At 49.4% G+C, this 144179-nt stretch overlaps 1 protein-coding gene across 1 annotated transcript; it reads right to left on the bottom strand.

Moving 5' to 3' along the window:
- Window positions 1-53134: 53134 nt before the first annotated feature.
- Window positions 53135-107033, bottom strand: NSFL1C (NSFL1 cofactor). Its single transcript, XM_063959137.1, has 9 exons — window positions 106816-107033; window positions 103626-103723; window positions 101808-101882; window positions 83917-84082; window positions 82169-82261; window positions 68440-68549; window positions 62349-62486; window positions 62077-62241; window positions 53135-53484 (listed from the first exon to the last, which is right to left on the bottom strand). The coding sequence occupies exons 1-9, from the start codon at window positions 106918-106920 to the stop codon at window positions 53322-53324; spliced, it is 1113 nt and encodes a 370-aa protein (XP_063815207.1). The 5' UTR covers window positions 106921-107033; the 3' UTR covers window positions 53135-53321.
- Window positions 107034-144179: the final 37146 nt, after the last annotated feature.

Raw genomic sequence — 144179 nt, forward strand, 5'->3', positions numbered from 1 at the left:
CAAACATGTCGACACAAGAGTACCGACACACCACACACACAGGGGATGCTCTATTTGAGGACAGAACCCCCACAAGGCCTTTTGAAGAGACAGAGAGAGAGTATGCCAGCACACACCCCAGTGCTATATGACCCAGGAATTACACAGTAACTTAGTCAGGGCCGGTGCTAGGGTGTCCGGCGCCCCCCTGCAAACAATAAATTTGCGCCCTCCCTCCCATATGTAATAAAGGGACAGTGCTCGCCAAAGGGCCACATAATAGTGTCCCCAATTCAAATTACGCTACACAGTATCACAATCGTATTCACATTATACCACACGTAGTGCCTTTGATTCATAGTGCACCAGATAGTTCTGTACCTAATTCACATTACGACCAGGGCCGGATTAACAATGGGGCGGATGGAGCTGCAGCTCCAGGCCCCCCATCAAAATAGGCCCAAAAGCATCTGCTGTGCTGTAGATGGAAAACATTTTTTCCTGCTACAGCAGCTTTCCAAAGGCCGTCCGAGGACCCGCATCCCCCGGCCGCGTCCTCCCCCCTTCACCTCCTCCCGCATCACTGTGTGTAATGGAGGCTTGCTCAGTAGCCCTGGCCTCCCTGCACCGCAGCGCATACACAATGATATCAGGCAAAGGCAGGATGACATGTTCCCCTCCGGGCCGTCACACTTTTAAGCATTTGGGGCTGGCAATCCCGGCCAGACATCAAACACGTGGCACCGCTGTACTAGTAAAGACGCTGCGGCCGGTGCGATCGTGATGCCCATGGAGCATCACAGCCAGTGGCCCAATTTCCAATGCATCAGTCTCCCGTAGTGGGGGGAAAAACCGCTGGACACGCGCCGCTGCATAATATATAATCGGTGAGCACCGCTATGCTGTCGTCTCCTCCTCCCTTCTACTTCAAGTTCTCTATTGGCGCTCTAGTGACACTGGGCTGGGAGATGAGACGTCATGACATCTCATCATCCTAAGAAGAACGCGGCAAATAGTGGGACTCACCAGCACTGCAGAGCTTGGAAGTGTGGCAAGGTAAGCTTCTGCACTCAGCAGTAGATACCAGGCCAGACTGCTGTTGCAGCTTGAGACTACCTCTCAACCATAACTGACTACAGGAGCTAGGAGTGTGTAAGTGAAAACGGGTGGGGGGATGGGGGGGTCATGGGGGTGGTCACTGGGTCCCAAAAAACATTTAAATATACAGAATAAGAAGTGGGGTGTTGAGGCAAAAAAAACCCAAAAGATAATTAAAAAAGTTAGTCTATTGTGAAGTCATAACATTTTTATTTCTAATAAACTTTTCTCAGACCACATTAATTGTACCCCTATTGTTAATAATAGTAACTTCAGTCATTATAGCCACTCTTTTTATTTGTCATCTGGGCATCTCTACTATCTTTAGACCTATACTGATTTAATATTGGTTTTATTTATACTTTTTATAACTTTATTTTCAATAGTTGTATTTTAATAATATTTACTTCTAGCACATCAGTGATCACCCACTAAACTTCTGTCCACTTTATCCCAGTCATACATCTTTTTATTTGGCCACTTGATCTATCTATCTATCTATCTATCTATCTATCTATCTATCTCTCCTCATCTCTCTATCCTCATCTCTCTATCCTCCTCCCATTTTTAGCACAATGGTGCGATTAATGGGATGGTATCAGGATCCCGGCGTCTGGGATACCGGTAGTCAAAATAACCACAGCGACATCCTGACGCTCAGGATCCCGACACCTATTTGGTAAGTAAACTACTCCTAACCTACCTAACCCTCCCGCAGCCTGACCCTAACCCTCCCCCTCCACTGCAGCCTAACCCTAATCCCCCTCCCTGCTGCCTAAAACTAACCCTCCCTTCCCAGCAGCCTAACCTTAACATTCCCCTGAAGTGCCTAACCCTTCTTCCCTGCAGCCTAATCCTAATTCTCTCCCCCCCCCCCCCCCTCCATCCCCATTACCCCCACAGTCTAAACCTAACCTTCCCCAGTGCGGCTGTTCGGGATTCCGACGCTGGCATTTCAATCCATGTCAGAATGCCAGCTCCGGCATTCTGAGCAGTGTCAGGATTCCTGACAAAATCCCTGATTGACGAGCCAAACAACCAGAGCTGTTTATTTCATAGCGATATACAAATGGTGCACTTTTGTATTTCTCAAATATTATTTCCCTAATTTCTGTTTTATCTCACTTCACTTATATTTACTGGCGCCTACTGCCTGAGCCCAATAGGGTACCTACCCTATGGTAGATAGATGCAGCAAGAAGAGTCAATATAGGTTGCTGGTAAGGACATGCCTGATTTAGTCATTCTTATCAATTTCTGCCTCAGTGGACCTTCCTCAGTATGTGTAGCACACTGACATTAGGGTTACATTTTGGCAAAGTCCAATTAACTTACCAATATGTTTTTGGATTGTGGTAGGACACTGGAGCACCCGGAGTAAACCAACGCAAACTTGGGAGACCACATAAACTCCACACATATAGGGCATTTGAAATTTTGGTTGTATATGTATTTAAGGATTAAAGACATATAGATCTTTTTATGCAAAGTTAGTAATATTAATATTTGTTTTTTAGGGGGGAAAGCGTGCAGGGGATACTGTACCCCAGGCCCCCCTTGTTCAGGGGACCCCCTGGCTAGAGACCGCTGACACCGTTAGCCCTCCCTCTTGTGCCGCAGCAGAATCAGGCAGCCATAATGTGAGCAGGAGAATATGCAGTGCAGGCAGAGACAGAGGAGTAGCAGGTTTCATGAGCTAACAACGGAGCTTCCCGACCAGAGGAGAGATAGGAGGGGGAGATTGCTGCAAGGGACCCAGAGATCCCAGCTTCTCCTCTTCCCCGTCTGGGTGCCTGGGTCCTGTGCATCCTGTTATCTAGTGAGAGCATTCAGGTCTAGCGAGAGACACACAGAGAGTCCACACGAGTCCTGTCCCAGTGTGTAAGTAGTACAGAGGCTGCTGCTTTTCTTGCATGTGACAAGATATATTATAGATTTTATTTTTCTATGTGTATTATAAGGTTGTTTAAGTTGTCTTTGTTCCACTTTTGATAAGTCTGGTGAGTGCCCTCTCCTCCATCTAATGGAATAAAGTGGAAATCACTAAAAAGTCGAAACTGATACGGCACATGTGTTACACTGTGTACGCTCATAGGTGCTGTTGTACAGTAGTTGAGATGAATGGCATCAGAAATGTCTTGGAAAAGTGTCCAGCATTTCTGGGTAGTGATTGGAAGGTTGCTATTAAGGTGCACAAAAATGGTCTGTGTGTGTGTGCTTGTTATGGGAGTGTCATAGGTGTGACGCTAAAGGTGGGTACACACCAGTAGATATATCTGCAGATCAATTGATCTGCAGATATATCTATGTACGGATCGGGCAGTGTGCTGTGCATACACACTGCCCGATCCGTCAGGGGACTGACGTCATGAACTGGGCGAGCGGGCGGGCACCCGCCCAGTTCACCTGTCAATCACCGCCGGCTGCCGCAGCATGTGTACGGGCGGTCGGACGACCGCCCCGTACACACATAGCGACGCGCCAATATATCGTTAGATGACGGAGTTCACAGACGTATCGCCCGTACACACTGGCCGGCGCTCCCGCGATATATCGGACGATATATCGACCAGTGTGTACGGGCCTTAAAGTGCTTTCCTGCATAGATGCTTCAACATTCACATTGGAGGCCACACACAGATGGGAAATCTGCACCTGCTATAGGTCTGGTGCAAGTTTCCTTGGTGTGACAGATGGTGGTTTCTAAAGTTGGGCATACAAATTATGATTATCTGGCCAATCAACCCCATATCAGTTGATCGCCTAGATAATTGTAGCATGTATGCGACTAACTGATACAAAAATATAGATCGGTCGGGCATGCCAGATCGTCCAGCATGTTCATCTGCAATATTTTCCAAATGTCAAGTTGGCCGCATCGAGCAGTGTATACCCTACCGCAGCTGACCGATGGACATTTTCCCTGTTTCTTCACATGGGAAGGAATAGGGCAATGTTTCCTGAGGGAGAGCAGATATTATGGCCAATACACTGTGAGAGATCTGACAGTGTATGTCCCTGATATCTGCCAGGTGCGAGGCTGCCTGATAGATCGCCTGTTGGTCTGATAGGCATTTTATCTATACATGTATGCCCAGCGTAAGGACTGCGTGTATAGATGCTGAAAGTAGGAATCTCAGTCCTTGCACATCTGGATGTATACTTGGACACAAGGGAAGGGCTTTGTAGTGGCATTTGCATAAATGCGCAGATGTGCGGCTGTCAAAATACGCAGCAGTGACTATGGAGGACATTTACTTAGCAGTGAAAAGAGCGGAGAAGTGAGCCAGTGGAGAAGTTACCCATGGAAACCAATCAGCACTGAAGTAACATCTGTAATTTGCATACTATAAAATTATACAGAGCTGCTGATTTATTGATGGGGCAACTTCTCCACTGGCTCACTCCTCCGCTCTTATCACTGCTTAGTAAATGTCCTCCTATGTGTGCTCTCCTGTTCTGTTTGTTGTATTATTTAGATATATTTTCTGCATATGTTTTTGTGTGCTTCAATAGTTGATTTGTTGGAGATAATTGGGCATTTAAGTGCTGAGAGTTTTCTATTCACATGCATTTACATGCATACACACACTTAAAATATATACTGTATACAGCACTGATCACATCCCCATATCAGTAGCTACACACCTGCCGTGCTGATCACACCCCATGCGATGGCACACAGTAGGCCCTTCAGAAATGTCAGCTCCAGGCCCATGAAGACCTTAATCTGGTACTGATTACGACACACAGTAGTGCTCCTTATACACAATGGGGGTCATTCCGAGTTGATCGCTCGCTAGCTGTTTTTAGCAGCCGTGCAAACGCTATGCCGCCTCCCACTGGGAGTGTATTTTAGCTTAGCAGAAGTGCGAACGGTTGCATCGCAATTTTTGTGTAGTTTCAGAGTAGCTCAAAACCTACTCAGCGCTTGCGGTCACTTCAGACTATTCAGTTCCGGATTTGACGTGGCAACACCGAAATGTTTGACTAACAAGGACTTGTGTTCGTGTGTAATTCTTTCTGTATTAAGGTGGTAATTCCGAGTTGATCGCAGCCAGCAACTTTTTGCTGCTGGTGCGATCAACTAATCCACGCCTATGGGGGAGTGTATTTTAGCTTAGCAGGGCTGCGTTCGCTTGTGCAGCCCTGCTGAGCTAAAAAAGTTTTGTGCTGCTGAGGAGTAAGGCTGGTTATACTTACCCTGTGCGACAGATCCTCCCAACTCCCGGCGTTGACGTCAGACATCCGCCTCCATTTGCCTGCACACGCCTGTGATCGGATGACCACTCCACGAAAACGGCATCCAAAGGTGAGTATCCGCCCCGGAACGCCTCTCCACTGTCAATTTTCTTGCGTTCGGCGCTGCATTTTCTTTGTTCGCTGTGCGCGCCTCCGTAACCGGGCAACGACGCATGTGCGCAATGTGCACGCCGCGCATGCGCAGTTCCGACTCGTTTGCACCGCAGAGAACCCCCTATGTCCAAGAGTGCCGCCATCAGTCACTGTGCTATATATATATATATATATATATATATATATATATATATATATATATATATATATACACACACACACACACACACATACCCACTATATAGTATATATACACATAGACACACATACATACTATATAGTGTGTGTGTGTGTCCCACAGCCTAAGATGTACATTTTAATGTTAGCAGCAGGGCAAAGAAAAATCTTATTAAAAAGGCAGCCTTACTGTTTGCTGACAGGCTGCTGTGACACAGGGCTCCACATGCCGCCCGGGATCAGCCCTCCTCCTTCTTCTCTCTTCTGTGCAGCCTGCGCGCCCAGCCAATGACTGAGCCGCAGGCTGCTGTTTCACACGCTATTGGACAGCTGAGCCGTCGCTCAGCTGTCCCGTAGCTCTTTGAGTATGCGGCGCCGGCTCTGTATATATGTACAGCGGAGAGCAGGGACCGCAGCACCGCAGATCAGATCGGATCTGCGGTGGGCGGCAGGGGGTGGAAATCCGGCTCTGTGCGGGAGAGTTCATTGGGGAGGAGGGGGTAGAAGCAGGAGGGTGGGAGCCAGAGCCGCGCTTCATGTTTCCTGCGTCTGTCATACAGTGTGACAGACGCAGCCGCAGCCAGCAGCAACAGCAGAGCGGGGAGAGCGCCTCTTCCGACCAGCGCCTCCCTGCTTTGCAGGAGCTGCTGAGCGGGTTGCGCCGGCTCTGAACTTAGTGTTTACCCAGTAGCTGCTGTATATACTGATTTTGCGCTAAATTTATGTGCCCCCCCTCTCTTTTTACCCTCTTTCTACCGTGAATCTGCAGGGGAGAGCCTGGGGAGCTTCCTCTCAGCGGAGCTGTGGAGAGAAAATGGCGCTGGTGAGTGCTGAGGAAGAAGCCCTGCCCCCTCAGCGGCGGGCTTCTGTCCCGCGATTTTGTGTAAAATAATGGCGGGGGCTCATGCATATATACAGTGCCCAACTGTATATATGCTGCTTTTTGCCAAGAGGTTCTCAATTGCTGCCAAGGGCGCCCCTCCCCCCCCCCTGCGCCCTGCACCCTACAGTGACCGGAGTGTGTGGGTTTAATGTGGGAGCAATGGCGCACAGCTGCAGTGCTGTGCGCTACCTCATATGAAGACTGGAGTCTTCTGCCGCCGCTTTTGACGTCTTCTTGCTTCTCACGCCGGCTTCTGGCTCTGCGAGGGGGACAGCGGCGCGGCTCCGGGATCGAACGACCAAGGGTGCGTTCCTGTGTTCGATCCCTCTGGAGTTAATGGTGTCCAGTAGCCTAAGAAGCATGACCTATCCGCAGTTAGTAGGGCTGCTTCTCTCCCCTCAGTCCCACGTAGCAGAGAGTCTGTTGCCAGCAGATCTCTCTGAAAATAAAAAATCCTAACAAAATACTTTCTATTTAGCAAGCTCAGGAGAGCTCACTAAGGTGCACCCAGCTCGTCCGGGCACAGATTCAAACTGAGGTCTGGAGGAGGGACATAGAGGGAGGAGCCAGTGCACACCAGTATTCCTAATTCTTTCTTAAAGTGCCCCGTCTCCTGCGGAGCCCGTCTATTCCCCATGGTCCTTACGGAGTCCCCAGCATCCACTAGGACATTAGAGCAAAAAAAGGTAATAGTCATTTTTCTTACGTCCTAGAGGATGCTGGGGTCCATATTAGTACCATGGGGTATAGACGGGTCCACCAGGAGCCATTGGCATTTTAAGAGTTTAATAGTGTGGGCTGGCTCCTCCCTCTATGCCCCTCCTACCAGACTCAGTTTAGAAAATGTGCCCGGTCACAGCTAGGGGAGCTCTACATTGTTCTCTTAGGTAAAGTTTAGTTTCTATATTTCAGAGTTTGTTTTTTTTACAGGAAGGCTGCTGGCGACAGCCTCCCTGCAGCATGGGACTGAGGAGGGGAGGGGGGGAGCAGTGTCCGCCCTGTGGGGTATTGAGCCACTGCCCCCGCTGACTGGACGTTGAGCTCCAGAGGGGTCGGATCGCGCCCCGCCACAGGGTAACGCTCACCCCGGCAGCCAGCCGCCACCCCCTCAGGATGCTGAAAATAGGCGAGTAAGTCACTGTCCCCCCTTGAAAGCGGGGGGACAGTGTGAATGTAGGCGGCTAGTGGGTAGGAGCACGGTCTTAACCGGGCTCCTGGAAGGCCCAGCGGTACGGCGCTTGGGGGGGGGGGCAGCTCCGGACCCAAAACTGACCACAAGCAGCCTGTCGGTGTCTAAGGATCCAAGCCAGCTTGAACTCCTCCGGCCAGTATAATCTGCAAAGAGCGGGAAGACAGCGCCATTGAGGGGGCGGAGCTTCTCCTCAGAGCAGACCCAGCAGCGTTCAGCGCCATTTTCCAGCCTGCAGCTCAAATGGATGCCAGGTCCCTCCTGCTCAACTCCAGCTATCTGTACGGTACCAGGGGGTTGTAGAAGGGGGGGGAGAGACTGTGTTAAGGCTGTGTCACCTATTAAGCGCGGGTTTAGGGTTTCCCTATACTATAACAGCGCTGTGTGTGGGTTGGCTCCAATCTCTGTCTCTCTCTGCCATTCTTGGGGGGAAACTCTGTCTGCCCAGTACCCTGTGTGTTTGTGGGGTGTTTGAGGTTGTATGTCAACATGCCTAGGGACACTGTTTCATATGCTGCAGAGGAGTTGTCTTCCCAGGAAGACTCCATTCCATGTAATCAGGATTGCACTGTTTTAGCGCAGATCCCAGCTAGAGAGCCAGAATGGTTAGTCTCTCTGAGGGGGACTATTTCTCAGATTTCTGATAGGGTTGCCAGGACTGAGCATGCCACTCAGGTCCTCCAGTCCTCTATGGTGGTATGGTCTGATACTGCCTCCTCGGGGTCCCCTGCGGTACATTCTCAAAACTTGCACTGGCAATTATGAAGGATGACACGGACTCTGACGATGCAGACGGTGATGGGGATATGTTGAGGGAGACGGCGTCACTTGCCAAGGGGGTGCAGTTGATGATTGAGGCTGTCAGGGATGTTTTACACATTTCAGACACGACTCCGGAACAGGTGGAGGAGGCCTTTTTTTACAGATAATAAGAACCCCCCCCCCCCCCCCCCCTCACCTTCCCTGCATCCAAAGAATTAAATGCTATCTTTGAAAAGTCTTGGAAAACTCCGGAAACTAAATTCCAGATTCCCAAGAGGGTCGTGGTAAGCTTTTCCCTTCCCAGAGGAGGATAGGAAGAGATGGGAGTCCCCGCCGATAGTCGACGCCTCTGTCTCCAAGCTGTCCAAACAGGTGGTATTACCGGTCCCGGGATCTACCGCGTTAAAGGACCCGGCAGATCGCAAGGTGGATGCTACGCTGAAATCCATTTACACGGCTTCGGGGGATATATTGCGGCCTACTGTTGCCTGTGCTTGGATTGCTAAAGCTATTGCCAGGTGGTCAATCACTCTGCAGGAGGAATCAACTACGCTGGATAAAGGCGACGTTGATTTATTTTTACGTAATATTCAGGATTCTGCAGGGTTCCTGGTGGATTCCATGAAGGACCTGGGTTCCATGGCTGCAGGGATCTCCTCCATGTCCGTCTTGGCTCGCAGAGGTCTCTGGCCGCGCAACTGGTCTGCGGATGCGGAATCCAGGAAGTGTGTGGAAGGCCTACCATACAAGGGTCAGGCTCTCTTTGGGGAGGTTCTGGATGCGTGGATTGCCACAGCTACCACGGGTAAGTCTCCTTTTCTCCCCTCAGCTGCACCGGCTACGAAGAAGACCTTTTCATCTACCAAGTCACAGTCCTTTCGGCCTGCGAGGCCTAGAAGGAATAAGCCAGCGAACACCTTCTTCAGAGGTGGTCGTGCCAAAGGAAAGAAACCTGCTCCCGCAGGTTCCCAGACCCAGAAGCCCGCTTCTGATACCCCTAAGTCCTCCGCATGACAGTGGACAGCTAGGTCTGGAGGACGGTCAGTTGGGGGCAAGACTCCGGCAGTTCAGCCACGTCTAAGTGTCGTCGGGTCTGGACCCCTGGGTTCTGGATATAGTGTCCAGCGGGTACAGACTGGAGTTCCAAGATCCCCCGCCTCACCATTTCTTCAAATCGGGCTTGCCATCGCAGCTGGCAGACAGGACAGTTCTTCTGGAGGCCATCAGAAAATTGGTGGTGTCCGAGGTCATTGTTCCGGTCCCACTTCAGCAGTGGAACAAGGGTTATTATTCGAACCTTTTTGTGGTACCGAAACCAGATGGTTCGGTATGGCCTATTCTAAACTTAAAATCTTTGAACCCTTATCTCAGGGAGTTCAAATTCAAGATGGAATCTCTGAGACCTGTCATCTCAGGTCGGTCGGAGGGGGAGTTCCTGGTGTCCCTGGACATCAAGGATGCTTACCTCCACATTCCCATTTGGGCTCCGCATCAGGCATATCTCAGGTTAGCTCTGATTGACGATCACTATCAGTTCCAGGCGCTGCCGTTTGGCCTCTCCACAGCACCAAGGATCTTCACCAAGGTAATGGCGGAGATGATGGTTCTCCTCCGCAAACAGGGGGTGAACATAATTACATATCTGGACGATCTCCTGATCAAGGCATCGTCCAGGGAGAGGTTGTTGCGTTCCATCACACTCACGGCACAGCTGCTCAGGAGGCACAGTTGGATCCTGAACCTTCCAAAATCTCATCAGGAGCAGACAAGGCGGCTGTCTTTCCTGGGAATGATCCTCAACACGGAAGTGCAGAGGGTATTTCTCCCGGTGGAAAAAGCGTTGGCGATTCAAGCAATGGTCCGGGAGGTCCTAAAGCCTGCCCGGGTATCGGTTCATCAATGCATACGCCTTCTGGGGAAGATGGTTGCTGCCTACGAAGCTCTGCAGTACGGCAGGTTTCATGCTCGACCCTTTCAGCTGGACCTATTGGACCAGTGGTCGGGCTCTCACCTACACATGCACAAGAGGATACGCCTGTCTCCAAAAGCCAGGATTTCACTCCTCTGGTGGCTGCAACTTCCACACCTTCTGGAAGGGAGAAGGTTCGGAATTCAAGACTGGATCCTTCTAACCACAGATGCAAGTCTAAGAGGTTGGGGGGCAGTCGCTCTGGGGGAAACCTTTCAGGGACGATGGTCGGATCAAGAGTCACTTCTCCCAATAAACATCCTGGAACTCAGGGCTGTTTACAACGCCCTTCTGCAAGCAGCACACCTTCTACAGGATCGGGCTGTTCAGGTGCAGTCAGACAATGTGACCCCAGTGGCCTACATAAACCGACAAGGCGGAATGAAGAGCAGGGCTGCCATGTCAGAGGTGTCAAAAATCCTCATCTGGGCAGAAAGGCACGCGGTGGCAATGTCGGCAATCTTCATTCCGGGCGTAGACAACTGAGAAGCAGACTTCCTCAGCAGACACCATCTCCATCCAGGGGAGTGGGGCCTCCATCCGGAGGTGTTCGAGGAGGTAACCGGTTGGTGGGGGGTTCCTCACATAGACATGATGGCCTCAAGCTCCGGAGTTACTGTTCCAGGTCAAGAGACCCACAGGCAGTGGCGGTGGACGCACTGGTAACACCGTGGGTGTTCAAGTCAGTGTATGTGTTCCCTCCACTTCCTCTGATACCAAAGGTTCTTCAGCTCGTAAGAAGAACAAAGGTTCTGGCAATCCTCATTGCTCCGGACTGGCCAAGGAGGGCTTGGTACGCGGATCTGCTGGATCTTCTGCTGGAAGATCCACGGCCTTTACTTCTTAGGGAGGATCTGCTTCTGCAGGGGCCGTTCGCTTATCAAGACTTACCGCGGCTACGATTGACAGCATGGCGGTTGAACGCCAGATCTTAGCTTGGAAAGATATCCTGAGTGAGGTCATTCCTACCCTGACACAGGCCAGGAAGGGGGTAACGTCTAAACACTACCATCACATTTGGAAGAAATATGTTTCTTGGTGTGAAGCCAAGAAGTTTCCGGCGGTGGAGTTTCAACTTGGACGTTTTCTCCTTTTCCTGCAAGCAGGGGTGGACATGGGACTGAGACTGGGCTGCATCAAGGTCCAGATCTCGGCTTTGTCCATCTTCTTCCAAAAACAATTGGCTGTTCTTCCTGAGGTTCAGACCTTTTTGAAAGGGGTTCTGCATATCCAGCTTCCCTTTGTGGCGCCTACGGTTCAATGGGATCTTGACGTGGTGTTGCAGTTCCTGCAATCTGCTTGGTTTGAGCCTCTACAGGAGGCTGACCTCAAGTTTCTTACATAGAAGGCGGTCACCCTGTTGGCCTTAGCTTCTGCAAGACGCGTGTTGGAATTGGGGGCTTTATCTTGTAAAAGCCCCTATCTGATCTTCCATGAGGACAGGGCGAAACTTAGGACTCCTTAGTTCCTGCCTAAAGTTGTGTCGGCTTTCCCCATCAAAGGCCTTGGATGTAGTGAGGACTTTGAAGGTTTACGTGAAGAGGACGGCACATCATAGGAAAAGTGACTCTCTGATTGTCCTCTATGATCCAAGGAAAATTGGATGTCCTGCTTGTAAGCAGTCGATTTCCCGCTGGATCAGGTTCACCATCCAGCATGCTTATTCCACGGCAGGATTGCCGTGTCCGAGATCTGTTAAGGCCCACTCTGCTCGTAAAGTGGGCTCTTCCTGGGCGGCTGCCCGGGGTGTCTCGGCAGTACAACTCTGCCGAGCAGCTACTTGGTCTGGGTCGAACACGTTTGCCAAGTTCGATACTTTGGCCTCTGATGACCTCAAGTTTGGTCAAGCAGTGTTGCAGGAGCCTCCGCGCTCTCCCTCCCGTATTGGGCGCTTTGGTACATCCCCATGGTACTAATATGGACCCCAGCATCCTCTAGGATTTTGGTTACCTACCGGTAAATCCTTTTCTCGTAGGCCGTAGAGGATGCTGGGTGCCCGCCCAGCGCTTCGTTTTCCTGCATTGGTTTTATGGTTCAGTGTTACCTGGTTCCTAGGTAAGTTCTGCGTTATTTACTGTTTCAGCTGTTGCTGCAGTTGTTCCGGCATGTTGGCTGGATTCTCATGTTGTGTGAGCTGGTATGAATCTCGCCACTATCTGTGTAATTCCTTCTCTCGAAGTATGTTGTCTCCTCGGGCATAGTTTCTAGACTGAGTCTAGTAGGAGGGGCATAGAGGGAGGAGCCAGCCCACACTATTAAACTCTTAAAGTGCCAATGGCTCCTGGTGGACCCGTCTATACCCCATGGTACTAATATGGACCCCAGCATCCTCTACGGACTACGAGAAAAGGATTTACTGGTAGGTAACCAAAATCCTATTTTCTGACTACTAACTTTCAGGGGTCATCACAAACAAAGATAACAATTTTGAAAAATGGTCAAGCAATCAGGGCAGGACCACATCACATGGATTGACCCAGACCCAATCCAGCTTAAAGAAAGGCAAGGATTCGTGAGATTCTAAAATCAGAGGGTCATAGCATCGTGCAGAGCACCCACCACTGGAAGTATGTATACCACACCCAGTAATAGATACTGGCGGAGGCAGACTTTCGGAGGGATGATTTAAGAGCCACGCCATTAAAAACAAGAGCTAGGTCCGGGTGTAGACAGGGATGCGGAGACAACAGGTCTGGTTGTAGCAGAAGTGGAAAGAAAGCATCTATGGAGAGACCTGGAGATCGGAGAATTAATGGCGTCTGGGCCAGGCCGGAGCTACCAAGATGACTGTACCTCCATCTTGCTTGAATTTGCGCAGAACCCAAGGAAGGAGGAAGACTGGGGCATAGAGGTACGCCAGACGGAAGTTCCATTTCACTGCGAGGGCATCCAGGAAGGCTGTTTTGGGGTGTCTTGTTCTGGAAACGTATACGGGAACCATGTGGTTGTGTCAGGAGGCCATGAAGATCTGGACCAGTCTGCCCTGGAGCAGGTCCCAAGGTGGAGCGAGGGCTCTGTAGACAGCTCATAGCTTCAGGATGTTGATTGGTAAGCAATTTTCTGCAGTAGCCCAACAGCCCTGAAAGGAGGGTTGTCCAGTCACTGTGCCCCATCCGCAGAGACTGGCATCCGTGGTAAGAAGTACCCAATCCGGAATCCAGAAGGGTCGACCCATGTCCAAGTGCACGGCCTGGAGCCACCAGGTTAGACACAGTGGAACCTCCGGAGAGAGGACCATCATCTGGGACCTGATCAAATGTGGTAGTCTGTTCCAGGTTTTGCAGGGGTCGGGAGTGGAACTGGGAGTACTCCACCATGTCAAAGTTGGAGACCATGGATCCCAGGATTTGCATGGCCGAGTGGATTGACACTCAATAACTGTGCAGCAACTTGCGTACTTGTTGCTGTAGTGCTGAAATTTTGTCTGCTGGTAGGAAAATTCAGGAGATCTGTAGCATCTGTTGCAAAGGCGCGAGGGATTACTTTTTCCAGTAGATTAGCCAGCCGTGTTGCTGCAGGAAGGCAGTAGTCAGCTGAAGATGACTGTGAAGAACCTCCAGAGAGAGTGCGAGGACCAACAAATCAGCCAGGTAGGGGAGCATTCTGTCCCCCTGACAATGCAACTGAGCCATCATAATATCCATAATTTCTCTTACGTCCTAGAGGATGCTGGGGTCCAGATTAGTACCATGGGGGTATAGACGGGTCCACTAGGAGCCATGGGCACTTTAAGAGTTTAATAGTGTGGGCTGGCTCCTCGCTATAGAGGTAACAAGAATCATCCTTTGGGCGGAAAAACACGCAGTGGCGATGTCAGCAATCTTCATTCCGGGAGTGGACAACTGGGAAGTGGACTTCCTCAGCAGACACGATCTCCATCCAGGAAAGTGGGGCCTCTACCCAGAGGTGTTTGCAGAGGTGACAAGTCTTTGGGGCATACCTCAAATAGACATGATGGCCTCACGCCTCAAAAAGAAACTTCGGAGGTATTGTTCCAGGTCGAGGGACCCACAGGCAGTGGCGGTGGATGCCCTGGTAACTCCGTGGGTGTTCAAGTCAGTGTATGTATTTCCTCCACTTCCACTCATCCCAAGGATTCTCAAAGTAATCACAAGTACAAGAGTTCAGGTGATCCTCATTGCTCAGGACTGGCCAAGAAGGGCTTGGTACGTGGATCTTCTGGAGTTACTGCTGGAATATCTGAGGCCTCTTCCTCTTTGAGAGTACCTGCTACAACAGGGGCCGTTCGCTTATCAAGACTTACCACGACTACGTTTGACGGCATGGAAGTTGAACGCCAGATCTTACCTTGGAAGGGCATTCTGAAAAGGTTATTCCTACCCTGATACAGGCTAGGAAAGGGGTAACGTCTAAACATTACCATCGCATTTGGAAAAAGTATGTGTCTTGGTGTGAATCCAAGAAGTTTCCTACTGTGGAGTTTAAACTTGGACGGTTTCTCCTCTTCCTGCAAGCAGGTGTGGATATGGGTCTGAGATTGGGCTCCATCAAGGTCCAGATCTCAGCTTTATCCATTTTCTTCCAAAAACAATTGTCTGTCTTCCCTGAGTTTCAGACCTCTTTGAAAGGGGTTCTGCACATCCAGCCTCCCTTTGTGGCGCCAACTGCACCCTGGGATCTTGATGTGGTATTACAGTTCTTGCAATAAGATTGGTTTGAGCCTCTACCGGAGGCTGAAATCAAATTTCTCACGTGGAAGGCGGTCACTTTGTTGGCCTTAGCTTCTGCTCGACGTGTGTCGAAATTGGGAGCTATGTCCTGTAAAAGTCCCTATCTGGTCTTCCATGAAGATAAGGCGGAACTCAGGACTCGTCCGCAGTTCCTTTCTAAGGTTGTGTCAGCTTTTCATATTAACCAACCTTTTGTGGTGCCAGTGGCTACTGACTCCTCAATTACCTCAAAGTCCTTGGATGTTGTGAGGGCCTTGAGGATTTATGTGAAGAGGACTTCACGTTACAGAAAGTCAGACGCTCTGTTTGTCCTTTATGATTCCAACAAGATTGGGTGTCCTTCTAAGCAGACGATTTCTTGCTGGATCAGGTTCACTATCCAGCATGCTTGTCCAAAATCTGTTAAGGCCCACTCTACTCGTAAAAAGTGGTTCTTCCTAGGCGGTTACCCAGGGTGTTTCGGCTTTACAGCTTTGCCGAGCGATTACTTGGTCGGAGTCGAACATGTTTGCTAAGTTCTACAAGTTCAATACTTTGGCCTTTGAGGACCTAAAGTTTGGTCAATCAGTTCTGCAGGAGCCTCCGCGTTCTCCCTCCCGTACTGGGAGCTTCGGTACATCCCCATGGTACTAATGTGGACCTCAGCATCCTCTAGAACGTAAGAGAAAATAGGATTTTAATTACCTACCAGTAAATCCTTTTCTCGTAGTCCATAGAGGATGATGGGCGCCCGCCCAGTGCTTCGTTTTCCTGCAGTTGTTACTGGGTTCCATACTGCCTTATTACTTGGTTGAGTACTGCATTGTTACTTGGTTAAGTACTGTTGTTCAGCCATTGTTGAATTGTTTCAAGCTGGTTAGCTTGGTTTGCCTTGTATGTGTGAGCTGGTGTGATTCTCGCCACTATCTGTGTATTTCCTTCTCCTCGGGTACAGTTTCTAGACTGAGTCTGGTAGGAGGGACATAGAGGGAGGAGCCAGCCCACACTATTAAACTCTTTTAAAGTGCCCATGGCTCCTAGTGGACCAGTCTATACCCCATGGTACTAATGTGGATCCCAGCATCCTCTACGGACTACGAGAAAATGTTTTACCGGTAGGTAATTAAAATCCTAATTTTGGTACAGACCCTGGGAGCAGTAGAAAGACCAAAAGGACAGTGCCCGCAATTGATAATGCTGTTAGCAAACCACAGGAATTGCTGATGAGAGGGTGCTATATGGACAGATGGCAGATAATCATCCTGAATGTCTAGGGACACCATAAAGTCCCCAGGCTCCATAGCTAGGACAATAGAACAGAGGGTTTCCATACAAAACACCCTCTAAAACCTGGTAAGAGATTTGAGATTGAGGATAGGTCAATGAGACCCATTGGTTTTCTGAACCAGGAATAGGGTAGAGTACAAACCTGTCCCGCATTGTGACCTGGCACTATTACCCCTGATTGCAGTATGGACTGAATGACCTTCTGGAGTGCCAGAGCCTTTCTTGGTTCCGATGGTGGGCCTGTACAAAAAATATTGCTGCGGGGGCATCTCCAGAATGAGATAGCGTACCCGTGAGAGACTACTTCTTGCAACCAGGCATCTGTGGTGGTCTGACGCCGGGAGTGTGCGAACTTAAGAAGCCGGCCTCCCATCCTGGGATCCCCCAGGAGGAGGCCCACCCCATCAGGCCGAGGGCTTGTCATTAGACTTGCAGCCCAGGCCTGCTTGCTTCTAGGCTTGGTGGTCTTTGTGGAAATTGACTGTCTGGGGAAGGACTGTCCTTTAGCTTTGCCTTGTGGGCGAAAGGTGGATGTTCGATACCGCGGAGCAGAGGCTGAGGGCAGGAACGGTCTTGGCGGCCACCAGCATAGCCATGATTTTGTCTAACTTTGCGTCAAACAGGACATCCCCAGTGTAAGGCAGCAACTCCAAGAACTTCTTTGAATCCATGTCTGCTTTCCATGAGCAGAGCCAGAGGATGCGGCAGGTGACCGAGGTAGCAGATGCACTGGAAGCCAGACCAGTATCCAGAACCGCTTCTCCTAGGTAAGATGTAGTCTCCCTGATATGAGTAATGTGAAACAGACGTTCCCTGGAATTGTGTAAGGGAAGGCCTCCCTCCAGACCCTCTGCCCAGCTCTCAATGGCCTTGGGCACCCAGGCAGCGGCCATAGGTGGGATGTAATTAGTATCCCGGCGGTCAGCATACAGACACCGAGATCCCGGCCGCCAGAATGCCTAGGGCCATTCCCAAACGCGATTGTCCACGACACCTATAGAGTGGGAGTAGAACCTGTGGCGAGCTCAGATAGCCCGTAAGGGGCTTCCTCGCGCTTGCCCCTCTACCAGCATTCTGGTTGCTGGGATCCCGGCGTTGGTATGCTAACCGGGATCCCGAACGTCAGGATCGGGGTCCACCCCCCATCCCCATATGGCAGGCCTAGTAATAGCTCCTGTAAGGTAGTAGACAGATTTGAGACAAGCTTCAATCCACCTACCCGTAGTCTCCTTTAAGGAAGATGTAGGGATAGGTGAAGTAGAGGTTTTAATCCGACGAGCTCCATGAGAATCCACCACTGGTGGAACCTCCCACTTAGCACAATCGGCTGCCGGAATAGGGTAGAATGAAGCCAGGCGCTTTGGTAGCCAAACCTTTTTACCAGGGATAATCCAAGCTTCATGCATGAGCTCCTTAAGATGATCAGACTGAGGAAATTCAGCTTCAACTACCTTCTGGCGCTGAAATAGCTGGGACTTCTATGGTTGAGGCGCAGGCTCCTCCTCCTCTATTTGAAGAATATATTTGACAGCCCTTAACAGCACAGACACATCTAAGGTAGACTGAAGCTCCTCCTCCCTGATGGGGGACTCAGTGAGAGAGATATCTGCTTTCTCTGCCTCACCAGATGATGCCTCAGAATCTGAAAGCTGCATAGACTGAGAAGAGGGCACAGCATGCCTAGTGGCTTTAATGGGCAAGGGACTTTCACCCTGTAACATCTGAAAAGCAGTAGAGGTAGTAGCCAGACTCTGTAGTGAGGTAGAGAGGACATCCACCCAGGAGGGGGACATAGCTAGGACTGATATAGCAGGCTGTACCTGCTGGGGGAATTTCATAAGGGTAGTAACTGCGGGGGTTGCAAGGCAGTCTACTTTCTGACCCAGTAACTGTGAAAAGGAAGCCCGGGGGCTGGAGGAGCTGGTTGGGCAGGCGGGATATAGCAAGAAGCACATAAACCATCCTGTACAATGTCCTGAGTGGATAACCCCGCTGAACAGAACCTGCAAGAAACCAACAGAGATGCAGCAGCCACCTTGTGAACCTTGCCTTCGTTAGGCATAGCTGCAAGAGTAGGACAAACACAATATGGCACTAGGAAGTGTGCAGCAATGGCAGTACTGTGACAAATTTCACAAACTCAGGGAGCTGTGAGAAATAAACAAAGGGAAAGGTATAAACTGACAGTAGAAAAAATAGGCTTTTAATACCTACCGGTAAATCCTTTTCTCTTACGTCCTAGAGGATGATCGGGACTCCAAAAGGACCATGGGGTATCCGCAGGAGTCTGGGCACACTGAAAAGACTTTAACTGGGTGTGAACTGGTTCCTCCCTCTATGTCCCTCCTCCATACCTCAGACTTTGTGCCCAGGACTGACTGGACACTCACTAGGGGAGCTCTCCTGAGTTTCTCTGGAAAAGACTTTTGTTAGGTTTTTTTATTTTCAGGGAGACCTGCTGGCTACAGGCTCCCTGCATCGTGGGACTGAGGGGAGAGAAGTCAGACCTACTTCTTCTTAGTTTAAGGGCTCTGCTTCTCGGCTACTGGACACCATTAGCTCCAGAGGGTTCGATCACTTGGTGCGCCTAGCTGCTTGTTCCCGGAGCCACGCCGTCACCCCCCTCACAGAAGCCAGAAGAAAGAAGCCGGGTGAGTATTAGAAGAACCGAAGACTTCAGGACGGCAGAAGACTTCAGTAACCAGGTACAGCGCAGCGGTAACGCTGCGCTCCATGCTCCCACACACACTATCTCCATCGGCACTCACAGGGTGCAGGGCGCTGGGGGGGGCGCCCTGGGCAGCAGGTTACTGACGTCTGGGAGCCGGCAGAACCTTTTTCGGTGCCTCGCCACCGTTTTCTAGACCCCCGCCCGCATTTTCAATATTTCAAACTTGGCGGGCTGAAGCGCGCCGGGAAGGGGCAGAGCTTAGCCGTGCGGCTCACAGGCGCCATTTCTCCTCACACGCGGCATGCAGGAGACGCTGGTTTGGGACCTCCAAAAGCTCCACTAAAGTAACGGGGAGCTTATCGGGGGGGGGGGGGGGGCACAGTTGGTGGTGCATATTTATTGTTATTGAGGCAGCGCTAGTTACATATAGTCGTTGGGGGGATACATGGGCGCTGGGGTGTGAGCTGGCATACTCCCTCTGTGTTTCTCTATCCAGGCTTCCTTGTGGGCCTGTCCCCTGGCTGAGACATTGTGTGTGTGTGTGTGTGTCGATACTCCGTGTCGACATGTCTGAGGCTGAATGTTATTCACCGGAGGGGGTTATTGGGGGGGCAGATGCGAGTCTGGAGTTGGCTCTGTCGGCGCAGCCGACACCTGATTTACTTGCATTGTTAAATACAATTAATTCTAATGTGGCTTCTTTGTCAAAGAGGTTAGATAAATCTGAGTCACAGACACAGGTGTGGAAAAAAATAAGATTTTACTCACCGGTAAATCTATTTCTCGTAGTCCGTAGTGGATGCTGGGACTCCGTAAGGACCATGGGGAATAGCGGCTCCGCAGGAGACTGGGCACAACTAAAGAAAGCTTTAGGACTACCTGGTGTGCACTGGCTCCTCCCTCTATGACCCTCCTCCAGACCTCAGTTAGGATACTGTGCCCGGAAGAGCTGACACAATAAGGAAGGATTTTGAATCCCGGGTAAGACTCATACCAGCCACACCAATCACACCGTATAACTCGTGATACTATACCCAGTTAACAGTATGAACAATAACTGAGCCTCTCAACAGATGGCTCAACAATAACCCTTTAGTTAAACAATAACTATATACAAGTATTGCAGACAATCCGCACTTGGGATGGGCGCCCAGCATCCACTACGGACTACGAGAAATAGATTTACCGGTGAGTAAAATCTTATTTTCTCTGACGTCCAAAGTGGATGCTGGGACTCCGTAAGGACCATGGGGATTATACCAAAGCTCCCAAACGGGTCGGGAGAGTGCGGATGACTCTGCAGCACCGAATGGGCAAACTCTAGGTCCTCCTCAGCCAGGGTGTCAAACTTGTAGAATTTAGCAAATGTGTTTGACCCCGACCAAGTAGCTGCTCGGCAAAGTTGTAGAGCCGAGACCCCTCGGGCCGCCGCCCAAGAGCCCACCTTCCTCGTGGAATGGGCTTTCACTGATTTAGGATGCGGCAGTCCAGCCGCAGAATGTGCAAGCTGAATCGTACTACAGATCCAGCGAGCAATAGTCTGCTTTGAAGCAGGAGCACCCAGCTTGTTGGGTGCATACAGGATAAACAACGAGTCAGTTTTCCTGACACTAGCTGTCCTGGAAACATAAATTCTCAGGGCCCTGACTACGTCCAACAACTTGGAAGCCTCCAAGTCTTTAGTAGCCGCAGGCACCACGATAGGTTGGTTCAAATGAAAGGCTGATACCACCTTAGGGAGAAACTGGGTACGAGTCCTCAATTCTGCCCTATCCATATGGAAAATCAGATAAGGGCTTTTACATGACAAAGCTGCCAATTCTGACACACGCCTGGCCGAAGCCAAGGCCATTCCACGGTTTTAAGTGGCTCAAACCAATGCGACTTTAGGAAATCCAACACCACGTTGAGATCCCAAGGTGCCACTGGAGGCACAAAAGGGGGCTGAATATGCAGCACTCCCTTAACAAAAGTCTGAACTTCAGGTAGTGAAGCCAGGTCTCTCTGGAAGAAAATCGATAGAGCCGAAATCTGGACCTTAATGGAACCCAATTTTAGGCCCATAGTCACCCCTGACTGTAGGAAGTGCAGAAAACGGCCCAGCTGAAATTCCTCCGTTGGGACCTTCCTGGCCTCACACCACGCAACATATTTTCGCCAAATGCGGTGATAATGGTTTGCGGTCACTTCTTTGCTAGCTTTAATCAGCGTAGGAATGACTTCCTCCGAAATGCCCTTTTCCATCAGGATCCGGTGTTCAACCGCCATGCCGTCAAACGCAGCCGCGGTAAGTCTTGGAACAGACAGGGCCCCTGCTGCAGCAGGTCCTGTCTGAGCGGCAGAGGCCATGGGTCCTCTGAGATCATTCTTGAAGTTCCGGGTACCAAGCTCTTCTTGGCCAATCCGGAACAATGAGTATAGTTCTTACTCCTCTTCTCCTTATTATTCTCAGTACCTTGGGTATGAGAGGAAGAGGAGGGAACACATAAACCGACCGGTACACCCACGGTGTCACTAGAGCGTCCACAGCTATCGCCTGGGGGTCTCTTGACCTGGCACAATATCTTTCTAGCTTTTTGTTTAGGCGGGACGCCATCATGTCCACCTGTGGCCTTTCCCAACGGTTTACAATCAGTTGGAAGACTTCTGGATGAAGTCCCCACTCTCCCGGGTGGAGGTCGTGCCTGCTGAGGAAGTCTGCTTCCCAGTTGTCCACTTCCGGAATGAACACTGCTGACAGTGCTAACACGTGATTTTCCGCCCATCGGAGAATCCTTGTGGCTTCTGCCATCGCCGTCCTGCTTCTTGTGCCGCCCTGTCGGTTTACATGGGCGACTGCCGTGATGTTGTCTGACTGGATCAGTACCGGCTGGTTTTGAAGCAGGGGTTTTGCCTGACTTAGGGCATTGTAAATGGCCCTCAGTTCCAGAATATTTATGTGTAGGGAAGTCTCCTGACTTGACCATAGTCCTTGGAAGTTTCTTCCCTGTGTGACTGCCCCCCATCCTCGAAGGCTGGCATCCGTGGTCACCAGGACCCAGTCCTGTATGCCGAATCTGCGGCCCTCTTGAAGATGAGCACTTTGCAGCCACCACAGCATAGACACCCTGGTCCTTGGAGACAGGGTTATCAGCCGATGCATCTGAAGATGCGTTCCGGACCACTTGTCCAACAGGTCCCACTGAAAAGTCCTTGCATGGAACCTGCTGAATGGAATTGCTTCGTAGCAAGCTACCATTTTTCCCAGGACTCGCGTGCAGTGATGCACCGACACCTGTTTTGGTTTCAGGAGGCCTCTGACTAGAGATGACAGCTCCTTGGCTTTCTCCTCCGGGAGAAACACTTTTTTCTGTTCTGTGTCCAGAACCATCCCCAGGAACAGTAGACGTGTCGTAGGGACCAGCTGTGACTTTGGAATATTTAGAATCCAACCGTGCTGTTGTAGCACCTCCCGAGATAGTGCTACCCCGACCACAACTGCTCCCTGGACCTCGCCTTTATCAGGAGATCGTCCAAGTACGGGATAATTAAAACTCCCTTTTTTCGAAGGAGTATCATCATTTCGGCCATTACCTTGGTAAATACCCTCGGTGCCGTGGACAGACCAAACGGCAACGTCTGGAATTGGTAATGACATTCCTGTACCACAAATCTGAGGTACTCCTGGTGATGATGGTAAATGGGGACATGCAGGTAAGCATCCTTGATGTCCAGTGATACCATGTAATCCCCCTCGTCCAGGCTTGAAATAACCGCCCTGAGCGATTCCATCTTGAACTTGAATTTTTTTATATATGTGTTCAAGGATTTCAAATTTAAAATGGGTCTCACCGAACCGTCCGGTTTCAGTACCACAAACATTGTGGAATAGTAACCCCGTCCTTGTTGAAGGAGGGGCACCTTGACTATCACCTTCTGGGAATACAGCTTGTGAATTGCCTCTAGCACTGCCTCCCCGCCTGAGGGAGTTGTTGGCAAGGCAGATTTGAGGAAACGGCGGGGGGGAGACGTCTCGAATTCCAGCTTGTACCCCTGAGATACTACTTGAAGGATCCAGGGATCCACCCGTGAGCGAGCCCACTGATTGCTGAAGTTTTTGAGACGGGCCCCCACCATACCTGGATCCGCCTGTGGAGCCCCAGCGTCATGCGGTGGACTTGGAGGAAGCGGGGGAGGACTTTTGCTCCTGGGAACTGGCTGTATGCTGCAGCTTTTTCCCTCTACCTCTGGGCAGAAAGGACGCACCTTTAACCCGCTTGCCTTTATGGGGCCGAAAGGACTGTACCTGATAATACGGTGCTTTCTTTGGCTGTGAGGGAACATGGGGTAAAAATGCTGACTTCCCAGCTGTTGCTGTGGAAACGAGGTCCGAGAGACCATCCCCGAACAACTCCTCACCCTTATAAGGCAAAACTTGCATGTGCCTTTTAGAATCTGCATCACCCGTCCACTGCCGAGTCCATAATCCTCTCCTGGCAGAAATGGACATTGCACTTATTTTAGATGCCAGCCGGCAAATATCCCTCTGTGCATCTCTCATGTATAAGACTGCGTCTTTTATATGCTCTATGGATAGCAATATAGTGTCCCTGTCTAGGGTATCAATATTTTCCGACAGGGAATCTGACCACGCAGCTGCAGCACTGCACATCCATGCTGAAACAATAGCTGGTCTCATTATAATACCTGAGTGTGTATATACAGACTTCAGGATAGCCTCCTGCTTCCTATCAGCAGGCTCCTTTAGGGCGGCCATGTCCGGAGACGGTAGTGCCACCTTTTTTGACAGACGTGTGAGCGCTTTATCCACCCTAGGGGATGTTTCCCAACGTGACCTATCCTCTGGCGGGAAAGGGTACGCCATTAGTAACCTTTTAGAAATTACCAGTTTCTTATCGGGGGAAGCCCACGCTTCTTCACACACCTCATTTAATTCCTCAGATGGGGGAAAAACCACTGGTAGTTTTTTCTCCCCAAACATAATACCCTTTTTTGTGGTTCCTGGGGTAATATCAGAAATGTGCAACACATTTTTCATTGCCTCAATCATGTAACGTGTGGCCCTATTGGAATGTACATTTGTCTCATCGTCGTCGACACTGGATTCAATATCCGTGTCGACATCTGTGTCTGCCATCTGAGGTAGCGGGCGTTTTAGAGCCCCTGATGGCTTTTGAGACAGCTGGGCAGGCACAAGCTGAGAAGCCGGCTGTCCCACATCTGATATGTCGTCAAACCTTTTATGTAAGGAGTTGACACTGTCACGTAATTCCTTCCACAAGTCCATCCACTCAGGTGTCGGCCCCGCAGGGGGTGACATCACATTTATCGGCACTTGCTCCGCCTCCACATAAGCCTCCTCATCAAACATGTCGACACAGCCGTACCGACACACCGCACACACACAGGGAATGCTCTGACTGAGGACAGGACCCCACAAAGCCCTTTGGGGAGACAGAGAGAGAGTATGCCAGCACACACCAACAGCGCTATATAACACAGGGATTAACACTATAACTGAGTGATTTTTCCCAATAGCTGCTTGTATACACAATATTGCGCCTAAATTTAGTGCCCCCCTCTCTTTTTTACCCTATGTAGTCTGGAAACTGCAGGGGAGAGCCTGGGAGCGATCCTTCCAGCGGAGCGGTGAGGGAAAATGGCGCCAGTGTGCTGAGGGAGATAGCCCCACCCCTTTTTCGGCAGACTTCTCCCGCTTTTTTCTATGTATATCTGGCAGGGGTATTTTACACATATATAGTCTCTATGACTATATTATGTGTTTTTTTGCCAGCCAAGGTACTTAATATTGCAGCCCAGGGCGCCCCCCGCCCCAGCGCCCTGCACCCATCAGTGACCGGAGTGTGAGGTGTGCATGGGAAGCAATGGCGCACAGCTGCAGTGCTGTGCGCTACCTTGTTTGAAGACCGAAGTCTTCTGCCGCCGATTTCCAGGACTCTTCTTGCTTCTGGCTTCGTAAGGGGGACGGCGGCGCGGCTCCGGGAATGGACGATCGAGGTCGGGCCCTGTGTTCGATCCCTCTGGAGCTAATGGTGTCCAGTAGCCTTAGAAGCCCAAGCTAGCTGCAAGCAGGTAGGTTCGCTTCTCTCCCCTTAGTCCCTCGTAGCAGTGAGTCTGTTGCCAGCAGATCTCACTGAAAATAAAAAACCTAAAATAAACTTTCTTTTTCTAGGAGCTCAGGAGAGCCCCTAGTGTGCATCCAGCTCAGCTGGGCACAAAATTCTAACTGAGGTCTGGAGGAGGGTCATAGAGGGAGGAGCCAGTGCACACCAGGTAGTCCTAAAGCTTTCTTTAGTTGTGCCCAGTCTCCTGCGGAGCCGCTATTCCCCATGGTCCTTACGGAGTCCCAGCATCCACTTAGGACGTCAGAGAAATAAGAATTTACTCACCGGTAATTCTATTTCTCGTAGTCCGTAGTGGATGCTGGGAACTCCGTAAGGACCATGGGGAATAGACGGGCTCCGCAGGAGACTGGGCACTCTAAAAGAAAGATTAGGTACTATCTGGTGTGCACTGGCTCCTCCCTCTATGCCCCTCCTCCAGACCTCAGTTAGGGAAACTGTGCCCGGAAGAGCTGACACAACAAGGAAAGGATTTGGAATCCAGGGTAAAACTCATACCAGCCACACCAATCACACTGTACAACTTGTGATAACCATACCCAGTTAACAGTATGAACAACAACTGAGCCTCCTTTTACGGATGGCTCATAACAACAACCCTTTAGTGAAGCAATAACTATATACATGTACTGCAGAGAATCCGCACTTGGGACGGGTGCCCAGCATCCACTACGGACTACGAGAAATAGAATTACCGGTGAGTAAATTCTTATTTTCTCTGACGTCCTAGTGGATGCTGGGAACTCCGTAAGGACCATGGGGATTATACCAAAGCTCCCAAACGGGCGGGAGAGTGCGGATGACTCTGCAGCACCGAATGAGCAAACTCAAGGTCCTCCTCAGCCAGGGTATCAAACTTGTAGAATTTAGCAAACGTGTTTGAACCCGACCAAGTAGCAGCTCGGCAAAGCTGTAAAGCCGAGACCCCTCGGGCAGCCGCCCAAGAAGAGCCCACCTTCCTTGTGGAATGGGCTTTCACAGATTTAGGATGCGGCAGTACAGCCGCAGAATGTGCCTGCTGAATCGTGCAACAGATCCAGCGAGCAATAGTTTGCTTTGAAGCAGGAGCACCCAGCTTGTTGGGTGCATGCAGGATAAATAGCGAGTCAGTTTTCCTGACTCCAGCCGTCCTGGAAACATACATTTTCAAAGCCCGGACTACGTCCAGCAACTTGGAATCCTCCAAGTCCCGAGTAGCCGCAGGCACCACAATAGGTTGGTTCAAATGAAACGCTGATACCACCTTTGGGAGAAATTGGGGACGAGTCCTCAATTCCGCCCTGTCCATATGGAAGATCAGATATGGGGTTTTACATGACAAAGCCGCCAATTCTGACACACGCCTAGCCGAAGCTAAGGCCAACAGCATGACCACCTTCCACGTGAGATACTTTAGCTCCACGGTCTTAAGTGGCTCAAACCAGTGTGATTTCAGGAAATCCAACACAACGTTAAGATCCCAAGGTGCCACTGGAGGCACAAAAGGGGGCTGAATATGCAGCACTCCCTTAACAAACGTCTGAACTTCAGGCAGTGAAGCCAGTTCTTTTTGAAAGAAAATAGATATGGCCGAAATCTGGACCTTTATAGATCCTAATTTTAAGCCCATAGACACTCCTGACTGTAGGAAGTGCAGGAATTGACCCAGCTGGAATTCCTCTGTAGGGGCCTTCCTGGCCTCACACCAAGCAACATATTTTCGCCATATACGGTGATAATGTTTTGCTGTCACTTCTTTCCTAGCCTTTATCAGCGTAGGAATAACTTCATCCGGAATGCCTTTTTCCGCTAGGATCCGGCGTTCAACAGCCATGCCGTCAAACGCAGCCGCGGTAAGTCTTGGAACAGACAGGGCCCCTGTTGTAACAGGTCCTGTCTGAGAGGCAGAGGCCATGGGTCCTCTGAGATCATTTCTTGTAGTTCTGGGTACCAAGTTCTTCTTGGCCAATCCGGAACGATGAGTATAGTTCTTACTCCTCTCTTTCTTACTATCCTCAGTACCTTGGGTATGAGAGGAAGAGGAGGGAACACATAAACCGACTGGTACACCCACGGTGTCACTAGTGCGTCCACAGCTATCGCCTGAGGGTCCCTTGACCTGGCGCAATATTTTTTTTTAGCTTTTTGTTGAGGCGGGACGCCATCATGTCCACATGTGGCAGTTCCCAGCGATTTACAATCTGTTTGAAAACTTCTTGATGAAGTCCCCAATCTCCCGGGTGGAGGTCGTGTCTGCTGAGGAAGTCTGCTTCCCAGTTGTCCACTCCCGGAATGAACACTGCTGACAGTGCTAGCACGTAATTCTCCGCCCATCGAAGAATCCTTGTGGCTTCTGCCATTGCCATCCTGCTTCTTGTGCCGCCCTGGCGGTTTACATGGGCGACCGCCGTGATGTTGTCTGACTGAATCAGTACAGGTTTGTTTTGAAGCAGGGGCTCTGCTTGCCTCAGGGCGTTGTAAATGACCCTTAGTTCCAGTATATTTATGTGTAGTGAAGTCTCCAGACTTGACCACTGGCCTTGGAAGTTTCTTCCCTGAGTGACTGCCCCCCATCCTCGGAGGCTTGCATCCGTGGTCACCAGGACCCAGTCCTGTATGCCGAACCTGCGGCCCTCGAGAAGATGAGCACTCTGCAGCCACCACAGCAGAGACACCCTGGCCCTTGGGGACAGGGTGATCAACCGATGCATCTGAAGATGCGATCCGGACCATTTGTCCAACAGATCCCACTGAAAGATCCTTGCATGGAACCTGCCGAAGGGAATTGCTTCGTAAGAAGCCACCATCTTTCCCAGGACCCGCGTGCAGTGATGCACCGACACCTGTTTTGGTTTCAGGAGGTCCCTGACCAGAGATGACAATTCCTGGGCTTTCTCCACCGGGAGAAACACCTTCTGCTGTTCTGTGTCCAGAATCATGCCCAGGAAAAGCAGACGCGTCGCAGGAATCAGCTGCGACTTTGGGATATTCAGAATCCAGCCGTGCTGTTGCAACACTTCCTGAGAGAGTGCTACGCTGACCAACAACTGCTCTCTGGACCTCGCCTTTATGAGGAGATCGTCCAAGTACGGGATAATTATAACTCCCTTCTTTCGAAGGAGTATCATCATTTCGGCCATTACCTTGGTAAATATTCTCGGTGCCGTGGAGAGACCAAACGGCAACGTCTGGAATTGGTAATGACAGTCCTGTACCACAAACCTGAGGTATTCCTGGTGAGGTGGGTAAATGGGGACATGCAAGTAAGCATCCTTGATGTCCAGCGACACCATAAAATCCCCCTCTTCCAGGCTTGCAATAACCGCCCTGAGCGATTCCATTTTGAACTTGAACTTCTTTATATAAGTGTTCAAGGATTTTAAATTCAGGATGGGTCTCACCGAACCGTCCGGTTTCGGTACCACAAACATTGTGGAATAGTAACCCCTGCCCTGTTGAAGGAGGGGGACCTTGATTATCACCTGCTGGAGGTACAGCTTGTGAATTGCCGCCAGTACTACCTCCCTTTCCCTGGGAGCAGCTGGCAAGGCTGATTTGAGGTAACGACGAGGGGGAGTCGCCTCGAACTCCAGCTTGTATCCCTGAGATACAATTTGTACAGCCCAGAGATCCACTTTTGAGCGAACCCACTGGTTGCTGAAGTTTCGGAGACGCGCCCCCACCGCACCTGGCTCCGCCTGTGGAGCCCCAACGTCATGCGGTGGACTTAGTGGAAGCAGGGGAGGATTTTTGTTCCTGGGAACTGGCTGCCTGGTGCAGCTTCTTTCCTTTACCCTTGCCTCTGGCCAGAAAGGATGCTCCTCTGACCCGCTTGCCTTTCTGAGGCCGAAAGGACTGCATTTGATAATACGGTGCTTTCTTAGGCTGTGAGGGAACCTGAGGTAAAAAAGTCGACTTCCCAGCAGTTGCTGTGGATACGAGGTCGGAGAGACCGTCCCCAAACAATTCCTCACCCTTATAGGGCAAAACCTCCATGTGTTTTTTAGAATCAGCATCACCTGTCCACTGCCGAGTCCATAATACTCTCCTGGCAGAAATGGACATTGCATTAATTCTAGATGCCAGCAGGCAAATGTCCCTCTGTGCATCCCGCATATATAAGACGACGTCTTTTATATGTTCAATGGTTAGTAAAACAGTATCCCTGTCGAGGGAATCAATGTTGTCTGACAGGGTATCAGTCCATGCTGCTGCAGCACTACACATCCAGGCTGAAGCAATAGCAGGTCTCAGTAGAGTACCAGAGTGTGTATACACAGACTTCAGGATAGCTTCCTGCTTTCTATCCGCAGGATCCTTTAGGGCGGCCGTATCCTGAGACGGCAGTGCCACCCTTTTTGATAAGCGTGTTAGCGCCTTGTCCACCCCAGGGGATGTTTCCCAACGTAACCTATCCGTTGGCGGGAAAGGGTACGCCATCAGTAACCTCTTAGAAATCACTAGTTTCTTATCAGGGGAACTCCACGCTTCTTCACACAAATCATTTAATTCATCAGATGGGGGAAAAGTGACTGGCTGCTTTTTCTCCCCAAACATAATACCCCTCTTGGTGGTAACCGGGTTAATGTCAGAAATGTGCAATACATTTTTCATTGCAGTAATCATGCATCGGATGGCTTTTGTAGACGGTACATTTGTCTCATCCTCATCTACACTGGAGTCAGACTCCGTGTCGATATCTGTGTCTACCATCAGAGCTAGCGGGCGTTTTTGAGCCCCTGACGGCTTCTGAGTCGCCTGGGCAGGCGCGGGCTGAGACCCCGGCTGTCCCAAGGCTGCTGCGTCATCGAACCTTTTATGTAAGGAGTTGACACTGTCGGTTAAGACCTTCCACATATCCATCCAATCAGGTGTCGGCCCCGTCGGGGGCAACACCACATTTATCTGCTCCTGCTCCGCCTCCACGTAACCCTCCTCATCAAACATGTCGACACAGCCGTACCGACACACCGCACACACACAGGGAATGCTCAGACTGAGGACAGGACCCCACAAAGTCCTTTGGGGAGACAGAGAGAGAGTATGCCAGCACACACCACAGCGCTATATAACACAGGGATTTACACTGCTAATAAGTGATTTTCCCAATAGCTGCTTGTCTGTATCGATTTGCGCCTAAATTTATGTGCCCCCCCCTCTCTTTTTAACCCGTCTTGTACCTGGATACTGCAGGGGAGAGCCTGGGGAGCGTGCTTCCAGCGGAGCTGTGAAGGGAAAATGGCGCTGGTGTGCTGAGGAAGAAGGCCCCGCCCCCTCAGCGGCGGGCTTCTGTCCCGCGTTTTCTTTAACTTAATGGCGGGGTTTTTTACACATATACAGTTAACTGACTGTATAATGTGTATTTTTAGCCAAAAGGTAATATAATTGCTGCCCAGGGCGCCCCCACCCAGCGCCCTGCACCCTACAGTGACCGGAGTATGTGGTGTGCTGTGGGAGCAATGGCGCACAGCTGCAGTGCTGTGCGCTACCTTAGTGAAGACAGGAGTCTTCTGCCGCCGATTTCATCGTTCTTCTTCTGTCTTCTGGCTCTGCAAGGGGGCGGCGGCGCGGCTCCGGGATCGGACGATCGAGGTCAGGCCCTGTGTTCGAACCCTCTGGAGCTAATGGTGTCCAGTAGCCTAAGAAGCACAAGCTAGCTGCACGCAGGTAGGTTTGCTTCTCTCCCCTCAGTCCCACGTAGCAGTGAGTCTGTTGCCAGCAGATCTCACTGAAAATAAAAAACCTAACAAATACTTTCTTTTCTAGCAAGCTCAGGAGAGCCCACTAGGAGCACCCAGCTCTGGCCGGGCACAGATTCTAACTGAGGTCTGGAGGAGGGGCATAGAGGGAGGAGCCAGTGCACACCAGATAGTACCTAATCTTTCTTTTAGAGTGCCCAGTCTCCTGCGGAGCCCGTCTATTCCCCATGGTCCTTACGGAGTTCCCAGCATCCACTAGGACGTCAGAGAAAATCCATGGAGGATGCTTTGTCGCAGGTACAGACCCCTTCGGGGTCAATAAAGCGTTGTTTACTCAAGTGGTAGATACTGATACCGACATGGATTCTGAGTCCGATGTCGACTTCACTGAGGCTCCTTTACATCCAAGATTAGTTAAGAGTATTCAGTACATGATTGTGGCTATAAAGGATGTGTTACGCATTTCTGAGGAACCTGCCGTACAGGAAACAAGGATTTGCTTGTTTAATGAGAAAAAACCTGAGGTGCAGTTTCCCCCCTCTCATGAGACGAATACTCTTTGTGAAAAGGCTTGGGAGTCGCCGGACAAGAGGTGGCAGATTCCCAAGAGGATTTACATGGCGTATCCTTTCTCCTCTATTGATAGGGGAAAATGGGAGGCGTCTCCAAATGTTGATAAAGCTTTATCTCGTTTGTCTAAGAAGGTGGCGCTTCCGTCTCCTGACACGGCAGCTCTCAAGGATCCGGCGGATCGCAAGCTGGAGACGTCTCTGAAGTCCATTTTCGCTAATACGGGTGCATTGCTCAGACCTGCTGTGGCGTCCGTATGGGTGAGTAGTGCTATTGCTAAATGGGCTGAGAATTTAGCTGCTGATATGGATCCCCTTGATAAAGATACTGTTCTTTTGACTCTTGGTTATATCAAGGACGCTGCAGATTACCTGAAGGATGCGGCGAGGGATGTTGGTTTCTTGGGGTCAAGAGCCAATGCCATGTCGATTTCGGCCAGGAGGGCGCTGTTGATCCATCAATGGAATGCTGATGCCGATTCCAAGAGAGCTATGGAAGCTTTACCCTTCAAAGGTAATGTCTTGTTTGGGGACGGCTTGGCTGACCTGGTTTCTACCGCGTATGCGGGTAAGTCATCTCTTCTTCCCTATGTTCCCACACAACAGAAAAAGGCACCACATCAGCAGATGCAGTCCTTTCGTCTGAATAAATACAGGCGAGGAAAAGGTTTGTCCTTTCTCGCTTCAAAAGGTAGAGGAAGGGAAAGGAAGTCGCCTGCAGTGTCAGGCGCCCAGGACGAGAATTCCGCCCCTGCCGCTACCAAGTCCACCGCATGACACTGGGGCTTCCCTGGGGAAATCCGAACCGGTGGGGGGCCGTCTGCAGTTCTTCAGTCAGGTCTGGGTTCAATCAGGCCTGGATCCTTGGATCCTAGAGATTGTATCTCAGGGTTACAAGCTGGAGTTTCAGGAGACGCCTCCTCACCGGTTTTTCATGTCGGCCTTGCCAGTGTCTCTTCTGGTCAGGGAGGTGGTGCTGGCAGCAATACAAAAGTTGTGTCATCAGAGGGTCATTGTTCCCGTTCCCCCGTCCCAACGGGGAGAGGGGTTCTACTCGAGCCTTTTTGTGGTACCGAAACCGGACGGTTCGGTCAGACCGATTCTGAACCTAAAGCCCCTCAATCCATACTTGAAGGTTTTCAAGTTCAAGATGGAATCTCTTCGAGCGGTGATTGCCAGCCTAGAAGGGGGGGGACTTTATGACGTCAGTCGACATAAAGGATGCCTACTTACACGTCCCGATATATCCTCCGCATCAAGCTTTCCTAAGGTTTGCGGTACAGGATTCTCATTACCAATTTCAGACGTTGCCGTTTGGGCTTTCCAGGGCCCCGTGGATTTTCACCAAGGTCATGGCAGAAATGATGGTTCTCCTTCGCAAGCAAGGGGTTTCCATTATCCCGTACTTGGACGATCTCCTGATAAAGGCGAGGTCCAGGGAACGGTTGCTAAGGAATGTGGATTTGTCTCTGTCCGTTCTGCGACAACACGGTTGGCTGCTAAATTTGCCAAAGTCTCAGTTGATTCCGACCACTCGATTGTCCTTTCTGAGCATGGTTCTCGGCACGAGCTTACGGAAGGTGATTCTTCCGGAAGACAAAAGCTATGAAACTCCAGACGATGGTCAGGGAGCTTCTGAGGCCAAAAAGTGTGTCGGTTCATCAATGTACTCGGGTTCTGGGGAAGATGGTTGCGGCGTACGAGGCCATTCCGTTTGGCAGGTTTCATGCCCAGGCGTTTCAGTGGGATCTACTGAGCAAGTGGTCCGGGTCTCACCTGCACTTGCACCGGAAGATAAGTCTATCTCCCAGGGCCAGGATTTCTCTCCTGTGGTGGCTACAAAGTTCTCACCTCCTAGGGGGGTGCCGTTTCGCTATCCTGGATTGGGTCCTGTTGACAACAGATGCAAGTCTCCGAGGCTGGGGCGCAGTCACCCAGGGAAGAAATTTCCAGGGGAAATGGTCGCTCCAGGAATCTAGTCTCCACATAAATGTTCTCGAGTTAAGGGCCATTTACAACGGCCTGTTACAGGCAAGAAGCCTTCTTCAGGGTTGGCCTGTCCTGATACAATCAGACAACATAACAGCGGTGGAACATATAAACCGTCAAGGCGGAACAAGGAGCAGGGCGGCGATGGCGGAGGCCACAAGAATCCTTCGCTGGGCGGAACAGCACGTGAGCGCCCTGTCAGCAGTCTTCCTTCCGGGAGTGGACAACTGGGAAGCAGACTTCCTCAGCAGACACGATCTCCATCCAGGAGAGTGGGCTCTTCATCAAGAGGTATTTGCAGAAGTGACGAAGCGTTGGGGAACTCCGCTGATCGGCATGATGGCGTCTCGCCTCAACAAGAAGCTTCTGAGGTATTATTCCAGGTCAAGGGACCCCCAAGCCAGCGCAGTGGACGCCCTGGTATCTCCGTGGGTTTTCCAGTCGGTGTATGTGTTCCCTCCGCTTCCTCTCATTCCGAAGATACTGGGAATCATTCGAAGAACAAGAGTGCAAGCGATTCTTGTCGTTCCAGATTGGCCAAGAAGGGCCTGGTATCCAGATCTTTAGGAATTACTTGTGGAAGCTCCTTGGCCGCTTCCTCTAAGAGAGGACCTGTTATTGCAGGGACCATGCGTGTTTCCAGACTTACCGCGGCTGCGTTTGACCGAAGGTGGTTTCTTCATTTCACATTAACCAACCTATTGTGGTACCTGTGGCTACGGATGCTGTGGCAGTTCCGAAGTCTCTTGATGTAGTGAGAGCTTTGAAGATCTATGTCGCCAGAACGGCGGTGGCCAGGAAAACCGAGGCGCTGTTTGTACTGTATGCTCCCAACAAGATTGGTCATCCTGCTTCAAAGCAGACTATTGCACGCTGGATTTGTAGTGCGATTCAGCATGCTCATTCTTCAGCTGGGCTACCGGTGCCGAAATCAGTAAAGGCCCATTCTACCAGGAAGGTGGGCTCATCTTGGGTGGCTGCCCGAGGGGTCTCGGCACTTCAGCTTTGCCGAGCAGCTACGTGGTCGGGTTCAAACACCTTTGCTAAGTTTTACAAGCTTGATACCCTGGCTGAGGAGGACCTTATGTTTGCTCAATCGGTGCTGCAGAGTCGTCCGCACTCTCCCGCCCGTGTTGGAGCTTTGGTATAGACCCTATGGTCCTTTTGGAGTCCCCAGCATCCTCTAGGACGTAAGAGAAAATAGGATTTTGGTACCTACCGGTAAATCCTTTTCTCCTAGTCCGTAGAGGATGCTGGGCGCCCATCCCAGTGCGGACTGTTACTTGCAGTGTGTTCTTACTGGTTAACTTAGTTTATACACGGGTTGTGTATTTTTTGTTATCAGCTTGTTGCTGTTATTTCATGCTGTTATCTGGTTTACGGTTACTCCGGTTGTACGGTATGTTGTGGTGTGGGCTGGTATATTTGTGGCCCTTAGTTTAAACAAAAATCCTTTCCTCAAAATGTCCGTTTCTCCTGGGCACAGTTCCTATAACTGAGGTCTGGAGGAGGGGCATAGAGGGAGGAGCCAGTTCACACCCATTTAAAGTCTTTTCAGTGTGCCCAGACTCCTGCGGATCCCGTCTATACCCCATGGTCTTTTTGGAGTCCCCAGCATCCTCTACGGACTAGGAGAAAAGGATTTACCGGTAGGTACCAAAATCCTATTTTCTCTTAGTCCGTAGAGGATGCTGGGGATGCTTCAAAAACCATGGGGTATAGACGGGATCCGCAGGAGACATAGGCACACTTTAAGACTTCGATTGGGTGTGAACTAGCTCCTCCCTCTATGCCCCTCCTCCAGACTCCAGTTTAAGTAACTGTGCCAAGGGAGACGGACATTTTGAGGAAATAATTTATTGTTAAACCACAGTGAGCATCTTACCAGCTCACACCTCAGTATGCTGCCGAACATGGCATTCAATAGAACACTAGCCGACAGCATGAAGAATATGCAGCAATACGCTGACATAAAGCGTAACACAACCTGTGTGTGTAAACACAACAAAAACAGCATAACGCATGCCATGGCATGAACATCAGCAACAGGCTGACTTAAACACAACACACCCTGTGTGTAAACATACCCAATAACTGCAGATACAGTACGCACTGGGACGGGCGCCCAGCATCCTCTACGGACTAAGAGAAAAGGATTTACCGGTAGGTATTAAAATCCTATTTTCTCATACGTCCTAGAGGATGCTTGAAGAACCATGGGCTTTATACCAAAGCTCTAGAACGGGCGGGAGAGTGCGGATGACTCTGCAGCACCAATTGACCAAACAAGAGGTCCTCATCAGCCAGGGTATCAAACTTGTAAAACTTCGTAAAGGTGTTTGATCCCAGTCAAGTAGTAGCTCAGCCAAGCTATAATGCCGAGACCCCTCGGTCAGCCGCCCAGGATGATCCCACCTTTCTAGTAGAATGGGCCTTCACCGATTTCGGTAACGGCAATCTTGCCGTAGAATGAGCCTGCTGAATCGTAGCACAGATCCAGCGTGCAATAGTCTGCTTGGAAGCAGTAGCCCCAATCATGTTGGTAGCCCATAGGACAAACAGAGCCTCTGTTTTCCCAATATGAGCCGTTCTGGCGACATAGATTTTTAAAGCTCTGACCACATCGAGAGACTTCGATTCCGCCAAGGCGTCAGTAGTCACTGACACCACAATAGGCTGGTTTACGTGAAACCACTTTTGGCAGAAATTGCTGATGAGTTCTCAACTCGGCTCTATCAGCATGTAAGATCAAATAGGGCTTTTGTGTGCTAAGGTCAACATCATGACTACTTTCCAAGTAAGAAATTTTAATGCAACCTTACGTAAAGGTTCAAACCAATGAGATTGCAGGAACTGCAACACCACATTAAGATCCCATGGAGCCACAGGGGGCACAAAGGGAGGTTGGATGTGCAACACGCCTTTAAGAAGGTCTGAATTCCTGGAAGGGAGGCCAATTCTTTCTGAAAGAAAATTGATAAGGCCGAAATATGTACTTTAATGGAGCCTAACTCTAGGCCCGCATCCACACCTGCTTGCAAAATATGAAGCAACCGCCCCTGCGGAAAATCCTCCATAGGAGCTTTCTTGGATTCACCCCAAGACCCATATTTTCTCCAAATACGGTGGTAACGCTTTGCCGTTACTTCTTTTCTAGCCTGAAGAAGTGTGGGAATGACTTCACTGGGAATACCCTTCCGGGCTAGGATTTGGCGTTCAACCGCCATGCCGTCAAATGCAGCTGCGGTAACTCTTGATACACTCACGGCCCCTGTTGTAACAGGACCTCTCGAAGAGGAAGAGGCCAGGGATCTTCTATGAGCAACTCCTGAAGATCTGGATACCAGGTCCTCCTTATCCAGTCTGGAACAATGAGTATCGCCTGAACCCTTGTTCCTCTTATGATCTTTATCACCTCGGAATGAGTGGAAGTGGAGGGAACACCTAGACTGACTGAAACACCCACGGTGTCACCAGGGTGTCCACCTCTATTACTTGAGGGTCCCTCGACCTGGAACAATATCTTTGAAGTTTCTTGTTGAGGCGAAACGTCAACATGTCAATATGAGGAATTCCCCAACAACTTGACCCTTCTGCAAAGACCTCTTGATGAAGATGACTGAATTAAGACGGGCAGACCACGAACAAGATGTTCCAGAATGTTTATGTGCAGACAAGCTGGCTTGACCATTTTCCCTGGAATTTCGTTCTCCCCTGAATGACTGCTCCCCAGCCCTGGAGACTTGCATCCATGGACACCAGGATTCCATCCTGGATCCCTAACCTTCGTCCCTCTAGGAGGTAAGAACTGAGCAGCCACCACAGGAGAGAAAATCTGGTCCTGGAAGATAAGATTATTTTCGGTGCATGTGCAGGTGAGACCCGGACCACATGTCCAATTGGTCCCGCCAAAAACCTCTCTGGCATTTAACCTGCACACTGAATGGCCTCGTAGGCCGCAACTCTTTCATCAATGGAACGTATTGATGGATTGACACTGTTGTAGATCTGACCCGACTCTGGATCTTCAGAGCTTTTTCCATTGGAAGAAACAAACTCTCAACAGTTCTGTATCTAACATCTTTTTCAACGCTGACAACCGCGTCGTTGGGATCAACCGTGATTCTGGTAAGTTCAGGAGCCAACCACTTTGTTGAAGATCCGTCAGGGATAAAAACGTTTTGCACTACTTGTTTCTTGCCCTCCCCATACACCGGAGAGCGTCCCAGTACAGAGTAATAAGGACTCTTTTACTACTGAAGAAAATCATCATACCGCCATCACTCCAGTGAATTGGCACTGACAATCCTGAATAGCAAACCAGGTAAGCCTAATGCGGAAGAACCGTATTTAGACCCTCTTTCTCCTTAACAGATTGGAGATCCCTGCCCAGAGAGATTCCATCTTGTAGTTCAACTTCTTAAGTAGAAATTGTTTGGAATTGTTCTGACCAAGCCTTCCGGCCTCAGAAGCACAAAAAAGCTTGAATAACAGCTTTTATCCTTTTTTTTTTTTTTTTTTGTGTGAACGGGACAGCAGGACAATGACCTGATCCTGACCCAACTCTTGTATGGTGTCGCATACTACCTCCCCGTCCAGAGGAGAATTGGAAAGGTTTCTTTGAAAAATCAGTGAGGGGAATCGTCTGGAAACTCCAGTATGTCCCCCTTGGGGCTCTATTCTGTAAACTCACTGGTCCATGTCCGTTCCAGGACTGACTGAAGAGTATTAGACGTGATCCCACCGGTGTGGGCTCCCGCAAGATATGCCCAGCGACATGCGGTGGATGTGGTAGAAACAGGATGATTTCTGTTTCTGGGAACTTGAAAAGGCTGCTGACCTCTTACCTTTTCACCTTCCTCTACCTGCAAAGAAGGGGAAAAACCGTATCCATCCGGTCAAAATGACTGCATCCTACAAAAATGCATCACCAACCGTTGTGAGGGAACATAGGTCAAGAAGGTAGACTTACCAGTGGTATCTGCCGAGATCAACATAACAAAGCCATCCCCAAACCAGGTTTCACCTTCATAGGGAAGCTACTCCAGTACTTCTCGGAGTCAGCCTCAGCATTCCATTGGTGAATCCACAACGCCCTCCTAGCCGAGACCGCCATGGAATTGGCCCGCGAACCCAAGAGTCCCATACCTCTTGCAGTCGCACGACAGTATGCTGCATTGTTTTAGATATAACCCAACTTAAGGAGTATCCCATCTCTCCCCAGGGTAATTATATCGGATGACAAGGTAACCGACCATTTCTGAATACAAGCACTCCCTCATGCGCATGTGCTGCAAATATAATCAAAGCATATAATTAAAATATCACTTACCTTCCTGTATACGATCCTTTGTGACAAGGCCCCGTGCAGAACAGGGGTTGACTCTCACTTTATTCTATCCACGGCGGGAAAAGAATAAACACTCGGACTCCTCGTGATGATTTTAAACCATCTTGTCACGGCTGACCTAGAGCTTTTCAACAGAGCGACCAGCACATGAGAAGGAATAACTTTACTTCAGCATTCATTATAAATTTTAATATGAATATACGCATTTAAATACACAAACACACACACATATATAGCTATATATAGATATTATATATATTTGTCAGGAACAGCAGGGTCCCTATTGACATTAATACGTTCTTAATGTGTATGAAACATGTACTGAATGCCGATGTTGTGGATCTAATCAGGAAACATCATGGTCGACATAAGAAATAGTATTCGTGTCGACATCAGGGAGTAGTAACTGGGCAAAAATAAGATTTTAAACCTACCGGTAAATCATTTTCTCGTAGTCCGTAGAGGATGCTGGGGACTCCGTAAGGACCATGGGGATAGACGGGCTCCGCAGGAGACATGGGAACTTTAAGAAAGACTTTAGGTCTAAGTGTGCACTGGCTCCTCCCTCTATGCCCCTCCTCTAGACCTCCGTTAGAAAAACTGTGCCCAGAGGAGACGGACAGTACGAGGAAAGGATTTTTGTTAATCCAAGGGCAAGATTCATACCAGCCACACCAATCACACCGTATAACTTGTGTATCTATTAAACAGTTAACAGTATGAAAAACCAACGTAGCATCAGTCCAACCTGATGAAACTATAATATAACCCTTATGTAAGCAAAACTATATACAAGTCTCGCAGAAGTAGTCCGCACTTGGGACGGGCGCCCAGCATCCTCTACGGACTACGAGAAAAAGATTTACCGGTAGGTTTACAATCTTATTTTCTCTAACGTCCTAGAGGATGCTGGGGACTCCGTAAGGACCATGGGGATTATACCAAAGCTCCCAAACGGGCGGGAGAGTGCGGATGACTCTGCAGCACCGATTGAGCAAACAGGAGGTCCTCCTCAGCCAGGGTATCAAACTTATAGAACTTTGCAAAGGTGTTTGAACCCGACCAAGTAGCAGCTCGGCTCAGTTGTAGTGCCGAGACCCCTCGGGCAGCCGCCCAAGACGAGCCCACCTTCCTAGTGGAATGGGCCTTGACCGATTTCGGTAACGGCAATCCAGCCGTAGAATGCGCCTGCTGAATCGTGTTACAGATCCAGCGAGCAATAGTCTGCTTCGAAGCAGGGGCGCCAACCTTGTTGGCTGCATATAGGACAAACAGTGCTTCTGTTTTCCTGACTCTAGCCGTTCTGGCCACATAAATTTTCAAAGCCCTGACTACATCAAGGGACTCTGAATCCTCCAAATCTCGTGTAGCCACAGGCACCACAATAGGTTGGTTCATATGAAAAGACGAAACCACCTTTGGCAAGAATTGAGGACGGGTCCGCAATTCCGCCCTATCCATATGGAAAACCAGATAGGGGCTTTTATGAGACAAAGCCGCCAATTCCGACACTCGCCTAGCCGAAGCCAAGGCTAATAACATGACCACCTTCCAAGTGAGATATTTTAACTCCACCGTTTGAAGTGGCTCAAACCAGTGCGACTTAAGAAAACTCAACACCACATTAAGGTCCCAAGGCGCCACCGGAGGTATAAAAGGAGGCTGAATATGCAGCACTCCCTTCACAAAAGTCTGTACTTCTGGGAGAGAAGCCAATTCTTTTTGAAAGAAAATGGATAAGGCCGAAATCTGAACCTTAATGGAGCCTAATTTTAGGCCCAAATTCACTCCAGTCTGTAGGAAGTGAAGGAAACGGCCCAGATGGAATTCTTCCGTAGGAGCATTCCTGGCCTCACACCAAGAAACATATTTTCGCCATATACGGTGATAATGTTTAGCTGTCACGTCCTTCCTAGCCTTTATCAGTGTAGGAATGACCTCATCCGGAATGCCTTTTTCCGCTAGGATCCTGCGTTCAACCGCAATGCCGTCAAACGCAGCCACGGTAAGTCTTGGAACAGACATGGCCCCTGTTGTAACAGGTCCTGTCTTAGAGGAAGAGGCCACGGATCTTCTGTGAGCATTTCCAGCAGATCCGGATACCAGGTCCTTCGTGGCCAATCTGGAACAATGAGAATTGTTCTCACTCCTCTTTTTCTTATTATTCTCAACACCTTGGGTATGAGAGGAAGAGGAGGAAACACATAGACCGACTGGAACACCCACGGTGTCACTAGGGCGTCTACTGCTACCGCCTGAGGGTCTTTTGATTTGGCGCAATACCTCTGTAGCTTTTTGTTGAGGCGGGACGCCATCATGTCTATCTGGGGCAGTCCCCACTGACTTGCAATCTGTGCGAAGACTTCCCGATGAAGTCCCCACTCCCCTGGATGCAGGTCGTGTCTGCTGAGGAAGTCTGCTTCCCAGTTGTCCACTCCCGGAATGAACACTGCTGACAGTGCGCTTACATGATTTTCCGCCCAGCGAAGAATCCTGGTGGCTTCCGCCATTGCCACTCTGCTCCTTGTGCCGCCTTGGCGGTTTACATGAGCCACTGCGGTGATGTTGTCTGACTGGATCAGAACTGGTTGGTCGCGAAGTAAGTTCTCCGCTTGACGTAGGGTGTTGTATATGGCCCTCAGTTCCAGGATGTTGATGTGAAGACAAGTCTCTTGACTTGTCCAAAGTCCATGGAAATTTCTTCCCTGTGTGACTGCTCCCCACCCTCTGAGGCTCGCATCCGTGGTCACCAGGATCCAATCCTGAAAGCCGAACCTGGGGCCTTCCAAAAAGTGAGCACTCTGCAGCCACCACAGGTGAGATACCCTGGCCCTAGGGGACAGGGTGATCAGCTGATGAATTTGTAGATGTGACCCGGACCACTTGTCCAATAGGTCCCATTGGAAAGTCCTTGCATGGAACCTGCCGAAGGGAATGGCTTCGTATGTTGCCACCATTTTTTCCAGGACTTGAATGCAATGATGCACAGACACTTGTTTTGGCTTCAATAGGTTCTTGACTAGAGTCATGAGTTCCTGAGCTTTTTCTATCGGAAGAAAACCACTTTTTCTGGTCTGTGTCCAGAATCATGCCCAAGAAGGTCAGACGAGTCGTAGGAACCAGCTGTGACTTCGGGATATTGAGAATCCAGCCGTGTTGCTTTAACACCTTCAATGAAAGTGACACGCTGTTCAGTAACTTCTCTCGTGATCTCGCTTTTATGAGGAGATCGTCCAAGTATGGGATAATTGTGACACCCTGCTTGCGCAGGAGCACCATCATTTCCGCCATTACCTTGGTGAAAATCCTCGGGGCCGTGGAAAGCCCAAACGGCAACGTCTGAAACTGGTAATGACAATACTGTACCGCAAATCTCAGGTACGCCTGGTGAGGTGGATAAATGGGGACATGAAGGTATGCATCCTTTATGTCCAGAGATACCATAAAATCCCCCCCTTCCAGGCTGGCGATGACCGCTCTGAGCGATTCCATCTTGAACCGTTTTAAGTATAGGTTCAGGGATTTTAAATTCAATATGGGTCTGACCAAACTGTCCGGTTTCGGAACTACAAACAGGGTTGAATAGTATCCCTTCCCTCTCTGAAGCAGGGGAACTTCGACCACCTCTTGTTGAAGACACAATTTGTGAATAGCATTTAACACTATCTCCCTTTCTAGGGGAGAAGTCGGTAGAGCCGATTTGAAAAACCGGCGAGGAGCCACCTCTTCGAATTCCAGCTTGTATCCCTGAGAAACAATTTCTATTGCCCAGGGATCCACCTGTGAGTGAACCCAGATGTGGCTGAAAAGTCGAAGACGTGCCCCCACTGGGGCGGACTCCCTCAGCGAAGCCCCAGCGTCATGCGGTGGATTTTGCAGAGGCCGGGGAGGACTTCTGTTCCTGGGAACTAACTGTGCAGTGCAGCTTTTTACCTCTGTCCTTACCTCTGGCCAGAAAGGACGATCCACGTACTCTTTTGCTTTTATTTGAACGAAAGGACTGCATTTGATAATGTGGCGCTTTCTTAGGTTGTGAGGGAACATAAGGCAAAAAATTCGATTTACCTGCCGTAGCTGTGGAGACCAGGTCCGAGAGCCCTTCTCCAAACAATTCCTCACCCTTGTAAGGTAAGACCTCCATATGTCTTTTTGAGTCGGCATCACCTGTCCATTGCCGAGTCCAGAGGACTCGTCTAGCAGAAATTGACATAGCGTTTATTCTGGAACCCAGTAAACTAATGTCTCTTTGAGCATCTCTCATATATAAGACAGCATCCTTTATATGGCCTAGGGTCAATAAAATGGTATCCTTATCTAGGGTCTCAATTTCCGCTGATAAGGAATCTGTCCATGCTGCTACAGCGCTACAAACCCAGGCCGACGCAATTGCCGGTCTGAGTAATGTACCAGAATGTGTGTAAATGGATTTCAAGGTAACCTCCTGCTTGCCGTTAGCAGGATCCTTGAGGGTAGCCGTATCTTGGGATGGCAAGCGTGTCAACGCTTTGTCCACCTTAGGGGAAGATTCCCACCGTATCCTGTCCGTTGGCGGGAAAGGATACGCCATAAGAATCCTTTTGGGAATCTGCAGTTTTTTGTCTGGAGATTCCCACACTTTTTCACATAATTCGTTCAACTCATGTGAGGAGGGAAAAGTTACCTCAGGCTTCTTTCCCTTATACATGTGTACCCTTGTGTCAGGGAGTTCCTCTGTGATATGCAACACTTCTTTTATTGCAATAATCATATATCGAATACATTTAGCCACTTTTGGCTGTAACTTTGCATCATCGTAGTAGACACTGGAGTCCGAATCCGTGTCGGTATCTGTGTCTCCTATCTGGGATAGTGGGCGCTTCTGAGACTGTGAAGGTCCCGGCGACATAGGGACAGGCATGGGTTCACTCCCTGACTGTTCCTTAGCTTCAGCTTTGTCTAATCTTCTGTGCAATAAGTTCACACTAGCACTTAAAACATTCCACATATCCATCCAGTCAGGTGTCGGCACCGCCGACGGAGACCTCACATTCATACGCTCCCCCTCCTCCCTAGGTGAGCCTTCTACCTCAGACATGTCGACACACGCGTACCGACACACCACACACACAGGGAACCTCTTATCTGAAGATAGTTTCCCCACCAGGCCCTTTGGAGAGACAGAGAGAGAGTATGCCAGCACACACCCCAGCGCTATATGACCCTGGAAAAAAAACACTAAATGTTTATCCAGTAGCGCTGTTTATACTTTATCTCCGCCTCTTAAAACCCCTCTATCACCGTGTATGAGCAGGGGAGAGTCCGGGGAGCTTCCTTCTCAGCGATGTGCTGTGGAGAAAAATAGCGCTGATGAGTGCTGAGGGAGAAGCCCCGCCCCCTCGGCGGCGGGCTTCTGTCGCGCTCAAAATTCCTGAAAACTGGCGGGGGGTCTGTTATATACATGTACAGTGCCCATCTGTACATGTATATACTTATTTTGCCAATGTAGAGGTTTTATTGCTGCCCAGGGCACCCCCCTGCGCCCTGCACCCTTACAGTGACTGCGGTGTGTGAGGTGTATGGGAGCAATTTACTGCTGTGCGTTACCTCAGTGAAGATCATGAAGTCTTCTGCCGCCTCTGAAGTCTTCTTTTCTTCTCATACTCACCCAGCTTCTATCTTCCGGCTCTGCGAGGAGGACGGCGGCGCAGCTCTGGGACGGACGGCGAGGGTGAGACCTGCGTACCAATCCCTCTGGAGCTAATGGTGTCCAGTAGCCTAAGAAGCAGAGCCCTTGAACTCAGAAGAAGTAGGTCTGACTTCTCTCCCCTCAGTCCCACGAAGCAGGGAGCCTGTTGCTAGCAGGTCTCCCTGAAAAAAAAAAAAAAAAAGATTTTACACTTACCGGTAAATCTATTTCTCGTAGTCCGTAGAGGATGCTGGGACTCCGTAAGGACCATGGGGAATAGACGGGCTCCGCAGGAGGCATGAGCACTTTAAAAAAAGACTTTGGACTCTGGGTGTGCACTGGTTCCTCCCTCTATGCCCCTCCTCCAGACCCCAGTTAGAGAAACTGTGCCCAGAGGAGATGGACAGTACGAGGAAAGGATTTTTGGGAATCACAGGGCAAGATTCATACCAGCCACACCAAGCACACCGTATAACTTGTGATAACTACCCAGTTAATAGTATGAACAAACATAGTCTCGGTCTAAACCGATGAAACTATATACAAGTCTTGCAGAAGAAGTCCACACTTGGGACGGGCGCCCAGCATCCCCTACGGACTACAAGAAATAGATTTACCGGTAAGTGTAAAATCTTATTTTCTCTAACGTCCTAGAGGATGCTGGGACTCCGTAAGGACCATGGGGATTATACCAAAGCTCCCAAACGGGCGGGAAAGTGCGGATGACTCTGCAGCACCGATTGAGCAAACAGGAGGTCCTCATCAGCCAGGGTATCAAATTTATAGAACTTTGCAAAGGTGTTTGACCCCGACCAAGTAGCTGCTCGGCACAACTGTAATGCCGAGACCCCTCGGGCAGCCGCCCAAGACGAGCCCACCTTCCTAGTGGAATGGGCCTTAACCGATTTAGGCAATGGCAATCCAGCCGTAGAATGCGCCTGCTGAATCGTGTTAAAGATCCAGCGAGCAATAGTCTACTTTGAAGCAGGCGCGCCAACTTTGTTGGCTGCATACAGAACAAACAGCGCTTCAGTTTTCCTAACCCTCCCTGTTCTGGCCACATAAATCTTCAAAGCCCTGACCACATCAAGGGACTCGGAATCCTCCAAGTCCCGTGTAGCCACAGGCACGACAATAGGTTGATTCATATGAAAAGAAGAGACCACTTTAGGCAGAAATTGAGGACGAGTCCTCAATTCTGCCCTATCCACGTGGAAAACCAGATAGGGGCTTTTATGTGACAAAGCCGCTAATTCCGAAACACGCCTCGCAGAAGCCAAGGCCAACAACATGACCACTTTCCAAGTGAGATATTTCAACTCCACTGTTGTGAGTGGTTCAAACTAAGGTGACTTGAGGAAACTTAATACCACATTAAGATCCCACGGCGCCACCGGAGGTACAAAAGGAGGCTGAATATGCAGCACCCCCTTCACGAATGTCTGTACTTCAGGAAGAGAAGCCAATTCCTTTTGAAAGAAAATGGATAAGGCCGAAATTTGGACCGTTATGGACCCTAATTTTAGGCCCAAAGTCACTCCTGTTTGCAGGAAGTGAAGCAGACGACCCAAATGGAACTCCTCCGTAGGAGCAGTCCTGGCCTTACACCAAGAAACATATTTTCGCCATATACGGTGATAATGTTTCAATGTCACGTCCTTCCTAGCCTTGATCAGGGTAGGAATGACCTCCTCCGGAATACCTTTTTTCGCTAGGATCCGGCGTTCAACCGCCATGCCGTCAAACGCAGCCACGGTAAGTCTTGGGACAGACAGGGCCCCTGCTGCAGCAGGTCCTGTCTTAGAGGAAGAGGCCACGGATCTTCTGTGAGCAACTCTTGCAGATCCGGATACCAAGTCCTTCGTGGCCAATCTGGAACAATGAGGATTGTTCTTACTCTTCTTAGTCTTATTATTCTCAACACCTTGGGTATGAGAGGTAGAGGAGGGAACACATAGACCGATCTGAACACCCAAGGTGTCACTAGAGCGTCCACCGCTACCGCCTGAGGGTCTCTTGACCTGGCGCAATACCGCTTTAGCTTTTTGTTGAGACGGGGCGCCATCATGTCTATCTGAGGCAGTCCCCACCGACCCACGATCTGTGCGAAGACTTCTTGATGAAGTCTCCACTCTCCCGGATGCAGGTCGTGCCTGCTGAGGAAGTCCGCTTCCCAGTTGTCCACCCCCGGGATGAATACAGCTGATAGGGCGCTTACATGGCCTTCCGCCCAGCGAAGAATCCTGGTCGCTTCTGCCATGGCCGCTCTGCTCCTTGTGCCGCCTTGGCAGTTTACATGAGCCACTGCTGTGACATTGTCTGACTGAATCAGAACCGTTTTTTCCCGAAGCAATGCCTCTGCCTGGCGTAGGGCGTTGTATATGGCCCTCAACTCCAGGACGTTGATGTGGAGACAAGTCTCTAGATTCGACCAGAGACCTTGGAAATTTCTTCCCAGTGTGACTGCTCCCCAACCTCGGAGGCTTGCGTCCGTGGTCACCAGGATCCAGTCCTGAATTCCGAACCTGCGGCCTTCTAGGAGGTGAGCACTGTGCAGCCACCACAGGAGAGATACCCTGGCTCTGGGAGACAGGGTGATCCTCTGATGCATTTGTAAATGGGACCCGGACCATTTGTCCAGTAGATCCTATTGAAAGGTCCTCGCATGGTACCTTCCGAAGGGGATGGCCTCGTACGATGCCACCATCTTCCCCAGAACACGTGTGCAGTGATGCACTGAAATCTTTTTTAGCTTTAATAGGTTCCTGACCAGGGCTATGAGCTCCTGAGCCTTTTCCATCGGAAGAAAAACCTTTTTCTGGTCTGTGTCTAGAATCAGACCCAGAAAGGTCAGGCGCGTTGTAGGGACTAGCTGGGACTTCGGTATATTGAGAATCCAGCCGTACCCCTGCAACATCCTCACCAACAGCGACACGCTGTCCAGCAACTTCTCCAGAGATCTCGCCTTTATGAGGAGATCGTCCAAGTATGGGATAATTGTGACACCCTGCTTGCGCAGGAGCACCATCATTTCCGCCATTACCTTGGTGAAAATTCTCGGAGCTGTGGAAAGCCCAAACGGCAACGTCTGAAATTGGTAATGACAGTCCTGTACTGCAAATCTCAGGAACGCCTGGTGAGGAGGGAAAATCGGAACATGAAGGTATGCATCCTTTATGTCCAGGGACACCATCCAATCCCCCCCTCCAGGCTGGCGATGACCGCTCTGAGCGATTCCATCTTGAACTTGAACTTTTTCAAGTACAAGTTCAGGGATTTTAGATTCAAAATGGGCCTGACCGAACCGTCCGGTTTCGGGACCACAAACAGGGTTGAGTAATACCCCTTTCCTTGCTGGAGAAGAGGAACTTTGACTATCACCTGTTGAAGATATAATTTTTGAATTGCAGTCAACACTAACTCCCTCTCTGACGGGGAAGCTGGCAGAGCCAATTTGAAAAACCAGCGAGGAGGCACGTCTTCGAATTCCAGCCTGTATCCCTGAGAAACAATCTCTATAGCCCAGGGATTCACCTGTGAGTGAACCCAGACCTGGCTGAATAATCGAAGACGTGCCCCCACTTGAGCTGACTCCCCCCGGGAAGCCCTAGCGTCATGCGGTGGACTTTGCAGATGTAGTGGAGGACTTCTGCTTCTGGGAACTAGCTGCATGCAGCTTTTTTCCCTTGCCTTTTCCTCTGGCAAGGAAGGACAATCCCCGTACCTTCTTGCTTTTATTGGAACGAAAAAAGACTGCATTTGATAATGAGGTGCCTTTTTAGTATGCTGCGGGGGGACATAAGGTAAGAAATTCGATTTACCGGCCGTAGCAGTAGACACAAGGTCTGAGAGGCCTTCTCCAAACAACTCCTCCCCCTTGTAAGGCAACGACTCCATATGCCGCTTTGAGTCGGCATCCCCCGTCCACTGGAGTCGCCTAGCAGAAATAGACATAGCATTTATTCTGGAGCTTAGTAAACAAATGTCTCTTTGAGCATCCCTCATATATAAAGCAGTATCTTTGATATGCTCTAGTGTCATTAGAATGGTATCCTTATCTAGGGTGTCAAGTTCCGTAGATAAGGAATCTGTCCATGCTGCGACAGCACTACACACCCAGGCCGATGCCATAGCCGGGCTAACGATAGTACCGGAATGTGTGTAAATGTGCTTCATGCTAACCTCCTGCTTACGATCAGCAGGATCCTGGAGGGAAGCTGTATCCTGAGAAGGCAGTGCCACCTTCTTGGATAAGCGTGTCAGCGCCTTGTCTACCTTCGGCGAAGATTCCCATCGTATCATGTCCTTTTGTAGGAAAGCGATACGCCATTAGAATCCTTTTGGGAACTTGTAGTCTCTTATCTGGAGATTCCCAAGCCTTTTCGCACAAGTCGCTTAGTTCAAATGAGGACGGAAAAGTGACCTCAGGCTTTTTCCCTTTATACATGTGTACCCTCGTGTCAGGGACAGGGGGTTCCTCAGTGATATGCAAAACCTCTTTAATGGCAATAATCATGTAACGAATACCTTTCGCCACCTTTGGCTGTAATTTTGCATCCTCAGTGTCGACACTAGAGTCAGTATCTGTGTCAGTGATCTGGGATATGGGCCCTCATTCCGAGTTGTTCGCTCGCAAGGCGAATGTAGCAGAGTTACACACGCTAAGCCGCCGCCTACTGGGAGTGTATCTTAGCTTCTTAAATGTGCGACCGATGTATTCGCAATATTGCGATCACAAACGAGTTAGCAGTTTTAGAGTAGCTTCAGACTTACTCTGCCTGTGCGATCAGTTCTGTGCTTTTCGGTCCTGGCTGACGTCACAAACACACCCAGCGTTCGTCCAGGCACTCCCACCGTTTCTCCAGCCACTCCTGCGTTTTTTCCGGAAACGGTAGCGTTTTCAGCCACACGCCCATAAAACGCCGTGTTTCCGCCCAGTAACACCCATTTCCTGTCAATCATACTACGATCGCCGGAGCGAAGAAAAAGCCGTGAGTAAAAATACTTTCTTCTTAGTAAAGTTACTTGGCGCATGCGCAGTGCGAACATTGCGCATGCGCACTAAGAGAATTCTCACTGCGATGCGATGAAAATCTCCGAGCGAACAACTCGGAATGAGGGCCATGGTGCGTTTCTGAGACCCCAAAGGTCCTGGTGCCACAGTGACAGGCATGGTCTGACTACCTGACTGATCCCTAGCTTCAGCCTTGTCTAATCGTTTATGCAGTAAATTTACATTTGCATTCAAGACATTCCACATATCCACCCAGTCCGGTGTCGGCGTTGCTGACGGCGACCTGACCATCATGCACTCCCCCTCCTCCTTAGGTGAGCCTTCCTCGTCAAACATGTCAACACACACGTACCGACACACTTCACACACACAGGGAATCTCTTTTCTGAAGACAGGTTCCCCCTGAGGCCCCTTGGAGAGACAGAGAGAGAGTATGCCAGCACACACCCCAGCGCTATATAACCCTGGAGAAAAACACAGATTGTTTACCCAGTAGCACTGCTTAATGTATAAACGCCAATAATGTGCCCCCCCTCTACTTTAAAACCCCCTTTCACTGTGTGTCAAGCAGGGGAGAGTCCGGGGAGCTTCCTCTCAGCGGTGCTGTGGAGAGAAAATGGCGCTGATGAGTGCTGAGGGAGAAGCCCCGCCTCCTCGGCGGCGGGCTTCTGTTCCGCTCAAACGTACTAAAAAATGGCGGGGGCTGTTTTATATACATGTACAGTGCCCACCTGTACATGTATATAGACTTTTGCCATAGGAGAGGTGTGTTATTGCTGCCCAGGCGCCCCCCCTGTGCTCTGCACCCTTACAGTGACCGGAGTGTGTGAGGTGTATGGGAGCAATGACGCACAGCTGCGGTGCGTTACCTCAGTGAAGCACCGAAGGCTTCTGCCGCCTGAGACGTCTTCTGTCTTCGTTTCTTCTGGCTCTGTGAGGAGAACGGCGTCGCGGCTCTGGGGTGAACGCCCAGGACGAACCTGTGTTCACTCCCTCTGGAGCTAATGGTGTCCAGTAGCCGAGGAAGCAGAGCCTATCATTTAAGTAGGTCTGCTCCTCTCTCCCTCGATGCAGGGAGTCTGTTGCCAGCAATGCTCCCTGAAAAAGAGAAAAAAATCCTAACAAAAATGCTTTCTAAGCAGGAAACTCAGGAGAGCTCCCTGCAGTGCACCCATTCTCCTCTGGGCACAGTCTAAAACTGGGGTCTGGAGGAGGGGCATAGAGGGAGGAGCCAGTGCACACCCAGAGTCCAAAGTCTTTCTTAAAGTGCCCATGCCTCCTGCGGAACCAGTCTATTCCCCATGGTCCTTACGGAGTCCCAGCATCCTCTAGGACGTTAGAGAAATAAACCTAACTAAGTCTTTTCAGAGAAACTCAGTAGAGCTCCTCGGTGTGTGACCAGTCTCTCTGGGCACAGAATCTAAACTGGAGTCTGGAGGAGGAGCATAGAGGGAGGAGCCAGTTCACACCCAATCAAAGTCTTAAAGTGTGCCTATGTCTCCTGCGGATCCCGTCTATACCCCATGGTTCTTGAAGCATCCCCAGCATCCTCTAGGACATATGAGAAAATGTCAGACAGCAGATCTAGCACTAGTCACAGACAATGATAAATACAATAAAATACACTGCAATGGCTACTAAGTCAACTACACAGACTGCAGTGGCTGGTAGGATATAGTGCTGTATAACGTGGCTCCTATGAGAGGTATACAGGGGAGACTGGAGCCAGCGTTGCTGGAGACCTGTAGCTACAGAGCTGAAAATGGCTGCCATGGGTCTCCTCAAAGGAGCAATAGCTCAGGTGCGGTGGACTGCAGTGGAATGGTGCCCTCAGCTGAGGGAGGGCCACAGGAAGAGGGCTGACCTCCCCTATGCCGATTTAACCCACCAGTTCCCTGGCCTCATTAAGTAAACCTGAGCCATTATGTTTGCCCTGGTGGTCTAGTGGAGTCCCGGACGAACCGGTGTCTACGTCAGCCCCTACGGTATGTCTCTTGAGACCGGACAGAGGACTGCTTACAAGACGCGGGGTCTGGTGAGAAAGAAACCTGTGCCAGCTTGCAGTCCGGGGTCCTCCGTGGGAGTCGTGCTAGGTGAGTGATGGAGGTGATTAAGCAGCAGCCCTGGCATCCAGAGGACTGCATACTGCTGCTGCTCTTGTCAGAGAGAAAAATAATAAATAAAAGCATCCCCACCGTTTAAGTGGTAAACAGGTTCCTGCAGACACCAAAACTAAACTGAAGTGCCTAAGATGTGGGAGTATAGGGTGGGAGGGGCAGGGACCAGAGCAACCGGAGATACCTAAAGCATTAACTGTTTAGTGCCTGGTCCTTACCACCACCTACACCCCATTGTCTTCCCTGTGGAGCCCTATGGAACCCAAAGGAGAAATTTGTGTTCTAAATACTAAGAACATTTTTGTTTCTGGATGAATACATCCATAAATAGGCATAAAAAATGTATTGTTTTCAACGTGAGAGGTTTTGTTGTTTCTGCAGAAAAAAATACAGTAAGCAACATGATCAGAACAAATTGCAACCATACCAGACATTTGTTTTTTTTCATTTACCTTACTTTTTTGAAAGAAATCTAAAAAAAAAAACCTTTCACGGTTAAAATACTGTACCATTATAATAGGCATATTTTTTATGTTGCAGATGCATGATGTCCACTCAAGTGCAATCTACTACTATCCCTATAAATCTAGTTTTATCAAATGTTCTACCATGAGAGGAGACTGCTATACTTCTTGTCTTGTATATGCTGGCTTTGCAAACAGTTTTGTCTAACACCTTACCACCATGTAGAAAACCCCCCATATGCACACACAAAAAAAAGGCTAGAAATATAAATGCCAAATTCTTGAGTTGGGATAAAATACCCCATTTATACATTAGTAAACAGACCTGATCTGACAATCAAGTTAACATCACACGTTCCGTAAAGTGGTTGCACATTATGTGTAAAGAATGGGATTACAAAGTCTCTGTATTCCACTAAAAAAACAGGACTAGGCAAGCAGTATTTTAACCCTTGACTGACTGAGAAGTGATGTTTATCCAACTATTGATGTCCCTGCAATACAGGCCGTTTGAGACACATGCTAGCACCTTCCCATCAGAATTGCAACTGGTAAGGGTGTAGTGTATGGTGCACATGGGCCCAACATGCCAAACACCCTGCACCCATAAGAGACCTACCATCTGCGCAAGGGTCCTCCCGGTGGAGACATCTTTCCAGCCATGTGTTTGGAAGGAGGATGCCGGCAAAGCAGACAGCGTATACATCATCCATTTCTGTAAACATTGTTGGAAAGATGGCAACACTTCTGAGAGTTTCCTTTACGGGGACCCCACACGGACTCCATTGGATGCTGCTGGAAGAACCTCTCCAGGTATTGAGGAAGGGGGCCACTGCATGGTAAGTGGGCCCTCTGCACATGCTCCCTCAGCTGTTAAAACACACCTGGTCTAAAGATTACCTAGTGTCCGCTGTTTTTCTACAGCAAATCAATCATTATTAACTGCATTTGCACTTAATGACTTTCCGGCAACGCTTTGTAATTCTTTGATGTCTACAAGTACCCAATATCACCACCACAACATAGCACATTGAAGACAGTTTTATATTTGGCAAACTCTGGCCTTTCTGCCAGGTCACATGTAATTACTACACAGCAGTGAAATTACTTTTCTTTCCTATTTATTTCACTTTTAAGTCCAATGCTTATTACAAATCCTGCAAAAGGTACGTCTAGAGAGCATTAGAAGTCCTCCCGAAGCATTGGGAACCCAGGACTACAAGACAGTATAGCTCCAGTCATGGCGGAGGGTAGAACAGCAGGGGGGAGTGGTAAAGAAAGCTGGGGAACATCATATTAATCGCTGTACAATGACGGCATTTAGTAGGTTAGCTTCTTTCAGAGTCTGGTCCTCATCAGTCAACTCCTTATTTGGAAAAGTAGTCATTAGCACAAAGCTTGTGGCGGCCATAGCGGGTCTGGCACTCGCAATATACAGACGAATATCACGGATCCTGAAGAAAATATAGAACAGATCAGTGTTTAAGGAGCGTCACAATAAAGTATAGAAAAGTTACAAAACAAGGGAAATCAATCTGTTGTTGCTGCAGATGTTGGGGAGCACCAAGTGCCTTTATGTTCAACCAGAATCACAGACTACTATAACACAGGTTACCTCAACTTTGGTTCAAATGTGTCACATTGGGCGGTATTCAAATGATATATCACGCCCAATCTCCTTTCTAAAGTGAACCCCGTTATCGTGCATATTACCCCTTTAGTAATCAGGTTTAGCTGCATAAAAGGTTAGGGTACCTCGCTACCTCGGGGGTAACGAGCTGAAATGATAATACCACACCCATCAGCAGAAACAGAATGGGTATGGAAGAGGGTGAAAAGAATTGAATACCGCCCATTATGTCAGTGGTCTACTGTATGTAGTGGGCATTATGGACATTTATCTCTCCACTAAAGCCGGGTACACACTGGGCGATTTCAGCCTAAAAATTAAACAACAAATGTTGTTAGCGTTTATTTTTTAGGCTTATATTATCCAGTGTGTATGGGGTTAATATCGGTGAACGATGTGCGCTCCTGCACGTCGTTCAGCGATCACCAATATTGAGCCGACATGCAGCTCAACCATTCAATGTCGGGTTGAGCTGCATATCCGGGAATGCTGGCAGTGACGTCACCGATCGTTATCATTGAACGATAACGCTCAGTGTGTACACGCTATATCGTTGAACGATATAGTCGTTCATCCCTGGCATTTCATTATCACCCAGTCTGTATCCGGCTTAACACTTAATCAGTAGCTTCACTTTTGGGACATGCAATAGAACATGAATGCCTGTTTATTTGTTTTTTTAGCTGCTAAAGTAGGCATATGCATTTATTAATAAGAAAATAGTCTGACATGTGATATGAAACCAGCAGAATTATCAGCATGAAAACACAGGGAGACTGGAAAATAAGAATTTACTTACCGATAATTCTATTTCTCGGAGTCCGTAGTGGATGCTGGGGTTCCTGAAAGGACCATGGGGAATAGCGGCTCCGCAGGAGACAGGGCACAAAAAGTAAAGCTTTAGGATCAGGTGGTGTGCACTGGCTCCTCCCCCTATGACCCTCCTCCAAGCCAGTTAGGTACTGTGCCCGGACGAGCGTACACAATAAGGGAGGAATTTTGAATCCCGGGTAAGACTCATACCAGCCACACCAATCACACCGTACAACTTGTGATCTAAACCCAGTTAACAGTATGATAACAGCGGAGCCTCTGAAAAGATGGCTCACAACAATAATAACCCGATTTTTGTAACTATGTACAAGTATTGCAGATAATCCGCACTTGGGATGGGCGCCCAGCATCCACTACGGACTCCGAGAAATAGAATTATCGGTAAGTAAATTCTTATTTTCTCTATCGTCCTAGTGGATGCTGGGGTTCCTGAAAGGACCATGGGGATTATACCAAAGCTCCCAAACGGGCGGGAGAGTGCGGATGACTCTGCAGCACCGAATGAGAGAACTCCAGGTCCTCTTTTGCCAGGATATCAAATTTGTAGAATTTTACAAACGTGTTCTCCCCTGACCACGTAGCTGCTCGGCAGAGTTGTAATGCCGAGACCTCTCGGGCAGCCGCCCAAGATGAGCCCACCTTCCTTGTGGAATGGGCCTTAACCGATTTAGACTGTGGCAGGCCTGCCTCAGAATGTGCAAGTTGAATTGTGTTACAAATCCAACGAGCAATCGACTGCTTAGAAGCAGGCGCACCCAACTTGTTGGGTGCATACAGTATAAACAGCGAGTCAGATTTTCTGACTCCAGCTGTCCTGGAACATATTTTCAGGGCCCTGACAACTTCTAGCAACTTGGAGTCCTCCAAGTCCCTAGTAGGTGCAAGGCACCACAATAAGCTGGTTCAGGTGAAACACTGACACCACCTTTAGGGAGAGAACTGGGGACGAGTCCGCAGCTCTGCCCTGTCCGAATGGACAAACAGATATGGGCTTTTTTGAGAAAAAACCACCAATTTGACACTCGCCTGGTCCAGGCCAGGGCCAAGAGCATGGTCACTTTTTATGTGAGATGCTTCAAATCCACATATTTGACTGGTTTTAAACCAATGTGATTTGAGGAATCCCAGAACTACGTTGAGATCCCACAGTGCCACTGGAGGCACAAAAAAGGGGTTTGTATATGCAATACTCCCTTGACAAACTTCTGGACTTCAGGAACTGAAGCCAATTCTTTCTGGAAGAAAATTTACAGGGCCGAATTTGAACCTTAATGGACCCCAATTTGAGGCCCATAGACACTCCTGTTTGCAGGAAATGCAGGAAACGACCGAGTTGAAATTTCTTTGTGGGGCCTTCCTGGCCTCACACCACGCAACATATTTTCGCCACACGTGGTGATAATGTTGTGCGGTCACCTCCTTTCTGGCTTTGACCAGGGTAGGAATGACCTCTTCCGGAATGCCTTTTTTCCCTTAGGATCCGGCTTTCCATCGCCATGCCGACAAACGCAGCTGCGGTAAGTCTTGGAACAGACATGGTACTTGCTGAAGCAAGTCCCTTCTTAGCGGCAGAGGCCATAAGACCTCTGTAAGCATCTCTTGAAGTTCCGGGTACCAAGTCCTTCTTGGCCAATCCGGAGCCATGAGTATAGTTCTTACTCCTCTACGTCTTATAATTCTCAGCACCTTAGGTATGAGAAGCAGAGGAGGGAACACATACACCGACTGGTACACCCACGGTGTTACCAGAACGTCCACATCTATTGCCTGAGGGTCTCTTGACCTGGCGCAATACCTGTCCCGTTTTTTGTTCAGACGGGACGCCATCATGTCCACCTTTGGTATTTCCCAACGGTTTACAATCATGTGGAAAAAACTTCTCAATGAAGTTTCCACTCTCCCGGGTGGAGGTCGTGCTGAGGAAGTCTGCTTCCCAGTTTCCATTCCCGGGATGAAAAACTGCTGACAGTGTTATCACATGATTTTCCGCCCAGCGAAAAGTCCTTGCAGTTTCTGCCATTGCCCTCCTGCTTCTTGTGTCGCCCTGTCTGTTTACGTGGGCGACTGCCGTGATGTTTTTCCCACTGGATCAATACCGGCTGACCTTGAAGCAGAGGTCTTTGCTAAGCTTAGAGCATTATAAATTTACCCTTAGCTCCAGTATATTTATGTGGAGAAAGGTCTCCATACTTGATCACACTCCCTGGAAATTTTTCCCTTGTGTGACTGCTCCCCAGCCTCTCAGGCTGGGCTCCGTGGTTACCAGCATCCAATCCTGAATGCCGAATCTGCGGCCCTCTAGAAGATGAGCACTCTATAACCACCACAGGAGAGACACCCTTGTCCTTGGATATTGGGTTATCCGCTGATGCATCTGAAGATGCGATCCGGACCATTTGTCCAGCAGATCCCACTGAAAAGTTCTTACGTGAAATCTGCCGAATGGAATTGCTTCGTAGGAAGCCACCATTTTTACCAGGACCCTTGTGCAATGATGCACTGTTTTTAGGAGGTTCCTGACTTGCTCGGATAACTCCCTGGCTTTCTCTTCCGGGAGAAACACCTTTTTCTGGACTGTGTCCAGAATCATCCCTAGGCACAGCAGACGTGTCGTCGGGATCAGCTGCGATTTTGGAATATTTAGAATCCACCCGTGCTGATTGTAGCAGTATCCGAGATAGTGCTACTCCGACCTCCAACTGTTCCCTGGACTATGCCCCTATCAGGAGATCGTCCAAGTAAGGGATAATTAAGACGCCTTTTCTTCGAAGAAGAATCATCAATTCGGCCATTACCTTGGTAAAGACCCCGGGGTGCCGTGGACAATCCAAACGGCAGCGTCTGAAACTGATAGTGACAGTTCTGCACCATGAACCTGAGGTACCCTTAGTGAGAAGGGCAAATTTGGGACATAGAGGTAAGCATCCCTGATGTCCCGGGACACTATATAGTCCCCTTCTTCCTGTTCGTTATCACTGCTCTGAGTGACTTCATCTTAATTTGAACCTTTGTAAGTGTTCAAAAAAAAAAATTTTTTAGAATAAGTCTCACCTAGCCTTCTGGCTTCAGTACCACAATATAGTGTGGAATAATACCCCTTTTCTGTAGTAGGAGGGGTAATTTAATTATCACCTGCTGGGAATACAGCTTGTGAATTTTTTTTTTTCCATACTACCTCCTTGTCGGAGGGAGACTTGGTAAAGCAGACTTCAGGAGCCTGCGAAGGGGAAACGTCTCGACATTCCCATCTGTACCCCCGGGATACTACTTGTAGGATCCAGGGGTCCTGTACGGTCTCAGCGCCATGCTGAGAACTTGTCAGACGCGGTGGAACGCTTCTGTTCCTGGGAATGGGCTGCCTGCTGCAGTCTTCTTCCCTTTCCTCTATCCCTGGGCAGATATGATCTTATAGGGACGAGAGGACTGAGGCTGAAAAGACGGTGTCTTTTTCTGCAGAGATGTGACTTAGGGTAAAAAACGGTGGATTTTCCAGCAGTTGCCGTGACCACCAGGTCCGATGGACCGACCCCAAACAAGTCCTCTTCCTTTATACGGCCATACTGTGCCATTTGGAATCTGCATCACCTGACCACTGTCGTGTCCATAACATCTTCTGGCAGTTATGGACATCGCGTTTATTCATGATGCCAGAGTGCAAATATCCCTCTGTGCATCTCGCATATATAGAAATGCATCCTTTAAATGCTCTATAGTCAATAAAATACTGTCCCTGTCAAGGGTATCAATATTTTTAGTCAGGGAATCCGACCAAGCCACCCTAGCTCTGCACATCCAGGCTGAGGCGATCGCTGGCCGCAGTATAACACCAGTATGTGTGTATATATACTTTTTATTATATTTTCCAGCCTTGTCAGCTGGTCCTTGAGGACGGCCCTATCTATAGACGGTACCGCCACTTGTTTTGATAAGCGTGTGAGCGCCTTATCCACCTTAAGGGGTGTTTCCCAACGCGCCCTAACTTCCGGCGGGAAAGGGTATACCGCCCATAATTTTCTATCGGGGGGAACCCACGCATCATCACACACTTTATTTAATTTATCTGATTCAGGAAAAACTATGGTAGTTTTTTCACATCCCACATAATACCCTCTTTTGTGGTACTTGTAGTATCAGAAATACGTAACACCTCCTTCATTGCCTTTAACGTGTGGCCCTAATAAGGAATACGTTTGTTTATTCACCGTCGACACTGGATTCAGTGTCCCTGTCTGTGTCTGTGTCGACCGACTAAAGTAAACGGGCGTTTTAAAACCCTTGACGGTGTTTTTGAGACGTCTGGACCGTACTAATTGTTTGTCGGCCGTCTCATGTCGTCAACCGACCTTGCAGCGTGTTGACATTATCACGTAATTTCCTAAATAAGCCATCCATTCCGGTGTCGACTCCCTAGAGAGTGACATCACCATTACAGGCAATTGCTCCGCCTCCTCACCAACATCGTCCTCCTACCTGTCGACACACACGTACCGACACACAGCACACACACAGGGAATGCTCTGATAGAGGACAGGACCCACTAGCCCTTTGGAGAGACAGAGGGAGAGTTTGCCAGCACACACCAAAAACGCTATAATTATATAGGGACAACCTTATATAAGTGTTTTCCCTTATAGCATCTTAATATATATATATATATAAGCATATCGCCAAATTAGTGCCCCCCCTCTCTGTTTTAACCCTGTTTCTGTAGTGCAGTGCAGGGGAGAGCCTGGGAGCCTTCCCTCCAGCCTTTCTGTGAGGGAAAATGGCGCTGTGTGCTGAGGAGATAGGCCCCGCCCCTTTTTCGGCGGCCTCGTCTCCCGCTCTTAACGGATTCTGGCAGGGGTTAAATATCTCCATATAGCCTCCGGAGGCTATATGTGAGGTATTTTTAGCCAAAATAGGTATTCATTTGCCTCCCAGGGCGCCCCCCTCCCAGCGCCCTGCACCCTCAGTGACTGCGTGTGAAGTGTGCTGAGAGGAAAATGGCGCACAGCTGCAGTGCTGTGCGCTACCTTTAGAAGACTGAGGAGTCTTCTGCCGCCGATTCTGGACCTCTTCTTACTTCAGCATCTGCAAGGGGGCCGGCGGCAAGGCTCCGGTGACCATCCAGGCTGTACCTGTGATCGTCCCTCTGGAGCTGATGTCCAGTAGCCAAGAAGCCAATCCATCCTGCACGCAGGTGAGTTCACTTCTTCTCCCCTAAGTCCCTCGTTGCAGTGATCCTGTTGCCAGCAGGACTCACTGAAAATAAAAAACCTAACAAAACTTTTACTCTAAGCAGCTCTTTAGGAGAGCCACCTAGATTGCACCCTTCTCGGCCGGGCACAAAAATCTAACTGGAGTCTGGAGGAGGGTCATAGGGGGAGGAGCCAGTGCACACCACCTGATCCTAAAGCTTTACTTTTTGTGCCCTGTCTCCTGCGGAGCCGCTATTCCCCATGGTCCTTTCAGGAACCCCAGCATCCACTAGGACGATAGAGAAAAGATACTGCAACTAATTTCCCAAAACATTTTTCAAATATGAACCACAAAGGTAGATACATTATTCTGCGTGAACCCGATATTCCACTGTAGCTCAGCTAAACAGAAACATATCTCCTTACCACCCAACCGAAGCATTATATGTCAGTGCTTCATAAATGATAATGGTGAAAGAACTAAGATAGCAGTTATCTTTGCTGTGCTGACATCACTGCCCACGTTACAGCGCATAAATCAAATCACATAGTGCATTTCTGTAAACCTATGTCACAGCCAAATATCATAATCTCCTCCTTCCTAACATGGCAGTCTGCTGCAGAGCAATGAAGAGTAGCATGATGGCCAACACCTATAATTTTTAGAAGGACTGCATGGGGATCAATGATCTAAAGTCTAGTTGAAGTCAGACTTGTTATGCATGATTTTTTAAACAATGCCTAAAAACCTTCAGAGTAAAAGGAACACTAATGCTATAATAGTATTAATAAAGTACTATTTAAAATGCACACGTGGACCCTCTTTAATTGTTTCCCTCTCCCCAACCTTCTCTGGTTACCCTGACAACTCCGCCCTCAACCTCCTCTATTCCCCAAAGCTGTTCTTGAAACCCTAAGGATCTGAGATCTCAAATATCATACTCATTTTGAATTCACCCTTCCAACCAGGAATGATTCCTTACTAAAGTTAGACAAATCCTTATCTCATCTCCATATTTCCTATTGGACTTGCCTAGGTATTAAGTCCCTGGCAGACTGTCTTTCCCAGTCTTCCATGTTACCCTTTAATGACCTCCATCGTAAATTTAACCTAGGCCCTCCTACTTGGTTCTATTACCTACAACTTAAACATTGAATTAATTGGCACGCATACTTGCTCCACGGTATTTCGGATGCCTCCGGACAGGATTCTAAATAGATCAACTAGATCATCATCTCCTACTGGTACTGCTTATAGTCTCCCCCAGAATTGAAAGACAAGTCCATTATTCAGCTTAACTGGGAAACTGATCTTCAGCGTACTTTCACCCTTAAACAATGGCAATCTATACATTTATCCTCTTTTTCCTATCTAAAGGTACTAATCCTATAGAAATGCATGTCAAACTTTTGAATAGATTGTACATGACACCATCTAAGCTACATAAGATATGGCTTGCGACCTCCAAGCTTTGCTGGCGCTTATGCCACTCTGACAGGACCATTTTCCATATTTTTGGGGGGACTGCCCTGTCATAAGAACCTTCTGGTGTGATGTGTTTAAACTCATACACCATGTTTTCAACCTCCTCTTAACAACAGATCCTTCCCTAGCTATTCTCCATTGGTACCATCTAGTGTTCCTAAATCGGCTCACTATGTCCTGGGCCATATTTGATACCAGCCAGGGCCAATATAGCGCAACACTGTAAATCTCTCGTCTCGCAACCCCCCCCCTCCCCCCGCCACACACACACACACATCCACACACACCACCCCCTGCTTGCAAAAGTTATTTACAAGACCAATTTCATTTTGAAATGGAGATCAGGGATGTTCCTTACTCTACATCCCCTTCCTCTCCTATTGTGAAATGGCTCCTATGGCATATTTATCTCACAGAGGATAAGGGTGCCGGCCTGCCTGCCTCCCCCCTTCCCGAATCCTCCCCACAGAGTCCCTCCTACCCTTTCAATTTAAATGAACCCCCAGTGGTGGAATCAGATGCCTGATATATATATTTTGTATACTGTACTTTATTGAATGTTTGACGCCTCTATATGACCTGTCTGCCTTACCCTTTTTATGTTTTTGTCCCCTCTCCCATGTTGACATAATAAAAATGCATCTGTAGGTGTATAAATATTTAAATAAATAAATAGTTTGGGAGATTTTGTTGGCCAGTCTGTGTAGCGTTTCAGATGCTAAGGTTTCATACAAAAGAATTGCCAGAACTTTTAACCCAATTGCATTCATGAAGCACTCCTGAATGGTCTGTGAAAACTGCAATATACTGTAGTTGCCAAAAAGGCTAGTAAAAGTCAGTGATTCTCAAACATGTGACCAGAATCTAGACCTTCCTTTCTGAAAACACAGAGTACCTTCAACATACGATTCATTACCTGTGACTGTGATTGAACTTTTGGACCAGTCTCCCTCCGTCTGCCAGTCGGATTTGGATATTGGTGACAGGCTCAGAGTCACTGACAGTCACTGATGAGCTGGCCCTGGCCTCGTTTTCTGCCTGCTGGGATGGGCAGGCAGCACTGAGGATACAGGGAGCCGTACTGACAAAAGAAAAGAAATGGTTTATGTGCTATAGAAATGACATAAGACCGGGCCAGGAAGTTCTTAGGAGATCTGTGCTACACAAATAACACTCTCGTGCTCTCACCTGCCCAGTTTCTGCCCCTCTCCTGCAAAGGCTTTAAAGCTAGCTTTAAGTCTCACAAAATCCTCGTCACGGTGGTCTTCCATATCTAGGTTCACCTGACCACCTTGGGCTAATCTGCGCAGCTCAGCCGGAATCTCTCTGCATTTATGTTTTAGAAAGAAAAGAGTTGGAAGGAGAGTGGATTACATGGACTGTGAGAAACAACATGCATATAGACACAAGTCTACTAAAGGTACCACTGATAAACCCACGATTTCCAGGTAACTGATAATTTCTCTAACGTCCTAGTGGATGCTGGGAACTCCGTAAGGACCATGGGGAATAGCGGGCTCCGAAGGAGGCTGGGCACTCTAGAAAGATCTTAGACTACCTGGTGTGCACTGGCTCCTCCCACTATGACCCTCCTCCAAGCCTCAGTTAGATTTCGTGCCCGGCCTAGGTTGGATGCACACTAGGGGCTCTCCTGAGCTCTTAGAAAGTTATAGTCTTAGAATTTGTTATTTTCAGTGAGACCTGCTGGCAACAGGCTCACTGCAGCGAGGGACTAAGGGGAGAAGAAGCGAACTCGCCTGCTTGCAGCCGGATTGGGCTTCTTAGGCTACTGGACACCATTAGCTCCAGAGGGATCGACCGCAGGCCCAGCCTTGATGTTCGGTCCCGGAGCCGCGCCGCCGTCCCCCTTACAGAGCCAGAAGCAAGAAGATGGCCTGGAAAATCGGCGGCATGAAGACATCCTGTCTTCACCAAGGTAGCGCACAGCACTGCAGCTGTGCGCCATTGCTCCTCATACACACTTCACACTCCGGTCACTGAGGGTGCAGGGCGCTGGGGGGGGGGGGGGGCGCCCTGAGGCAGCAATAAAAACACCTTGGCTGGCTAAAATACCTCAATATATAGCCCCTGGGGCTATATATGAGGTAAATACCCCTGCCAGAATCCCATAAAAAGCGGGAGAATAGGCCGCGAAAAAGGGGCGGAGCCTATCTCCTCAGCACACTGGCGCCATTTTTCCCTCACAGCTCGGCTGGAAGGAAGCTCCCTGGCTCTTCCCTGCAATTCTACAGTACAGTAAGAGGGAAAAGAGAGGGGGGGCATTAAAATTGGCACTGTATACAGTATATTATATAAAAAGCAGCTATTAGGGACATAACTCAGTTAGTCCCTGTATATATATAGCGCTCTGGTGTGTGCTGGCATACTCTTACTCTGTCCCCCCAAAGGGCTTTTGTGGGTCCTGTCCTCTATTTGAGCATTCCCTGTGTGTGTGGAGTGTGTCGGTACGGCTGTGTCGACATGTTTGAGGAGGATAATGATGTGGAGGGGGAGCAGATGCCTTTAGCAGGGATGTCACCCCCTGGGGGTCAGACACCTGAGTGGATGGTATTATGGCAGGAAATGAGTGCACGTATAGACTCCTTACATAAAAAATTTGACGACTGACACCAGTGTCGACGACGATGAGTCAAATTTAATGCCCGTTAAGGCCATTCACTGCATGATTGAGGCAATGAAAGGTGTTAAATATTTCTGATTTACATCCAGGTACCACAAAAAAGGGTATTATGTTTGGGGAGAAAAAACTACCTGTAGTTTTTCCCCCGTCAGATGAATTAAATGAAGTGTGTGAAGAAGCGTGGCCTTCCCCTGATAAGAAATTGGTAATTCCTAAGAAGCTACTAATGGCGTTCCCTTTCCCGCCAGAGGATAGGTTACGTTGGGAAACACCCCCGAGGGTGGATAAAGCGCTCACACGTTTGTCTAAAAAGGTGGCACTACCGTCCCAGGATACGGCCGCCCTTAAGGAACCTGCTGATAGAAAGCAGGAGGCGATCCTGAAGTCTGTATATACACACTCAGGCATTATACTCAGACCAGCTATTGCGTCAGCATGGATGTGCAGTGCTGCCGCTGCGTGGTCAGATAAACTGTCAGAAAATATTGACACGTTAGACAGAGACACGATCCTGCTAACAATTGACCATATAAAAGACTCAGTCTTATACATGAGAGATGCACAGAGGGAAATCTGCCGGCTGGCATCTAAAATAAGTGCATTATCTATCTCTGCTAGGAGATGCTTATGGACTCGCCAGTTGACTGGAGATGCAGATTCCAAAAGGCACATGGAAGTCTTGCCTTATAAGGGGGAGGAATTATTTGGGGATGGTCTCTCCGACCTAGTTTCCACAGCAACGTCTGGGAAGTCAGCATTTTTACCCCATGTCCCCTCACAGCCTAAGAAGGCGCCATTTTATCAGGTTCAGTCCTTTCGGTCCCAGAAAAACAAGCGGGGAAAAGGAGGGTCTTTTCTGTCAAGAGGCAGAGGCAGGGGAAAAAGGCTGCAGCAAACAGCAGGTTCCCAGGAACAAAAGTCCTCCCCCGCTTCCTCTTCCAAGTCCGCCGCATGACGGTGGGGCTTCACATGCGGAGCCAGGTACGGTGGGGGCCCGCCTCAGGAATTTCAGCGATCAGTGGGCCCGCTCACAGGTGGATCCCTGGATCCTTCAAATAGTATCTCAGGGATACAGGCTGGAATTCGAGGCGACTCCACCCCGCCGTTTCCTAAAATCCGCCTTGCCGATTGCTCCCTCAGACAGGGAGGCGGTGCTAGCAGCGATTCACAAGCTGTATTCCCAGCAGGTGATAATCAAGGTACCCCTACTTCAACAAGGCCGGGGTTACTATTCCACACTATTTGTGGTGCCGAAACCGGACGGTTCGGTGAGACCCATTTTAAATTTGAAATCCTTGAACACATACATAAAAAAATTCAAGTTCAAGATGGAATCGCTCAGGGCGGTTATTGCAAGCCTGGACGAGGGGGATTACATGGTATCCCTGGACATCAAGGATGCTTACCTGCATGTCCCAATTTACAATTCTCACCAGGAGTACCTCAGATTTGTGGTACAGGACTGCCATTACCAATTCCAGACGCTGCCGTTTGGACTCTCCACGGCACCGAGGGTATTTACCAAGGTTATGGCGGAAATGATGATACTCCTTCGAAAAAAGGGAGTTATAATTATCCCATACTTGGACGATCTCCTAATAAAGGCACGATCCAAGGAACAGTTGTTAGTGGGAGTAGCACTATCTCAGGAAGTGCTGAGCCAGCACGGCTGGATTCTGAATATCCCAAAGTCACAGCTGGTCCCCACGACACGTCTAATGTTCCTGGGAATGATTCTGGACACGGCCCAGAAAAAAGTGTTTCTCCCGGAGGAGAAAGCCAGGGAGTTGTCTTCTCTAGTCAGAGACCTCCTAAAACCAAAACAGGTATCGGTGCATCACTGCACGCGGGTCCTGGGAAAGATGGTAGCTTCTTACGAAGCAATTCCATTCGGCAGGTTCCATGCCAGGATTTTTCAGTGGGACCTGTTGGACAAGTGGTCCGGATCGCATCTTCAGATGCATCGTTTAATAACCCTGTCTCCACGAACCAGGGTGTCTCTTCTGTGGTGGCTGCAGAGTGCTCATCTTCTGGAGGGCCGCAGATTCGGCATACAGGACTGGGTCCTGGTGACCACGGATGCCAGCCTACGAGGCTGGGGGGCAGTCACAAAGGGAAGAAATTTCCAAGGACTATGGTCAAGTCAGGAGACTGCCCTTCACATAAATATTCTGGAACTAAGGGCCATTTACAATGCCCTAAGTCAAGCAAAATCCCTGCTCCTACACCAGCCGGTGCTGATCCAGTCAGACAACATCACGGCAGTCGCCCATGTGAATCGACAGGGCGGCACAAGAAGCAGGACGGCGATGGCAGAAGCCACAAAAATTCTCAGATGGGCGGAGAATCATGTACTAGCACTGTCAGCAGTGTTCATCCCGGGAGTGGACAACTGGGAAGCAGACTCTCTCAGCAGGCACGACCTCCACCCGGGAGAGTGGGGACTTCATCCAGAAGTCTTCCAAATGATTGTAAATCAATGGGGTCGTCCACAGGTGGACATGATGGCGTCCCGCCTAAACAAAAAACTAGAGAAGTATTGCGCCAGGTCAAGAGACCCTCAGGCGATAGCTGTGGACGCTCTAGTGACACCGTGGGTGTACCGGTCAGTTTATGTGTTCCCTCCTCTACCTCTCATACCAAAGGTATTGAGAATAATAAGAAAGCGAGGAGTAAACACAATTCTCGTGGTTCCGGATTGGCCGAGAAGAGCGTGGTACCCGGAACTTCAAGAGATGATCTCAGAGGACCCGTGGTCTCTGCCGCTCAGACAGGACCTGCTGCAGCAGGGCCCCTGTCTGTTCCAAGACTTACCGCGGCTGCGTTTGACGGCATGGCGGTTGAACGCCGGATCCTGAAGGAAAAGGGCATTCCGGAGGAAGTCATTCCTACGCTTATTAAAGCCAGGAAAGATGTTACGGCAAAGCATTATCACCGCATATGGCGGAAATATGTTGCATGGTGCGAGGCCAAAAAGGCCCCAACAGAGGAATTTCAACTAGGTCGATTTCTGCATTTCCTGCAAGCAGGAGTGAATATGGGCCTAAAACTGGGCTCCATTAAGGTACAGATCTCGGCTGTCGATTTTCTTTCAAAAAGAACTAGCTTCAGTACCTGAAGTTCAGACATTTGTGAAAGGAGTGCTGCATATTCAGCCCCCATTTGTGCCTCCTGTGGCACCTTGGGATCTCAACGTGATGTTGAGTTTCTTAAAATCACATTGGTTTGAGCCACTAAAAACCGTGGATCTGAAATATCTCACGTGGAAAGTGGTCATGTTATTGGCCTTGGCTTCAGCCAGCCGAGTGTCAGAGTTGGCGGCTTTATCATGTAAAAGCCCTTATCTGATTTTCCATATGGATAGGGCAGAATTGAGGACTCGTCCCCAGTTTCTCCCTAAGGTGGTGTCAGCGTTTCACCTGAACCAGCCTATTGTGGTGCCTGCGGCTACTAAGGATTTGGAGGACTCCAAGTTGCTAGACGTTGTCAGGGCCCTGAAAATATATGTTTCCAGGACGGCTGGAGTCAGAAAATCTGACTCGCTGTTTATCCTGTATGCACCCAACAAGCTGGGTGGCTCCTGCTTCTAAGCAGACTATTGCTCGTTGGATTTGTAGTACAATTCAGCTTGCACATACTGTGGCAGGCCTGCCACAGCCAAAATCTGTCAATGCCCATTCCACAAGGAAGGTGGGCTCATCTTGGGCGGCTGCCCGAGGGGTCTCGGCTTTACAACTTTGCCGAGCAGCTACTTGGTCAGGGGCAAACACGTTTGCAAAATTCTACAAATTTGATACCCTGGCTGAGGAGGACCTGGAGTTCTCTCATTCGGTGCTGCAGAGTCATCCGCACTCTCCCGCCCGTTTGGGAGCTTTGGTATAATCCCCATGGTCCTTACGGAGTTCCCAGCATCCACTAGGACGTTAGAGAAAATAAGAATTTACTCACCGGTAATTCTATTTCTCGTAGTCCGTAGTGGATGCTGGGCGCCCATCCCAAGTGCGGTTTATCTGCAATACTTGTACATAGTTATTGTTAACTAAATCGGGTTATTGTTGAGCCATCTGTTGAGAGGCTCTATTGTTTCATACTGTTAACTGTGTTTCATATCACGAGTTGTACGGTGTGATTGGTGTGGCTGGTATGAGTCTTACCCGGGATTCAAAATCCTTCCTTATTGTGTACGCTCGTCCGGGCACAGTACCTAACTGAGGCTTGGAGGAGGGTCATAGTGGGAGGAGCCAGTGCACACCAGGTAGTCTAAGATCTTTCTAGAGTGCCCAGCCTCCTTCGGAGCCCGCTATTCCCCATGGTCCTTACGGAGTTCCCAGCATCCACTACGGACTACGAGAAATAGAATTACCGGTGAGTAAATTCTTATTTTTTCTATTATAGTCAGACGGGATGTAGTTATGTGACCCCCTACATCCTGCCCCCTTAGAATGCCAACTAGCAGGGACTCTTCCCACTCGTGGGTGTCCACGACACCCATAGAGTGGGAATAGAACCTGTGGCAAGCGTAGCTCACCACTGAGCCCGCAAGGGGCTTGTTGCCCTCGCGGCCGGCCATCTCGATACCGGGATCCCAGCGTCGGTACGCATACCCAACCCAGTCAGACATAGTCCCCATCCTTATACCCTCTGCGTATGGCCTCCAGGAACTGTGCATTGCCAGGGTCCTGATAGCTGCGCAGTTCACTGTCATCTAGACTATATCCATTCTTCCACAGCTTCAGCACCACGTGGACCTGCAAGATCAAAAATTCAGCATGTAACTTCATAATTCCATATTTAAAAAACAAAAACACTCAAATCATTTATGAGGGTTCATTAACTGTGTGCTGGTCTTGTCTGAGCTTGAGCCGCTAGTGGTTACTCTGGTATTGGGTGATTATTTTTTTGTCCTTGCCCCTGTGACATTGTGGGGGTTTTTCTGGGACATATTTATTATTATTTATTTATTTATTAAGTCGAGTAACCGCCATGTGCAGCACGGACAGCAGCTAGACGGGCTAAACTGTCATTTTAGACACAGGTCCGGTAGCCCCCAGGTACATTTTGACGGTGACCTGTTCCACAGTAGCGTGTCAGTCAGCCCTCGTGCACCTTCATAGCAGACGTTCACATCTCATATCTTTGTTCAATAACCATCCACTGCATAACAAAGACTCAGGAGTGCCGCCTGTACTTTCAGTGGCTTATACGGGTGTTCGCACCTCAGGATGGCATCGGAGCAATAATTTAAACTACAAAACAGGTGCTGGGTACTACATTGTTTAGATAGATAGAGATATTAAACCCTCACTACTGTTAGAATCTCCACTTTGCTTATTTCATCTGTAGTCTTCGTGTACTTTGTATGCCCCGGTTTATGTGTGTCCTATTTTTCTCTACTGCCAGCGCTGTGAAGCAGTGTAGCACCTCACAAATCTACAATAATAATGAATAACTTTGCACTTGTGTTAGAATATCATTTTATAATCTTGAACAATGCTCCGCCCTACTTTTAAAAACATAAAACAGGATTTATGTTGTTACCTTGTTAAATCCTTTTCTTTGAATCCATAGGTGGGAACAGGATTCATTACACTGGGTATAGGTTGGATGCGGAAGCGTCCGGGCAACCATAGGTTCCATTTTATTGCCCAGCAACCCTTGGGCCGCCCGTCCCCTATACCCCGCCCCCCAGTTTTGGTTAGCGAACCCACAGCAGGAGCGAGAACCAGGAAGGAAGGAAGACCAACACTCTTACAGAGTCTTAAATGCTCAAGTTAAGGATACACTTAATCTAGGAACAATTTCCCCGCAGGTCAGGTGCGTCCTGGACTCAAAGAAAAGGATTTAACAAGGTAAGAACATAAATCATGTTTTCTTTTTCATCCACTAGGGGGCACAGGATTTATTACACTGGGATGTCCCAAAGCTGTCCCCCCCAGGGCTGCGTCATCCGGCGCAAAAGGTGTCAAGCGCATAAAATCTCAGAAAAGTGCGGGCTGAAGACCACATTGCTGCTCTGCTGAAGCCCCATGCTGAGCTGCCCAAGATGCTCTTACCGAGCGAGTAAAATGGGCCCTGACCCCCTCCGGGGTAGGGAACTCAGCAGCTGTATAAGCCTGACAAATAGTCAAACAAAGCCAATGGGCTAACAACTGCTTTGAGGCTGGCCAGCCCCGTCAGCGATAGCCATACAGAACAAATAGAGAATCCGACTTGCAGACCTCCCCAGTTTTGTCCATGTAAATGCGGAGACCCTGTACCACATCTAATGATACCTCCGTTTGGAAGGAATCAATTAGAGCTGGAACTACAATCTCCTGGTTAATATGAAACTTAGAGAGACAACCTTATGAAGCACTGCCCTATCCTAGTGAAATACCAGGAACGAAGAGTGGCACGATAAAGCACCGAGGTCTGAAACCCTGCGAGCCGAAGCAATCGCCAGCAGGAAACGTCTTCCAGGTGAGCCAACGTACATCCACCATTTCCAAAGGCTCAAAAGGAGGCTATTTCGATGCCCTTAGAACTATAAGACAAGTACCAAGGAGCTATGGGAGGTAAAACGGGAGGCTGCACATGTAGTACTCCCTGAAGAAAAGTACGAACAGACAGTCACGAGACCCGTACCTTTAGGGAAGATAATCGGAGCCCTAGGTCCAGACCTGACTGCAAAAAAAGCCAACAAACATGAAAGTTGAAAGGATGCTGGGCTGAAACCTCTCGCTGAACGCCACTGAAAAAAAACTTCCCATAATCTGTGATAGAACCTCGCTGAGGAAGGTTTTCTGGCTTTGAGCATGGTATCTACCATCTTTCTTGAAAACCCTTTCTTCATTAAGACCGATGTTTCAATAGCCACCCCATCAAAGCGAGGTGGTCCGGATTCGGATGAAGGCAGGGGCCCTGTATTAGAAGATCCAGACGCCGTGGCAATGGTAACAGTGCGTCTGCTGACAGAGCCTGTAGATCTGCGTACCTGCCTCCTTCTTTCTTGAACCCTCAACAACTGTATTGAAGGAAACCCGTAATCCAGTTGAAATGTCCATGGAGATGTCAGGGAGTCTACCAGACTTGTCTCTGGGTCTCGCGTCCTGGAGCCGTACGCTGCTACCTGATGATCGATGCCATCAAATCTATGTCCGGAAGTCCCCATCTGTTGACCAACAACTGAACATCTCCGGATGGAGAGCCCACTTTCCTGAGTGTACATCTAGCCGGCTCAGGAAATCCGCTTCCTGGGATGAATACTGCCGAGATGGCTGGAAGATGTTCCTCTGCCCACCTCAAGATGCGACTTACCTCTGCCATGGCTCTGCCACCCAGAAGGGACAACCCTGTATCAGGTTGTTCTGACAAAGCCACGACATGAGAGAGCGGCAGACCCTCTCTGGAAAGGATAATTCTGTGTGTCTTGAGGTGAGGGTGTGATCCATTCCACTGTGCGAGAATCTGCAAATGTAGAGGACGTGAACGAAACTGGGCATACGCCACCATGTCGAACGTAGCTACCATAGAACCCAGGATCCTCATGCAAGCATGGATAGAGTCCCTGCGATGCTTCAAGAAAGCTCAAATCTTGGTCTGTAAATCGAGAATCTTGCCCTGTGGAAGATAAACCCTCTCCGATCGTGAGCCCCTAAATGAATAATCTCTTGAACAGGCTGAAGTGACGATTTTCAACAATTTATCTTCCAGCCGTGAGATTGTAAAAGGTTGACTGTCAGTTGAATATGATGCTCTAAAATCTCCTTCGACTGAGCCATGAGGAGGAGGTCGTCCAAATAAGGTAGTATTCTGACCCCCCTGCATCAGAGATGCCCAGTCATGACAGCCACGACCTTGGTGAATACTCGCCGTGCTGTCAACAACCAAAGGGTAACGCCTAAAATTGATAGTGGTTCTCTTAAACTGCAAACCTGAGGAATCGTTGGTGGGCGGGAGAAATAGGTATGTGTAAGTAAGCATCCTGGATGTTGAGGGATGACATGAAATCCCCCTGTTCCAACGCCAGTATGATTGATCTCAAAGCTTCCATGCAGAACTTTGGCACCCTGAGATATTTGTTGAGAGACTGTACCAGAAATAGAGTGGTATAGTAACCCTGAGGCACAGGGATGACTACATTGGAGGCTAGGAGGGAGTGTACTGCCCCCCCCTCGGGGCTTCTGCCTTCTAAGGGTACCCTGGAAGAGCCATGCTGTAAAACCGCTGGGGTGGATGCTTTTGAAATGACAAAGCATAACCATGGGAAATGATGTCCCTTACCCAGCCGTCTCTCGTGGTTTCCATCCACTGTGGGGAAAAAGATAGAAGTTGGCCTCCTATCCTGGGATCCCCCAAGGGAAGGACCACCCCGTCAGACAGCAGGCTTGTCAGTCTGCTTGGGGGCTGGGCATCTAGAAGACCAGGGCTGCTTAGACCAAGGTTTTGACGTATTCGCAGGGGCTTGGTATCTTGATGAAGCCTGACCTCTGATTCTTCCCTGCGGACGAAAGGAGTGAAAAGTGGTCCTGGGCTACTTGGGAGCTCCAGAAGGGAGAACTCCCGTATCCATGGTTGCTTCCCCTAGGTAGGCACTTGTCCTCTGAATGTTCGTCACTGAGTCTAAGTGTGGAGGACCTTTTCCTGTCCAGGAGATGTTGAACCTAAGTAGAAGCCTGTGCTAGGCTCTGCACAGATTGAGTAAAAGACTGTATATATGGTGGCACCAGCATGGGCGTGGTGTCCACTGGAGGAGGTGCAGGGGTTAACAACTGAGGTGCAGACAAACGATCCACAAGCGGAGACAATAGGATTTTAATTACCTACTGGTAAATCCTTTTCTCGTAGTCCGTAGAGGATACTGGGGATCAATTTAGTACCATGGGGAATAGACTGGTCCACTAGGAGCCTTGGGCACTTTAAGAATTTGATAATGTGGGCTGGCTCCTCCCTCTATGCCCCTCTTACCAGACTCAGCCTAGGAAACTGTGCCAGAGGAGACGGACATACTTTGAGAGAAGGATATAAAAAGGATAGTGGTGAGATTCCGAACCAGCACACACAAGAGGAAAGCCATGCTAACCAAACAACAATACTTAACCAAGTAACAGTGCAGGACGGACGAAGCACCGGGCGGGCGCCCAGTATCCTCTACGGACTACAAGAAAAGGATTTACCGGTAGGTAATTAAAATCTTATTTTCTCTTGCGTCCTAGAGGATACTGGGGATCCATTTAGTACCATGGGGAAGTACCAAAGCTCCCAAACCAGGTGGGAGAGTGCTGAGGTTCCTGCAGAACTGATCGACCAAACTGAAGGTCCTCAGAGGCCAAAGTATCGAACTTTTAGAGCTTTGCAAACGTGTTCGAACCTGACCAAGTAGCTGCTCGGCAGAGCTGTAAGGCCTAGAAACCGCAGGCAGCCGCCCAAGAAGAACCAACTGACCTAGTTGAGTGGGCCAGTACAGATTTAGGAATCGGCAGTCATGCCATGGAATAAGCATGCTGGATAGTGAGCCTGATCCAGTGCACAATCGACTGCTTTGAAGCAGGACACCCAATCTTATTGGGATCGTAAAGATACCTTCAAAGCCCTTACAACATCCAAAGACTTTGAAGTGACAGAAGTGTCGGTAACAACCGGTACGACAATAGGTTGGTTGATGTGAAACGCAGACACCACCTTTGGAAGAAATTGCTGACGAGTCCTGAGTACAGCTCTGTCCTCATGGAAAATGAGATAGGGGCTCTTGTAAGACAACGCCCCCAGCTCCAACACACGTCTTGCTGAAGCCAAGGCCAACAGTGTGACGGTCTTCCACGTAAGATATTTAACGTCTACCTCCTGTAACGGTTCAAACCAGTCTGACTGGAGGAACTGCAGCACCAAATTGAGATCCCAAGGTGCCGTGGAGGCAAAAAGGGAGGTTGGATGTGCATAACACCTTTCAAGAACGTCTGGACCTTAGGGAGAGAAAACAATTGATTCTGGGGGGGAAAAAAAAAAAAAATGGACAAAGCCGAAATCTGGACTTTTATGGAGCCCAGACGTAGGCCCACATCCACACCTGACTGCAGAAAAAGCAGGAAACGTCCCAGATGAAATTCCACCGCAGAATATTTTCTGCTTTCACACCGAGAGTCTTATTTCTTCCAAATACGGTAGTAATGTTTAGACGTTACCCCCTTCCTGGCTTGGAGCATAGTCGGGATGACCCTGTCAGGGATGCCTCTCCTGGCTAGAATCAGCCGTTCAACTTCCATGCCGTCAAACGTAGCCATGGTAAGTCTTGATAGACGAACGGGCCCTGTTGTAGAAGATCCTCGCGAAGAGGTAGAGGACACGGATCTTCGAGGAACATCTCCAGAAGGTCTGCGTACAAGGCCCTTCTTGGCCAGTCCGGAGCAATGAGAATCGCTTGAACCTTTTCCCTTCTTATTCTTTTCAGAATTCTTGGTATCAGAGAAAGTGGAGGAAACACGTACACCATCTGATAGACCCATGGAGTCGTCACAGCATGTACCGCCACTGCCTGTAGGACTCTCGACCTGGAACAATACCGCTTGAAGCTTCTTGTTGAGACGAGAGACCATCATGTCGATTTGTGGACGTCCCCATCAACGTGTCAAGCACCTGAACACCACCTGGTGAAGGGTAAAGAAAAATTATCACAGAGCTGTCTTCAGGCGCTGACAGATTTCACATATGATTACTTCTGGAGAACAGGTTTATCATACATTTGTTACCTCCAACATAAAACATAAAAAAAATACAATAGTGTAATACTTTTTACACTCCACAACTCTCATGAGAATTTATAGGTAGAATCCGTACCATAAAGTATTGTCTGCCGTTAGGTCAGACAACATTCGCATAGACAGGAGAGGACTTGATCCTTAGTACAGTCCAAAATTTTCCTCCACACACCACCTCGTTTGTCCAATATCATAAAAGAAATATAGACATATATAGTGTAATATTGCTTTTTAATATAAAACCAGAAAGAAGGACTGGACTCTCACCATATGGAAGAATATACAAGGCAGAATGATATAAAACCAGGCGTCCCCAGCACCTCGTGATTCCTCCTACGGGTCCGTTCCAGGCGCCTCTGTCCCCCACAAAATTTGAGTCAACGCGTTTCAATATTTTCAAGTATCTTTTTCAAGGCATAAACTCTCCTATCCCGGGGATATCCTTTTATACCCCCTTTGATGATGTCATCAATTCCAAATGTAAACCTATTGCCAGACATGGATCCACTACAATACTAAACATCCCATACATCACATTAAACCCACAATCCCTCCAATTGTCTAATTCAGGTGTTTGCAAAGTCCCCGTTTGGCGCCAAATAATTCCCTTTGTCCAGTAATTCATCTCTGTCCATAATGCTCACTTTGTCAAGAGAGTCAGTGATAATCCTATCTTCATATCCACTTTTCTTAAAGCTCGACGACATCTCATTTGCCTGGGTTAAAAATACTTCCCTTTCCGTACAATTTCTTTTTAATCTCTTAAACTGACTCATTGGTATGGTTTCCAACCATCTTTTATGATGGCAACTCTCTACATCTATGTAGGTGCTGGAGTCGGACTCCAGATGGTTGGATTATCACTGACTCTCTTGACAAAGTGAGCATTATGGACAGAGATGAATTACTAAAAAAAGTAGAAAAGAAGGGAGTTGATGGAGATAAGGATAGTTTTAAATGGTCTTTTATTACTGATTACACCTCTCAACATCATCAAGTTAAAAGAGTTTTAAGGAAACATTGGAAGATACTAAAGAAAGACCCAGTGATCGGGAAAGAACTGCCTAATAATCCGAATTGCATTTTTAAAAGGGCCCCCAATTTAAAAACCAAACTCGTGAAGAGTTTATGCCCTTCCTCACCGAGTAAAACCAATGTGCTATCAAAGGGATTTTATAGATGCGGAGGCTGCATTGGGTGTAAAAATGTATCTAACACCTTCGGCAAAACACTCACAGAGGTAGAGATTAATAACAAAAAACATAAAATTAATGACTTTTTAACCTGTCATTCTTTTAATGTTATTTATGCCATTGAATGCTCATGTGGAAAATGTTATATTGGAAGGACCAGTAGGGCATTAAAGGTTAGATTAGGAGAGCATTTAAGAAACATCCGGAAAGGTGTGGACACTCATGCACTTTTAAAGCACTTCAATGAGACACATAATTGTGATACGAAATATATTGTGTATTTCTTTGCCTTAAAAAAAGTTTGCACTGATGCAAGGGGTGGGGATATTGCATCTAAACTAGCTAAGTGTGAAATGACCATGATATACAACTATAACACATTGGCACCAATAGGTATTAATAAGGATTTCGAACTTAAATGGTTTTTATGAGTCAGCTAGGAATTTTTAGGTGCGGATTTTAAAGCATATTTCATGTTTTTTATTCTTGGTATTTTCTATGGTTGTCACTATAAATAAACCATTGAAGCATTATGCACTTTATAAAGTTATATTGGTTTTTAATTCTATGTATTTTTATTTTGCATTTCATACTTGGCAATCACTAAGTCCGGAATGATCTCTTCAAAGATGGTGGCGCTAAAGAAATAAGAACGATTATATTCAATGAGATATTCCCTCTAACATACCCCAGCGGTATTGTGAGTGATTGGTTTAAACTGACAATGAAATGCATATGCGCTTCGTCACCGGAAGTGACGATACCGGAAGGGATACGTTGCGAAGGGCGGAACACACGCGTGGACGGTCATCGGAAGTGACGTCTACCGAATGGAACGCAAATACGGAAGTGAAAACACCTCCGTTTCCTGCTGGACAAAGGGAATTATTTGGAGCAAAACAGGGACTTTGCAAACACCTGAAATGGACAATTGGAGGGATTGTGGGTTTAATGTGATGTATGGGATGTTTAGTATTGTAGTGGATCCATGTCTGGCAATAGGTCTTACATTTGGAATTAATGACATCATCAAAGGGGATATAAAAGGATATCCCCGGGATAGGAGAGTTTATGCCTTGAAAAAGATACTTGAAAGTATTGAAACGCGTTGACTCAAATTTTGTGGGGGACAGAGGCGCCTGGAACGGACCCGTAGGAGGAATCACGAGGTGCTGGGGACGCCTGGTTTTATATCATTCTGCCTTGTATATTCTTCCATATGGTGAGAGTCCAGTCCTTCTTTCTGGTTTTATATTAAAAAGCAATATTACACTATATATGTCTATTTCTTTTATGATATTGGACAAACGAGGAGGTGTGTGGAGAAAGATTTTGGACTGTACTAAGGATCAAGTCCTCTCCTGTCTATGCGAATGTTGTCTGACCTAACGGCAGACAATACTTTATGGTACGGATTCTACCTATAAATTCTCATGAGAGTTGTGGAGTGTAAAAAGTATTACACTATTGTATATTTTAATGTTTTATGTTAGAGGTAACAAATGTATGATAAACCTGTTCTCCAGAAGTAATCATATGTGAAATCTGTCAGCGCCTGAAGACAGCTCGGTGATCATTTTTCTTTACTGGTCTATTTCTGGGTGTGTGGTGACACCTTTCTATCACTGAACAATCCTTAGGCAGCTTATCAGCGCACTATACGTCTTCTTTTTTTCTATTGTACCTCCTGGTGAAGGCCCCACTCCCCCGAGTGTAGGTCGTGTCTGCTGAGGAAGTCTGCTTCCCAGTTGTCTACTCCCGGAATGAAGACCGCCGACAACGCCGCAGCGTTTTTTTCTGCCCAGAGGAGAATTCTTGACACCTCTGACATTGCAGCTCTGCTCTTCGTTCCGCCCTGCCGGTTTATGTACATCACATTGTCCGACTGGACCTGAATGGCTCGACCCCGGGCTCCAGAATGTTGATTGGAAGGACAACTTCCTGACTTGACCATCTTCCTTAAAACTGCACCCCCTGGGTGACTGCTCCCCAATATCCGAGGCTTGCGTCTGTGGTTAGCAGAATCCAATTCTGAATCCCAAACAGTCGGTCCTCAAGTAGGTGAGAAGTCTGTAGCCACCACAGAAGGGAGATCCTGGCCTTTGGCGAGAGACGGATCCTCTGGTGCATGTGAAGATGTGAGCCGGACCACATCTTCGAGCTGGAAGGGTCTTGCATGAAACCTTCCATATTGAAGATCCACCATTTTCCCCAAAAGGCGAATGCATAGATGCACCGATATCCGGGTTCGCTTCAGGACAACACGAACCATCGACTGGATTACCAATGCCTTTTCTAACGAAAGAAAAACTATCTGCTACTGTGTGTCCAGTATCATTCCCAGAAATGGGAGCCTCCAAGTTGGTTCTAAGTGAGATTTTGGAAGATTTAGAATCCACCCGTGATCCAGGAGTAGTTTGGTTGTGAGGCCAATGCTGTTCAACAACCTCTCCCTAGACTGTGCCTTTATCAGAAGATCATTCAGGTACGGAATAATGTTCACTCCCTGCTTGCGAAGGAAAAACATAATTTTTGCCATCACCTTGGTGAACACCCTCGGTGCCGTGGAGAGACCAAAGGGCAGGGCCGGGAACTGGTGGTGACAGTCCTGTAGTGCAAAGCGTATATAAGCCTGATGAGGTGGCCAGATCGGAATGTGAGGGTACGCATCCTTGAAATCCAGAGACACTAGGAATTCCCCCTCCTCCAGACCCCCACCGCTCTCAGAGACTCCATCTTGAATTTGAACACTCGTAAGTACGGGTACAGCGATTTCAGATTCAAAATCGGCCTTACCGAACAGTCCGGTTTCGGTACCACAAACAAGTTGTAATAATATCTCTTGTTTTGGAGATGAGGTGGAACTAGAACAATGACCTGAGTCTGTACCAGTTTTTGAATGGCATCCTGTAAGGTTATACTTGCCTCTTGTGAAACCGGCAAGCCTGATTTGAAGACTATGTGAGGTGGGTGCTCCTGAAACTCCAGTCTGTAGCCCTGGGCAATAAGATCTATGACCTAGGGATCCTGGCATGATGCTGTCCAGATGTGACTTAATTTCTTTAGTCGGACTCCCACCTACAAGTCTTCCAGGCATCGTGGTCCACCGTCATGCAGAAGGCTTTGAGGAAGCTGGAGCTCTGTTCCTGGAGAACCGGCAGTTGCTGGTTTGCCTCTAGCGCCTGTGTTGGCTGTAGAAGATCCTCTGGCTTTGCCCTTAAACTTGGCAGTCCGAAAGGACTGTAGAGTAGGTCCTGAGTAGGTCTTACTGGTTGGGGGAGCTGCAGAAGGAAGATATGTGGACTTACCCGCAGTAACTTTGGAGATCCATTTGTCTAGTTCTCTCCAAATAAAGCCTCTCCTGTGAAGGGTAGGCCTTCCACGCCTTTCCTTGAGTCCGCATCCGCTGGCAAAACCATAAGCCCCTGCGTGCTGACACTGCCATAGCAGTGGTGCGTGCATTAAGCAAACCTACTTTTATGCCTTCCAACATAAAATTCGCAGAGTCCTGTATATGTTGCAGGAGTAACACAATCTCCCCCCTAGATAAGGAATCCAACCCTTCAATGAGGTTACCCGACCATTTAGCAATGGCTTTAGTAATCCACGCACATGCAATAGTGGGTCTCTGAGCCAGCCCAGCAGCTGTGTACAAGGATTTGAGTGTAGTCTCAATCTTACGATCAGCCGTGTCTTTCAGGGAGGCTGAACCAGGGACAGGTAACACAATCTTCCGTGACAACCGATAGTGGATAGATGCATCCACTATCGGTGGACTTTCCCATTTTTTCCTATCCTCAGGAGGAAAAGATGAGAGTAACCTTTTAGGGATGTGAAATTTCTTATCAGGATTAACCCACGGTTCTTCAAACAGGGTATTCAATTCCTTTGATACAGAAAAAGTGACTGAGGATTTCTTTTTTACATTAAAATAAGATTCCTCACACTCCTCTGTCACCTTATCAGGAATTTGCAGAACGTCTCTCATAGCTTCCATAAGAGCCTCTATCCCCTGTGACAGCAGCGTCCCCCCTTCTGAATCCACCTCCCCCCTCCTCCATGTCTGATCCCTCAGCATCAGACTGCAGGATATGGGCCAGAGTTCATTTTCTTGGACAAATGGCAGGGGACTGAGACGCTTGTTTGGCGACAGAGTCTCTTTGCATAATCTCATCCACAGACTGTCTTAAATATTGCGTCTCTTTCTCATCACGGGACAATTTATTAGAGATACTGGAAATCATTCCTTTAATGGAATTCAGCCATGCTGGTTCAGCCCCGCTAGCCTGGGAAGGTGCACTACACTGAGCACATAGCAGTGAGCATCCTGGGGAAGAGGAACACTCTGCTGTAAATGAAACACACTCTTTGCCTGACGTATTGTAAATGTGACCGCACACACACAGGAAAAGGTTAAAAGCACAATTAACCTACAAAGAGCCCTTCCAAGGAGACAGATATTTTGGAGCCAGCACACCGCGCCCTTAATTGCTAATGCCAAGCTTATCCGGGTCGCAGACGAAGTACCCAGACTGGGTACTTCGTACACTAATAATCGCTACCCCCCTGCTATGACCCCCTGATACCACTGAGGTAATCTGGAGTCACACCGGAGGAGCTGCGTGTCCCTGTCAGTCAGCGTCTGTGTCCACTGCAGAGGGGAAAATGGCGCTGGTGAGCTGCTGGATCTGCTCATAGTGAAGCCCCGCCCCCTCAATGGAGCACGGTCTTCCCACTTTTTTTATACTGGCGGAGGTAATTTGTGCTTAAAATGGAGAGAGATCCATTTTAAGGCTTTGTTTGCCAGTGTGGGTACTGTGTACAGTGTACTGAGACGCAGTTGTGTCTGGAGACACAATCCGCCCCGGTTAGAAGCCGTGCATCTCTGTACTCCTCATGCCGTCATAATGGCCGGCGACCCGCTAACCGGGACGGCGGCTTAGTACTCACCACTCTTCTGGCTCTGTTAGGGGTGGCGGCGTGCTGCAGGAATGTACGCTCGCCGTGGTGGGGCTTGCAAATAGTGTCCTGTCAGTGGGGAATGGGACCATTAACCCTTCAAGAGGTTGGGCCGTTCCCCCTAAGTCCCATGAAGCAGGCAGGCTGGTGCCATCCAGTCCTGTCTGAAAATAACAAACAGAAAAATAAATGCAGAAAACTCTTCAGGAGCTTCCATAAGCGTGACCGCCTCCTCCGGGCACATTTTCTAAACGGAGTCTGGTAGGAGGGGCACAGAGGAAGGAGCCAGCCCATACTATCAAATTCTTTAAGTGCCCATGGCTCCTAACGGACCCATCTATACCCGATGGTACTAAATGGATCCCCAGTATCCTCTAGGATGTAAGAGAAATTACCTGTGTCAGGGCAGAAGCCCAAGCCGGCTCCTGAAGCGCTTGTGTTTTCTTGTTGATTTCTAGAAGGAGCAGAAAAACATGGGACACACATACCATCATTATCCGGGTCCTGTGGAGAAAGGATATTGACACAAATCCTGCACATGCGGGGCACTGGAACAGGAGTCCCTTTGCTAGCCTTATTTTTAGAAAACATAGCACAAATCTAAGTAACAAAAGGGTAAAGAGAGGGAGGAGCAATTCTACAGAGTCTGGCAGTTAACCCTTGTTTCAAGACAGCTCAGGGATGGGGCAGCAGACCACTACTACCCCCTTCCCTTGGGTGCCTAACCTCCAGGGACTTGCCTGAGTCTTCCGCGCTGTCCCTGGTGGGCTAGTGGAGAGCACAGGTGACCTGATGCTTCACTGCCCCCACACCCCGCTGTCTGCTATGCTGGGGTGGATGGTCGCTGCTGCGGCCCCCCAGTCTAACCAGGGGAGCCGTTCTCTTACCTCCCAGCTCCGGACTGCGGCAGCTGTGTATGCCTCCTGGTGACGGAAGTCACCAGTACACTCACCGGTGCTGCCGCCGCGTGATGGAGCACGGTCCAGGCTTCCAGTGGACGCCCGTACCGCTGCCCTTAAATAACCCTGGATCTGCTTAGCTCCTCTTCATGGTGCTCCTGCCAGCACTAATTAAAAAAGCTGGCGGGCCCTGGCAGGGCATAGGGGAACGGGAGGCCCGAGGGTTGCTGGGTAATAAAATGTAACCCATGGGTGCCCGGACGCCTCCGTATCCAACCTACACCCAGTGTAATGAATCCTGTGCCCCCTAGTGGATGAAAAAGAAAAAAAGGTTTCATGAATAGTATAGGTTTGAATAAATATCTATTGCGACAACCAGAGTGATAAAACAGCACAAAACCCAACATCTCAGAAATATACGCTTGTCCCAGTGCGAGTGTGTGCGCACACGAGTCCATTCTTCTATATTATTGGTGGCGTATTGCTGATTGCGGGTTTAATAACAGTGAACATTTGAATACCTATTTCTATTTGTTGTGAAAAAACAAACAAGTGTATTAACTGAAATTCATTGGTTACTCACATCCTGGCCTTGGTGCTGTCTGCGAGCTCCAGACACATACGCAGATTCTTCCTCTTGGGCAGCCCCCAACCGATATCCCCCACCTGCAAAAGGCTGCAGAAGACATAAGTTAAAATACAGATGTAGCCACGTACATTGTGGCTACATCCACGCCCCGGTGTTCACAGGATGCGCATTCGCATGAACGGAAGCATCTATGTGCGTTGCCTCGGCGCGGCCAGGCGCTGGATTGCCTAGCTGTGCCATCAGTGCCCGTTTGCAATGTAGACACGCTAGGTGAGCGTGGCTACATCTGTAGTCTGTCCCCTACACGAAGTGGAGCGGTGGCCTTGTACAGCACACAACGTATCAATTTGCAATGAAGAAGTTAGCGATGTACTGCCCGACAAAGCCAGGAGACCTGACTTGTCTTCAGCAATCACACAAAGTTAATAACTATGGATTCCAGGGGATCCATCATAACAAAAAAGTGGGTCCTACAGATCTATCCTTATACTGTGCTGCTCACATAGATTGTAGCATAGCAGAAGCACATATATGCACACATCTGCTATCCATAGACAGTGAACGGGGAGCCAGTGGCTGCAGCTGCTACAGTATATGCTGCAAAGATGTAAAGGGACACATCTGTACCTCACTTTTCTTGTGTCCTATCACACCTCTCCATGTGCCCCTTTTGTGCCATTAGTCCCCACTCTGTGCCCCGTTTGTGCCTTACATCTACTGTTTATAAATAACGAAAGCCAATGAGAACCCAAACCCTTAGCTGTAGTACACTGATCTAAACATTTAGTGCGTCGTTGGCAGCATAATAAGAAAAACTGCAAGAGAATATGGGTAGATATCCGAGTCAGATTTGGTAGGAAGCCCACAATAAATGATCTGCTGCAAGATGGAAAAAGGAGTCACACTCCAGAGACATGTTCAGGTATGTGGTCTGAGCTTACAAACAGGCAGTCACATAACTTCTTCCTCAGACTTCCCCCATCATACATGTTCATCACACACACCCATCATTCAGCCTCAAAGATATAATTTTGCAGCCCAGATACAATCTGCCTTCACCCCTCCTCACTGTTGTGTGCAGAAGAAGTGGTCATATGAAGCACCGGCAGGTCCTTACCCTCAGCCACTGGCTGAATGCACAACCCAACCTACACTGGGACCACTATCCGATTGGCCAAAGCATGTCCTGCAGGACCCAGTATTTATTCTAGGACTCTTGCTGCCATATTGTAGAAGATGAACTACAGCACAAACATTTATACTGCTGAGGTACTAGATTGTAGTGACTAGATAGGCCTCTTGTGTGCGATGACACTGTAAAAACAATATTCAGTGCATAGTAACATTCATACATTTAAAATCAATATTCAGTGAATAGCAACCTTCATGCATCCTCTGCCACACAAATCTAATGTGCTGGATAATATGAACTGAATGTAGCAGATATCACAGTATTTATGGAAAGTTACTGTTTAAGGTTTAGTACAGGTGCATAAGATCAATGTTGATCTATACTTAGAAGGAGTTTAACAAAAAAAAAAAAGAAAAAAAGTTATTTGGTTGATGAACAGTCTGGCGACAGACATAAAACAAAGGTCATGAAGGGGTTAACTGGGGCACAATATGCTATTAACTTTGCATCATTTCTATTCATATAACCACTCCCACCCAAAAAAAATGTTTCCTTTCATAACGCCCTGTCCTCAGTTTTCTCTTCCACTTCTGAACGTTCCTCCTCTCACCGATGCTTTGCTGCTTTCTCCTGGGCTCTTGGCAGCTTTTTCCACGGCAACAGCTCCATGTTCCTTGGCTCCTTTGAAGAGCTCTTCCACCAGCTCATTAGGGCTCCTTTTTCTCGGAGGGCCAACAATCTGCTGCCCGCTCCTCTCCGACCCCCCAGCATAAAACCTGATGGAACCAAAATCACGGAAATGATTGTTGTAAATCCACAACACACACTTCCTGATTAATGACAGGACCAATCAGAAACAGATGAAAAAATAAGAATTTACTCACCGGTAATTCTATTTCTCGTAGTCCATAGTGGATGCTGGGGACTCCGTAAGGACCATGGGGAATAGACGGGCTCCGCAGGAGACTGGGCACTCTAAAAGAAAGATTAGGTACTATCTGGTGTGCACTGGCTCCTCCCTCTCTGCCCCTCCTCCAGATCTCAGTTAGGGAAACTGTGCCCGGAAGAGCTGACACTACAAGGAAAGGATTTGGAATCCAGGGTAAGACTCATACCAGCCACACCAATCACACCGTATAACTTGTGATAACCATACCCAGTTAACAGTATGAACAACAACTGAGCCTCAATCAACGAATGGCTCATAATAACCCTTTAGTAAGCAATAACTATATACACGTATTGCAGAAGAAGTCCGCACTTGGGACGGGCACCCAGCATCCACTACAGACTACGAGAAATAGAATTACCGGTGAGTAAATTCTTATTTTCTCTGACGTCCTAGTGGATGCTGGGGACTCCGTAAGGACCATGGGGATTTTACCAAAGCTCCCAAACGAGCGGGAGAGTGCGGACGACTCTGCAGCACCGAATGAGCAAACTCAAGGTCCTCCTCAGCCAGGGTATCAAACTTGTAGAACTTAGCAAATGTGTTTGAACCCGACCAAGTAGCAGCTCGGCAAAGCTGTAAAGCCGAGACCCCTCGGGCAGCCGCCCAAGAAGAGCCCACCTTCCTTGTGGAATGGGCTTTTACTGATTTTGGATGCGGCAATCCAGCCTCAGAGTGAGCCAGCTGAATCGTGCTACAGATCCAGCGAGCAATAGTCTGCTTCGAAGCAGGAGCGCCAACCTTGTTGGCTGCATACAGAATAAACAGCGAGTCAGACTTTGACTCCCGCCGTTCTGGAAACAAACATTTTCAAAGCCCGGACTACGTCCAGCAACTTGGAATCCTCCAAGTCCCTAGTAGCCGCAGGCACCACAATAGGTTGGTTCAAATGAAACGATGATACCACCTTAGGGAGAAATTGGGGACGAGTCCTCAATTCTGCCCTGTCCATATGGGAGGATCAGATAGGGGCTTTTACATGACAAAGCCGGCAATCCTGACACACGCCTAGCCGAAGCTAAGGCCAATAGCATGACCACTTTCCACGTGAGATATTTTAGCTCCACGGTCTTAAGTGGCTCAAACCAGTGGGATTTCAGGAAATCCAACACAACGTTAAGATCCCAAGGTGCCACTGGTGGCACAAAAGGCGGCTGAATATGCAGCACTCCCTTTACAAACGTCTGAACCTCAGGCAGTGAAGCCAGTTCTTTTTGAAAGAAAATGGATAGGGCCGAGATCTGAACCTTTATGGACCCTAATTTGAGGCCCATAGTCACACCTGACTGTAGGAAATGCAGAAAACGACCCAACTGGAAGTCCTCTGTAGGGGCCTTCCAGGCCTCACACCAAGCAACATATTTCCGCCATATGCGGTAATAATGCTTTGCCGTCACATCCTTCCTAGCTCTTATCAGCGTAGGAATTACTTCATCCGGTATACCCTTTTCCGCTAGGATCCGGCGTTCAACCGCCATGCCGTCAAACGCAGCAGCGGTAAGTCTTGGAACAGACAGGGCCCCTGCTGCAACAGGTCCTGTCTGAGAGGCAGAGGCCATGGGTCCTCGGTACCCAGAACTTCAAGAGATGGTCACAAAGTCCTTCTTGGCCAATCCGGAACAATGAGTAACGCTCTCACTCCTCTTTTTCTTACTATTCTCAGTACTTTGTGTATGAGAGGAAGAGGAGGAAACACATATACCGACTGGAACACCCACGGAGTTACCAGTGCGTCCACAGCTATCGCCTGAGGGTCCCTTGACCTGGCGCAATATTTTTTTAGCTTTTTGTTTAGGCGGGACGCCATCATGTCCACCTGTGGCCGTTCCTACCGATTTGCAATCTGCTCGAAGTCTTCTTGATGAAGTCCCCACTCTCCCGGGTGAAGGTCGTGCCTGCTGAGGAAGTCTGCTTCCCAGTTGTCCACTCCCGGAATGAACACTGCTGACAGTGCTTGTACGTGATTCTCCGCCCAACGAAGAATCCTTGTGGCTTCCGCCATCGCCACCCTGCTTCTTGTGCCGCCCTGTCGGTTTACATGGGCGACTGCCGTGATGTTGTCTGACTGAATCAGCACTGGTTGGTCTCGAAGCAGGGGCTCCGCTTGACTCAGGGCGTTGTATATGGCCCTTAATTCCAGTATGTTTATGTGCAGACGAGTCTTCTGACTTGACCACAGCCCCTGGAAGTTTCTTCCCTGAGTGACTGCCCCCCATCCGCGGAGGCTTGCATCCGTGGTCACCAGGACCCAGTCCTGTATGCCGAACCTGCGGCCCTCGAGAAGATGAGCACTCTGCAGCCACCACAGAAGAGACACCCTGGCTCTCGGGGACAGGGCGATCAGCCGATGCATCTGAAGATGCGATCCGGACCACTTGTCCAACAGATCCCACTGAAAGATCCTGGCATGGAACCTGCCGAAAGGAATGGCTTCGTATGACGCTACCATCTTTCCCAGGACTCGCGTGCAGTGATGCACCGACACCTGCTTTGGTTTCAGGAGATCCCTGACCATGGTCACTAACTCCTGAGCCTTCTCCTCCGGGAGAAATACCTTCTTCTGTTCTGTGTCCAGAATCATGCTCAGGAAGGGCAGACGCGTCGTAGGAATCAGCTGCGACTTTGGAATATTCAGAATCCAGCCGTGCCGTAGCAACACTTCCTGAGAGTGCGCTACGCTGACCAACAACTGCTCTCTGGACCTCGCCTTTATGAGGAGATCGTCCAAGTACGGGATAACTAACTCCTTGCTTCCGGAGAAGTACCATCATCTCCGCCATTACCTTGGTAAAGACTCTCGGTGCCGTGGATAGACCAAACGGCAACGTCTGGAATTGGTAATGACAGTCCTGTACCACAAACCTGAGGTACTCCTGGTGAGGCGGATAAATGGGGACATGCAAGTACGCATCCTTGATGTCCAGAGATACCATAAAATCCCCCTCTTCCAGGCTGGCAATGACCGCTCTGAGCGATTCCATTTTGAACTTGAACTTTTTCATGTAAATGTTCAAGGATTTTAAATTTAGAATGGGTCTTACCGAACCGTCCGGTTTCGGTACCACAAACAGTGTGGAATAGTAACCCCTTCCCTGCTGAAGGGGGGGTACCATTATTATCACTTGCTGGAGGTACAGCTTGTGAATAGCCGTCAGGACTATCTCCCTCCCCGTGGGAGAAGCTGGCAAGGCGGATTTTAGGTAACGGTGAGGGGGCGTCACTTCGAATTCCAGCTTGTATCCCTGAGATACAATTTGTATAGCCCAAGGATCCACTTGTGAGCGAACCCACTGGTTGCAGAAATTTCGGAGACGCGCCCCCACCGCTCCTGGCTCCGCCTGTGGAGCCCCAGCGTCATGCGGTGGACTTAGTGGAAGCAGGGGAGGACTTTTGTTCCTGAGAACTGGCTGCATGGTGCAGCTTCTTTCCTCTACCCCTGCCTCTGGCAAGAAAGGATGCACCTCTGACTCGCTTGCTTTTTTGAGAACGAAAGGACTGCATTTGGTAATACGGTGCTTTCTTAGGCTCTGAGGAAACCTGTGGCAAGAAAGTCGACTTTCCAGCTGTCGCTGTGGATACGAGGTCCGAGAGACCGTCCCCAAACAATTCCTCACCCTTATAAGGCAAAACCTCCATTTGTTTTTTAGAGTCGGCATCCCCTGTCCATTGCCGAGTCCATAAGACCCTCCTGGCAGAAATGGACATTGCATTTATTCGAGAGCCCAGCAGGCAAATGTCCCCCTGGGCATCCCGCATATATAAGACGACGTCTTTAATATGGCTAAGTGTTAGCAATACGGTATCCCTGTCCAGGGTATCCAACCCCTCTGACAGAGTATCTGTCCATGCTGCAACAGCACTGCACATCCAAGCTGAAGCAATAGGCGGTCTCAGTAGAGTACCAGAGTGTGTATACACAGACTTCAAGATACCTTCCTGCTTCCTATCCGCAGGTTCCTTTAGGGCGGCCGTATCCTGAGACGGCAGGGCCACTCTTTTAGATAAGCGCGTCAGGGCCTTGTCAACCCTAGGGGAGGATTCCCAGCGTAACCTATCCGTTGGCGGGAAAGTTTACGCCATTAGTATTCTCTTGGGAATCACCACTTTCTTATCAGGGGAAGACCACGCTTCTTCACATAACTCATTTAATTCATGTGACGGGGGAAAAGTCACTGGCTGCTTTTTCTCCCCAAACATATTTACCCTCTTGTCAGGGACAGGGTCAGCCTCTGAAATGTGTAATACATTTTTCATTGCAATAATCATGTATCAGATGGCCTTAGTCATTTTGGGCTGTAATAGTGCCTCATCCTCGTCGACGCTGGAGTCGGACTCCGTGTCGATATCTGTGTCAACCAACTGAGATAGTGGGCGTTTTTCAAAACGCTGACGGCCTCTGAGGCGCCTGGGCAGGCCCGGGTTGAGAGCCCGGCTGTCCCCCGGCAGCAACATAATCAAATCTCTTATGTAATGAGTTTACATTGTCATTTAAGACCTTCCACATATCCATCCAATCAGGTGTCGGCACCGACGGGGGCGACACCACCTTTATCTGCACTTGCTCCGCCTCCACGTAACCCTCATCAAACATGTCGACACAGCCGTACCGACACACAGCACACACACAGGGAATGCTCTGACTGAGGACAGGACCCCACAAGGTCTATGGGGAGACAGAGAAAGAGTATGCCAGCACACACCACAGCGCTATATACACAGGGATACACACTACCAGAAGTGAATTTTTCCCAATAGCTGTATCAATACACCTTTTGCCTAAATTTATGTGCCCCCCCTCTCTTTTTACCCTCTTAGTGCCAGGAGACTGCAGGGGAGAGCCTGGGGAGCGTCCTTCCAGCGGAGCTGTGAAGAGAAATGGCGCTGGTGTGATGAGGAAGAAGGCCCCGCCCTCTCAGCGGCGGGCTTCTGTCCCGCTGTTTCCGACTAAAAAATGGCGGGGGTTTTACACATATACAGTCACAGACTGTATTATGTGTGTTTTTTATGCCAAAGGTATTCTTATTGCTGCCCAGGGCGCCCCCCCCCCCCCCCCCCAGCGCCCTGCACCCTACAGTGACCGGAGTGTGTGGTGTGCAGTGGGAGCAATGGCGCACAGCTGCGGTGCTGTGCGCTACCTTAATGAAGACAGGAGTCTTCAGCCGCCGATTTCATCACCAACTTCTGATCTTCTGGCTCTGCGAGGGGGACGGCGGCGCGGCTCCGGGAACGGACGACCGAGGACCTTTGCCTGTGTTCGAACCCTCTGGAGCTAATGGTGTCCAGTAGCCTAAGAAGCGCAACCTAGCTGTGAACAGGTACGTTTGCTTCTCTCCCCTCGGTCCCACGTAGCAGTGAGTCTGTTGCCAGCAGATCTCACTGAAAATAAAAAAACCTAACATTACTTTCTTTACTAGCAGGCTCAGGAGAGCCCACTAGGTGCATCCAGCTCTGGCCGGGCACAGATTCTAACGGAGGTCTGGAGGAGGGGCATAGAGGGAGGAGCCAGTACACACCAGATAGTACCTAATCTTTCTTTTAGAGTGCCCAGTCTCCTGCGGAGCCCGTCTATTCCCCATGGTCATTACGGAGTCCCCAGCATCCACTAGGACGTCAGAGAAATATATAGATTTTAGGTAACATGTAAAGGGATCCACTATCTAGAATGCTTGGGACTTGCCTTTAGCTCAATTTTGAAAATCTACTGAAAATAAGAATTTACTTACCGATAATTCTATTTCTCGGAGTCCGTAGTGGATGCTGGGGTTCCTGAAAGGACCATGGGGAATAGCGGCTCCGCAGGAGACAGGGCACAAAAAGTAAAGCTTTTCCAGATCAGGTGGTGTGCACTGGCTCCTCCCCCTATGACCCTCCTCCAGACTCCAGTTAGGTACTGTGCCCGGACGAGCGTACACAATAAGGGAGGATTTTGAATCCCGGGTAAGACTCATACCAGCCACACCAATCACACCGTACAACTTGTGATCTAAACCCAGTTAACAGTATGATAACAGAAGAGCCTCTGAAAGATGGCTCCCTAAACAATAACCCGAATTAGTTAACAATAACTATGTACAAGTATTGCAGATAATCCGCACTTGGGATGGGCGCCCAGCATCCACTACGGACTCCGAGAAATAGAATTATCGGTAAGTAAATTCTTATTTTCTCTATCGTCCTAGTGGATGCTGGGGTTCCTGAAAGGACCATGGGGATTATACCAAAGCTCCCAAACGGGCGGGAGAGTGCGGATGACTCTGCAGCACCGAATGAGAGAACTCCAGGTCCTCCTTTGCCAGGGTATCAAATTTGTAGAATTTTACAAACGTGTTCTCCCCTGACCACGTAGCTGCTCGGCAGAGTTGTAATGCCGAGACCCCTCGGGCAGCCGCCCAAGATGAGCCCACCTTCCTTGTGGAATGGGCCTTAACAGATTTAGGCTGTGGCAGGCCTGCCACAGAATGTGCAAGTTGAATTGTGTTACAAATCCAACGAGCAATCGACTGCTTAGAAGCAGGCGCACCCAACTTGTTGGGTGCATACAGTATAAACAGCGAGTCAGATTTTCTGACTCCAGCCGTCCTTGAAATGTATATATTTAAAGCTCTGACAACGTCCAACAACTTGGAGTCCTCCAAGTCGCTTGTAGCCGCAGGCACTACAATAGGCTGGTTCAGGTGAAACGCTGATACCACCTTAGGGAGAAAATGCGGACGCGTCCGCAGCTCTGCCCTATCCGAATGGAAAATTAAATAAGGGCTTTTATAAGATAAAGCCGCCAGTTCAGATACTCTCCTGGCGGACGCCAGGGCCAGTAACAGTCACTTTCCATGTGAGATATTTCAAATCCACATTTTTTAGTGGTTCAAACCAATGGGATTTGAGGAAATCTAAAACTACATTTAGATCCCACGGTGCCACCGGAGGCACCACAGGAGGCTGTATATGCAGTACTCCTTTGACAAAAGTCTGGACCTCAGGAACTGAGGCCAATTCTTTTTGGAAGAATATTGACAGGGCCGAAATTTGAACCTTAATAGATCCCAATTTGAGACCCATAGACAATCCTGATTGCAGGAAATGTAGGAAACGACCCAGTTGAAATTCCTCCGTCGGAGCACTCCGATCCTCGCACCACGCAACATATTTTCGCCAAATGCGGTGATAATGCTTCGCGGTGACTTCCTTTCTTGCCTTAATCAAGGTAGGAATGACTTCTTCTGGAATGCCTTTTCCTTTTAGGATCTGGCGTTCAACCGCCATGCCGTCAAACGCAGCCGCGGTAAGTCTTGGAATAGACACGGTCCCTGCTGAAGCAGGTCCTGTCTTAGAGGTAGAGGCCACGGATCGTCCGTGACCATCTCTTGAAGTTCCGGGTACCAAGACCTTCTTGGCCAATCCGGAGCCACTAGTATCGTTCTTACTCCGCTTTGCCGTATGATTCTCAATACCTTTGGTATGAGAGGCAGAGGAGGAAACACATACACCGACTGGTACACCCAAGGTGTTACCAGCGCGTCCACAGCTATTGCCTGCGGATCTCTTGACCTGGTGCAATACCTGTCCAGTTTTTTGTTGAGGCGAGACGCCATCATGTCCACCATTGGTCTTTCCCAACGGTTTATTAGCATGTGGAAAACTTCTGGATGAAGTCCCCACTCTCCCGGGTGAAGATCGTGTCTGCTGAGGAAGTCTGCTTCCCAGTTGTCCACTCCCGGGATGAACACTGCTGACAGTGCTATCACGTGATTCTCCGCCCAGCGAAGGATCCTGGCAGCTTCTGCCATTGCACTCCTGCTTCTTGTGCCGCCCTGTCTGTTTACATGGGCGACTGCCGTGATGTTGTCCGACTGGATCAACACCGGTCTTCCTTGAAGCAGAGGTTCCGCCTGGCTTAGAGCATTTTAGATTGCTCTTAGTTCCAGAATGTTTATGTGAAGAGACTTTTCCAGGCTCGACCACACTCCCTGGAAGTTTCTTCCTTGTGTGACTGCTCCCCAGCCTCTCAGGCTGGCGTCCGTGGTCACCAGGATCCAATCCTGTATGCCGAATCTGCGGCCCTCCAATAGATGAGCCCTCTGCAACCACCACAGAAGAGATACCCTTGTCCTTGGAGACAGGGTTATCCGCAGGTGCATCTGAAGATGCGTGCATTGATGTACAGACACCTTTCCTGGTTTTAGGAGATTCCTGACCAGGTCGGATAACTCTTTGGCTTTTTCCTCGGGAAGAAAAACCTTTTTCTGAACCGTGTCCAGAATCATCCCTAGGAACAGCAGACGAGTTGTCGGCATTAATTTGGATTTTGGAATATTCAGAATCCATCCGTGCTGCTTTAGCACCTCTTGAGATATTGCTAATCCCATCTCTAGCTGTTCTCTGGACCTTGCCCTTATTAGGAGATCGTCCAAGTATGGGATAATTAATACGCCTTTTCTTCGAAGAAGAATCATCATCTCGGCCATTACCTTTGTAAAGACCCGAGGTGCCGTGGACAAACCAAAGGGCAGCGTCTGAAACTGATAGTGACAGTTTTGTACAACGAACCTGAGGTACCCCTGGTGTGAGGGGTAAATTGGAACGTGGAGATACGCATCCTTGATGTCCAAGGATACCATAAAGTCCCCTTCTTCCAGGTTCGCTATCACTGCTCTGAGTGACTCCATCTTGAACTTGAACTTCTTTATGTACAGGTTCAAGGACTTCAGATTTAGAATAGGCCTTACCGAGCCATCCGGCTTCGGTACCACAAATAGAGTGGAATAATACCCCTTCCCTTGTTGTAGAAGAGGTACCTTGACTATCACCTGCTGAGAGTACAGCTTGTGAATGGCTTCCAAAACCGTCTCCCTTTCGGAAGGGGACGTTGGTAAAGCAGACTTCAGGAAACGGCGAGGTGGATCTGTCTCTAATTCCAACCTGTACCCCTGAGATATTATCTGCAGGATCCAGGGATCTACCTGCGAGTGAGCCCACTGCGCGCTGTAATTTTTGAGACGACCTCCCACCGTCCCCGAGTCCGCTTGAGAAGCCCCAGCGTCATGCTGAGGCTTTTGTAGAAGCCGGGGAGGGCTTCTGTTCCTGGGAAGGAGCTGCCTGTTGCTGTTTCTTCCCTCGACCTCTGCCTCGTGGCAGATATGAATAGCCCTTTGCTCTCTTATTTTTAAAGGAACGAAAGGGCTGCGGTTGAAAAGTCGGTGCCTTTTTCTGTTGGGGAGTGACTTGAGGTAGAAAGGTGGATTTCCCGGCTGTAGCCGTGGCCACCAAATCTGATAGACCGACTCCAAATAACTCCTCCCCTTTATACGGCAAAACTTCCATATGCCGTTTTGAATCCGCATCGCCTGTCCACTGTCGCGTCCATAAAGCTCTTCTGGCCGAAATGGACATAGCACTTACCCGTGATGCCAGTGTGCAGATATCCCTCTGTGCATCACGCATATAAAGAAATGCATCCTTTATTTGTTCTAACGACAGTAAAATATTGTCCCTGTCCAGGGTATCAATATTTTCAATCAGGGACTCTGACCAAACTACCCCAGCACTGCACATCCAGGCAGTCGCTATAGCTGGTCGTAGTATAACACCTGCATGTGTGTATATACTTTTTTGGATATTTTCCATCCTCCTATCTGATGGATCTTTAAGTGCGGCCGTCTCAGGAGAAGGTAACGCCACTTGTTTTGATAAGCGTGTTAGCGCCTTGTCCACCCTAGGAGGTGTTTCCCAGCGCTCCCTAACCTCTGGCGGGAAAGGGTATAATGCCAATAATTTCTTTGAAATTATCAGCTTTTTATCAGGGGCAACCCACGCTTCATCACACACGTCATTTAATTCTTCTGATTCAGGAAAAACTATAGGTAGTTTTTTCACACCCCACATAATACCCTGTTTAGTGGTACCTGTAGTATCAGCTAAATGTAACGCCTCCTTCATTGCCAAAATCATATAACGTGTGGCCCTACTGGAAAATACGGTTGATTAGTCACCACTGGAATCAGTGCCTGTGTCTGGGTCTGTGTCGACCGACTGAGGCAAAGGGCGTTTTACAGCCCCTGACGGTGTTTGAGGCGCCTGGACAGGCACTAATTGATTGTCCGGCCGCCTCATGTCGTCAAACGACTGCTTTAGCGTGTTGACACTATCCCGTAATTCCATAAATAAAGGCATCCATTCTGGTGTCGACCCCCTAGGAGGTGACATCCCCATATTTGGCAATTGCTCCGCCTCCACACCAATATCGTCCTCATACATGTCGACACACACGTACCGACACACAGCAGACACACAGGGAATGCTCTAAACGAAGACAGGACCCACTAGCCCTTTGGGGAGACAGAGGGAGAGTCTGCCAGCACACACCAAAAAGCGCTATATATGACAGGGATAGCCTTATAATAAGTGCTCCCTTATAGCTGCTTTATATATATCAAGATATTGCCATTAAATTTGCCCCCCCTCTCTGTTTTACCCTGTTTCTGTAGTGCAGTGCAGGGGAGAGACCTGGGAGCCGTCCTGACCAGCGGAGCTGTGAGAGGAAATGGCGCCGTGTGCTGAGGAGATAGGCCCCGCCCCTTTTTCGGCGGGCTCGTCTCCCGCTATTTTGTGAATACAGGCAGGGGTTAAATATCTCCATATAGCCTCTGGGGGCTATATGTGAGGTATTTTTAGCCTTTATATAGGTTTACATTTGCCTCCCAGGGCGCCCCCCCCCAGCGCCCTGCACCCTCAGTGACTGCGTGTGAAGTGTGCTGAGAGGAAAATGGCGCACAGCTGCAGTGCTGTGCGCTACCTTTAGAAGACTGCAGGAGTCTTCAGCCGCCGATTCTGGACCTCTTCTTACTTCAGCATCTGCAAGGGGGCCGGCGGCGCGGCTCCGGTGACCATCCAGGCTGTACCTGTGATCGTCCCTCTGGAGCTGATGTCCAGTAGCCAAGAAGCCAATCCATCCTGCACGCAGGTGAGTTCACTTCTTCTCCCCTCTGTCCCTCGTTGCAGTGATCCTGTTGCCAGCAGGAATCACTGTAAAATAAAAAACCTAAGCTAAACTTTCTCTAAGCAGCTCTTTATGAGAGCCACCTAGAATTGCACCCTTCTCGGCCGGGCACAAAAATCTAACTGGAGTCTGGAGGAGGGTCATAGGGGGAGGAGCCAGTGCACACCACCTGATCTGGAAAAGCTTTACTTTTTGTGCCCTGTCTCCTGCGGAGCCGCTATTCCCCATGGTCCTTTCAGGAACCCCAGCATCCACTAGGACGATAGAGAAATACATTTTAAAATCACCCCAGTATGTCCCCACAATGCCCTAACTTATGTATGGATTCAAATCTTAACAGAGCTCCTCACAGTGACTACACTTGCTGAGAAGATCTGTGTGGATGGGAAATAACCAAACAGCAGAGGCTCAGCCACCTGTTATGCTGTAAGGAAGTGCTACAGTATTCACCAATCACACAAGTATTTAAGCCATACAAATATGACAGCTAGGAGGAAGAATGCAGTAGCAAATGGGGGTGCAATTCTTCAAGCCCCACACATGTCCCCAGAGGCTGAAAGATACTTTTTTTTTTTTTTTTTTACACATATCTGAATTAAAGTAATTTTAATATAAAATTAGTTTTTAATATTAGTCAACTTGTTTTATTAGATTTGAATATATCAGGGACGGAAAAACGTAAATTAAGAATCATTGGAAGTCCACAGATTCTAATGCATACTGTATATTAATAGAACAAAGCGAGCATCATTAGAACTGGTTGGAGGGAATCCCCCAGGTCGGTTTAAAAGGCTAAAAATAATTAGTTCTGATCCATCTATACTAGTAAACCAAGTAGACGAAAAAAATTATATAGAAAAGTTATGTTCTAAGGAAACAATAAGACTTTGGTTCAAATTAAAGATCTCAAAAGGGAAGAACTTCTAAAGGTTAAAGAGAAAGACAAATGCTGAAAAATCCGAGTGGAATTTTTTTTATTTATTTATCTTTACTCAAAACTGGTTCCATCATCGAGAGATAGAAAAGATCATAAAGGATTGGAGAATTTTTTTTTATAAGAAACAGTCTTAGAGAACATCTGACATTTATTAATACAGAAAAGCATATATATTAGGTAATTTCAGGAAGAGATAAGTGGAACCTCTTAATCTTTATATCGGGCGGGATGTTATGAAGCCTTAGTTCTGCAGCCGTGCGGGATGCCAGCAAAACTTTGAGGTTTTTTTTTTTTTTAAAGGGGATGGCCATGTACATGATTGTCCCTTTAAAAAAAGGTCCAAGTTCGGCCGGCATCTTGCATGGCCGCCAAACTTGGACTTCATTACATCCAAGCCATAGTCTTTTTTGTGGGATATTTCTAATGTGCAAGACAGAAAGGGTTTTTAAAGAATGGATTCTACAAATCTTTTGGAATTTTCTTTATATTTTGATTATATAATCACGCTGTATTAAACACAATGGACTAGCTTATAAAATCTGGTAGGATGCAAACAATACACACTACCAGGATTGTGAAACAAATTGTTTTTCCATTGTGGACTTAAGTAAAAGGACCCATGCAATTGGTGGGATGGACCGATAAAAGGTAGTTTGTGTAGACTACATCACATGTACTTCTGAGGAACATTTTGAAACGCATCAAGCGGTAGGTTTCCTGACTATATAACACTGCCATGCCTGTGACTAGAACACCACCTGCGAGGAAAGGTGTCTAGTGTTGCAGCAATGAGTTTCTAGTACTCCACTTTCTTTACCTTACCTCCCCACACAAGGCACAGCTTTCTCAGAATTATCACCCTATATAAGTACTTTGTTTTTAAACATTTGGTTTACATCTCATCCTATATTTTGGAATATACACAGCTATTAAACAATACACTATGAATCCTCTAAAGCAGTCCCAACAAAGATGCATTTCACATTAAAAGTCCACTAGGAAAACAGAGGGCGCCAGGCAACCCACTTCACAATAGCAGGGGCAAACGCAGGATTTTTAGGGGGGGCTCCAGATATGAGAGAGAGAGAGAGAGAGAGAGAGAGAGAGAGAGAGAGAGAGAGAGAGAGAGAGAGAGAGAGAGAGAGAGAGAGAGAGAGAGAGAGAGAGGCATATATGGAAACCTCCAACCCAATTCAAGTGTTTGTAAGAGATATTCTGTACACACAAATTCAAAGGAGGAGACATGGGGAGGGAGGGACAGACATAGGGACAGAAATAGGGAGAGACAGACATGGGAAAGGATAGAGAGAGACAGAGGGAGCGGCAGACATGCAGAGAGGCTGAGACACAGACATGCGCAGAGAGACAGGGACAGAGATTCAGACATGCAGAGGGACAGACAGATATGCGGAGACAGAGTGTTATGGAGAGAGAGTGTGACATAGCTAGGGAGAGAGATGTGGAGAGAGAGAGAGAGACGTGGAGAGAATGAAATGTGGAGAGAGAGAGAGAGAGAGACACACACAGACAGACACGGGGAGGGACAGATACAGGAAGAGAGAGCGAGATACACAGACATGAGACACAAAGACACGGGGAGGGAGGAGGAGACATGGTGAGAGACAGACACAGGGAGAGAAGACATATGGAAGGAGAGACAGTGAGACAGAGACATGCAAATAAAGAGTGACGTGGGGAGGGAGAGAGAGACATGAGAAGGGACTGAGAGAGAGAGAGAGAGAGAGAGAGAGAGAGAGAGAGAGAGAGAGAGAGAGAGAGACAGACAGACACAGGGAGAGAGAGACAGGGTGAGAAACACAGGGAGAAAAATGGAGACAGACAGACAGGGTGAGCGAGACACAGGGAGAGAGATGGAGAGAGACGGATAGACACGGTGAGAGACAAAGGGGGAGATGGAGAGAGAGACAAAGACAGGGTGAGAGATGGAGAGACAGGGAGAAAGACAGATGGACAGGGTGAGAGAGACACAGGGAGAGAAAGAGAGGGTAAGAGAAACACAGGGAGAGAGACAGACACACACACACACACACGGAGAGAGAGAGAGAGAGAGAGAGAGACAGAGACAGACAGGCAGAAACATGGAAAGACAGACATGCAGAGAGAGGGAGATGACATGGAGAGAGACTTATATTTGAAGTGACTCAGAGAAATGGACACATGGAGAGTCAGACACAGAGAGAGAGAGAAAGAGAGAGAGAGAAAGACACACAGACATGGGGTAGGAATACTGTCAGCACTCACCCGATCAGCCAGCTCCCCTCCAACATGCGAGCCATGAAGCTGCTGCAGAGTCACCTCCTACTTCCTCACCCAGCCAGCTGTCTAAAAGGCCCATAGGAACTGCCTGAGAGGAGCTGGCCGAGTGAGGAAGTGACTCTGCAGCTCCCCCTACGTTTAGTCAGCCCAGCCTCCACGTAAGTTAAAAGCGGCTGCGCTCTACACAAACACAGCCTGTCTTGCCGCCCGGACTGAAGCCTCTCCGTCTGTCATCTGCACTGATAGATCGGAGCGCAGGGGGGGTTTCCAGGTACTCGAAACCCCCCCAGCCTCCGTGCGCGTATGAATGGTGATGCTATTACTTGCAGACAAAAAACCTCCACCTTTCATAAAAAGGTTACCAATAATGAAGAAGTTTAAGTCTGTACACACCAACCTTTAACTCCCACCAGTTCGATTCAGAGAGCCTTGAAGATAATCGCCAAGATGTTATGGAGTCTGAGTTTATTGGGATATTTTGTTAAAGCGGCAATCATTTACAAGGCAAAACCATACCTTGTAAATGATTGCCGCTTTAAAAAAAATGTCCCAGTTCGCTCGGCATCGTGCACCTCCAGTAAACTCTGACGCCAGTACATCCTGCCGCATATTTGTTTACTAACTTAGATCCTGACCTTAGGAATAACAGGTCCTCATTCCCATCACAGTGCACTGGCCATGATCACTTGTGATTTTTTTTTTCCAGTGACCTCCCACTCCAATCTAAATGACTCCTGGAGTGCAAGAAACCCCATGGATTAAATATTTTGCCTCATGCCCACAATACATTTATTGACATTTTTTTCTTCTGGTAGTTAAAGGATTACTTCAAATTGTTACCAACCCCAATATATACCCCATTGCACGGTCAAGACCATGCCCCTGTCTCTTATGTGCAACATAACTCCACAAATCAATCTCACCAATGGAGATTTAATTACTTCTTGCTATCAGGGGATATTACCGGGATCCCGACAGCTAGTAGATGAGCATTTTTCGTAGCTTGCCTCTATTCCCTCCCCCCCATCCCCGGTGGTGCATAACCCTAACCACCTGTTCCGGCAGCCTGAACCTAACCCTCCCCAGGAATGGCTAACCCTAAGTTCCCAACCCCGCAGCCCAACCCTAACCCTTCCCACCCCCCTCCGGCGGCTTACATCTCCACGAGCCAGGCAAATCCTCATTCAGGATCCCGGTGGTCAGGATTCCGGTACCAGGATAGTGATCAATGTTATGTCCCAGCGTCAGCATTTTTGAGTAGTGTCAGGATTCCGGTGTCGGTATTTTGACTGCCGGGATCCTCACCGGATCCCGCTATCAAACTATGAGTGGCAATCACTTTTCTGCTCCACTATCATTTCTTTCTTTGGCAATAATGGCATAAATAAGATTTAAGATGGTTTAAGGGAAGTATAGCCAACCAAACCGCTAACTGGTTATTTAAAGAAAAGAAAAAAAGCATAGTCACGCTGTACTTCTTAAATTGCAAAGTCAAATAGCGCTGCTAGAAATTAACAAGATAAGATTAACAAGAATTACCCATCTAGAAAGAGATCCAAGTTATTGTGCAGATTAAGGAGGAATGGCAATTACTGACACTGGCCTAGATGTAAGGGTCTGTCAACAAACTTTTTGTCAAAGGTGTGACACCAAAGTGAACAAGGCAGGCAAAACAAACTATACAGCCTATCCATATCACTAAGGGAGTTGTGAGACTATTACAGGTATGATAGTCTGAGTTTACCAGCTGGTAGTCAAATAACCTCTTCCTCAGACTGCCTCTACATGACACTTTACCTAGTGCAGTTTATGGCTTAATATGAGGCATACCATTTTGTTTTCTTTCTTCCCAGAAAGCTTAGACAGGATCCCGGATTTGGTCCAGAAGGAGTAGGTGGAGACTGCCATTTGCACCATGAGTAATCTATACTGTTCCCATCTCAGACATTAGGCTGTGTGTTCAGCTCCCTAACAGAATTCTAGAAATTCTTCTGAATCAGACCTTACCTCCTCCACTTACGCATTATTTTCCACCCCTATTTGAAAAAGGTCAATGTCAAGCTGGTACAAGTCTCGCAACAGTCCCTCACACATTATAAAAGTTTCTAGTTTGAACCAATATGAAAAAGAGTAGGGCATCTCTGTATAAATACTCTGCCCACTTAGAGGTGCAAGAATTAAGCACTGAAACAACTTAGGCATTAATTGGAGGTAAGACCTCCAAAATAACCATCAACTGCTCCCCAGTAGATTGTAAGCTCTCACGAGCAGAACCCTCTATCCACCTGTACATTCTTGTATCCCATATAGTGCTCGTTTAGCACAACAGTTGTCTGTTAGATTCCTTACCTATTACGTCTTAGGTACAATATTCGTACTTGAATGTCCTATATGTGCCTTTGCTTGTGTAATAGTTTGCCTCTAGGTTCACCCCACTGCATGGTAATGCTACATTTTGTGGCGCAATATAAATGATATTAAAAATACGAATCTTAAGGATTCTGTCTTGGTGTTCTATTCGTAAAGAATGAGAAAGGAGAATTGCTACTTTTCAATATATATATCACATCAGTTTGGTGCAATATACAGCTTTGTTACATAGCAATTCATGTATACTAACCTTTCAGACTATGCGATCCAGTAATCAGTGCTACGGTGTTCCAGTCTTCAGCTGTGGTCTTCTGATTTCTGGGCCTTCAGAAAGAGGTTCTTTCTGTATCGGCTTTCTATGGTTATGTAAGGGTATTGCAGTGGCTTCTGGTCTAGGAAAGGGGGCAGAGCAAGCGCCGGATGCTGCGCTGACAGAAGGGAAGAATTCAACTTCCCTACTCTTTTCGATTTGAAGCCCGGATTACGCCATCCTGAGAAGGCGAATCTGAACACAGCAGTGGAAGGAAAAGCTCAGCTTTCCGAAGGGGGGCTTGGGGTGCCACTGGAGAAGTCAGGAACTTCTCTTTGGTAACCTGATCTGCCCAGGACTTTTCTCTGCTCTAGAATAGACCGCTTAACTGCTTAGCCACCAGCATAAAAATGCTGTCAGCAGTAGACGCTATTCTCCATTTAGTAATTATTACGGGGCAGCACATTTGATGTAATCATTATAATTACTACCTCACAGCACTAGAGGCTTGGGTTCAATTCCCACCAAGGCCCTGTGTGCAGTTTATATATTTGCCCAGTGTTTGCGTGGGTTTCTTCTGGGTGCTCCGGGTTTCCTCCCACAGTCTAAAATATAAATTTGCTCCTGACAAAAATGTGGTAGGGAATATAGATTGTAAGGTTTATTATCATCCACTTTACTATTCCATAGCTCATTAAAATTAAAAACTTCAAGTTAAATCTGACCTTTGTCCTTCTTCCTCTTCCTCCTCCTCTTCCTGTGCGTGCACCAAATCTCTGAAAGACGTCACTCTGTGATCACTGAGATAAACAAGAAGTCAAATCAGACGAATGGGTTACATTAATTAGCCATTCCTGACACATGCACTATTTTTCAGGGGTAGGCAACTTATGGCACTCCAGCTGCTGTGGAACTATAGATCCATCACACCCTGCCACAATATACTGTTAAGTAGGCTTATCATACTATCCCTTTAAACTGGAACACTTATGAATTGCACAGCATCTGTGGCTGGCTTAATTCAAGCCTGCATGTCACCTGGTTTTAATCAGCCAAAGAACCTGTGTAATTTATGGGTGTTCCGGTTTAACAGGATAGTATGGTAAGACTACTGTTAGGGCATACTTAAACCGTGGCAGGGAATGCTGGGATGTGTAGTTCCACTACAGATGGCGTACCACAGGTTGCCTACCCCTGTGATATGCTAATTTTAATTCAACTGGGATTCTATGAGAGATGTATTATCGGGTGGTAGTCATGTGACCGCCGGTCGGCTGACCGACAGTCACATGACCTCCTCCGTGAGCCCGACGGCTCACTATCCCGATGGTCGGCATGCCGACCAACAGGGACTATTTCCACTCGTGGGTGTCCACGACACCCATAGAGTGGGAATAGAACCCGTGGCGACCGCAGGTCGCCACCGAGCCCGCAGCGTTGCGAGCGCAGCGAGCCCGCAAGGGGCTTGCTGCACTCGCCCCTCCCCGCCGGGATCCCGGCGTCGGTAAGGTGACCGGCGGTCAGGAGACCGCCGGTCACCCATACTACACCCAGATTATCTACTCCCAAACATGGACCTGACAATTGATTCTACTTATAGCCAGCTGAAAGAGGTTGTATTCCCTTTCGTCAGAAAAAGTTCTGCTACACTGGACATATAGTTTACATGTTGTCCTGGGTGGTACTTATGTAATCCTGCAGTCTTCCCCGTACCATATACAAAACAATTATTGACTTCAGATAGGATGGTATTGGGATCCCAGCGCTCGGGATGCCAAATAGTCAAAATACCAACAGCAGCATCCCAACACTTAGCAGGTAAGTATGCTAAACCTAATCCCTAACCCTTCTTACCTGCAGCCTGACCATAACCCCCCTCCCCGGTGGTGCCTAACCCTGCCTCCCCGCAGCCTAAACCTCCCTGGTGGTGCCTAACCCACCCCACGGCCTAAACCTAACACCTCCCCCCTTCCTCGTTTGTTCGGGATCCCAACATTCTGGATTCTTATGCCAGCACTGTAATCCATGTCGGGATCCCGGCTCCAGCATTCCAAGCAATGTCAGGATCCCCTTTAGATATCTGTGGTGTTCACCCTAGCCCTTTATAGATTTGCACCGGCATATACAAGAGTTTGTACACAGAGGCACATGGGAGAGATCCAAGCAGGAAGATCTTTAGTACTATACAGTGACTGCCCAGCTGATATGTAACCAATATGGTGATGCTCACTACTGGGACACAAGGGATTGTGGAAAAGAACCTCCACTATCTGTTATTACAAACTACATTCATTCCTCGGGTGGACAAGTCCTCTTTAAACAATCCTCAATTCAGCAAGAAGTAACAATAGAGCATTATCCGGCCTGAATAATACTAAGTCCCATTTTTGGCAGTAAACCAGCCCACCGTGTAGCAGGAATAAGCAAAGAATTTAAAATGCAGACATCATCACAAACAAGAGATTAGTTGCATGACAAAATCCACTGCAAAGGTCTCATGTAACCTCCAGCCTGACTCTATGCAATGCATTCACATAACTTACCTGGGCCCAGACCCGCGAGAAGTGGATCCTGAGGAAGGTTGTGGTAGTGTCACTATGTCTTCTTCTCCTCCATCTTCATAGTAACTTGCCAGAGCTAACTGAACAAACAAAATAGTAAATTTAAAGGGCTTCTCTTTCTCAAATCAAGTTTGTTCTATTGTAGTATTAGGAAGGAGCTGGGTAAGAATGAGCCTCCCCCATGCTATATATGCTCTCTCCTTTATTACAGTAATGGTAAGGACAATCACTAGATCACATTGTAACTTTAATAGTATCACTGCTACTGTGCCAAGCGCACTTTTCTGACAGAATTTTTTCCTCAATTGCCAGTCACATTGAGGAAGTTATTACGCAAGTTAGGCTGGGTACACACTGTAATATGTCAGGCTGATGTAACCTCGCAAACAATATATCGTAACTGCACACACACTGTATGATGTATCGTCAGTAATCGCATCCACCCACATCCCGGAGCATGCAGGGCTGTCACATATTTTCTGCTCTAAAGTGCAGAACAAAAGATATGTGACGTTGTATACAATATCGCCCATACACACTGTCTGATGTGACGAGCCGGCGGCTCGTACGATATATCGGGTGCACATCCAACAGTGTATACCCAGTCTAAGTGCACAAAAACCTGGTAGTCCTATAAAGGAAAACAACCAGATACGTAGAGCACAAATGAACAGGGATATAGCAGTGAATAAGTACAATTCCCATGATTCATACATACAAAACACCAAACTGTAATGTGCAATTTAATCAGAGTTATTTAAAAAGCACCTTTCTCCACACAAGACTCAAAAGAACTTTACATCATTGCAAAAGAATGAAGCTGCCATCAGCTCTGTGTAAGCATTCTCATGAATACCTGCCCCTTTAGAGCTTACAGGGGTCTATTTATTATCATCCTTTATTTATATGGCGCCACAAGGGTTCCGCAGCGCCCAATTACAGAGTACATATGTACATAATCAAAACAGGAAAACAGTGACTTAAGGGCCCCATACACTAGAACGTATATGCCAGATTTCAGCCCAATTCGGGCCGATATATTGGATGAAATCGGGCATGTTGGCTGTGTATCCGATCCGATGCGAGGCCCCGTGAGGGTCGGATCGGCTCCCCTAGATCGCTAGTGCTGCACTTCGTGATATGTCGGACCCCGCAGGCATGGCTGGGATCACCCAAGATATATTGTATGCAAAAGGACAGCATACGATGTATCTTGGACGATCCTGACGCTTGGGAGGCTGCCGGGGTGATTGCCAGCGATCGCCTGCGACATGTCAGATGGACATGTCGCAGTAGTGTATGGGGCCCTTTACAGTTGAAGACAATATAGGACAAGTACAGGGTAACTAAGCATAACTACACCAGTAAACGACATATAGAGATAAGTTTCAAGGTGGCTTAGATTAAGGCTGCAAGCATCTTTGTTGCTAAGTATGTTAGTGCAAAGTATGATGATATAATTTTTGGACATATACGGAGATGCCTCAGCTGATGTGACCTCTACCTTCTCTTTGTCTTCCTCAGGTATTGACAACTTTATCACTCCTGCAACAATCTCTCACTGCTGCTACTTTACATTCTTACATGTTTTTTGAATTAAGTTAGGTATTAACAACTTTCTCTTTAATTAGTGATTTCTAGGCCAGACTATAGTCTGTTCTCAATGGGGTCGATTCTATTCGGCAACTAATGAATAGCGCCGGGAATTAGCTCCCGACGCTATTCAATTCAGCAACTAGTTACGTCGGCGATGGCCCGTTCTCGCCGACAAAACAGGTTGAATTGTCGGGAGAACGGGCATTCTCCGACTTAACTCCCCGGCGCGAGGCTGATTCCCGACAGAATCAGCCTCGCGCCGGCCGCGAGGCAGCACTTTTGTCGGGTTTCTCTTCTCATCCCCCGGGGATGAGAGAAGAATTCCCGACAATTGCAGGTAATTAGTTGCTGAATTGAATAGCGTCGGGAGCTAATTCCCGGCGCTATTCATTAGTTGCCGAATAGAATCGACCCCACTGTGTATTAGTAGGGGTATAGTGGTCTGTTCACACCTTGAGGCAACCTTTTGTTGTGGGTGGAGTTTTCAGAGGGTGGGTGCTGCTATCAATTAACCCTGTATCCATGTCTGCATGTTTAACGAGTATAGATTAAGGCTGCAAGCATCTTTGTTGCTAAGTATGTTAGTGGCCAAAATAATGCAGGATTTTGGCAGTTGAGGATTATTAACGTAAGACAAGGAAAAGCACATGAGGGAAGAGGGCCCTACTCGTGAGAGCTTACATTCTAAAGGGGAAGGGCAGACAGACAGGGGTGACAACGATGGGGTAGACCGAGCATGGGACAGAGGATGAGATTTGGCTGGGTTTGGTGAAGAAGTGGGTCTTAAGAGCCCGTTTGAAGTTCTGTAGAGAGGTGGAGAGTCTGAGGGGGAGAGGTAAAGATTTCCAGAGAAAGGGAGCAGCACGTGAACAATCTTGGAGACAGGAGTGGGAAGAAGAAATCAAAAGACAGGAGAATCGGCGTGCATTAGCAGAGCGAAGAGGACGGGTGGGAGAGTAAAGGGAGATAAGATCAGAGATGCTCAGGTGATGCACATTTTGCAGATGACTGAAGAAAAGAGTGCCCTATATACAGTATTAGGGTTTATGATCTAACAGCAGAAGAGTTATACAAGACCTCAGCTTGGTGCCTCTATATGCAGCACTGGGATAGCCCTAGCTACATGCAGTGCTGCTAGTAGGGAGACTGGAAGACCTTGGCGCTAGAGAGGTGGGCAGAGGGCTAGAGGATGAAGTAATGGGGAGTCTCACATCAGCCCTGTGCCGGGGGCAATGATATGCAATGTAAGGATGTACAAGCTGTGGCATGTCAGCTGTGGCAGAGCTACAGGTAACTGCAGAGTCATGCTGCGACCTGTAGTTGCAGACTAGCAGCATGTCCACAAGCTTCTCGGCCCCGCTGCTGGATGCCAGACAGGTGACAGTCATGACAGGACGCCGGGATGAAGACAGGGCCACGTACGTGTCTCGGGTGGGAGAGCTGCACTGAATATTAGGGACGGGCAGCGAGTGTGTCTCGGGTGGGTCAGCCCGCATGACTGTGCGTTCTCATTCACGCATACACCGCGCCGGCTGGGCCCCTGGCTCCCCGGTCTGAGCACCTCTAGGCCCTGTACCTGTAAGTCCCAACCCGCAGACTCTAAGAAGAAAGAAGCCCGCTCCTCCTCCGCGCCGGTCACCAACACAAACTCCCGCACCGCTTCCTCCTGCCGCGCCGCCATCTTTCTGTGCAGCCAGATCACCTTCCTCCGGAAACATGGAGGCGCACAATGTTCCCACCTTCTTGTGTTGGGGAGAGAGCAAAGGCCTTCTGCCGGCTCTTTCTTTGTCACAGTCCAATCCGTACCCCAGCGCGGAAATGCTGCAGTGGCACACATGGTCCCATAGCTCAGGGTCCAGCTTCTCCTCCCATATATCAGGCATTATATTATAATAATAATAATAACAACCTGGGAACAGCTTAATAATAATAATATCCCTCTTCTGCTATCCCTATGTATTCCGAGTACTGTGGTGAAAGTGGACTTGTCCTCTAGTGGCACAGATCGGGGCAAATGTGGGGGTTAGTGCGCCCTTCAACACAACAGTATGACTAGCCGTGCGATCCAGTTTTATTATTTGAGTATAAGCCCTCCTTTTGGTGTTTGGTAGTTTAGTATAACAAACCCTAACAATAAAACAAGCCATGAGCTATGACATTCCATTTATTTTTTAATTATGTATACATATTTACTAAGCAGGATGGCTTACGGGGCAGTCTACTCATGTCCTACCCATTCAAACTCAACTCAAGATGGTGTACAGTACATTAAAGGGGAAATATTTTGTAGTTACTGGTCATGGGCAGCAACTGAAATCTTGGTGTTCGCACTGATATCTCTGCCCCCCCCCAACCAATAAACAGGGAAGGGCGGGTGGGCCAGGGGCGTAGCCAGAAATTTGTGGGCCCCATAGCAACATTTTGAAGGGGTCCCCGTCCCAATGCTTCTAGAAAGACACTTCTCTGCAGCAGTTGTTAATTGTATGCAATACACAAAATAGATAGATAACAGTGCGCTTCTAACAGCTGCTAGTCGGGTGTCACTAAATAGAGGTATCTCTACCCTCCTAATCAAACAGACAAATACAAACGTATAGGATACCACTGAACCAGCGCTGTGTAGAGGTCAAAATAGTAGTTTTCTTGTAGTCTCTCTCTTTTAACTCAATATGTACCGAAAACAGAAAGAGATATGAAGAACATAGTGTAGTACCTTAGGTTAAAAATTTAATCACACATATTCACAGTACATAAAAACAATAAATGCTGAGTCAGTGTAATAGGCCCTACACACTGGCCGACATCACTCAAAGATATGAACGATCTCGTTCATTAATGAACGAGATATCGTTCATATCTTTGAGTGTGGAGGCACAAGCGATGAACGATGCGCGGCCCCGCGCTCGTTCATCGCTGGTGCCCCGTCGGCTGTGCATGCAGGCCAATATGGACGATCCCGTCCATATTTGCCTACACTGCTACAGAGCCGGGTGACGGGGGGAGTGAAGAAACTGCACTTCCCCGTCACTGCCCCCCCCCCCCCCCCCGCCGCCGGGTCACCTGTCGGCCGTATCCGCCGTCGGGCAGCTTGGCGGCGGATCGGCCGATGTGTAGGGCCCATAAGACATCATGGAATAAACCAATGTCTGTCAACTTAGTTATACAGCATGTGCTAGTTGGCATTCATTAGTGGACTGAATCCTGTACAGACAGGGGCGGATTGGGAACAAAAAGGGCCCTGGAAAAATTTGTACTAGTGGCCCCACTTGGGCAGCACCAGAGGTGTAAGGTCTAGCCATGGGCCATGGCAGCAGCACCCTCCCCCCAAGACTTTCCAGATAGTGGGCATGTCCAGCATCAAGGGGGAAGTTAAAAAGAAATAAAATTAAATATTATGAGCACATTATATATTACACCTTCAGAATTTAGGAAACTATATCATTCTTTAGAAAGATATATTTTCTTGCTTATTACACCGACCATATCCCAATCACTATTCACTCAATCTTATATGTCAACCAAGCAGGCAGACAGAGCATACACTAGATCATCTGCAATCACAGGCTATGTGTCAAAGTGATTTTCATATATGCAAATTATTTTGCATCTTATTCATTATGTCTATAAAAAGGATCACAAGTCCTCAAACAAAACAGGCCCCACGGGTGCATCGGCCCACTGGGAATCTTCCCTGTGGACCCTATGGCCAATCCGCCTCTGTGTACAAATAAGGACAATGGCTTAATTGTATGCTCTGTAATAGTGCCCTAGTTTATTTTCTGAACCATACTGTAGTAGAGCCTTATTTAATTTATTTATTAATAGTTTCTTATATAGCGCTGCAAATTCCGTTGCGCTAGACTAGACACAATTAGAAGACAAAACTGGGTAAAAACAAACAGTCATAGAGGTAGGCGGGCCCTGCTCGCAAGCTTACAATCTATGGGAAAATAGGCATTGATACACAAGGATAGGTGCTATCTATTGCATAAACAATACAGAGAATCGTCTAAATTATTTATATCTGCACAGCCAGCGCTGGTCTCTGTATTATTTCTGTTGTATCTATTTAAGGGAATTTGACCATCCCTATACCAGCGGCTGCTGACAGCGCACTTGTATATAGCTATACAATTTGCTATTTATTGCATAGTTGTCCACCAGATGTGGACTGTACTGTGGGATTTAATTGGATAGGAAAGCTATGAAGGTAATGTGAACGGTTCTGGAATTTGATATGCTTGTCTGAATAGGTGAGTTTTCAGGGAACACTAGAAGGGTTGAAGACTAGAGGAGAGTCTTATTGTACGTGGTAAAGCATTCCACAGAGTGGGTATAGCCCGAAGAAAGTGTGCATGGGAGCAAGTAATGAGTGTGGATGAGAGACGTAGATCTTGTGAAGAGCGAAGGGGCTGGGATGGGAGATATTTTGAGATAAGCGGAGAGATGTATGTTGGTGTAGTATGGTTAATAGCCTTGTGTGTAAGTTACAGTATTTTATATTGAATACGGTAGAATACAGGTAGCCAATGGATGAACTGACAATAAAGTCTAGCGAGGTATATTAGCCTCGCCGCTGCATTCAGAATGGATTGTAATGGTGAGAGTCTCTTCTTAGTAAGACCAGTAAGAAGACTATTGCAATAATCAATGCGGGAGATAATGAGGGCATGGATTAGAGTTTTAGCAGTGTCTTGTGTAAGGTATGATCGTAATTTGGATATGTTTCTTAGATGCATGTAACATGATTTTGAGACAGAAAGAATGTGGGGAGCAAAGGACAGTTCTGAGTCAAGTATGACACCTAGGCAGTGAGCTTGTGGTGTAGAGTTGATTGTAGAGTTCTCAACAGTAATAGAAATATCAGGTTGGGGGGGGGGCGTGGCCTGACTGCAGACCCAGGAAGACGTTCTAAGCTGGAGCTCCTGCCTGGGCATATGTTTTAGCCCCTTCTATTGCCCCCTGGAGACCTACAAACCATATCCTTGTTCACCGGGGCCCCCCTGCACCAACCTGTGAGGTCCGCAGAGCCGGCAGACGCCTCCTGCGACTGTGCGGGTTGCGGCCTCCTGGTCCATACGAGGCCGGGACCTCTATTTACACTCTGACCTGGGGCGGCAGCTCCTTATGACCGACATCCCCGGCTGGGCTTCTTCTCCCCGTAGGATCGCCTCCAGCTCCTTTGCCCCCCCCCCCCCGTGCTGCTCTGAACCCGGCTGCCTTGTGGGACTGTGAGCTGCACCGTGGGACGCCGCTGCTGTGCTGCGCCTCCGACGACTGCGGCCCGCCTTCAACCCGGACCTGACGTCTTGAGGTGGCCCAGAGGTGAGCTCCGGGACTGCTGCGCGGCCATACCGGTGTCTCCCGGCGGCCAGCGCACTTCGGCTGCCCCCTCTCGCAGCCCTCCCTGCTCCCTCCGCCTCACTCTCCGTGCCTCCTGGGGCCCTGCTTGCCGCTGCCCCCACGCCGCACTGAACTCCTGGCTATCTGGCAGTCGGCAGCCTACCCGCCCCCCGGAGACCGGGACCTTGAGCTGCTGGCGCCCCGCCGCGGACTTCCGGAGCGCATACTTTGCGGTGCCCGGGGGCCCGCATTGGCCCCCGCTGTTCTGCTTCTGGTCCCCGCTGCCCGCTGCTACCCCCCTCACCTGCACCTACCTGACCTAGGGTTTGTGGGAGGCCCCACTGCTGCTACGGCCTGCGCTCCGGTGGCCATCACTCCTCCTCTGTGGCTCCACTGCTGTCCATCCCTAGGGGTGCCCCGGTCACTGGCCGGTCCGTGGCTGGGCATTTCCTGGTGGGGCTGCTCTCTCTATATTGGCTCTAGAGGGAAGTGAATAAACACAGAGCACCACTGCATCCCCTGCAGTCACTATCCCTGACTGCCTGGCTCCCTCCTGTGGTGAATAGCCCGCACTAGATTGTGTATTCTCCACAAGTTGCTCTCTCTCAATCCTGCCGGCCTCCTCATCCTGTGTAGGCCCCCTATTGAGCCGCAGTTCTCCGGTTCTGACTCGCCCATGGCTCTCTGTTGATTAATGATTCTCCCCTAAACCTGCTACCCCCCCACCGGTCCTAAGCCTACTTGCTGGAGCTCTCCTCCTACATTCTGTCTTGCCGACTACCCCCATTTCCACCCTACTAAGATGCCTAGAGGTGGTAAAATATCCCAGGGGTCTGACCTCACACCCTTCCTTACTAAAAAAAAGCACCCCGGCCAAGAGCAGGCCCGACACTTCTGAACACTCTCATGGTCCCTCCAACTCCGACCCTGAAGACGTCGATCTCACGCCCCTCACCCGGCGGGACTTTCTCTCCCTCCTCAAGGAGGTTAGAGATGTTAAGACCTCTGTCCAGGCTCTCCACTCACTGAAGTCCAATATTGCGGAAATTGGCTCCAGATCCGATCAACTTGAAAGACGGGTGGAGGAGGTGGTGATGTTCCAACAAACAGTCGAGACCGATTTCCACCAGATCCATCAAGATGTTGCCCAATTGCTGGAGGAACATGAAGACCAGGACAATAGGGCAAGGAGAAATAATTTGAGGATTCGGGGTATCCCTGAAGAGATTGAAACCCACCTTGAACTGTACCTGTGACAGGACGGTTCCGTACGAAAGCACTCGCCGCTTTCGCGTCCCGTCTCCTGCGCACAGATTGGAAGGTTAGGTCACACGAGGCCTGACCACATAGGGGATTCCCGCTTACCGTCAGTAACCGCCTGTTACTGACTCCACCCACTGCGCTGTGTGCGGGTTTAGGCTGCCACCACCAAACTCCTAACCTGCCGTGGCGTTTGGAACCACGGTTCTGCTCTGTATGTGCCGACGCACTGCCTTACCACACCTGTGTGGTGTTGACGAATCCCCACTAGCCACTTGCTAGGCCTCTACCGGTAGCTGGCGGAAGGCGGAACTTGGAGACGTTAGGTGCTTCCCTGGACAGCCGGAGGACGGGGCTATGGTTGGCATAACCCTGTAGGTCACAAGATGAAGCAATCTTCTTGAGGCAATGATGTTTTATTTGCTCAATAGTTCTAAAGAGAACTCTTCCCTATTGCTAGGGGCAACAGCATACAGCAAGATGTTCCAGCAGAATAAGATGGTACAACTACAACCTGGAGGCACGCAGGCCTCCTTTTTATGTCAATTTTCCACACAGTACCACAGGTGGGTAAGCCCTCCCTGTCTTCTCCAAACAATCAGGTTATCGCACAAAATATAAATAAATTACATTTTACAAGGATGTCAGTAAGTGCAAAACAATATCCTCCTTCCTGTCACCCAGACGTTGGGTATCAGATTAACATTCACTATTGATAAATTTATCACATAGCTTCAAAATACAAATGTTTCTGTCTCATTTACATCTCCAGGCAAACCCAGTGTTTGAGATTACAACAGGAAAGGCTACAATACAAACAAACAGTCTTCCTTCCTGCATCTGCCATTCAGGGTTCGCATATCAATTAAATCAGGTACATGAAACAGGTCCCAAGCCCATAGACCCCGTGATTAGCATCTTTACACATCAAAAGGTTTTGTCATTCACACCTCTCTGCTAGGACAGGGCCATTAGCATGCCACTTCCTACTGACAGGAGATGATTATTCAGACATCTATAGTAAGTGCATTTTAAAACCAACACAGCTTACACATTCCTTCTAAGTGCTGGCATTTGCATTAAATATAACATTGGTGAAAACACAGTAGTAAATATATTTTTTAATACCCGGTGCCTAGCACCCACACTACATTTAAAGATGGCGTTTAGCACCAGTGCACAGTTTAAAAGTGGCGCCAAGTGCCCATTGTCCTTGAATATGGCGCCGGTCACTGAGCAATTTCTGTGACAGGACGGTCCCGTACGAAAGCACTCTCCGCTTTCGCGTCCCGTCTCCTGCGCACAGAATGGAGGGTTAGGTCACACGAGGCCTGACCACATAGGGGATTCCCGCTTACCATCAGTAACCGCCTGTTACTGACTCCACCCACTGTGTTGTGGGCGGGTTTATGCTGCCACCACCAAACTCCTAACCTGCCGTGGCGTTTGGAACCACGGTTCTGCTCTGTATGTGCCGACGCACTGCCTTATCACACCTGTGTGGTGTTGACGAATCCCCACTAGCCACTTGCTAGGCCTCTACCGGTAGCTGGCGGAAGGCGGAACTTGGAGACGTTAGGTGCTTCCCTGGACAGCCGGAGGACGGGGCTATGGTTGGCATAACCCTGTAGGTCACAAGATGAAGCAATCTTCTTGAGGCAATGATGTTTTATTTGCTCAATAGTTCTAAAGAGAACTCTTCCCTATTGCTAGGGGCAACAGTATACAGCAAGATGTTCCAGCAGAATAAGATGGTACAACTACAACCTGGAGGCACGCAGGCCTCCTTTTTATGTCAATTTTCCACACAGTACCACAGGGGGGTAAGCCCTCCCTGTCTTCTCCAACCAATCAGGGTATCGCACAAAATATAAATAAATTACATTTTACAAGGATGTCAGTAAGTGCAAAACAATATCCTCCTTACTGTCACCCAGACGTTGGGTATCAGATTAACATTCACTATTGATAAATTTATCACATAGCTTCAAAATACAAATGTTTCTGTCTCATTCACATCTACAGGCAAACCCAGTGTTTGAGATTACAACAGGAAAGGCTACAATACAAACAAACAGTCTTCCTTCCTGCATCTGCCATTCAGGGTTCGTATATCAATTAAATCAGGTACATGAAACAGGTCCCAAGCCCATAGACCCCGTGATTAGCATCTTTACACATCAAAAGGTTTTGTCATTCACACCTCTCTGCTAGGACAGGGCCATTAGCATGCCACTTCCTACTGACAGGAGATGATTATTCAGACATCTATAGTAAGTGCATTTTAAAACCAACACAGCTTACACATTCCTTCTAAGTGCTGGCATTTGCATTAAATATAACATTGGTGAAAACACAGTAGTAAATATATTTTTAAATACCCGGTGCCTAGCACCCACACTACATTTAAAGATGGCGTTTAGCACCAGTGCACAGTTTAAAAGTGGCGCCAAGCGCCCATTGTCCTTGAATATGGCGCCGGTCACTGAGGGTTAACCCCTTCAGTGCCGCGCCGCCATTGTCCACGTGGGCTGGGGTCTCTCCGGCCACAGTACCTCAAACGTCTCTTTCCCAGTTATCCCCTGGCACCCCAGAAGAGCATCTCCTTCTGGACCGTGCTCATCGTGCCCTTCGACCTCGCTCGCAAGATTCCTCCCATCCCAGGGACGTCATTCTCAGAATGCATTACTTCACCGCGAAGGAGGCCATCATGAAAGAGGTTCGTCGTCTGTGATCCGTTTCCTTTCAAAATGTCTCCCTACAGATTTTCCAAGATCTATCCCCGCTCACCCTAGCCAAACATAGAGACTTTAAACCCATCACTTCTTTGCTCTCTCAGCACAACGTCAAGTACCGCTGGGGTTTTCCCTTCCGTATTTTGGTCTGGCATCAAGGAAAACTACTCACGTCTAGGAACCCATCTGAGGCCCAATCGCTATTGTCCAAACTAGGCGTTCCCCCGATGAACAAGACTCTCCTGCTACACGTCTGCCCCCTCGAACGCAGCGGGAAGCACCTCCGCCTCCCCGTTCGGAGTGGTTCACGGTTCCATCAGCCGCGGCCTCATCGGCTCCGCCTCCAGTAACCTGATTTAACCCAGAGTTTTCTAATTTGTTACCTTGTATTTTAGTTTCTGGCGACCTGTAACGGTCGTACCCCCTAGCGGGGGAGCTGTTTAACTTTAGATTTACCGTGTTCTGGTTTTACGAATCCTTAGTCGGTTCTCAACTGTTCTGTTACTCACTTTTATTGCAATGTGATATTCTGTTTTTTCTATGGTTCTTTTTTCTCTTCCTCCTTACCCCATTTTTTACTTGCGCTCCATCTGCTCTCCAATCTTGTCTTCTCTACTAGCCTTTTCCCTCAGGTTCTCCAGGGGAGTCCTGTCTCCCAACTCTGGCCACGTGCTCTGTGATGCATCGCCTGGATGCCTTGCTGCGCCCCCTTTGGGCTTTTAGCTCTCTAGCTGACCTGGGTGCCCTTCCGAAACCCAGTATCCCTTCCCCTTGTCAGCACCACAGGTCCTGGCCTCCACTGCCGGATGACCAACTGCCCCTCCCTTCCTCCCGGTTTCCCTCCCCTCCTCCCATCCTCCTGACCACGCTGTCTTTCATCTTCTATCTTTCTTATCTGCTTCTTTGTATCCTTATGCTATCTCTACGGTTCCACACTTTTTCTATTTTGCTTGTTCCTCAGTCGTTTGCCCATGGGTCTTCGGGTCCTTTCCTTTAATGTAAAAGGGCTAAATAGCCCCCAAAAATGGGGAAAGCTTTTTGCTTCTCTCAAACTTCATAAGGGTGACCTGGCCTTTCTCCAAGAGACTAATTTTCTACATAATTCCCATCCTACATTACGTTGTAAGCCATACCCTGACTCCTTTTATGCATGCGACCATACGGCCAAAAAGCGAGGGGGTTGCCCGTCATCTCACTTTTGACCTTATTGATTCCCACGTCGACAAGGAGGGCCGTTTTCTTATATTAGTGGGGAAACTTAATAACAAATTATGTACCTTAGCTAACATATATGCCCCTAATCACCATCAAGAGATGTTTTTCGCCAAACTGGATACCCTTCTTACTCAATTTCGACAGGGAGAACTTATACTCGCAGGGGATTTTAACTCCGATTTAAACCCCACCTTGGACCGCTCTCCTTCTCTCCCCTCGGCCTCCTCATCAGACTCTCTCCGCTCTAGATCCCTACTCCGTCTCATGAAGTCCCAGCTCCTCTATGACTCCTGGAGGCTGAAGGACTCGTCTGCGCGTGACTATACATTTTATTCCTCACCTCATAATTCCTACTCTCGCATTGACATGATCCTGCTCAGCCACAAATTTGCTCTGAATCTCCAATTGCCCATATTTATCCACTTATCTGGTCCGATCATGCCCCTATCTCTTGTGATATCTCAGGCCTACTCTCACGCCCTCGTCCTTTGACATGGCGCCTTAACGATTCTCTGCTTCACAGCCCGGAGATTCTGTCCCATCTTCGAGACCAGATATCTGACTACTTTGCCTTGAATGACTCCCCAGATATTTCTAGAGCCACTATTTGGTTGGCACACAAGGCAGTTCTTCGGGGGCACCTGGTCAGCATGGCCTCCAAGACCAAAAAGCAGTCCCTTACCCAGATTAACAAGCTTTCTATTAAACTCCACACTCTTGAAGCTCAGCATAAGGCGTCTTCTGACCAGGCTATTTTGTCTGAACTCCATACAGTTAAGGCAGAACTTGATCTCCTTCTCTCCAGACACGTGGCCAAATGTCTTAAATGGCTTTGCCAGTCTTTTTATGAGAAGGGGGACAAGGCAGACAAAATCCTGGCATCACGACTCCGATCCTCTAGGGCCAAAACAAATATAATTTTAATTAGAGATCCCCAAAGTCACTTAGTTCATGATCCTGTTGCCATAAGGGCCGCCTTCCAATCCTACTATAATGATTTATACAATCTCCCACCCCCCTCGATTGCCTCATCCTCTCCGTCCCACTCTGACTTGATCTCTCACTTTCTATCTGCTTCTAACCTGCCCAAACTACCTCAGACCGATATGGACCATCTTAATAGTGAGATCTCGGTAGAAGAAATTGTCCAGACTATACACGCACAAAAAATTGGCAAGTCTCCTGGCCCAGATGGTTTCACAGCTTTGTACTATAAAAAAATTTCTGACCTACTCACCTCTCACCTCCAGTCCCTGTTTAATAGAATTATCCATGGCGACTCTTTTCCTCCTGAAATCTTAGAAGCTAGAATTGTAGTGATCCCTAAAGAAGGCAAGGATACTCTTAATTGTGCTAGCTATTGACCGATCTCCCTCCTGAATCTGGACCTAAGAATATTTGCTAAAATTCTGGCTAACCGCCTGAACCCATACCTCCGAGTCACCAGGTGAGAGACAACACCAGACGCGCAAACGATCTTATCCATATCTCAATCTCCAGGGGGTCCCCCACTATCATGCTCTCTTTAAATGCTGAAAAGGCTTTTGATAGAATGTCCTGGAGTTTCCTGAAAGCCGCACTTGAGGCCTATGGCTTATCTGGTGTTTTCCTCACTGATGTCCTGGCACTATACTCCACCCCCTCCGCTACGGTGTTGATCAACGGCGTCCCGTCGGCTCCAGTGCACATTTCTAATGGTACGCGTCAAGGTTGCCCTCTACCCCACTGATATTTGCCCTTATAATTGAACCACTCGCCTCCCAAATTAGGTCCCATCAAGATAAACATGGAGTACAAGTGGGCCTTACCGACTCCAAAATCTCTCTTTTCGCAGACGACATTCTCCTCTCCCTGTCTCAACCAGTTATATCTCTCCCAAATCTATTCTCGGTCCTTCTATGTTATTGTCTTGTCTCGGGCTACAAGATTAACTACTCCAAGTCTGAGGCTATGCTGCTTCATGTCTCCCCCCCCCCCCCCCCCCCCCACGAGGCCGAAACCCTTCGATCTAACTTCAACTTTAAATGGCAGCCTGCAAAGATCAAATATCTGGGGATTTATTTAACCTCCTGCTATGACTCTCTCTTTTATGCTAACTTTCCTCCTCTTCTCTCCAAGACACAAGCTGATTTGTCATCTTGGAATAGTCTTATCATTTCGTGACTGGGTAGGATTATAGCGGTTAAAATGAATATACTCCCCAAATGGCTCTATCTCTTTCAGACCCTCCCTGTGACTGTCCCTGCTTCCTTCCTTCGTAACATCCAGAAAGCCCTTGTTTGTTTCATTTGGAGTCACAGGCTCCCCCGCATTGCTGCCACCACTCTGAAAAGACCGGTCACCGCCGGCGGTAGGGGTCTCCCTGATATTAAACTTTACTATCTGGCCTCTCACTTCTCTCACATTGTTACCTCTTACGTTCCTTCAGGTTCTGTTTCCTGGCTAGATATTGAATCAGCTTATACTAACCTCCCAGACCTGACCCCCTTGTGGGGCCTTTCTTCCACTTCCCGACCCCCAACATCCAAATTACTCCCCACTATCACATTTAATCTTAAAATTTGGGACTATCACTCTGTGAGGATGAATCTTTCCTCCTTCCCCTCGCCCTTGACCCCTATTTGGCAGAACCCTCTATTTCCTCCTGGATCCTCGATTACGAGATTCCGTATGTGGACACAGCTTGGTTTTAAATTCCCAGCTGATTTTGCCAATCGGGGCCAATGGTTATCCCTATCTGCTCTTCAACAGAAGACCTCTTCACGGACACTTTACCCCTTCCAATTCCTACAAATTCGCCACTTTTTGGGTTCCTTGCCCCCCTCTGCTCTACTCCGTGACCTTACCCTCTTTGAAAATTTATGTAAAAACTCCCACTTCTCCAAAGGCTTAATATCCCAGATTTATTCCCTCCTCCTAGATTCTACCCTTCCCTCTTCCAGATCCCATGAAATTGCTTGGGAACGAGATCTTGGGTCTCCTCCGGAGGATGGGGACTGGGACGACATGAGACTGGGGATAGCTAGGAGTTCTATTGCAACCTCATTCAAAGAGACCGCTTACAAGATATATTGTCGCTGGTACTATACCCCTGATAGACTCAATAGATTCTTCCCGTCTACCTCCCCAAACTGTTGGGAGGGAGTGCGGTTGCAGAGGCACTATGCTCCATATATGGTGGACCTGTCCAATCATTGTTCCCTACTGGAGCTTAGTCCATTCCCTCCTGAATTCCCTTCTGGAGTCTCCTTTATCAAAGGATCCCTGGATTTTTTTTACTGTGCTACCCTCCCCCGAATCTTGACAAATTCCCCCCAAAATTGGCTACACACATTTTAACATCGGCAAAATCGCTGATTGCTCTTAATTGGAAAAATGCTTCTCCCCCTTCTCTTTCTGCTCTTAAAGCTAAAATCTGGCACATTGCAACAATGGAGAAGATCACATATTACCTCCATGACGAGGTCACGCTTTTGAGCAGGTCTGGGCTCCCTGGCTCCTTGCAGAGAGCAGACTGTCTCCCCCCCTCTTTTTTCTAGCTCCCTCCGCAGACCCGTGGGCGACGGCTATTACTTCTTCTCCCTCCCCTCCTCTTTCTTCTTTTTTTTTCTATGCTTATTTGAAAGTTCCGAAGTAGCTATTATTATGTGACTGCACCGTGGTCCCCCCCCCCTTTCCCCCCTCCCCCCCTCCTCCCCCTTCTCTTTACATCTGCCACTTTATTGACAATGTTTCTTCTCTCGATTATTGTTGTTTCTTTTCCAAAAATAATATGGTTTGTGTTGGATGGTGGTTTCTTGACCGTTTGTCCTATTTCTTATTGTATTGCTTATCCAGTTTATTTGACCATACAAAATAAAGAATAAAAAAAATAAAAAATATCAGGTTGGTAACTGCTATTGGCCGGTGGAAATATAATTATCTCTGTTTTGGAAATATTAAGTTAGAGGTGGCGAGATGACATCCAAGATGAAATGGCAGAGAGGCATTCAGTGACCCGGCCTAATACAGATAGAGACAAATCAGGGGAGGATAGGTAGATTTGAGTATAATCTGCGTACAGATGATACTGAAATCCGAAAGAGCTGATTAGTTTCCCAAGAGATGAGGTATAAATTGTGAAAAGCAGAGGACCTAAGACTGAGCCCTACGGTACTCCAACTGAAAGAGGTAGCGAAGAGTAGGTGGATTCAGAGAAACGGACACTGAAAAAGCAATTAGATAGGTAGGATAAGAACCAAGAGAGGGCTGTGTCCTGAAGACCTAGGGATTGCAGAGTTTGTATGAGAAGAGAGTGGTCAACAGTGTCAAAAGCAGCAGAGAGATCTAGTAGAATAAGTATTGAGTAATGGCCTTTAGACTTCACAGTGACCAGATTATTCACTACTTTAGTCAGTGCTGTCTCTGTGGAGTGTTGGGAGCGAAAGCCTGATTGATGTGGGTCCATTAAGTTGTATGAGTTAAGAAAGTGTGTGAGGTGAGTGTAGGCAAGTTTCTCAAGTAGCTTGGAGAGACATGGGAGCTGAGAGATGGGACGGTAGTTTGAGAGAGAGTGAGGGTCAGAATTTTTTTTTTTTCAGAATGGGAGTAATCACTGCATGCAGGAACAGTGAAGGAAAGATACCAGTAGAGAGAGAGAGATATTACAGATGTTAGTTAAGGTTGGGATGAGCACAGGAGACAGAGCTTTACTTATTTGTGATGGTATAGGATCAAGAGGAGAGGTAGTAGAGTAGCAGGATGAGAAGAGTGTTGATACTTCATCTTCACTTGTGGGATCAAATGAAGAGAAAGTGCCAGAGGGTTCAGATAAGGAATTGAATCTTATCAATCTTGTCCTTGAAGTAGGAAGCAAGATCTTGCACCTTGATAGTGGCTGGCGGGTTAATGTTATGCCCCATAGTATTGCCCTAGTTTCTTTTATGAATTGCAGGAGTGCTTAAGTTAACCCTATGGGGGTCATTCCGAGTTGTTCGCACGCAAGCTGCTTTTAGCAGCTTTACACACGCTAAGCCGCCGCCTACTGGGAGTGAATCTTAGCTTCATAAAATTGCGAACGAAAGATTCTCTAAATTGCGACCACACACCTCTTAGCAGTTTCTGAGTAGCTCCAGACTTACTCGGCATCTGCGATCAGTTCAGTGCTTGTCGTTCCTGGTTTGACGTCACAAACACACCCAGCGTTCGCCCAGACACTCCTCCGTTTCTCCAGCCACTCCCGCGTTTTTCCCAGAAACGGTAGCGTTTTTTCGCACACACCCATAAAACGGCCTGTTTCCGCCCAGAAACACCCACTTCCTGTAAATCACACTCCGATCACCAGAACGAAGAAAAAACCTCGTAATGCCGTGAGTAAAATTCCTAACTGCATAGCAAATTTACTTGGCGCAGTCGCACTGCGGACATTGCGCATGCGCATTAGCGACTAATCGCTCCGTTGCGAGAAAAAAATACAGAGCGAACAACTCGGAATGACCCCCTATGTCACATTTCAGAGCTGCCAGTACACATTATGCCGCACAGTACCCCCAATTCACGTTATTATTTATAGTGCTCTCCATTCATATTGTGCCTCATTACAGTGCCCTGGTTCATATTATAATTATATAACATTAAAATGCCCTCCAGTTAATTTTATACCACACTACAATGAGCAGGTCCATGGGCATACCTAGATATATTGCAGTCCCCAAGGAAAAAGCTTGGAAAGACCCCTACGTACCACCCAATGGTGAAAAATGTATATAACACATGTAACTGTAACAGGGAAGGTGGACCCCCCTCTCAGCTCTGGGCCCCATAGCAGCTGCACTGCCTGCACCTATGGTAGCTGCGCCCTTGGGGTGGGCAGTGCCGAGGCGTAGCATTGTGCATCACACAACACAGGTCAGACACAGGGACTGTCGGAATCCACAGGTTACCGCCACTGCTGTACTATTAAACATATTTTTAAATGCATTCATGTGCATGCCGGCCCAGTGTGGCGGCAGCCCGAGTTTGCAGACTGACAGTAATGAAACATGAGCCCAAGTGACACAAGCCCCCCTCCCCCCAAGAAGTGGCACCCCTGCACGTACCTCACATACCTAATGGGAAATTTGACACTGGCACAGATGCTACTGGGGTCTGGGCCTGCTGGGTAGCAATGTGTGTGTACCATACCTTCCAACTGTCCCAATTTTCACAGGACAGTCCCTTCTTTTGGGGTCTGTCCTGCTGTTCCTCCCGCGGGCCGCAATGTCCCATGGTGGTGGTAGTGGTGGGGGCAGTTGGGAGGCTCCTGATCACTCGCTGCTCATTTCAGAGCAGAGCATACGCACAGCGTCTATTCCAGTGAGGCAGAGGGACTGGGGGCATGGCCAGCAGCTCACTGAGAGCTGGCTGTGCCCACACAGTGACGGAAATGGGAGGCGTGGCTTGCGAGCGTGTCATTCACGTGAAGCCACGCCCCCTTTTCATTAGGCCACAAACCCCTTTTTGGCGCCGCATGGTCCCGTTCTCAAGCCACCAGATGTTAGGAGGTATGGTGTATGCTGAAAGCCATAGGGCAGGCATGTCCAAACTGCTGCCCTCCAGCTGTTGAGAAACTACACATCCCAGCATGCCCTCACACAGCTTTAGCATTCTCTGACAGCAAAACTGTGTCAGGGCATGCTGGGATATGTAGTTTCACAAAAGCTGGAGGGCCGCAGTTTGGACATGCCTGCCATAGGGGATTGGACATTTACCATGATGACCCACTCAGGTATCATTTTCAAGGCCCATTCCCCATTGAAATATATTTTAATCTCACCTGGTGTTACCACTTGTATGATTCCTGCAGGCAGAGCTGGATTAAGACTTTGGGGGGCCCGGGGCATTTAAGACTGGGGGGCCCTCATTCAGATGTGGACGGAGTAGCTATCGCTGCTGCTTACATAAAAGCAGCAGCGATAGCACTAATATGGTAATGTAGTAGTAGGCGTCATGCCTCCAGCTGCATTACTGATACGAACTATGGGGGTAATTCCAAGTTGATCGCAGCAGGATTTTTGTTAGCAATTGGGCAAAACCATGGGGGTCATTCCGAGTTGGTCGCTCGCAAGCGGATTTTAGCAGATTTGCTCATGCTAAGCCGCCGCCTACTGGGAGTGAATCTTAGCATCCTAAAATTGCGAACGATGTATTCGCAATATTGCGATTACACACCTCGTAGCAGTTCCTGAGTAGCTTCAGACTTACTCGGCATCTGCGATCAGTTCAGTGCTTGTCGTTCCTGGTTTGACGTCACAAACACACCCAGCGTTCGCCCAGACACTCCCCCGTTTCTCCAGCCACTCCTGCGTTTTTTCCGGAAACGGTAGCGTTTTTTCCCACACGCCCATAAAACGGCCTGTTTCCGCCCAGTAACACCCATTTCCTGTCAATCACATTACGATCGCCAGAACGATGAAAAAGCCGTGAGTAAAAATCCTAACTGCATAGCAAATTTACTTGGCGCAGTCGCAGTGCGGACATTGCGCATGCGCAATAAGCGGAAAATCGCCGCGATGCGAAGATTTTTACCGAGCGAACAACTCGGAATGACCCCCCATGTGCACTGCAGGGGAGGCAGATATAACATGTGCAGAGAGAGTTAGATTTGGGTGTGGTGAGTTCAATCTGCAATCTAATTTGCAGTGTAAAAATAAAGCAGCCAGTATTTATCCTGCACAGAAACAATATAACCCACCCAAATCTAACTCTCTGCACATGTTATATCTGCCCCCCCTGCAGTGCACATGGTTTTGCCCAATTGCTATCAAAAATCCCTCTGCGATCAACTTGGAATTACCCCCTATGTCCAAGGATGGGGATATAGTTGGTCACAATACCGACGGATACATCCCAAACCCCCTAAATCCCGACAAGCATTGGCTGGCTGCGTGACCCAAGGGGTTGCGCAAGCCGGCCGCCAAATACCTACCAAGAGGCCAGGAAATATCCGTCCTCTGACAGAGATCCTGGCCTCCTGTCTCCCTGGAGACATGCCTCTGTTTGGAGAAATGGAGGCCATCGTTGCCCCCAAACGGCATCAGACTGTCAATCACTGACAGTCTGATGCCGTCTTATGTCCAGCGCCACAGACCCATACCGTGCACATGCAATACGGGTCTGGTCCATGCACAAAGTACTGAACATCGGTACTTTGCTGCATTAGCCGCTACTCATCCACATCTCAATAAGAACCATAGTGTGCAAGCCTTCTGCGTGTACATAAACAGGGAGCATGGATACACGTCACGCAAAATTTCACTTCACGCAGGGGGCATGCACATCATTTCCCCAGCTGCTGTGCTGCCCCCTTCATCATACACACAGCAGGTGGTAGCGTTCTCTCCGTACCTTTTCTCCAGCCCAAACGTGGGACAGTACCCGAAAAACAGGACAGTCCCACCAAAACGTGATGGTTGGCAGGAAATGCATGCATTCATATATATATATATATATATATATATACACATACACACACATATATATATATATACAGTATATATATATATACTGTATATAAACACACAAAAGCATACATACAGTCTCACACGTATGCACATGCATGTATACTGTTACACACACACACAGTTACACACTTATACACATACATTCACATTCACACACATTCACAAACATACAGTCACACACTTATACACATATATACATTTGTCACACACAGTCAGAAACATATACACCAGGGACGTGCGGTGAGCTAAATAGCTCAGGAGGCACTGCCTAGCACCTGAGCCAGATTTACATGCAATATATGATCCAAAGCATACATCTGGGCATTATACACAGGTGCAGCAGTATAAACTCCTTGAAATTTGGTGAGTCTTGATCAGAGATGTGTGGAAAAGATAGGCACTGCCTCCCCTGCCATAGACTTTTTACTCCAGAGTTTTGGCTATAAAAATGATTAGATTAATGCAATGAAGATATTTCAAACATATTCTTTGTATTTTTGATATACTTTATACAGTAAAATCTCTGGCACAAACGTTAGTATGACAGGAAAGGCTCTGCCTCACCTGCCTCACCTCACCGCACGTCACTGATATACACCTACCACAATCAATCACACACTTATACACATATGGGCCCTCATTCCGAGTTGTTCGCTCGCTAGCTGCTTTTAGCTGCTTTGCACACGCTAAGCCGCCGCCTACTGGGAGTGAATCTTAGCTTTGCAGAATTGCGAACGAAAGATTCGCATAATTGCGAATAGAAATTTCTTTGCAGTTTCTGAGTAGCTCGGGACTTACTCTGCCACTGCGATCAGTTCAGTCAGTTTCGTTCCTGGTTTGACGTCACAAACACACCCAACGTTCGCCCAGACACTCCCCCGTTTCTCCAGCCACTCCCGCGTTTTTCCCAGAAACGGCAGCGTTTTTCCGCACACACTCATAAAACGGCCAGTTTCCGCCCAGAAACACCCACTTCCTGTCAATCACACTCCGATCACCAGAACGAAGAAATTTCTTCGTTAAGCCATGAGTAAAATACCTAACTTTTTGGCAAATTTACTTGGCGCAGACGGACTGCGAACATTGCGCATGCGCAGTTTGCGACAAATCGCTCCGTTGCGAAAACCACTAACGAGCGAACAACTCGGAATGAGGGCCATTATACATATACTGTCGTGTGCTCCTCTCCTCCCTCTTACCTCACTATCACACACCACTGACTGGGTGGGCTGTGGGCACATGTCTATAGCTGCTCCTACTGCCTTCTCCCCTCCCTCCTCTCACATGCTGCCTGCAGTGAAACTGTAAGCAGTGCCGTGTAGCCCTGCCCCCCGGCTCGGATTCCACCCCTCTGCCCTGTCCCTCTTCTTTCTTTGGAATTTATGCAGCTTGCGGTGCACTTTGCACTGCAGCTGAACACTGAACTGCGGGGGCCCTAGCAGCAGGCGGGCCCAGGGCAATGTACCCCCTGTGACCCCCCCCCCCCTTAATCCGGCTCTGCCCGCAGGACTTTCAAAATGATAAAATTGTGGTTCTAGTGTACGGAGGATGTAAGTGAAGGATATAGTTTACATCTTTTTTGGAACTAAATATGCGGGCCTATCTGTTTCTGCCCAATTACATTTGGCGCAGAGTCAGGCCAGTTATGTATCAGCCAGGTGGTAACCTTTGGAATGCTTTAATGGATATTTAAAGCAGCAATCCAATGACAAACAAGGTAGTTATTTTACCTGAAATCACTGTGGCAGGATATAATTATCTTTTCTTTAAATGGCTCCACCTGTGTTCTGTAGTGCTGTACATAAGGGATAGAACAAACAACAAAATCCATATGTACATTAGACCAAGTTTACAAATATCCTAAATAATAAAAGGCTAATGATGCTCCTCACCTCTGTTATGTGTGCTGGAGGCCACTAGATGGTGCCCGACAGACCAAATGTCTCCTTTATGTGCTGCAAGCTATCACAGGTGAAAGTGATACTGCAGAGACATTTTTACAGCCTGCTCAGCTGTTGCTGCTGATAATATTAATACAGGTTGAGTATCCCTTATCCAAAATGCTTGGGACCAGACGTATTTTGGATATCGGATTTTTCCGTATTTTGGAATAATTGCATACTAACTATAATGAGATATCATGGTGATGGAACCTAAATCTAAGCACATAATGCATTTATGTTTCATATACACCTTATACACACAGCCTGATGGTCATTTTAGAGAATATTTTTTATAACTTTGTGCATTAAACAAAGTGTGTGTACATTCACACAATTCATTTATGTTTCATATACACCTTATACACACAGCCTGAAGGTCATTTAATACAATATTTTTATTAACTTTGTGTATTAAACAAAGTTTGTGTACATTGAGCCATCAAAAAACAAAGGTTTCACTATCTCAGTCTCATTCAAAAAAGTCTGTATTTCGGAATATTCCGTATTTCGGAATATTTGGATATGGGATACTCAACCTGTAATACTTATCTGACTGTTTCACACTATGCTGCATATGGAAAGAGGAGGCTTGGGAGAGAGATAGTGGGGGTAGGGGCAGATATGGACTGAGGGTGGATGGAGAGTGGGCTAAGGGCAGATAGGGACTGGGGGAGAAAGAGAGAGGATGGGAAGGTTGAGACAGGGAGGTACTGGGGAGAGAGGCAGATAGGGACTGGGGGGAGAGAGTGTGTGGAGGGGTTGGGTTAGATAGGTACTGGGAAGAGAGTGGAGTGGTATGGGCAGATAGGGACAGTGGAGAGAGAGATGATGATTTTTTTCAGCTAACATTGCTCCTCACATCTGTGGTGCTGCCTGAGGCCACTGGAGGGCACCCGACGGAAGGCAGTTCGGGGCACATACACACACACACCCTTATGTACACTACATCCACCACCATATACTGCCTGCCGTGTATACACATTGCACCCCCATCCTCCTCCATATTCTGCAGCCTCCACCATATTCTTTCCCTATATGCACACTGCACCCACATACCCCTCCATATAGTGCCCCCTATATACAGGGCACCCCCCCTCCTCCATATATTGCTCCCGACATATACCGCATACTCTGCACCTCCTCCTCTATATACTATGGAGCAACCCCAGGTTACTTGCCATCCTGGGACTAAGCAACAGGCAGCAGCAGTAACCAAGAAACGGATGCAGGAGCCACCAGACGATCCCGCAGTGGAGGCACCGGGGACACGTGAGGCCACTTAATGGTGAAGAGAGAAGGTAAATCAGTCCAGCAGGAAGGGGTGAGGCCATATGTGGGGTGAGCAGTGCAGTGACTAGGCGGAGGAGAGGTCTGTGCTGGGGCTGCAGGTGATGTGGGATTGGATGAGGCAGATAACAGGTTCAACTGCTTTATATATACTGCTCGCTGGCAGAGGGGCGGGGTCCTGTGCTCACCCCTCCAAACACCCCGCACATGCCATGGTCAGACCCATCCGGCCAGCTTCTGTTGGCTACTGGCCTCCTCTAGAGCCATACTGACAGTGAGCTGTGTGGGGACTGGTGAGCTTACATGTGTCAGTACTGGTTTATATAGTGCATCATCATTATAGTCTGCCCATTACAGATATACAGCATCTATATACAGGGGCAGATTGCGATGCCAGGATGCCGCACCAGTCCCCGTTTGGACGGTACCAACGTCCCCTCCGCGACCTTCACTCTCCCCTTCACCAGGCTGCCCCTCTGCCACGATCGGAGCTCAGCTCCGTTCGGGCAGTGTTGGGAAACAGCATCTGCGCATGCGCAGAAGTTCAGTGAGGCTCCGTTGTGCCGCGCTACCTCCCCTCTCACTGCGGAGGTGCAGCCCATGTCCCCCGACTGCAGCCCGCATCCACCATCATGTCCAAGCCCCCCCACCCCTCCCCGAACCATGCAAGGAGAGATAGGTGTGAGCTGCTGGAATAGCGAGAACTGTCACTTACACTCAGGCATCGTGGGGGGATCAATTGCGGCCGGGACCTCATAGCTGCAAAGAGGAGGTCAGCTTATCTAACTATTCTGCCCCCCCCTTTTCTATTACTCCTAGCCTGCCCTCTGCACTCTATCAGTACTACTCCTAGCCTGTCCCCTGCACTCCACCACTACTACTCCCAGCCTGCCTCCTGCACTCCATCACTACTGCTCCCAGCCTTCCCCCTGCACTCCATCAATACTGAACTCAGTCTGTCTCCTGCACTCTATAACTACTGCTCCCAGCCTGTCCCCTGCACTCTGCCACTACTGCTCCCAGCCTGCCTACTGCACTCCGCCACTACTGCTCCCAGCCTGCCCCCTGCACTCCATCACTACTGCTCCCAGCCTGCCCCCTGCACTCCATTACTAGTGCTCCCAGCCTGCCCCCTGCACTCCGGCACTAATGCTCTCAGCCTGACCCTAGCTCTCCACCACTACTGCTCCCAACCTGCCCCTTGCTCTCCGCCACTACTGCTCCCAGCCTGCCCCTTGCTCTCCGCCACTACTGCACCCAGCCTGCCCCCTGCTCTCCGCCATTACTACACCCAGCCTGCCCCTGCTCTCCGCCACTACTACTCCCAGCCTAGCCCTTGCTCTCCGCCACTACTGCTCCCAGTCTGCCCCCTGCACTCCGCCACTACTGCACCCAGCCTGCCCCCTGCTCTCCGCCATTACTACTCCCAGCCTGCCCCTGCTCTCCACCACTACAACTCCCAGCCTGCCCCCTGCTCTCCACCACAACTACTCCCAGCCTGCCCCTGCTCTCCGCCACTACTACTCTCAGCCTGACCCTGCTCTCCGCCACTACTACTCCCAGCCTGTCCCCTGCTCTCCGCCATTACTACTCTCAGCCTGACCCCTGCTCTCCGGCACTACTACTCCCAGCCTGTCCCTGCTCTCCGCCACTACTACTCCCAGCCTGTCCCTGCTCTCCACCACTATTACTCCCAGCCTGCCCCCTGCACTCCATCACTACTACTCCCAGTCTGCCCCTGCTCTCAGCCGCTACTACTCCCAGCCTGCCCCTGCTCTCCCCCACGACTACTCCAAGCGTGCCCCTGCTCTCCGAAACTACTACTCCCAGCATGTCCCTTGCTCTCTGCCACTACTACTTCCAGTCTGCCCCTTGCTCTCCACCACTACTGCTCCCAGCCTGCTCCTTGCTCTCCGCCACTACTGCTCCCAGCCTGCCTCCTGCACTCCATCACTAATACTCCCAGCCTGCCCCTGCTCTCCGCCACTACTACTCCCAGCCTGCCCCCTGCTCTCCACCACTACTACTCCCAGCCTGCCCCTGCTCTCCACCACTACTACTCCCAGCCTGCCCCTGCTCACCATCACTACTACTACCAGCCTGCTCCTTGCTCTCCGCCACTACTGCTCCCAGCCTGCCTCCTGCACTCCATCACTACTACTCCCAGCCTGCCCCTGCTCTCCGCCACTACTACTCCCAGCCTGGCCCTTGCTCTCCACCACTGCTGCTCCAAGCCTGCCCCTTGCTCTCCGCCACTACTACTCCCAGCCTGGCCCCTGCACTCCAACACTACTGTTCCCAGCATACCCCCTGCACTCCATCACTACTGCTCCCAGCATACCCCCTGCACTCCATCACTAGTGTTCCCAGCCTGTCCCCTGCACTCTATCACTGCTGCTCCCAGCCTGCCCCCTGCACTCCGCCACTACTGCTCCAAGCCTGCCCCCTGCACTCCGCCACTACTACTCCCTGCCTGCCCCCTGCACTGCATCACTACTGCTCCCAGCCTGCCCACTGCACACCATCACTACTGCTCCCAGCCTGACCCCTGCACTCCGCCACTACTACTCCCTGCCTGCCCCCTGCACTGCATCACTACTGCTCCCAGCCTGCCCACTGCACACCATCACTACTGATCCCAGCCTGACCCCTGCACTCCGCCACTACTGCTCCCAGCCTGCTCCTGCTCTCAGCCACTACTACTCCCAGCCTGCTCCTGCTCTCCCCCACTACTACTCCCAGCCTGCCCCTGCTCTCCGAAACTACTACTCCCAGCCTGTCCCTTGCTCTCTTTCACTTCTACTTCCAGTCTGCCCCTTGCTCTCCACCACAACTGCTCCCAGCCTGCTCCTTGCTCTCCGCCACTACTGCTCCCAGCCTGCCTTCTGCACTCCATCACTAATACTCCCAGCCTGCCCCTGCTCTCCACCACTACTACTCCCAGCCTGCCCCTGCTCACCATCACTACTACTACCAGCCTGCCTCCTGCACTCCATCACTACTGCTCCCAACCTGTCCCTGCTCTCCGCCACTACTACTCCCAGCCTGGCCCTTGCTCTCCCCCACTGCTGCTCCCAGCCTGCCCCTTGCTCTCCGCCACTACTACTCCCAGCCTGCCCCCCTGCACTCCATCACTACTGCTCCCAGCATACCCCCTGCACTCCATCACTACTGCTCCCAGCCTGTCCCCTGCACTCTATCACTCCTGCTCCCAGCCTGCCCCCTGCACTCCACCACTCCTGCTCCAAGCCTGCCCCCTGCACTCCGCCACTACTACTCCCTGCCTGCCCCCTGCACTGCATCACTACTGCTCCCAGCCTGCCCACTGCACACCATCACTACTGCTCCCAGCCTGACCCCTGCACTCCGCCACTACTGCTCCCAGCCTGCTCCTGCTCTCCACCACTACTACTCCCAGCCTGCCCCTGCACACCATCACTACTACTCCCAGCCTGCCCCTGCTCTCCGCCACTACTGCTCCCAGCCTGCCTCCTGCACTCCATCACTACTACTACCAGCCTGCCCCTGCTCTCCGCCACTACTGCTCCCAGCCTGCCCCTTGCTCTCCGCCACTACTACTCCCAGCCTGCCCCTGCTCTCCGCCACTACTACTCCCAGCCTGCCCCTGCTCTCCGCCACTACTACTCCCAGCCTGCCCCTTGCTCTCTGCCACTACTGCTCCCAGCCTGCCCCCTGCACTCCACCACTACTACTCCCAGCCTGCCCCTGCTCTCCACCACTACTACTCCCGGCCTGCCCCCTGCTCACCATCACTACTACTACCAGCCTGCTCCTTGCTCTCCGCCGCTACTGCTCTCAGCCTGCCTCCTGCACTCCATCACTACTGCTCCCAGCCTGCCCCTGCTCTCCGCGACTAATGCTCCCAGCCTGCCCCTGCTCTCCGCCACTACTACTACCAGCCTGCCCCTGCTCTCCGACACTACTACTCCCAGCCTGCCCCTGCTCTCTGCCACTATTGCTCCCAGCATACCCCCTGCACTCCATCACTACTGCTCCCAGCATACCCCCTGCACTCCATCACTAGTGCTCCCAGCCTGTCCCCTGCACTCTATCACTGCTGCTCCCAGCCTGCCCCCTGCACTCCGCCACTACTGCTCCAAGCCTGCCCCCTGCACTCCGCCACTACTACTCCCTGCCTGCCCCCCTGCACTGCATCACTACTGCTCCCAGCCTGCCCACTGCACACCATCACTACTGCTCCCAGCCTGACCCCTGCACTCCGCCACTACTACTCCCAGACCGTCCCTGCTCTCCGCCACTGCTACTTCCAGCCTGTCCCTGCTCTCCACCACTATTACTCCCAGCCTGTCCCCTGCACTCCATCACTACTACTCCCAGTCTGCTCCCTGCTCTCAGCCACTACTACTCCCAGCCTGCCCCTGCTCTCCCCCACTACTACTCCCAGCCTGCCCCTGCTCTCCGAAACTACTACTCCCAGCCTGTCCCTTGCTCTCTGTCACTTCTACTTCCAGTCTGCCCCTTGCTCTCCACCACTACTGCTCCCAGCCTGCTCCTTGCTCTCTGCCACTACTGCTCCCAGCCTGCCTCCTGCACTCCATCACTAATACTCCCAGCCTGCCCCTGCTCTCCGCCACTACTACTCCCAGCCTGCCCCCTGCTCTCCACCACTACTACTCCCAGCCTGCCCCTGCTCTCCACCACTACTACTCCCAGCCTGCCCCTGCTCACCATCACTACTACTACCAGCCTGCTCCTTGCTCTCCGCCACTACTGCTCCCAGCCTGCCTCCTGCACTCCATCACTACTGCTCCCAACCTGCCCCTGCTCTCCGCCACTACTACTCCCAGCCTGGCCCTTGCTCTCCCCCACTGCTGCTCCCAGTCTGCCCCTTGCTCTCTGCCACTACTACTCCCAGCCTGCCCCCTGCACTCCATCACTACTGCTCCCAGCATACCCCCTGCACTCCATCACTACTGCTCCCAGCCTGCCCCCTGCACTCCGCCACTACTGCTCCAAGCCTGCCCCCTGCACTCCGCAACTACTACTCCCTGCCTGCCCTCTGCACTGCATCACTACTGCTCCCAGCCTGCCAACTGCACACCATCACTACTGCTCCCAGCCTGACCCCTGCACTCCGCCACTACTGCTCCCAGCCTGCTCCTGCTCTCCACCACTACTACTCCCAGCCTGCCCCTGCACTCCATCACTACTACTCCCAGCCTGTCCCTGCTCTCCGCCACTACTGCTCCCAGCCTGCCTCCTGCACTCCATCACTACTGCTCCTAACCTGCCCCTGCTCTCTGCCACTACTGCTCCCAGCCTGCCCCTTGCTCTCCGCCACTACTACTCCCAGCCTGCCCCTGCTCTCCGCCACTACTACTCCCAGCCTGCCCCTGCTCTCCACCACTACTACTCCCGGCCTGCCCCCTGCTCACCATCACTACTACTACCAGCCTGCTCCTTGCTCTCTGCCACTACTGCTCCCAGCCTGCCTCCTGCACTCCATCACTACTGCTCCCAGCCTGCCCCTGCTCTCCGCCACTACTGCTCCCAGCCTGGCCCTTGCTCTCCGCCACTACTACTCCCAGCCTGCCCCTGCTCTCCGCCACTACTACTCCCAGCCTGCCCCTGCTCTCCGCCACTACTACTCCCAGCCTGCCCCTTGCTCTCTGCCACTACTGCTCCCAGCCTGCCCCCTGCACTCCGCCACTACTACTCCCAGCCTGCCCCTGCTCTCCACCACTACTACTCCCGGCCTGTACCCTGCTCACCATCACTACTACTACCAGCCTGCTCCTTGCTCTCCGCCACTACTGCTCCCAGCCTGCCTTCTGCACTCCATCACTACTGCTCCCAGCCTGCCCCTGCTCTCCGCCACTACTACTCCCAGCCTGCCCCTGCTCTCTGCCACTACTACTCCCAGCCTGCCCCTTGCTCACCATCACTACTACTACCAGCCTGCTCCTTGCTCTCTGCCACTACTGCTCCCAGCCTGCCTCCTGAACTCCATCACTACTACTCCCAGCCTGGCCCTGCTCTCCGCCACTACTACTCCCAGCCTGGCCCTTGCTCTCCACCACTGCTGCTACCAGGCTGCCCCTTGCTCTCCGCCACTACTACTCCCAGCCTGCCCCCTGCACTCCATCACTACTGCTCCCAGCCTACCCCCTGCACTCCATCACTACTGCTCCCAGCATACCCCGGGCACTCCATCACTACTGCTCCCAGCCTGTCCCCTGCACTCTATTACTGCTGCTCCCAGCCTGTCCCCTGCACTCTATCACTGCTGCTCCCAGCCTGTTCCCTGCACTCCGCCACTACTACTCCCAGACTGTCCCTGCTCTCCGCCACTGCTACTTCCAGCCTGTCCCTGCTCTCCACCACTATTACTCCCAGCCTGTCCCCTGCACTCCATCACTACTACTCCCAGTCTGCTCCCTGCTCTCAGCCACTACTACTCCCAGCCTGCCCCTGCTCTCCCCCACTACTACTCCCAGCCTGCCCCTGCTCTCCGAAACTACTACTCCCAGCCTGTCCCTTGCTCTCTGTCACTTCTACTTCCAGTCTGCCCCTTGCTCTCCACCACTACTGCTCCCAGCCTGCTCCTTGCTCTCTGCCACTACTGCTCCCAGCCTGCCTCCTGCACTCCATCACTAATACTCCCAGCCTGCCCCTGCTCTCCGCCACTACTACTCCCAGCCTGCCCCCTGCTCTCCACCACTACTACTCCCAGCCTGCCCCTGCTCTCCACCACTACTACTCCCAGCCTGCCCCTGCTCACCATCACTACTACTACCAGCCTGCTCCTTGCTCTCCGCCACTACTGCTCCCAGCCTGCCTCCTGCACTCCATCACTACTGCTCCCAACCTGCCCCTGCTCTCCGCCACTACTACTCCCAGCCTGGCCCTTGCTCTCCCCCACTGCTGCTCCCAGCCTGCCCCTTGCTCTCCGCCACTACTACTCCCAGCCTGCCCCCTGCACTCCATCACTACTGCTCCCAGCATACCCCCTGCACTCCATCACTACTGCTCCCAGCCTGCCCCCTGCACTCCGCCACTACTGCTCCAAGCCTGCCCCCTGCACTCCGCAACTACTACTCCCTGCCTGCCCCCTGCACTGCATCACTACTGCTCCCAGCCTGCCCACTGCACACCATCACTACTGCTCCCAGCCTGACCCCTGCACTCCGCCACTACTGCTCCCAGCCTGCTCCTGCTCTCCACCACTACCACTCCCAGCCTGCCCCTGCACTCCATTACTACTACTCCCAGCCTGTCCCTGCTCACCGCCACTACTGCTCCCAGCCTGCCTCCTGCACTCCATCACTACTGCTCCTAGCCTGCCCCTGCTCTCCGCCACTACTGCTCCCAGCCTGCCCCTTGCTCTCCGCCACTACTACTCCCAGCCTGCCCCTGCTCTCCGCCACTACTGCTCCCAGCCTGCCCCTGCTCTCCGCCACTACTACTCCCAGCCTGCCCCTGCTCTCCGCCACTACTACTCCCAGCCTGCCCCTTGCTCTCTGCCACTACTGCTCCCAGCCTGCCCCCTGCACTCCGCCACTACTACTCCCAGCCTGCCCCTGCTCTCCACCACTACTACTCCCGGCCTGCCCCCTGCTCACCATCACTACTACTACCAGCCTGCTCCTTGCTCTCCGCCACTACTGCTCCCAGCCTGCCTTCTGCACTCCATCACTACTGCTCCCAGCCTGCCCCTGCTCTCCGCGACTACTGCTCCCAGCCTGCCCCTGCTCTCCGACACTACTACTACCAGCCTGCCCCTGCTCTCCGCCACTACTACTCCCAGCCTGCCCCTGCTCTCTGCCACTACTACTCCCACCTGCCCCTTGCTCTCTGCCACTGCTGCTCCCAGCCTGCCCCCTGCACTGCATCACTACTGCTCCCAGCCTGCCCACTGCACTCCATCACTACTGCTCCCAGCCTGACCCCTGCACTCCGCCACTACTGCTCCCAGGCTGCTCCTGCTCTCCACCACTACTACTCCCAGCCTGCCCCCTGCACTCCATCACTACTACTACCAGCCTGCCCCTGCTCTCTGCCACTACTACTCCCAGCCTGCCCCTGCTCTCCACCACTACTGCTCCCGGCCTGCCCCCTGCTCACCATCACTACTACTACCAGCCTGCTCTTTGCTCTCCGCCACTACTGCTCCCAGCCTGCCTCCTGCACTCCATCGCTACTACTCCCAGCCTGCCCCTGCTCTCCGCCACTACTACTCCCAGCCTGGCCCTTGCTCTCCACCACTGCTGCTCCCAGGCTGCCCCTTGCTCTCCGCCACTACTACTCCCAGCCTGCCCCCTGCACTCCATCACTACTGCTCCCAGCCTACCCCCTGCACTCCATCACTACTGCTCCCAGCATACCCCGTGCACTCCATCACTACTGCTCCCAGCCTGTCCCCTGCACTCTATTACTGCTGCTCCCAGCCTGTCCCCTGCTGCTGCTCCCAGCCTGTCCCCTGCACTCCGCCACTACTGCTCCAAGCCTGCCCCCTGCACTCCGCCACTACTACTCCCAGCCTGCCCCCTGCACTGCATCACTACTGCTCCCAGCCTGCCCACTGCACTCCATCACTACTGATCCCAGCCTGACCCCTGCACTCCGCCACTACTGCTCCCAGGCTGCTCCTGCTCTCCACCACTACTACTCCCAGCCTTCCCCCTGCACTCCATCACTACTACTACCAGCCTGCCCCTGCTCTCTGCCACTACTACTCCCAGCCTGTCCCTGCTCTCCACCACTACTGCTCCCAGCCTGCCTCCTGCACTCCATCACCACTGCTCCCAGCCTGCCCCTGCTCCCCGCCACTACTGCTCCCAGCCTGCCCCTTGCTCTCCACCACTACTACACCCAGCCTGCCCCTGCTCTCCGCCACTACTACTCCCAGCCTGCCCCTGCTCTCCGCCACTACTACTCCCAGCCTGCCCCTTGCTCTCTGCCACTACTGCTCCCAGCCTGCCCCCTGTACTCCGCCACTACTACTCCCAGCCTGCCCCTGCTCTCCGCCACTACTACTCCCAGCCTGGCCCTTGCTCTCTGACACTGCTGCTCCCAGCCTGCCCCTTGCTCTGCCACTACTACTCCCAGCCTGCCCCCTGCACTCCATCAATACTGCTCCCAGCCTACCCCCTGCAATCCATCACTACTGCTCCCAGCATACCCCCTGCACTCCATCACTACTGCTCCCAGCCTGTCCCCTGCACTCTATTACTGTTGTTCCCAGCCTGTCCCCTGCACTCCATCACTGCTGCTCCCAGCCTGTCCCCTGCACTCCACCACTACTGCTCCAAGCCTGCCCCCTGCACTCTGCCACTACTACTCCCAGACTGCCCCCTGCACTGCATCACTACTGCTCCCAACCTGCCCACTGCACTCCATCACTACTGCTCCCAGCCTGACCCCTGCACTCCGCCACTACTGCTCCCAGCCTGCTCCTGCTCTCCACCACTACTACTCCCAGCCTGCCCCCTGCACTCCAGCACTACTACTACCAGCCTGCCCCTGCTCTCTGCCACTACTACTCCCAGCCTGTCCCTGCTCTCCGCCACTACTACTCCCAGCCTGCCCCTGCCACTACTGCTCCCAGCCTGCCCCCTGCACTCTGCCACTACTACTCCCAGCCTGCCCCTGCTCTCCACCACTACTGCTCCAAGCCTGCCCCCTGCACTCCGCCACTACTACTCCCAGCCTGCCCCCTGCACTGCATCACTACTGCTCAGAGCCTGCCCACTGCACTCCATCACTACTGCTCTCAGCCTGACCCCAGCACTCCGCCACTAATGCTCCCAGCCTGCCCCTGCTCTCCACCACTACTACTCCCAGCCTGCCCCCTGCACTCCATCACCATTACTACCAGCTTGCCCCTGCTCTCCACCACTACTACTCCCAGCCTGCCCCTGCTCTCAGCCACTACTACTCCCAGCCTGCTCCTAGCTCTCAACACTATTCCCAGCCTGCCCCTTGCTCTCCGCCATTACTGCTCTCAGCCTGACACCAGCTTCCCACCAATACTACTCACAGCGTGCCCCCTGACATATACCACTACTCCCAGTCTGCCCCCGCACTACTACTACTACTCCCTAGGTACCTACTTACATTTTTGGTAGACACAAGGCGGGAGAAGGCAGCAAAGTTAGGGTTATCGAAGGGTAGCTGGAAAAATTATTTTGTAATTAATTTTTCGCGACTTGCTTTTTCAGATTGCTATTTATAATTGATTATTCAGATTTCAAAGGTGTTACCTAACTATTGGGATATCCACATTCACAAGGCACATATTGTGAGCAGAGATGCAATCATGGACGTTTTCGAGGTGTATTCTGTCTAAAGCTACAATCGTGCACACACAAAACATGGTGACAGCTCCTACGGCCAGTCTGCGTGACCATAGACTCATTTGGGGAGTTGATGTTCCTTGTGTCGGCCTTATGCAGTGTGTGTGTACGCAGTTGCTGAGGACTTTGAAATGGCTCCGGTGAGCGTCTATATTCTTTTCTGGGTGGCAGTTTCACCCGGTGTTGCTTTGCAGTTACGGCTCTTTCAAGGTACACACATTCACAGGAGCGCATACCTCCGTTATAATTATAACACAGAGTTTCCTTGTCTGTTTATTGCCAGCAATTCCATAAGGTGTAGTATGGTATGCCGGCGGCCGGGCTCACAGCGACCAGCATACCGGCGCCGGGAGACCGACCGCCAGCATACCGACAGCGTGGCAAGCGCAAATAAGGCCCTTGCGGGCTCGCTGCGCTCGCCACGCTGCAGGCACGGTGGTGCGCCACACATTTTATTCTCCCTCCAGGGGGGTCGTGGACCCCCAGGAGGAAGAAAATCTGTCGGTATGCCAGCTGTCGGGATTCCTGCGCCGGTATACTGTGCGCCGGGATCCCGACAGTCGGCAACCTGAAGACCACCCATTCCAGAGACTGAGCAGATGTAAAGAGGATTACACACAGAGAGATTTCTGCAAGAGATGTGTGCAGAGCGATTTAGCATTGGCAATGTCCCTTGAACATCCCGGTGTCTAGATCGCTCACACACATATAGTGATCTGTGCTGAGCGATTTGTGCTAAGCAAAAAATACTTGAAGAGGAGGGATCCGGCAGAGGCAGGGGAGTGGTGGGTGATGTCAAATGCTATTGCTATTGCTCATCCCTGTACACATGAGCGATTTCAAGGTTTTTTTAGCTAAACAATCTGACTAGATTTTGCCTGCATGCAGGCCAATCTAGAGCCGGCGATAGTGACGCGCGGGTACACGCATCGCTATCGCTATGTGTCACGATCCGGGTATCTGGACGCCATTTCTTACCCATCAGATGCCTCCTAAGGCTGGCTCAGCGCTCCAGGACCGGATCCCATCTGTTATCCTGATGTGTACATTCCTGTATCCTCTCCTGTCACTCTGGGACGCTGTCACAGTAAACGCCATATTACACCTGGCATGGCGTCTCCCGCGGCCTCCGCCGCCGTCCCTGAACTTCTGCATGCAGAGTGTCTGAGTGGCGATTACGTCAGCCGCGGCCTCCGCTGTGTCCGCGTGGTTGGATGTGCATCTGTCAGCCTGGCGCCTCCTGTCTCCGGTGGCCGGCGCCGCCATTACTGTTTTCATTACCACATGGATTACAAACCAAACTTCCCTCCAAGTGTCTGCATGGGCGCAGCCATCTTGGATTCTGTCAGCTGATCATTTCCACCAATCTGTTCTCAGTATTGATAATCTGCATAATTGCCTAGCCAATCCCTTCCTTGCTGCAGGTATAAATACACTGTGCCTGAGCAAGGAAGGCGTCAGTGCTTTGGTTGTCAAACCTAGTTCCTGTTTGTCTCTCTCCTGTGATTGTCTTCCAGGTTCCAGCTCCTGTCTCAAGACTTCCACCATAGAGACCCGCACCAGCATTCCACCTGCGGTGTAGCCTGACTCTCCAATCCATTGTGGATTCATCTGTTTCCAGCTACAACATTACCTGCTTCCAGCTCAGCTTCCAGCAGAGTACAGCTTCCCTTAAAGGGCCGGTGTCCTTTCTACACTTTACCACTCTCCACCGGTATTATTATTTCTCCGCTCTCAAGTTCTACATTTCAGTTCATATTTCATCGCTCCCAAGTTCATTTATTATTTAACTGGTTCCAGCCAGTATCCACTCCGTGCTAACAACAGTCTGGTTCCAGCCAGTATCCACAGCAGCTGTTTTATCTTCAGCAACCCAGCTTTTCCTGGAACACCAGCTGGTACAATCCTGGGTTATCTCCATTGCTACAGTCGGGCCTGGTAAGGACTTTCCATCTAGAAGATCATAAGAACTATCTCACACTACCAGTGCCCTGTGGCTCCTGCCATCCTGTAGTACCCAGGAACTGTATTTATTCTTTGCTGACTTTTACGTTTTCTTTTACTGTTGCTGTGTTGCGGAGTTGTCATAATAAACATCATTGACTTTTATCCAAGTTGTCGTGGTCACGCCTTCGGGCAGTTATTATTCATGTTACTTACATGTCCAGGGGTCTGATACAACCTCCCAGGTTCCGGTACATCTCAGCCCCTACAACTGAGGCTGCCTCCCGTCAGCTCAGGCCCTCAGTTGTGACAGTAAGCACTGAACTAATGAATCCAGCCGGAGACCAGGATCAAGCGGCCAGGCCGATGCAAGAACTGGCAGCCCGACTAGAACATCAGGAGGCTGCACAGGGCCACATCATCCGCTGTCTCCAGGATCTCTCTACTCGGCTGGATGGGATTCAGACAACTCTCCGTGGATCAGGCGCATCTGGTGCGTCAACCACAGTGACTCCAGCTATAACCCCACCCACCTTACCCATTTCTGCTCCACGTCTTCATCTTCCAACGCCAGCAAAATTTGACGGATCTCCAAGATTCTGCAGGGGATTTCTCAACCAGTGTGAGATTCAGTTTGAGCTACAACCTGGCAATTTTCCCAGTGACCGTACAAAAATTGCCTACATTATTTCTCTTCTCAGTGGCTCAGCCCTTGATTGGGCATCACCGTTATGGGAGAGGTCCGACACCCTGCTATCTTCCTACACTGCCTTCGTGTCAACATTCAGGCGCATCTTCGACGAGCCAGGCCGGGTAACCTCAGCTTCATCCGAGATTCTCCGTTTACGCCAGGGGTCACGTACTGTAGGACAATATCTGATACAGTTCCAGATCCTGGCATCCGAACTGGCATGGAACGACGAGGCCCTGTATGCTGCATTCTGGCATGGCTTATCTGAGCGTATTAAAGATGAGTTAGCTACCAGAGACTTACCTTCTAAATTAGATGAGCTAATCTCACTCTGCACGAAAGTTGATTTACGTTTCAGAGAGAGAGCAACTGAGCGTGGAAGATCATCTGCTCCAAAATCTTCTGCTCCTCCTCCTCGTCAACTGTCACCATCTAAAGATGAGCCCATGCAACTTGGCCGTTCCCGTTTAACTCCTGCTGAGCGCCGAAGACGTCTCTCTGAGTCTCTTTGCCTTTACTGTGCAGCTCCGTCTCACACCATCAATGCCTGTCCCGAACGTCCGGGAAAACTCCAAACCCTAGCTCGCCCAGGAGAGGGCCGGCTAGGAATAATGATCTCCTCTCCATCTCCTCATGATTGTAATCTCCCAGTGTCGCTCCAAATTGCTCAACGTTATCGGAACGTCATTGCCCTCCTTGATTCCGGAGCAGCTGGGAACTTTATTACCGAAGCCTATGTTAAACGGTGGTCCCTACCCACCGAGAGACTTCCTTCGTCCATCTCCTTAACTGCCGTGGATGGCAGTAAAATTTTTGATACAGTTATTGCTCTAAGGACTCTACCAGTTCGTCTGAGAGTGGGAGTTCTTCATTCCGAACTTATTTCACTTTTAGTGATTCCAAGAGCCACACATCCTGTGGTCCTGGGCCTTCCATGGCTCCGTCTTCACAATCCTACAATTGATTGGACGACTACGCAAATCCTGGCATGGGGTTCCTCCTGTGCTGAGACATGTTTGTTTAAAGTATTGCCTGTCTGTTCTTCCTCCCCCAGGTCGTCTGATGTTCCACCTCCTCCATATCAAGATTTCACGGATGTGTTCAGTAAAGCTTCTGCTGATATCCTTCCTCCTCATAGAGAATGGGACTGTCCGATTGATCTCGTTCCAGGGAAGGTTCCACCTCGAGGCCGAACTTATCCGTTGTCTCTGCCTGAGACGCATTCTATGGAGGAATATATTAAAGAGAACCTAGCAAAGGGGTTCATTCGACCTTCTTCTTCTCCAGCCGGCGCAGGCTTCTTTTTTGTAAAAAAGAAAGATGGTGGTCTGCGGCCGTGCATCGACTACAGAGGTTTGAACGACATTACCATCAAGAACCGTTATCCTTTACCCCTGATTACTGAGCTCTTTGACAGAGTTAGCGGAGCTACCATCTTTACAAAGCTGGACTTGCGAGGTGCATACAATCTCATCCGGATCCGTGAGGGTGACGAGTGGAAGACCGCCTTTAACACCCGTGACGGACATTATGAGTACCTCGTCATGCCCTTTGGATTGAGCAATGCTCCAGCTGTCTTCCAGCATTTTGTCAATGAGATCTTCAGAGACATTCTATACCGTCCTGTCGTGGTCTATCTAGACGATATCCTCATTTTTGCCAACGATTTAGAGGAACATCGTTTTTGGGTTAAAGAGGTTCTGTCCCGTCTCCGTGTCAATCATCTCTATTGCAAATTAGAAAAATGCGTCTTTGAAGTCAAGTCCATTCCGTTTCTAGGGTACATTGTGTCCGGTTCCGGACTAGAGATGGATCCTGAGAAACTACAAGCAATCCAAAATTGGCCGGTACCCTTAACCCTCAAAGGGGTCCAGAGGTTCTTAGGGTTCGCCAACTATTACCGAAAGTTTATACGAGACTTTTCCACCATTGTGGCGCCTATTACTGCTTTCACTAAGAAGGGTGCTAACCCGTCCAAGTGGTCTGAAGAAGCCATGCAAGCATTTCATCTTTTAAAACAAAGGTTCATCTCTGCGCCTGTTTTGAAACAGCCTGACATCGACTCTCCTTTCATCTTAGAGGTGGATGCCTCCTCCGTTGGAGTAGGAGCGGTGTTATCTCAGAGGGCTAAAGATGGCCATTTACACCCTTGCAGTTTCTTCTCCCGGAAGTTCTCCCCAGCTGAGCGCAACTATGCCATTGGCGACCAGGAGTTGCTAGCCATCAAGCTCGCTCTAGAAGAGTGGAGGTATCTGTTGGAGGGAGCTTCTCATTCAATCACCATACTTACAGACCACAAGAACCTTTTATACCTGAAGGGCGCACAATGTCTCAACCCTCGTCAGGCCAGATGGGCACTTTTCTTTTCCAGGTTCGACTTTAAACTCCAGTTCTGTCCGGGCTCTCAGAATCGCAAGGCCGATGCCCTTTCCCGCTCATGGGAGCAAGAAAATGAGTCAGAGTCTTCAGACAAGCATCCTATTATAAATCCGTTGGCATTCTCCATGGTAGGGATGGACTCTACGCCCCCATCAGGGAAACGTTTTGTGAAGCCGATGCTAAGGAAGAAGCTCATGCATTGGGCCCATGCTTCCCGTTTTGCCGGACATACAGGTATCCAAAAAACCCTGGAGTTTATCTCTAGGTCCTATTGGTGGCCAACTCTGAAAAAGGACGTCTTGGAGTTTATTGCATCTTGCCCAAAGTGTGCCCAACATAAAGTATCCCGCCAGTCGCCTGCGGGGCAACTGGTTCCACTATCCGTTCCCCGTCGACCATGGACCCACTTGTCGATGGATTTCATTACAGACTTACCCATGTGCAACAAGTTCAATACCATCTGGGTGGTAGTTGACTGGTTCACCAAGATGGCACACTTCATTCCTCTCACCGGTCTTCCGTCAGCTTCCAAGTTGGCTCAAGTATTCATACAAGAGATCTTCCGACTCCACGGTCTTCCTGAAGAAATTATCTCAGATCGAGGAGTTCAATTCACAGCCAAATTCTGGCGAAGTTTATGTCAAGTCCTCCAAGTCAAGCTAAAGTTTTCCACGGCTTACCATCCTCAGACCAATGGTCAAACCGAGAGGGTGAATCAGGACTTGGAGGCCTTCCTCCGCATCTATGTGTCCTCCTCTCAAGATGACTGGGTTCAATTACTTCCCTGGGCCGAGTTCTGTCATAACAGCCAGTATCATTCTTCATCTGCTTCAACACCATTCTTCACTAACTTTGGATTCCACCCTAAAGTCCCTGAGTTCCAACCGCTTCCAGCAACTTCTGTTCCCGCAGTGGATATCACCTTGCATCAGTTTGCCAATATCTGGAAGAGCGTACGATCAGCTCTGCTCAAGGCATCGTTCAGGTACAAGAAGTTTGCGGATAAGAAGCGTCGAGCAGTTCCTGCTCTCAAGGTGGGTGATCGGGTATGGTTATCCACGAAGAATTTGAGGTTAAGAGTTCCCAGTATGAAGTTTGCACCTCGCTATATCGGTCCTTTCAAGATTGAACAAGTCATCAATCCTGTTGCTTACAGACTCCAGTTGCCTCCTTTCTTAAAAATACCCAGGACATTCCATGTTTCCCTGTTGAAACCGCTGATCTTGAATCGGTTTCATTCCTCACTTCCTCCAACTCCGAAAGTCCAAACTCAACGAGGCGTTGAGTATGAAGTGGCCAAGATCCTGGACTCACGTCACCGTTACG

The sequence above is a fragment of the Pseudophryne corroboree genome, chromosome 3 (genome assembly GCF_028390025.1).
Source record: "Pseudophryne corroboree isolate aPseCor3 chromosome 3, aPseCor3.hap2, whole genome shotgun sequence".
Taxonomy (NCBI): domain Eukaryota; kingdom Metazoa; phylum Chordata; class Amphibia; order Anura; family Myobatrachidae; genus Pseudophryne; species Pseudophryne corroboree.

Excerpts from the sequence above, each read along its gene's own strand:
- NSFL1C (XM_063959137.1), bottom strand. The coding sequence starts at position 106,920 with ATGGCGGCGCGGCAGGAGGAAGCGGTGCGGGAGTTTGTGTTGGTGACC. Across the intron at positions 101,883-103,625 it reads TCTCGCGGGTCTGGGCCCAG|TGATCACAGAGTGACGTCTT; the intron begins GTAAGTTATGTG and ends TGTTTATCTCAG. Across the intron at positions 62,487-68,439 it reads CTGGAGGCCATACGCAGAGG|AGAGATTCCGGCTGAGCTGC; the intron begins GTATAAGGATGG and ends ACATAAATGCAG.